The 144,179-nt window shown below is 45.6% G+C and overlaps 1 protein-coding gene across 7 annotated transcripts; it reads right to left on the bottom strand.

The window, feature by feature from the left end:
- Positions 1-38,362: 38,362 nt before the first annotated feature.
- SEC16B (SEC16 homolog B, endoplasmic reticulum export factor) lies at positions 38,363-141,154 on the bottom strand. Of its 7 annotated transcripts, none has more exons than XM_064594273.1 (28): positions 141,115-141,154; positions 138,754-138,850; positions 129,918-130,099; positions 77,596-77,934; positions 75,702-75,814; positions 74,187-74,277; positions 73,321-73,429; positions 71,484-71,628; positions 70,677-70,828; positions 70,246-70,307; positions 68,551-68,686; positions 67,847-68,081; positions 62,441-62,534; positions 60,287-60,368; positions 55,537-55,654; positions 54,213-54,324; positions 52,419-52,524; positions 50,650-50,790; positions 49,354-49,497; positions 48,209-48,281; positions 46,638-46,907; positions 45,779-45,846; positions 42,373-42,525; positions 42,106-42,201; positions 41,694-41,796; positions 41,479-41,558; positions 40,308-40,406; positions 38,363-39,450 (listed from the first exon to the last, which is right to left on the bottom strand). In XM_064594273.1, exons 4-28 carry the CDS (start codon positions 77,874-77,876, stop codon positions 39,382-39,384), a joined length of 3,132 nt encoding a protein of 1,043 aa, XP_064450343.1. In that variant the 5' UTR covers positions 77,877-77,934; positions 129,918-130,099; positions 138,754-138,850; positions 141,115-141,154; the 3' UTR covers positions 38,363-39,381. The 7 variants fall into 7 exon arrangements, with proteins under 7 accessions (XP_064450343.1, XP_064450347.1, XP_064450346.1 ...); XM_064594277.1 differs by having other exon boundaries at positions 46,638-46,772; XM_064594276.1 differs by lacking the exons at positions 129,918-130,099; positions 138,754-138,850; positions 141,115-141,154 and adding exons at positions 114,548-114,595; positions 127,014-127,096.
- Positions 141,155-144,179: the final 3,025 nt, after the last annotated feature.

Here is a 144,179-nt window from a genome sequence, read left to right as displayed (position 1 = left end):
TTTGTACCACCCTCCACTGTTGCAAGCCTCTCCCCTCCAGCGGAAGTGACTTCCGGGGGGTTTAAAGGGCTGGCACACTTCTCTCTCCCCTTTTATTTTTCTCTTTTTCCAATTTTTAGAGCCAGACATCAAAGACTAAGATATTCAAAAGCAACTGTGTATATGGGGGAAAATCAGAAAGTCGCTGCATGCGCACGGGATCAGAAAACAACCGAGAATATCCTACATTCACAGCTCAGGCTGGTCCTCAGCAGAGGCCACCGACCACAATCAAACAAAAATTCAGCAAAAACAAAAACAGTAAACACTAGGGAAGGGGAGAAATCTGATTTTTGGAGTTACCACCTTATTCGAGTCAAAAAAAAGGAAAAAAAAGAAAAAGAAAAAGAAAGGAAGGAAGGAAGAGCTATTGAGAGCGGCCTTGAGGAAAGTTCCCAACTTAAAATCCTCCTACTAAGCGCATACTGAGTGTCTTCTCGTCAATGGCATTGACTGGCTGGGTTCACACACGGTCCTCACTGTAAGTCAACGCGCCGTGAGTCACAAGCTAGGCATCATTGTGGTGTATCATTTTTTAACTGAGGAAACAGGCTCAAAGGTAAAATGATTTCCTGAAGGTGAGACTATGATCTGTAAATGCAATGGTGGGAATTCAGTTTATACAAATTGTATGCTTTTAGGGCTGAACACAGAGCTTGGCAGGAGTGGGGAAGGAGACCGAAACATTTGCTGAGGCACGGGGAGGGAATAGGAGAAGTTCCGGAGAATACTATGAAGTTAGGAATTCCAGGGCATTGGGGGAACTCCTCAGGGCAGCAACAGGAGCTGGGAAAGCAGAAGAAGAGAGGAGCCTTCTGGAGGAAGCCAGGGCAGGAAGGCAGGCTGGGCCTCCTTCAGAATTTCCGGAAGACCAAATTTGGGTGAGAGCCGTGTGACTAGAATCAGGGGTCATCGGCTTTCGTCCTAGCTGTGCTGCATGCTTGCTGTCCGACCCTAGTTAGGCACATCACTGAATCTCCTCCGGTCCTGCCATTGTCTCACCTGCAAAATGGGCACTTTTTGCTTCACTGCAATGATGAGTTACTACCTTTGCAGGTGGTTTGAAAACCACATGGGCTCGGGAACATGGTCTGTAGTGAAGCTTCCAGATGGTTTCTCAACCACCATCTCCACTTTGTCTGATGCCCCACCCTCTTTGGGGGACACCACCTACATCTCAAGCTTTATTTGTCCAGGGTCCAATTATTTCAGAATGGTACCTGACTGGAAACTAATACAACACTGTATTATAATTATTTGAATTAAATATATAATTATATTCATATAATTATATTTGAATTAAAAAAAAAAGAATTGTACTTGACTTATCTCCTTCCCTAGATAAGAGAGATGCCAGGTAGGGAGGAGACCTCTCACCCACACTGCAGAGCTAATCACCACCTAACCCTTGTTCTAGTCCCGGTGGTGCAAAGTCATTGTCTCCTTTCCACTGGGTTTTCTTATGCTTAAATGAGAGGGTTGGGACCAATGATCTCGAAGGTACCTTCAGGCTCCAAAGCTGTGTGGTGCTTGGAAGACCCCTCCTGAGGCTGTCCTGCCAGCCCAGTGTTCCAGCTCTTTCTATTGCCCAATTAGCAGCATTTACCCAACTTTTTTTTTATCAGGTGTGTGTTTCTATTCCAGGCATTCTGAGCCAATTCTGCAAATCAGACTTCTTGGAAGACTCAAATGTTTTAACAATCTTCAAACATATGACATCAAACGTGCCATTTTCCCTTCATCCACCAACTTTGTACTTTCATCCAAAAAAAAAAAAAGAAAAGAAAAGAAAGAAGAGAGGTACTGAGTCCATCTGGCATGATATGCTTTGAATAAAAGCCCATCTGCTTATTATTTCTAATTTCATTGTCCTCTAGAATGTTTACAGAAGTTTCTTTCAATATTTATTGCACCGTGTTTCTAATTACAGATCCAGACCATCCACGCAGACTTGGTGGGGTGCTGGGCTGGGATGTAGGTGTCTTTCTCGTTTTCATCTCCACACTGCTTTACTCTGGGGGCACCATGTGGCCCTCGGCCGTCATCACGCCACCCTGGTGTAATGCTGCAGAGGCGGATTCTGACAATCAGCCCCTTTATCCTGAGTCTCCCTGGGGACTTGCAAAGCCGCCTCTGATGAATTTTTGCCTGCCTCAACACCATTATTGTCACAGGAAGGATGGAGATAATTACCCGGTTTATTATCCTGAGGCTGGCTTCATCTGGGGGCCCCGTGATCACTGGGAACAGAAGGCTCATCTCTGTCTTAGGGAGTCCTGAATAGGTGGGTAAAAGATTCACATTCTCCAAATGGTGGTGTCTCTGAAAGACAAGGGATGATCTCTGTAATGAAAATACTTCCAACTGGATCCTTTTTAAATTACCTCTCTCCCCCAAAATGCCCCCCTAAGCCAAAATGCTGTTTTAAATTAAGCTCTTTTCCTCCCCAAATAAGTTCCCATTTCTGATCTCCCCAGTTCTCTCATGATGCTTTATTCTTCTCATCTCATGGCACATCACCCCCCACAACAAAGCAAGTCCCGTTACTCCCTCTTTGTGGCATCTTAATGCTTTTCCCATCTGTCCCACTCCATCACCCAGTTTCCACCTAATATCCCATTGTCTCCATTCCTGCAGGACCTCCTCGTCTCCTAGTCTCTCCCGACCCCACCCACCATGTACCTGAATCTGGAATAATCCACATAAAATCCATCAAAATCCACATATTGATTTCATCACTCTCCAATTCAGCAATACTGTGTGAGTGCCCTTTGCTTTCAGGATGACGTCTCCATACCAGCTGCCGGGCAGGATCTCCACCATCGGGCCTCACAGCCCCCCACCAGCTGGGCATCCACTGAATCCTCCTTCTAGCCACATAGGAGTGCTCTGGGCTCTGCAGTCTCAGCTCTTGCTCACACACTGACTTCCCAAGCATGTGGAAAACCTGAGAAAGAAAAAAAAGCAGTATTTGAGGGGCGCCTGGGTGGCTCAGTTGGTTAAGCATCTGCCTTCAGCTCAGGTCATAATTCCCAGGGTCCTGGGATTGAGTCCCACATGGGGCTCCCTGCTTGGTGGGAAGTCTGCTTCTCCCTCTCCCCAACTCATTCTCTCTCTCTCTCAAATAAATAAAAATTTTTTAAAAAGACAGTATTTGAGGTGATTCTTAGTGCAGACAGACATCTAGGAGTTAAAAGTGAATTCTACCCTATTTTTGTATGTGGCATATCATGATGCTCCTTATTCTGATACTCCCCCAGATCCTGGAAAAATGTTCCCACTGTGTCGTCCACTAAATAGACCACAGCTCTCCCTCAATGATTCAGAAGGAAGTTCTAGCCAAAAAAAAAAAAAAGGAAAGAAAAGAAAAGAGAAGAGAAGGCATGATACAGGAAAGGCAGTGAGTATGGGTTAAAAAGAAAGGATTTGGAATTAAGTAGAACTGTATTCAAACCCCAGTTCAGACACTTACTAATGCTTGGCATTAGTTGAGCGCATCACTTAACCTGCCTGAGACTGCCTCCTTATCAGCAAACAGGGCTAATATTGCCTTGCAGGGTTGGTGTGAGAGCCAAAGTCAACACACTTGGTGTTTATTTGTTAACCCAAGTGAGAGCTGGTAAGAATCTGAACTAAGACCTATTGGTAAGATTGAAAGGAGTGAAGACATTTCAGAACTATTTAGGAGGTGAGATCATCAGGATATGGGACTCGTTAGGAAGAGAAGGGAGAGGAGGCATCGATGAATGAGTCCCAGATTTCTGTCATGAATGAAAAGTCAAGATTTGATTGGTAAGTTAGAAATCCTAAGAGTATTAGGGTGCCTGGCTGGCTCAGTCAGTGGAGTATGCGACTCTTGATCACGGGGTTGTAATTTCATGCCCCACATTGGGTGTAGAGACTACTTAAAAATAAAATCTTTAAAAAAGAGTATTTAGATTTATATGATACTTTTTCTGTGCAACATTACAGATATTCTCAAATTTCAGACAATGCTAAATAGAGGTTTCATCATACCAAATGGATAACAAAGAAAATACTTATTTCTAGATACTGAAGCCTCAGATGGACAAGTTTTTCAGGTAGCAATAGATCTTGTATTCAATTGAAGCATCTACTACTGATGTCCAGTCCCCTGGAGATGACAACCTCTAAAAAGAAGACCAGATGGAAGGGGAAGATCCATCTGGAAGCAAAGACTGTCATATTGGTACAGGATAAATGCCTGTGGTCCCAATGGTGGGAATGTGATCAGAACAACACTGGAGAAAGTGGGCAAGTGAACTGCTGCAACTTGACCGCACTACTGCTAACAAGTCCCAAAACCAGAGCGATGAAGGACTACGCCTTGGGGCTGACCCTACTTGAAACTCTTCATAAAATTTTCAATCATAAAATAGTCCAACATGAGTTCAAGATTTCCCATCTTGGTCATTCTGGATCATTCATTTTTTTTTTTTTTGGTCAGGTTCTACTAACTGGAACCAGAAAAGTCTACATGAGAAAATGGAAGATGGGGGGTTGGAAATGAGTTTTAGAAGGAAGGCAAATGTCAGGCTTAGGGATGTGGTCTGTATTTGTAAGCAATAGGGAGTGACTGAAGGTTTTAGAGCAAAGCCATGATGAGATGCAAGCGAATTTTTAAGAAGAACAGTCTGGCAGAGCTGGGCAAAATGAATTGACTCAAAAACCACTCAAATACTGAATTATTGTTGTCATTCTAATTCGACTTTTCACTTTCCCCATTAATTGCATCTTTAAACTCTGGTCCCTCTAAACCCCCGACAATATTCTTTCCTGAGAGTTTCTAACTCTCTTGTCTCAATGATTTTCAACAGAGGAGAGGCACAGGATTTGGAAGTCAGTTGGCATTTCTTATTGAGATAGTTGCTATATTCACAAGTTGGGGCGGAGAGTGAGGTAGGTAAACTGGGGTTTATTTCCACAGAAGTCAGTGATGCCAAGTATCCTCAAGACACTAAGAAGCCACATGCAAAGACTCATCCTGCCCAAAATGCCTGCAGTGCCCTGGGTGAGAGGCATGATATTTGATCTCTTTTTGCTGCCCCTATCTTTGTCTTCCATAAATTTTCTCCTTCTGTCTATCACCAGGCATCCTGCCAGTTGCCTGATTAGCAGGTTAAATGGTCACTCAACTGTCATCGAACTCCTCCCTCAATTCAGGAGCAACTGGAGGAAAGCCAACATCCATTATTGACCTAGTTGCACAGCACTTAAGATTTCCACAGTGCTTTGCAATGGTTTCTATTAGCTAATTCTCATGTCAACACATGCATTGAGTTAGTTTTGTTATTCGTGGTTTGCCAGTGGAGAGACTCAAGTCCAGAAGATTTGGAAACCTGTTCATGTCTCTTACATTTAATTCAAAGAACCAAATTGTGGGAAGCTCTTTTCAAAGTCCCAATAATTTTCTCATACCTCTAGGACATTCACTTAGTAGGGTGCCATTGGTGACAAAATTTAAATATAAATGTCCCTTGCTTTTGGCATTTAAATACTTTGAAGGCCTAGTGATGAAAGTGAATTGCCCTCTCCACTGGTTTTCATTATATTGAAGATATATTCAAGGTTTTTTTTTTTTAATCTCTCTGAAAAGCTGAATGTTTTATTGCCATCTCTATGGACCTCTCTTTTGATGTCTGTTACGTTTCACTTTGTATTACTTGGCCCCTTTGGGGGACTGTTGTCCTTCCTAACAGATGGAAAGTGTTTTGAGGGCAAACTGTCTTTTTCTTTGTATTTCTCCAGACACTATAATAGTGCCTTGCCTGTAGTAATGACTTATTAAATATTTGCTGATAGACTGGTGCTCAAATTGTTGGCCAATTCCACAGCATAAAAGGTTTTACTTCCTGGGAATCTACTCTTTGAAAAAAAAAAAATTCATCACAAAATATTTTGCAGTATTCTGGCCCTATGATGTCCCTGTTGTGATTAGTTAGCTTTCATCAACACCATCTCTAAGCTCTGGATAGTTCTCTCATGATGAAGGAGTCTCTGATGCCACAACTGCCAGTCCCATCACCTTTTTTCCACCCAGAAATTTACTGTGCCAAGTACGGCTACTAACTTACCCAGTGGGGGTGTTGTAGATAGATGGTCACAATGGGCAGAAACGATCACAATTTTCCACTTGTCACTATGTCCTTGACCTTCGCAATGTAACTTTGCTACATAGCTACTCCTATCAAGATGTAGGGTCTATTTTCCCATCCCTTTGAATCAAGAATAAAAAGGAAATCCCTTAAGTTGATAAAGGAGAAAGGAGATCTGCCCCAAAACCCAGAGGAAACCTCACACATAATCAATGCATTTTTTTTCTAATTCTTTTGAGTATAGTTGACACAAAATATTACCTTGTTTCAGATGTACAACATGATGATTCATCTTCTCTATACATTATGCTGTGCTCACCACAAGTGTAGCTCCCATCTGTCACATACAACAGTATTACAATATCATAATCAATGCATTTTAAAGATTTTATTTATTTAACAGAGAGAGACACAGCGAGAGAGGGAACACAAGCAGGGGGAGTGGGAGAGGGAGAAGCAGGCTTCCTGCAGAGCAGGGAGCCCGATGTGGGGCTCGATCCCAGGACCCTGGGATCATGACCTGAGCTGAAGGCAGAAAGCTTAACGACTGAGCCACCCAGGCGCCCCCATAATCAATGCATTTTAAATGCATTCCTTTTAATACCAGAATAAAACCAAGGTGCTCACTATTGCTACAGGGGCTCTACAGCGTTCTCAGTGTCTTGGCCAATGAAATGAGGCATGAAGATTGTAAGGGAAAAAAGCAAAACTGTAGGGCACCTGGGTGGCTGAGTTGTTAAGCGTCTGTCTTCGGCTCAGGTCATGATCCCAGAGTCCTGGGATCGAGCCCCACATCCGGCTTTCTGCTCAGCAGGAAGCCTGCTTCTCCCTCTCCCACTCCCCCTGCTTGTGTTCCCTCTCTCGCTGTGTCTCTGCCAAATAAAGAAATAAAATCTTAAAAAAAAAAAAAAAAAAGCAAAACTAAATGTTTTCAAAAGCAACACACATGAATTTTATAGAGAAATGTTAAAAATTTTATAGAGGAGTTTTTAAAACCCATTAAATCATATAAGTTCTGATTAGTGGAGAAAAACCCAATGCTCATGGATGAGATTATTTAATACTGTGAAGGTATAAATTCTCCCCCCAAATTAATTCATAAATTTAATGGAATTACAGACAAAATTGCAATAGGCTTTCTTAAACATCTCATCAAACTGATGCTCAAATGAGTATGAAAGAACAAAAGTCCATGAATATTAAAGACAATTTTGAAAAACAAGGGGCAAAATCCATCAATATCTGTATCTAGTTTCCCAGGACTGCTGTTAATAAATTACCACAAACTGGCTTAAAGCAACAGAAATCTATTCTCTCAGTTTTGGAGACGAGAGGTCCAAAATCAAGGTGTTGGCAGAGCCACATTCGCTCTGGAAGCTCAAGGGGAGAAGCCATTCCTGGCCTCTTCCAGCATTCTTCGGCTTTCCTCGGCTGGGGCTATCACTCCCTCTCTGCCTCTGTATTCACGTGGCCTTCTTTTCTGTATGTCTCCATCTTTCCCTCTTCTGTCTCTTGTAAGGATACTTGTCATTGGACTTAGGACCCATCTAGGTAATCCCCTTAAATTTCATCTCAAGATCCTCAATTTTTTGTATCTCTAAAGACAAGACCTCAAAAACACAAGCCATATGGTAAAAAAAAAATTGGCAATTTTGATTACATTAAAATTAAGAATCCCGGAGCGCCTGGGTGGCTCAGTTTGTTAAGCATCTGCCTTCAACTCATGTCATGATCCTGGGGCCCTGGGATCAAGCCCCATGTTGGGCTTCCTGCTCAGCGGGGAGTCTGCTTCTCCCCTCCCTCTGCCTGCTGCTCTGCCTACTTGTGCTCTCTCACTTTCTCTCTGTCAAATAAATAAATAAAATCTTTTTAAAAAATAAAAATAAAAAAATAAAATTAAGAATCCCTTCTTCCTTATAGAATTCCTAATAATATATGTAGATACTCAAAGGTCTAGAAGGTGAAGCTTAATTCCCCTCCCCTTCAGTGTGAGCTGAACCTCATGACTCACTTCCAAGAATAGCATATGGAAAGGAAAAAAAGCTTAATTTTACAATGGAGAAAACTAGCAGACATCCCCCAAGTGGTCAAGGTTAACATTTACCAGTGATAAGTCATATTGATATCATAAACCCCTTGATATATGATAAGCACATTTTACTTTTCAGTGTTCTTCCAAGAAATGCATAAGCCCCGTCTAATCATAAAGAAAACAGCATTCAAACTCAAATTGGAGAGATTCTACAAAATGCTTCAACACTATGAAGATCATGAAAAACAAGGAAAGACTGAGAAATTGTCATAGATCAAAGGAGACTAAAGAGATAAGGCAATTGAATGCAATGTGATATCCTGGATTGGATCCTGGGGCAGTAAAAGGACATCAATGGGGGGAAAAAAAAAAGAAACGGAAATCTGAATAAATCTGTGGTTTTGTTAATTGTATTATACCAAACATTAATTCCTGGTTTTGACAAATGTGCCAAGTTATATAAGATGGTTAACATTAGAGGGAGCTCAGTAAAAGGAACATGGGAAGTCTCTATATTATCTTTACACGTTTTTGTAAATCTAAAATTATTCTAAAATGAAACGTTTGCCATTTACAAAATAATCTCAACAAAAGATATCAGAATAAACTCGTACCAACTAAAACTCATAGAAATTAATGTCTAAATAGACATAGAACTCTAAGAAATTAATGAAAGAGACAAGAAACCCGGTAGTAAAATGGACGAGGATATGACCAGACAAATCCTAGAAGGAGAAATCCAAGTGACCAATAATATATCAAGGGAACCAGAAACATGGTAAATTAAACCAAAGAAATATGTTTATATGAATCAACTTGGGATCCAGATAAGAAGGTCATTGCATGACTTGGTTTCATTACAATAAGATATACCCCACAGCATAGCATGACACTCAAGAGTAATTCTTTCCAAGACCTTTATAAATCTCCCCAAGTCACAAAGTTCCACTCGATCACATAAGTTCCCCCATAACATGCATATACAATGAGTGAAAAACATGGTTTCTTTGAGCAGCTGGGGGCAGGGTGTTAGACTCATTCTCCAGCATCCTGGCCAGCAAGTGCAATTCTAATTCATGCTTCAACAAAAATACAAATTATAATATATTTTGAACCTGGAGGGTCATTTGCAAATAATGAGAAATGCAAATTTTAAATCAATGTAAGTCCGGGGAGTGCTATAGAGTGATGGCCACTCTGGTGCCCTAGAAGAGTTACTGCAGCATTTTTAAGTGTTTAATGTAATTTCTGAAACAACGGAGGCCGTGAGCAAACCCTGATCATTTTGATTGACCATCCGGCCCGGGGCTCAGACCACTGCAGCACGACTCTAAGCAAATCACGGAAGATTGAAATTCTAAAAGAAGCTGTTGATTTCAAAGCTTTTAATGATTCAAATTTTCAATCAGCAGGTTTTTTTCCCAGTTCATTACCCACAGACTCTGTGGATCAACCAATGTATGCAGCCCATCTCCTCCTTAATTCCTCTCATAATACAATCCTGTCCATCACGTTACCCAGCCCTGGAAAAAAAAAGCCAAGGTCTACATGTTAATTTTACCTTCATTTGCTTGGGCAGCATTCCAAAAGCATGGGAAGCAAAGTACAAACCCCCACCCTCTCAGAAAGCTTCTAAAATGAAGCTGCTGACCAAGCCGTTGATTCCTTAACACAACTGGACTGACGGGAAGTTGAACGTGTGCTGGCAGCATGAGCGAGAGATGCCCATGAACAAAGAGGGGGAGAGGAGGGAATCTTCAGCCTTGAGTCAGAATCATGTCCATCCCACAGTGTCACTCTACCTCGGGAGTCAGGAGATGAAAATAACTTGGCTTTGAAACACCCACAGGCTGTTCGGGAAAGCAGCTGACAATTACAAGTATGAGGGGGGATATGGGGCTGGGCTCCTACTGTGTAAAATTGTGTGTTATTGAATTGATTGAGTCGTCATTCAGAAAAGCTGATTTGGGAAATGAAGCTAGCGGGGAAATAAAAAAAAAGCAGAAATTCAGATAAGATTCATTCAAGTCCTACGACTGGAATCTGTGAAGTTAAAGGGTTGCAGCTTGTGAAGTAATATGATTAAACAGTGGGGTTGAAGGTCATTCCTTATTACCCTTTTCTATAAATTATCCCATTTTCTCTTTGGCTCAGTGACTGTCACTCAGCAGGGTCACTTGCTCACTGAGTCACCTGGAGCTGCGGGCATCCAGGCCTTGGCAATATTAAGTTACATGCAACTGATAAATCACTAAGTTCTACCTCTGAAACTAATGCAAAAAAGAAGAAGAAAAAGGAAAGAAAAAAATGAAATCCCCATATTGTCTTAAAGGTTTCTTAGAACCCATTTCCCAGCCATCACCCATCCTGACCTCCAGCCCTCTCAGTGTCCCCACCAAGGTGTCAGGTCCCATGACTGACAGTGAGTGTGAGATGTAGGGATCCCTGGCCCAGCCTTAGGGCATCTGGTGAGCTAGTCAGCAGTAGCACAAAGGCAGGTGGCAAACTCCTGTTTCATTAGGGTTACCTAGAGAGCCAAGGGAAATCATCTCTGGATTGTGTCTTGTATGTAGCAGGTGCTCAATAAAAATGAGTTCAGTGAATGAAGGAACTGGCAGTTCCCCACAATAGCAGGAGTCAGAAGGAATAAGCATCCAATCAGCATTCACTTCTGACAGACTTGTCCAGAAGAATAAAAGCCCAGCTGAGAGTGGGAACAGAAGGAACAGAGCTTCCTTCCTAGGGGAGAGAACTGGCAGGGAAGAGGCAGGTGTCCAGGACTTCAGCCACAGAGACCGGGGGTCAGAACAGGACTCTGGTCCCAGCAAGGAATGCGAACATGGGGTGAGATGAACACAGCAAGCACAGACGAAGTGCGTGCACACTCACGGTCTGTGGGTGCCTTGGGTAGGGTCAGCCCAGGAATGGACAGGGAGCACTGCAGAGGAGGAGGGGATCTCGGGACCTGCCCCAGCTGAGCAGGGCCCCGGAAGACTGCTGAACCAACTCTCCCATTCATATCTCCACCTTTCAAAACTGGGTCTCAGGCTGGTACGCATTTAAATCGTGAACTTTAATGCAGGAGCCTGCTCTGGTGGAAAGATCACAAATGAGGCAGTTTTGCCGTGACCTTCATGTGCCCTCAGACAAGTCACTTCTCCAAGTCACAGGTTCCTCCTCATAACTGGGGGCAATGATCTGACTTACTGGAGCATTTGAGGAGTAGGAAGAGTCCACATATGGAAGCACTCAGTAAAGAATGTAGCTATTTGTGTGTTTCGTATTGATTTCAGTGTTGAATTTGTCAAATTGAATTTTCTGTAATCATAGAAATAAAGCTTTAGTTTCGAGAAATTTTAAGCATCACGCAGGCAAAATGAGCTTTGGAGGGAGCCAAAGAGGTCTTCTCTGGGCCCATAAAATCAGACTGCAATTGGCATCTACCCGACGCAGCTCCACTTAATCAGGCTCTGCTTGAAGCCGTGATCCGCAGACTCATACGATGTACAGCTAAGTATCTGCTGGAGGGCATGTAAATAAAACCTTCACTGAGGTATACAGTTGTTCAGTTTTACAGCCTATTCACACGTAACTTTTATGCTCCTTTATGATATATGGTTTCTCTGCCTTTGGAAGTCTTGGAACATCTTCCATGTCATGTCCTCTAAGTGATGGGCTGATAAACGGTTATTTATTCACTAGTTTATAAACTGGAATGCTGTCGCTGTCCCTAACTCCCAATTAGTGGTCATGGTAACTCTTCCCAACTGGATGCGAGCCAGTTATCCAGCCTTAGTGGCCCAGGGCAGAAGGTTGGGTGGGATGAGGAGAAGCCCATGGTTCCATCATGCTGTCTAAACCAAAGGCTGTGTCTGCCATTGGTGCATCCCATTGTGAGAAAACAGGGCACGCCTGCAGTCTTCCTAGCACATGGCCCATGTCACGAAGGTTCCTGGAAAGAACTTGAGTGCTATAAACAGCACCTGCTACTGAATCAAGTGACTGAACCCTCCGTACTCACCTTCTGCTGGTTTCACACCAAAATGACTGTTCAGCTGCCTGACACAATTGTCAGGCACAGACAAGAAAGTCAAGTATGTCTGTTCCTCTTCCTGCCGACACCACGGATGCTTCTGTGATGGAAGGCGAGTCCCTTCTCCATTCTGGGGGAAGGGACAGTCCACAGCTTGATCTCAGAATGGATCCAAATTTTAATTCACAAGATTGTTGGTTGGAATCTGCAAAGCATTTTTAATAGAAGTAACATTATAAATAAGAGTTTGAAATGGTTACCATGGTTATTATAACAATAGTTCCCAAGTATTGAGTGCTTATTACTTGTGAGAAACTATGCTAAACATTTGCCATGTAATATTCATGAGATACTCACAGTGAGCCCACAACCTGAGGTTGACCCTTTCCATCCATAGCTGAGACTACGAAGGCTCAGAGAGGCTAAGTATCTTGCCCAACATCACAAAGCTGAAGTTTGAAGTGCGTGCTCTTGACCACTCCTCCATGGTCAGTGGAGACCCTTGTGTTTTTCAACCTTCCGTACTCTCTAAATTTAAAAATCAACAGTTTGAACTGTACATTCAGGAAGATATTTTGTCAGCTTTCTAGGCTAGCCCACAAAAATCAGTGTTAACTGTACATAGCTGATTTATGAGGACAGGCATCTACGCAGAGGACCGGTGAAAGATGAGAAAGAATATGGAAACCAGGGGTAGAAGAAGAAGTTAGAGAAAAAAGAAAAGAGGGAAAGCAAACGGAAATGGGAGAGAAGAGTGCTTCATGGAAGAGAAGGTAAAGTGTAGGGCATTCCAGGCAAAGGGGGCGGTTTGAGCAAAATCGTGAAGAAGGCTGGAGGGTGGAGAACATGGAGAGGATCTGTGGAAGGAGGTTGAAAGCTTTGAGTGTCCCATCCAGAAGGCTAGATTCTATTCCATCTCCTGACTAGTGCCACTTTCCACCTCATGTGGATTCCACAAACAAAAATATAATGAACGTTGGAACTGCCGTCAACTGGAAGACAAAAGAAGCAATTGTTGGCACCTACACCCACCAGATTTTTTTTTAAAAAAAGGGTGAAATTACTTAAAAGTCATATTTATCTTAAGAACCACTTTGTCCTTTGAAGTAATGAAAAAGATGATTTTCACATTTTCAAAACACTAATGATAATCCAGCACATTAAATTATTACAAATGCTCGGTGTATGTGGTCACAGGCCAGGTCGTCTGGTATGTGTTTTTATTCTGTACGCCATCCTCGACATCCTGACTGTCTCTGCACTCAGCAGGTACTCAGTAAACCTTGGAGACTCGAGTTTCTGGGCGAATCTCCAACCTTGGCAAGTAACTGGAATATTAAGCAGGGAAACTGAGGCAAAAGCCCACTTATGAACGAACTCAGTGGCATTTCAAAAGACTGCCACCTGGAGCCTCCTTGGCTACTCAGGGCTCAGCCTACCGCAAGAAAGAATTGAATGCCAGGCACTGCTCCAGGCACAGCAGAGACACAGACTTGATCAGTGCCCTGCATACCAGGCACTCGAGAAAATCTGTCTCCTAGCACGTCCTTCATGGTCAAAATTAATCCAGGGACCAGTGGAGTGGAGCTTGTAGGTGGAGGGCATCCATGAGTCCAGTGCTAAGAGGCTGATGGGGAAGGAGGGGAGGCAACAGGTGCAGGGACCAGGGAAGGGACCCTCCTAGATGAGACCCACATGGTCTTCACTGGCCCTCCAGCTGTGCAAGGAAGGAGCCTCCTCTCCGACACCTAGTGCTGAGACACAAGACAGGATGCTTATTTTAGCTCTGATTTGTTTTGACCTTGTGCCAAGGGAACACATGGTCCCTTGCCAGCCCAAAAAGGGCAATTCCAAACTCTTGGGCTTCATCCCATCCCTGCTGCAGCCATCCTGGACAACTTCTCGGTTTTTCAAAAGTTGGTCTTCTGTGTAGTCTCCTCCCTCTGAGCGGCACATTCTTCCCACATTGTTCTCCTCTCCACCTTCATCTGCCAGCTTACACAGGACTTCCCACAGGAAGCCTTTCCTCCCAGACCAGGTTGAAGAGCTTGCTCTGTACAACCCATAGGACCTGTTGCCAGCCCTTTTCATAACTCTTAGCACACTTGTAATTATTTATCTCCCGCCCCCCTAGACCATGAGCTTTATAAAGCAGGGCTGGTGTCTGTCCTGTTTCCCACCGTATCCTTTGCATCAAGCACAGGACCAGGCACAGGACAGGTGCTCAGCAAATATCTGAACGAGTGAGCAGGTAAGGCTGAGTCCCATCTCTATTGAAGATCAAGTTTCTGGGAATTTGCGTCAGTCTGTTGTGAGTTCCTGAGTCTGGGACAGAGCCTGATCTACAGCATAGCTGTGGTGTCTGGCTTTGCTGCCGAAACATTATAGAAACTCGACTTAAAAGTGGGGGACAGAGGTAGGGAGAGCCCTCTGCCCAACCCTAGAAGACCAACTCGAAGTTCGTCTGCCACAGGAAGTCCCTCCCCACAGCAGGCCCAAATCAACTTCCTTTTCTCAAGCCCTACAGGTCTTAATGGCTGTGCCATTCTTTTGGCACTCGTCACCCATTTTTTTATGTCTCTCCCATGAGCTCCTTAAAAGTAGAAGCTGTGTCTTCCCTTTCCTTTAATCTCTTGGCTCCTAATTCCCCGCACAAAGTCTGTGCTCGATGTATCTTCATTGAGAGTTAATGAGAAATTGAATTTGTTCCCAAAAAGATTTTTATAAACTCCTTCCCTGACAGACTTGGAAAAATAGGGTAGATTTTTAGGTGTGTGGGAAAAGCCTAACAAGTTGGTAACTGCTGGTAGGTAGAAAGCCTACCATTCTAGGAAAATAGGTGTCCTATCAATACTATAAAAATGAGAAAATGCTCTTTTTGTCTTCCTTCATTTGAGACAAAGCCTGGCTTGTCAGATGTGCTCAGGTTTCAGAGGGTTCTGGAACAATTGGTGGCATTCTGCACTCTCATTTAAGGTAAACACAGAAGTCTCCTGTCCGATTGAGGAAACGCTGAGGACAGGTTCCCCGTAGCCCAGGAAGGATCAGCAGCACCACAGAGGTGGCCCTGTTGCCTCGTAGACGGGGCCTGGCTTCCCCAAGGGTCCTTCCCTGAGGCCCTGTCCCCACACCGACTGGCTCGCTGCCCTGGCCCGGGGATCACACGGAACATCTTGCTGGGTCTTGGCACCACAGTTCCCTGCTAAAGGGCTCTGCAAAGCTTCTCCATGCCTTCCCTCATGGGCAGAGACAGGAAAGGCCCCCTCCGAGGGACCCCTGGGTGTGCCGCTAAACCATTCGCCTGCTTCCATGTCACATTTAATTCCTCACTCAATACAGAATTATCTGTGCCGCTCCTCCAGACTAATGAGATGCTGTGAAGCCTTCCAACTGGGGATCACACCATGCAGCAGGGGGCACCAAGTTCGGCTGAGATTGTTCTAAAGCTCTGATTACTATACAATCACCTTCTCTTTAACCTGAAAACCTTTATTTCTCATCGTTCAAATGGATGAAATTATAGAGTACTCCAGAGGAGGCAAAGGGTGTTGCTTGGTTGTTTGTTTTAACTACATGAAAGCCTTAGTGGTCAATACCTAAATCCTAAAAGCTGCATCGAAGCAAACTCTCGCTCACTAATCTCCCAAGGGGGTAGGCTGACCTTTGCCTCCAGAGAGCAGGAAACTACAGCGTCGTGATGGCATTTTGCAGGGAAGTAACACAAGGAGCTGCATAGATGTTGCCAGAGACACACCTGCAGGCCTACCTAGTTTAATAACCCAGGAGACCCTGTGCAATCCTTTTATCCCAATTCCTCATCATGTGAATCTGCCACCGGTGGTAGGACCCTGCATCTCACCCAGAGGACGTTGCGTCTCACCAAACTTGCTGTGCCCACAAAACCGGAGTCATGGAGAGCCGTCTTGATTTTACTAGACACTCCCTACACCTGGGCTATGGCTGCTAGGTACGTGTGGCAGCTCAACAGCTGAAACATGACAGCCCAGGGCGCCTGGGTGGCTCAGTCAATTAAGCGTCTGCCTTTGGCTCAGGTCATGATCCCAGGGTCCTGGGATGGAGCCCCGCGTCGGGCTCCCTGCTCCACGGGAAGCCTGCTTCTCCCTCTCCCACTCCCCCTGCTTGTGCTCTCTCTCACTCAAATAAATAAATAAAATCTTAAAAAAAAAAAAAAGAAAGAAAGAAAAGAAAAAAGAAACATGATCGCCCTGAATGGAGATGTGTTGTAAGCATAAAATGCACACAAGATTTTAGAACTTAGAACCTTAAAATATGCAAAATATCAGATTCATGATTTTTTTTAGATTTGATGACATATCAAAATGAAACATTTTGGATATATTGGGTTAAGTAAGGGTTTCTCAACCTCGGTACTATTGACATTTGGGGCCACATCATTCTTTGCTGTGGGGGGCTGACCTGTGCCCCATAGGAGGCTTAGCAGCAACCTGGGCTTCTACCTGCTAGAGGCCATCAGCACCCTCACAGGTGTGACAACCAAAAATTGCCTAATGACATTGTCAAGTGACATTACTAGATATTCGTAAATGCCCCCTGGGGAAAAAATAATCTTCCCTGGCTGAGAACTACTGGGATAAATAAAATAATTAAAATGAATATCTCTTTACCATTTTACTTTTTTTAATATCATTACTAGGAATTCTAGAATTACATTTGTGGCTTGTATTGTATTTCGATTGGACAGTGCTACCCTGGCCTGAGCATCTTGAGAACAAGGCTCTCGTATTTTCATTGCTTCATCATTAATGCTGAGAACGAGGACCCCCGGGGCCTGGCAGTGGGCAGAGAGGCAAGGCAGACCTACGGTGGGTAATGCTTCCAGGCAGGGTTGGTAAAAGAGTAAGAGGAAGGAAATGGGACAAATACCAAAAGGGTCCAGATCAAGGCTTCTGGTGATGGAACACACCAGAACACACACATTTACAACAAGTGCTAGAGTTTGAGGAAAGGAGAATTCTTAGTAATTATTGTGAAGTCACTGGCTGCCTCGGATGGCATATATATACCACTGGATAAAGGCCACTCCAGGACCCCACGCTGTCTTTTAATGGACAAAAATGTTACCAGTGTCAAAACAGCAGAAAAGAATGTATCATTTGGGGACATAAAAATCTCATTCAGTACATAATCTTTGAAGTCCCCTCTCCATGTTTTTCTTTTCTGTTTTCCAGTTCTGACCCACCTAGCCTGCCTTTCTTTAGCTGTCCTTTCCAACCCTGGGCTCCCCTTCCCACCCATCATGGTCTGCCCAGACCACAAAGTCCTCAAGAGTTTGCTGTTCTTAAGGCACCCTCCACCCACTCTGTGCCCCCAACCTATTCCAGTATGGTCGCATCTCCCAGCTTGTGAGCCCTTCGCTCCCACGGCCTCCACCCCTCCCTAAAATCATTCCCTTCCTGACTCTCCTCCCATTAGACCTTGACATAGGTACATGGCTTCTGGTGACTACAATCACTAGCGCCAGGCCTCTCCCATCACCTCAAATAAGGTTCAGCACTCCTGTCACATAACCTACCCCAATGTCCCCATGAGGGGAAAGTAACTGTAACATCATCACTTCATCCATTAAGATCCTTTTGACTGAAAGTAACAGAGAACGCCAACTCAAAGTGTCTCAACAAATAAGAGATGTACAGCTCCAGTGATTTTGACAACCCAATGACATTATTAAGGACGCAGATGCTCTTAATCTTTCTTTTTTAGTCATTCTCAGGATGCCCCCTTTGTCCTTAGGGTTGCTTCCTTCATAGTCCCAAATCTCTGCAGTAGTCCCAGGTGCTCCACCCGGAGACAAGGTCCAGAGGTAAAAAGGAAGCCATCTCTTCCCTGGGTTACATTGGAAGAGTGGGGACACCTCTCCCATAAGCCCCCAGCAGACTATTCACATCCCATTGGTTAGCACCGTGTCAGGCATCTTTACCTGACCAGTGCCTGGCAAGGAGAATGGGACCACCATGAGTGGCTTAGGCAGTAGTGCTCAGAGCGTGGTCTTCAGACCAGCAGTATCAGCATCACGGGATGCAAATTCTCTGACCCCATCCAGACCTACGAAAGCAGAAACTCTGGGAGCAGAGCCCAACAATTGGTATTTTAACAGGCCCTCCCGGAGATTCTGGTACACATTAAAGTTTAGGAACCACTGGCTGAGACCAAGCAAGAGTTACTTCTTAAAACCCACGTCCCTAGAAACATGTGGTTATGATGAAGGAGGAGGTATGTGCAAACAAAATCAGGGTTCTTTCACAAAGGAGAAAGGAGTGATGAGAGAACAGAGCCAACGTTATCTGCTATAATCACTGTGGCAATTTTTTCCCCCTTTTGATGGGAAAAGTGCTCTTCCCATACAATCAGCTTTAATTGCATATACCTGTAACTATTTTATGGGTGGTTCAAAGAATGTTCTTGGATATCCTGAGAAAATTTTCACCTAACTCTATTTCTACACAATATCCAACAAAACAACAACCCTTTAGCAATGCAAACGTTTCCTATTATCGTCAGGACAATTCTATAAGGTGCAAAGAGCTGTTGTTACTACATTTTCATTTTACAGACAGGAAAACTGAAGCTCAGAAAAGAGAATCACACAGCCAGCAGATTTCAGGGCCAGGATTCTCATTATAGATCTTTGGTTCTGACTCTTTCACTCCTTCCACGATGATACCAAGCTGCGTCCCAAGTAAACTTGGGTAGGCAGAAATGGCCATGACCCAAAGCAACCTAGGTCAGAACTCTGCCGGGGGAACGGCCTCCTGCACTGAAGTCTTTTAGGGAGAAAGTCATGACCGTTTCGATGACTTTCATCTGTATGGTTGCATCCTATGCAAGATGTTGGAATTCCAGCTACAAGAGAATCTGACAGCTAGAAGAAATGGCATATCTCCCCAACACTGTTAAATGTACAGCGGAAAGATTTTGCATGCTTCTGCCCAGGAAAGTGAGCATTTTCATTAATACCATAGATTTGATGAGTGACCTAAAGTTCAGCAAAACAGATGCTGCCTTGATCACATTGAAATTACCTAAGAAGATCATTTTCTCGAGAAAAATCCAAAAGATTTTTTTATTTCATTTTTGTGAGCTAGAGATATGATTTTTAAGTCTTAAATTTTTTTAAAAAGGCACACACAATACACATTCAAATACATTCTATCAGTGGCTTTCAGCTAGGGGACCCAGGCTGTAGTGTTCTCGAACAGCCATCAAACCAGGAGCTCAATCCCCATAGATCACATAAGGTTCCCGGGGCAACAGAACTCAAGAAACGGAGCCGTCATGTTTCTCAACCCAGGGACCCCAACCTCTTAGTACTGTAGCCATTCTACAATCCTGTCAGGAATTCCCTTCAGATCCTGAGACCACTTTTTACTAGAACAAGCCTGCCTGAGACAGGAATCCTATGAGCTCTGTCACAGCCCAGGTCAACCCTAGGAGATCCTCAGGAAGGATCCGGAGAGCCAGGGTGCAGAAAATGCCATGTATTTGGATATTTACAAGAGAATGAGGTGTGCAGCAACTTTCACTGAGAAGACATGTAAAGATTTCAATGGAAACCCTGGATAAATGACAAGGGTGACAACTGTCCTGATGTCTCTTGTCCTAGGATTCTCCAAGGGAAATGGTCACCTCCAGATTCTCTATTCCTGGCCCTGCTTCTGATTTTCTTCTTGCTTGTAGGGCCTCAGTTTACCCAAAATGATGGTCTCTGAGCTCTGCAGTTCTACGAATCTGTGCTGGACCATCTCTCCAGCTCCGGATTTTAGCATCACTCCAACCTGACCTGGCTAAAATCAAATGCACCTGCTCACCAAGATGCTGTCAACAAGGAGAACTTTCTTTTTGATAAAGAAAAACCCCCTGCTCCCGCTCCACCGGGTCCTGACATATCTGCAGGATCCTGTCCCTGACAGAAGTCAAACATCTTCATGCAGGAACCCAGGTGGAGGAGAGCACATTCTGCCCCTCAGTCCCACAGAAGCACTGGAGTTCAAAGTCCCAGAAAGAGCTCCGCCTAAGCTGGGTTCATGAATGCTTTATCATTGTTCTGCTGAGCAGTTACCCCCATGCCAGGCAAGTCAGAACAAGCCTTCTAAGCCATGGTGATGGATGTTTGCAGGAAACCCATGGGAGTTATTAATATTCATGTTCCCATCACACTTTTGCAAGTAATGGAAGCTTGTTTTCTGTAACACATCATTAGGTGAGGAAGACAAGTGACCTCCCAGAGTTCTGAAGCACAAAGGGTGGTTGCCCAAGACGCAGAAGGGAGTGAGGGAAAAGCGGACAAGGTGAGGAGGTTAAGGTGTTAAACTTTCTCATTTGGGAAACTCCCAACAGACCCTTGCAGTGAATGCAGACCTTCACGGGCCCCTGCAAAGCAAGCAGTCGTGGAATGTGGGGCTGTTCCCAGTCTCTCCCCTCTCACAGAGGATACCAGGACTCGATACGGGGTGTCTAAGGTCACAGCTTTTGAGAGAACAGTGTGGCAAACTGGAAGATCTGGGCCGAGCCATCGTGCCTGCTTCAGAGCACTGGAGGGGCCTCAGACTCAGCGTCCAAACGGCCAGGAGTCACGAGGGTCAGAATGAGAGCAGTTGCTGAGCTCAGGGGAGACCAGGTGCACGGCAGCAGGAATGGGAGTGCGGGAGGGTCGAGGTGGGCAACAACCAAAAGAGCCGGTCAGTGGGGCCAGGCAGCAGAGCGAGGAGGACATGCAGGTGTCGCACGCCGGGCATACCCCCCTAAAACGTGAGCTGTGTGCACACGCCCCACTCACGCCTCAGAACACTCCCCACGCTGTACTACAATTAGGCACGTGGCCCCTCCGTGCCTCTGTTTCCTCATCTGCAAAAGGAGCCAAAGGGCAATCCCTCGTTGTGTTAAAGAGTTCGAAGAGTTAATACTGCAAACACGAACGTGCACAGCACGCTCCCTTCAGTGTGAGCTACCATCATCATTACCATTCACATCATTTCTGTGTCCTTGGCCCTCAGTAGACTGAATTCTCTGGAAGCCGAAACCGCCTCTCATTGTACCTACTGCCCCAAAGCCCAGCACCGTGCTTGGGACAATAAATACCTGGGGAATGAATGCATCAGTGAATGAATGGTCCGTTCCCTAATCCTGCGGGTAGGAAAGACCTCCCTCCACCCTCCGGCAGCACAGTCATTGCTTCCTAATAGCACCAAGGTTAATTCATTTGATACATAATTATTGATCACGTGCTCTGGGCCAGGTGCCTGTTCTAGAGCCTGGGAATACCGCAGGGGGCAGACATCACAAGACTCCCAGGCCGCGTGAAGCTTGCCTTTTATGGGGAAGACAAATGAACACACAAAATAAATAGGTAAAATATGTCATCTTAGAGGCGGATCTGTGCTGTGGAGAAAAACTGAATGGCAAGAATGTCAGGGAGCAGGGGTACTCCTGCCTGAGAGGTGGGGATCCTTGCAGTCAGCCCAGGAAGGAAGGATGCCAGCCATGAGGATGTTGGAGAACAGCCTTCCAGAGACAGGGAACCGAAAGCACAAAGATGAACTCATTTTCACTGTGCTCGAACTGGTGATGCCCCAGGGACAGGTGTCAGTCCTACTAAAATGAAGAAGTCAAGCCCCTGAGTGGTCAAGGTTAGTTTATGGTACCAAGTTTCCCACAAAGGTCAAAGCACAATCCTTTATTAACTAATGCATGTTTGTGGAGTGAAACTGGGTTTCTCAATCCAATGAGGAAGGGACACTCTGAAATATATATGGAGATAGTGCCTAGTACTCTACCTGACACATGGCAATGGCTTTCAACGCTTATTCGTGTTCTTCCGGTCGGATTCCCTCACCTTCCTCAACTCCCACTCTTCCAAAATGCCACAAAGGAGGGAAAACACTGGAAGAGGGGTTGTTCTGTTGCTACTTGGGAGCATGGATGGAGAGGGGGAAGGAAGGGGTCATTGGCCATTCGTGTAGAGGTTCTGCACCCTGACTGTGAGCAGCTCGAGAGTACCCATCTCCAGCCTCATGAGGATGCCCAGCAGAGGGCTTGCCGTGTAGTAAGTACTCAGTAAATGCCAGATACAAGAATAAATGGAAACGACAGTGCAGGAAGGAACAGGTCATGGGGCACGGGGCTGTCGTGTGCTCATTCCATGAGCCGCGCCAGGCTTCTGCGCCAGCAGGAGCCCATGACTCCCACGGAGTGAGCCTTGACCGAGACCGAACATCTCAGGAGCTCAACTCTCTTACTGCCTCGCGTGTGCACTCCCTCAAATGCTACCTGGCGTTTCGGGCGGTGAGTGAGTGGCAGCCCACAGAGTGGGGTTTGGGTGATTTTACTGCAGTTTAGCTTTGTTGGCATTTAGAGAAATCATCCCCTTCTGTAATCTTAAACTTTAGCTCAGTGTTCTCAGAGAAGATATAAATTATTAAACAAAGGAAAGCAACTCTGGCTTCAGATCAGATGGCAATTTGCATCACCTAGCACTGAGAAAAGTCCCTTCCTGTGTGTGGTCCACATGTCAGCATAAGGAGCTTACAATTTGGCTACCAGGTTCAAGTTCTGGCTGATATTAATCTTAGATGTGCCTGGAACCTAGAAAAACTAATTGACATTCACCCCGACTAAAAGAGAAAAGAAAAGAAAAAAAAAAGAGAGAGAGAGAGAGAAGAAAGAAGGAAAATCTTGAGAACAGAGAGAATTTACATTAACTGCTCATTTTCTATGTCCCATGTAGGATACAGATGTCTCATTTTGATTTTTAGATCACGAGGAAGGTGCTACGATCTCTGCTTTGCAAACGAGGAAACTGGGGTTCACAAAAGCTAAGTAACTCACCCAAAGGCACACAGCAGGATGAGGAGGAGGAGTGGAGTCTCGATCTGCTTCATACTGCACTGCTTGTCTGAGAAGAAAGCAGAGGACCCCGTAGGCAGCCACAGAGTCCACCCCAAAGGGCTCATGGGCCATGAGCCACGATGCCCCGGGAAGGGTTTAAATCTGGGTACCTGCTCTGAATGAGCACACTAGGAAGGACAAATGAGTCTTCACACATAAATGACATCAGAATTCTTTCCACCCCTGGAGAAAGCAAAGATGTTCCTTTATTACAAACTGAGCACAAATCCTGAGGTCCTAGGGCGCTATTCCCCGGCGTTTTCTTCACTCTGATCTCCCACTTCAGCACGTATTGTGTCTCCCCAACACACAGTCAATATTTGTTGAATGAATGTTCTTATGGAAAACCTATCATGGAAATAAAAGATTATAACTGACCCACCTAAATTGGGTTCAAAAACGGAGAAGGCTTTAAGCATTGATTTTGTTTTTGTTTTCTGAGTCCAAAAGTAAATCTCCTCTTGGAAATCAGAAAGTGGTGGGAGTTACTGACACTAGAATATGGGGAGAGGGGAGGTTGAATTAATCAGGTATCAAAAAAAATCTTTATTTACCTAAGAGTCCCTCTGCCCCTTCCAGCTGCCTCGTACAATGAATGATCTTCTCAGAAATAAGCATGGAGGGGGTGTGGTTTAAAAAGGCAAAGAAAAGAATTCAAAGGACACCATCAGAAAGGCACGTAGGGCTCCCAGGTCAGAGTTCTAACTGGTCAGACAAGTGTTAAGAGGGTGGAGGAAGAGCAGAGGGCTGCAGGGCAAAACACCCTCCAACCACCCCGACAAAAATGAAATCCTGAACAACGGAAGCCAGAAAAGCAGGGAAGAAAATACTGCCTCAAAGATTCCTAGTCAAGCCCTTTGACCCATCTGGAGAGGCGACACATGCAAGCTGACGGGAACGTTCCCAGGCCTTTCTAACCTGCCAACAGCCACTGCTCCCAAAGCTGCACCCTTGGTCCTAGACCACCTGCTCGGTGCAACCCCAGCCGGAGATGCCAGCTGAGCATCCCAGGACCATCAGCGTTCACGTCAGCCAGGTGACTTTGGAGCCTGAGGAAAGAGCCAGCTCAAACATCTCACTTGGGATCATGCCAAAAATCAGCTGCCCAAATAACATAACCAGCTCCAATCAGATGGTCCCTCTGGATGAGAAGGGTCATTCATGCTGCCAAGAAATGGGCCACGTGGCAGTGAGAAATAGGTAAAAGACACTAACAATGTGATAAAGTCTACGTCTTTCTTCCTTGGAAATTTCAAACCTTCTTCGAACAAAGACCTAGAGATGTCCCCTGACATAGCTACTCTCTGCCATTCTATAACTAACTCACTTTCATTAAATAGCTAGAATGTATCCAACATCACCTCTGTGCCCAGCACTGTTTTAAGTATTTTGAAGTATTAGCTCATTTAATGCAAAAAATTCTATGATGTGAGAAATATTATTGCTCCCATTTATGGATGAGGAAACTGAGGCCCCAGAAGGTTTAACTTACCCAAGATCACAGAGTTCCAGAGCCTTCATTCCTACCTGCTCCATTATACTGTATCTTATATTAGGATCACAGGGAAAGCCTCTTAGATTTTTCTCTCACTTGCTGTTATTGACACAGAGTAACCGCTCTGTCTTTCCATTGGGAACATGTGTGTGTTCCTGAGGCTTTATTCAATTCAGCAGAGCCAATGAAACCTTATTCGGCACCTGCCCGGAGGAAATCAGGGTTAGATGCAAGACAGGCTCCGCCTGGTGGTGGGACTCAGTGCTCTCCCCACTGCAGCTCGGTCCCCAGATGTGGGACATGGCTTCGGACACTGCTGTATCATAATGCAGAGTGGGATATCCTGTGCAATGAACAAGAAGTTAGATGCTCTTGCATCCCTGCCTGACCTGCTTTCTCTCCTCCTTATTTAGTCCCTGACTTTATTTCCAGATTGTGTCCTCATATCTGGTTAAGTGTGAGGAGTTAAGCCTCCAGCTTCCTACCAACTCCCCTCTCCCAAGTCTTTCAGGGGCATGACTTAGGCCAGCTCTGCTCTAGGCCATATTTCCTTAGACCTTCTCTCTGTTAGATTCAGTTGTCCTAGCCCTCTACCTTCACAGAGAGTTGTCAAGACTTGGAGGCGGGCCTCAGAGAAAGGAACCTAGGAAGCTAGTTTTTAGTCCAGCCTTTGAGCTCTTCAGGAGGCAGACTCTGTGACTCATATATGGTGAAGCCAGCTCACCCAGGCCATGAGTTCCTCATGGGGGTTTTGACTGACACCAGTGGTTATCAATAGTGTGCTACTTCCTGGCCATGTCCTCCATGTGGATCTGCCTCAAAACCAATAGTGGTGAAGAGAGACTAATTGAGAATTCTGGTTTTCAGAATTTTGAAACCTGCCATGTCTACCTCCATCTTGGAAACACCTTAGTGATATAAGGATCAATGAACCATGGTCCTTCTCTACCATCAAGGAACATAAAATTTAGAGGGAATATAGACTTAAATGCAAGTAGTCAGGTGTAAGTAGGCAGAGGACACGCGGTCTACCCGAGAACACAGAGGAGGGCATGATGGCTTTCAACTAGAGCAATCAGAAGAAGCAGTCAGCATTAACAGGATTTTGTAGGCAAAGGAGGGAAGCACATTCCAGGTCAAGGGAACAACATGAGTGGAGACAATGAAACATGAAAGGCATAGGGTTTGGAGAATATCAGTGATTGAAACATTGGTTGTAGGAGAAGCTCAATGAGAGATGAAGCTGAAACCAGGTCATAGAAAATCTTAAATGTCATATTAAAGGACATGGTCTGTGTCCTTTGACAAATAAGCAGACATTCTAGGTTGAGTATTCTCTGAAGACTTTCACCTACTTCTCTCCTGAACTTGGGACTAGCAAATGCAGCTACATGGACTTGGCACATCCCCACTTGTAATTCCCATACACATCTCAGGCCTAATATGTCCAAACCAAACTCCCGATCTTTTCCCCACACCTGCTCTTCCTGTGGTCTTGCCCACCTTCCTGCTGCTAGACACCAAAACCTAGGTTTTACTCCTTTGTTTCTCTCACACCCCATAGCCAACCTCTCAGCAAATTCTAATACCTCAACCCTGAAAATACATCCAGAATTCTACCACTTCCCACCACCATCTCCACAGTGACCACCTTTGTCCTACCTCCATGATTCCTTACCAGGGTTGTGGCAAGAGCATCCTGTCACCCACCCGGAATCTAGTCTCCACCCAGCAAGCAGAGTGATCCTTGGAAAATGTAGGTCAGATCATGTCAGTCACTCCTCTGCTCAAAACCCATCAGGAGTTTCCCTCTCATTTGGAGTAGAGGTCAAAGACATCCTACATGACCTGCCCTTGCCCTCTTCTCTGAGCTCTTCTCCTCCTGCCCTCTCCCCTTGCTTCACCCCAGCATGCTGGCTTCTTGACTGTTACACACCGAACACGCTCTACCTCAGGACCCTTACACTTGCCACTTTCTTGGCCCGGATCTTGAGATGGGAGATTATTCAAAATTATCCAGGTGAGCCCAGTGTAATCAAAGACTCCTTACAAGGAGGGGACAGAGAGAGAGAGAGAGAGAGAGAGAGAGACCCGCCAGAGAAAATGGGAAGGCCACATAATAATGGAAGCAGAGGCTGGAGTGCTGTGGCCACAAGCCAAGGAATGCAGGCAGCCCCCAGAAACTGGAGGAGGTAAGGAACAGAGTCTCCATAGAGCCTCCAGAAGGAACCAGCCCTGCTAACACCTTGATTTTAGCCCCCTAAGACTTATCAGGCTTCTGGTCTCCAGAACTGTAAATCAATTTGTTGCTGGTTTGAGCCACCAAGTTTGTGGTCATTTCTTATAACAACAAGAGGAAACTCATACACCCGGAGAACCAGGAATGTCAGTCACAAGTAGAGAGGACACTGGACAGGGATTACTGGATCTCCTTTTACTCTTAAAATGCTAAGAAACTAAAGGGGCTTTAAAAAAATAAAATCACTGTAGCCTCTTCTACCTTCTGGCTCCTTCCGTGGCAAGATGGTGGAGGCGGAGGCCAGCTCTGCCCCAGTCCCCATCGACTCAGCTGGACCCCTTTTGTAGCAGGGGCTTTAGCAAATACAATTTCCAGACCTGACATAGAGAAATCGTCTTATTTTTTAAGAGCATTAGCTTTCCTAGCTTTTTCGCTCTTTCTTTTTTCCCTGATGGGAGGAGGAGAAAGAGAAGACTTCATGCCCCGAAGTAGAAATAATTACCTTCAGGACTGCAAGACCACAGTCCTACTGCTTATGTGGCTCTGATCAAAGTCAGTCATGAATTAAGCACAAACTGTAGCCTTTTATTCACTATTTCTTTAAATAATCTTTCTGCCTCTCCCCTTTGAGGAAAAAAAAAATGTAAAAACTGAAGACTAGCATTAACCATAATGATAATGTTTCACATTTATATTCTCGAAGAGCATTAGCATCATTAGGCAGTTAATGCATAGGACACATCTCTCAGTGAGGCAGGTCAGTCCTGTCATTCCCTCTTAGCGACAGGGATCTGGGGTCTGTGAGATTCAGCCCTCACTCGTCCAGTGTCATCCGTCAGTCACAGAGCCAGGGCTGGAAACCAGGTCAACAGAAACTCACATCTCTCCGTCACGTGGAGAACCACGAGCTGCCAACAGCCTCCAGAAAAGATTGTGTTTTCAAAAAAGGGGGAAAAAAGGAGTTTCTCAATTAAGAACAGGACTCAAGTTGTGTGGTTCCTCTTCTTTAGGAGAGATAAGAATAAAAACCACAGAACAGACGACAGTATAAAAACCCAGGGCTAGGCTGTGCGGCGTAGATGGTAAGAGCTAGGCGAGTTTGGAGAAAGGAGACGTTGATAGTGAAGGTGTGTCTATGCAGAGCTTTCTTTTCTCACAGTTCACACCAAGCCAAATCCGCATGCATAGCTCTGAGAGGCGCTCTGCATTTGCACAGTGGGGGCATATACATGGCCCACCGAAAGACAAATGTAGCTCCATCTGCAGCAGAACAGAATGCATTAGACATTAGCAGACCGGCCTCTTTGCTCCTGTTCTAGCAACTGACCTGTATTTAAGAAATCTCCTATCGCTCAGTGATGGCATTACTACAAGATTCATGTGACCCAGCCTGGATCCCTGCTGCAAAGAGACAAGACAGAGAGGTACTCTAGTACTTGACTTGTCTTATCATTTGCTGAAATGAACCAATATGTTAAGTAGTCCAATGTCTCACTTAAGGCTGCTAGGTGATTTCAGTGATTTTTTTTTCAAAGCGACAGAGATGAGTTAAACCAATGGTTCCAGACTTTGGGATTTCACAGAACAACTAAACCTCCCCTCCCCGCCAACCAAAAAAAAAAAAAAAAAAAAAAAGTGAAGAACTCCGAAACTTTTTGTTTGGGCAAGTAAAGGCATTTTTTTTTAAATGCTATCGTCTATTACCATAATTTTATAAAAGAAGTGGCATTTCAATGTCAAATAATGTAGAAGGACCTAATCTCAGAAACCTAACAGAAAATTCATGTAGCTCTATGAAAATGCACTCCATTGTGCTTGTTCTTCTCTTTTCACTGAAGGCTGGCGAGAACTTTGCGATGTTCTGGCCACAGCTGCAGACCGTGTCTGGGAATTCCTTATGTCTCTGACAGCTCTTAGAGACCTCATTCGCCACTTCGCCATTGGGAAAGCCTGGCCATCTACCTATGTTGTTGCTTTTTTTTTTTTTTTTTAAAGATTTTATTTATTTAGTTGACAGAGAGAGAGAGGATCACAAGTAGGCAGGCAGAGGGAGAGGGAGAAGCAGGCTCCCCGCGCGCGGAGCATGGAGCCCAGTGTGGGACTCGATCCCAGGACCCTGGGATCACGACCTGAGCCCAAGACAACCACTTAACTGACTGAGCCACCCAGGCGCCCTACCTATGTTGCTTCTTAAAGCCACAGTGACAGGTAGACTGTGCCTGCAGAGGGTGGTCACTGAGGGGACACTTTTTTTCCTTTTCTTTTCTTTCTTGAACTACAGCTGGGGAAGAACAAACACTTTCACCCATCTACCGAGCCACTCATTCATTCATTTATGGAGCACCTCCTGAATGCCGGGGTCTGTTTTAGGAAACGGGGAAGCAAAGAAGAATCTTCGAGCCCTACTGATCCATCCATCACGGAGCAAGGGCGACAATGCAGCACACGGCAGATTGCAGCGCCAGCGTCTCTCCAAGCAGAGTCAGAGCTGGGGGGCTTGGGTGGGGGGAAGGAGGGGCTGTGTGCATGTGCAGCACCCACCAAAATTCCATTTCCATTGTGCACACCCTGGTAACGACGCTGACAGCAGGCATATCTTCAGATAAGGCAGACAAAGATACATCCCACTGTTCTAATTCTGGAACTGCTATGCCACCTCATTAATATGTGAAAATGTGTTAAAAAGCTGCTGATAAACAGCTGCACAGAGGCAGAAATAGTGGCTCCCATCACATTTGCAAGCTTAATTGGCTCTCAAGCATGGCATGAGAAACGAAGCTTTGCCTGCATGTACAAACCGGGTAATTTGCTATAATACTCCACTTTATTGGTAGACATTTTGCCATATCATGTCTCCCCAACCACAGTTTCGGGACACTTCTGATTTACATGGCTCTGTTAACGGCCTCTTTCTTAGAAAGAGCTGTCGTATCGACTGGCACGGTTGTTTGAAAATTCCAATTTATCAATAAAACGGAAGATTGACTAGCTTCCACGCATTGCACAATTTCTAATAACGCAATTTCTATTCACTCAGAGAGCATTTGATTAAGGAATTAGATGCAAGTTATATATAAATCAGCGCGAGCCGAGCCCCGAGTCAACTGAGGCCACGGGAAGTGCATTTCTCAGGCGGGAGGAGTAAAACATGATCCCAACCCAGGATCGGACCGGGAGTTAGCAAAGAGGTTTCTCTGAAATGTTATAGCCAGAACAGATTTTCATTCCTCACCACACTGCTCCCCAAGGCCGGGGCACAAGCCCCAATTCACCTTACCTTGGGGATGGCCACACTTCCCGCTGGAGGAAGAGTCCCAAGTGAAGCTCAATTCCAATTACCTCCTTTCTCCCCCCACGTCTCCCCTTTCACAAGACAGATTGATGGCCTCCTCAGGTGCCTCCTGACTGCACCCGGAACAGGGGACAGCAACACCGAGCTCGCTGAATTGATTTCCACCGTGTCCCTATTTAGACCAGCCCTGGGCAGGTGATTGTCTTCACTGCCCTCCCTTCAGCCTCCCCCATCACACAGAGGAATTACAGCTGGTTGGGGGAACTTCTCTTCTGGATAAATATTAAACTGCCAACTGGCAACTGCTCTTTCCTTCTGGGTTGGGGATTATGTATTCGTGTAATTTTTATATTGTGTTTGTTTTCTTGGCAAATGGCTTACTTCTTATTACTGGGTGGCAGGGTGGGGAGAGGAATCATGTAACTCTAGGGGCACGTTCTGCTTGATAAAAGGCAGATAATAAAAAGGTGGCTTTTTTTAAATGCAAGGAGTGCAAAAGTATATAATTTAACTGAACCCGAAGAGCCTTGAATCCTACAATTATCCAAGCAATATCCAAGCAGTGCTTGGAGCAGGGTAACTTAGAAATGGGATTTTTCTTTTTAGAAGAATTTAGATGAGTCTCTTGGCACATACATCTCCTTTCACCTAGCTCTCCTGGACCCTGTCTGCACCCCCACCCCCTGGAAGAGTGCAAAAACAGCCTCTGGGGGCACCTGGGTGACTCAGTTGTTAAGTGGCTGCCTTCGGCTCAGGTCATGATCCCAGGGTCCTAGGATCGAGCCCCGCATCGGGCTCCCTGCTCAGTGGGAGGCCTGCTTCTCCCTCTCCCACTCCCCCTGCTTGTGTTCCTGCTCTCGCTGTCTCTCTCTGTCAAATAAATAAATAAAATCTTTTAAAAAAAAAAAAAAAAAACCGGCTCTGGGTCAGCGTGTCCCATGTCTAGAAAATTTGAATGTTTCCTGGCAATGCCAAGAGTAGGGGACCTTAGAATTGCAGATGCAGGAGGATTAAGTCAAAGCCCTTGGTATAAAATCTGACCTAATTAAGACACTACTGGGCAAAGCATTCCAACAGCAATTACACAGGTCATAAAGGGGGGAAGTATCTTTTAAAACCAAGAAATGCTTCTGCCAAAATTATGCACCCCTGAGGGTCAAATGAGGGGTTATAAATGCAGGACATCACTCTCCTTGACCTCAAGCGGGGGCACCTTTCTTCCATCAGCTGCCATAAAGCCTGCCTGCCTGGGGGTTTCTGCAAGGGGCGCCGGGCTTCCTCTTCCAAACATCTATCGTCTCTCCCATGGACAGCTTCTCAGAAGCAGCAATGATCCTCTCATTTGTGCCCCTGGCCTCCCTTACAAAGCCATTCATACATTTACTCTATACCAGGACCTATCTCAGCTTCTAAAGATGCAGAGATGGATCAAATTCTAACAATAAGATGACTTCACATAGCAACCTCTAGGCCGGAAGTCATTTGGGGGCATTTTCTTACAGTTTTGAGGTTCTCATGATAGGAAATTATTCATTCAGGTCTATTTTGAATTTTGAGCCCTTATTAAGCATAGGCATTACGCAAGGTGCTGGAAATCGAAAGATGAGTAAGTTACATCGCCTTGTCCCTAAGAAGTCACAAGCCTAATGGAGAAAATAGACATGTGCATAAACACACAAGATCATGAGTAATATCCCTCGGCTGCAGATGGGAAATGGAGGAACAGAGACTCACCCTGGCTGAGACTGGGAACAAGGCTCAGTGGTCCCGCTGAGGTTTGCAAAACAGGCATGACCACCTTAAACTAAGTGAACAAGAGGTAAGGGCCTGGGCTCTGGGACCAGACAACACAGGTTCAAATCCCAGCTCCTCTACATGCTGTGTGATCTTGAGGAAATTACTAAACTCTCTGTGCCTCTATTTCCTCTTCCGAGAAGGGAGGCTAATAAATCCACCTCTTCGAGTTGTTTTAAGGATTAAAGAAGAGGCACCAAACATGATGCTTGCCCAGCCCCATCGTTGGCTGTGCAATGTTACACAAGTTTTTGGAACTGTGTGCTTCGTTTCTACAAAATACCCACTTCGTTGTATGTTGAGAATTTAATGAAAAACACATGTAAACTTACACTCTTGTATCAATGCCTAGCACGAAAACTTATTATTATTGATGTTTTTATTACTACAAACACACCCCCAATGCAATAAAAAAAAGCTTTACATTTTACATTATGTTTTCACAGTCAAAGGAAAAAGCCTGGAAATCAGAATTTTAATTAAAGGGATTTAGGGAAATTGATCAACCTCTCTGGGCCGTGGTCTTTTCCTGGATAAAGTTACCTCTTCCAGAACCTTCCCCACCACCTCCTTCCTGGGAGGCAGAATCAGGGTGCAACACATCAACAGCACCTGGAACAACCATCGTGGGACATCCTTGGTGACAGCCTCCCAACTCATCTGTGAGCCGGGAACTAGTACTTGACGTTCATCTATCTATCCCGTGGGAGGTCCTAAATAAATGTTGGTTGAATGGGCAGATTGGAGGTTTTGACTATGGAGTTGGGGGACTTTGAGAAATTCAATTAACTTACTTCAAGTCACCAGGTTTGCTAGTGGGATGTGAGCCTAGAACTGAACGTCTTCTTACTCTGGCTACATTGCCTTCCCTCAGACTACAAAGTCATTCTCTCCAGAGTGTTAAGCTGGGAGTGATTGTGTCCTTTGCAAATAATTCTTTATTTTCAGGGGCTTAACATGAACAGTCTTTAAATTGCAAACTACCCTAGTGCATTTAAAAAACTGATTTAGCGAATGTCAGTGTATCTGCAACTTGTCGGCGACATGCCTGTCACACAAGGCACGTGCAGCTGGGTCCTGACTTCCCCTATGAACTGACATGTATTATCGGAATGGCTAACACCCTCTGTGGGCTGGAGGGCTGTTGCCCCGTCTGCAAGGAGAAGAAACTGAAAAATTACATTAAAAAGTTGTGACTGGGAGGCCCTGCTTTGTTCTTTAATCCATGGGTATTTATTTAAATATCCAAAGAAATGGCAATGAGATCTTGAAGCCCAAAACTCAAATTATTTCTGCTCCAGGACAATGCGGTCTCCTTGTGATCCTAAATCATGATTGTAGAACACAAGAACAGTGAAATATTAAATCAAAAAACAGTCAGTGATCATCTCTTACTTTCCCCAATGGGCTCCTAGAACTCAGAGACAAGTTTTAGAAGTCAAGACGTTTGATTTCCAAGAGCCCATTTGCAGGAACCTAAGAAATGAGCTAAAATGTTCTAGCCAAATGTCTGGATTATTGACATAGGATCCATTACATCCTATTCTAGCCAATGGGACTCCATGGGTATCTACATAGTATCAGCCACTTGGATGATGCTTAATGAAGAAGCTTCTCAATGATCCTCTCTTGGGAGCAAACAGGAATTGTGAAGAAGAGGAAATCAAAGGCCGGGGTGGAGCCTAGGTGAAGAAATACATTGAGAAGGCATCTTCCCGGGATGGCGGCCTCGTATGTGCACGCACACACAATCACACATGCCCCGCCTGGGACCCTTCCCTTCCGAGAGCTCCACTGCAATAGTCAGTCTTGTCCTGCCTCAGAATCCTGCAAAGGGCAGGAAGAAGCCAGAGGGGATGCTGTGTGGCAGTCTGGCAAGTTGAAATCAGATTCTCTCTTTCAGATGTCATTGTTCCCTCGTACTTGTGAGCCCAGCACACTATTATTCTTGTTCGTTCAGACGGGCTGCACACCCACCCCACCTTAGTGCCACTTCAAACGTCAGCTGACAGATGTCCTATTGGATACATGAGCAGCGAACTGAACTTTGAGCTTAGCCTACGAGAGGTGGTACAATGTGAACATATTACATATTAGCCCCCAAGCTATATAAATAGATGAAACCAGTCTGTTATTAAGGGATATCAAGGTACCAAGTTCTTTGAATACGTTTTTAAATATAAAATTCTCACATTACGTAGTAATTTCTATGTCTACATGTCTGTCTCCCTCCATAGACTATGAGTAGTTTAAGTGCCAAAACTATCTCATTGTAGGGGCGCCTGGGTGGCTCAGTCAGTAAACATCTGCCTTCAGCTCAGGTCATGATCCCAGGGTCCTGGGATCGAGTCCCACGTCGGGCTCTCTGCTCCGTGGGGAGCCTGCTTCTCATTCTCCCTCTGTAGCTCCCCCTGCTTGTACTCTATCACTCTGTCAAATAAAATAAAATAAAATAAAACTACCTGGATTCTGACCCCAGCTCCCTCCTTACCAGCTGTGTGCCTTTGGACAAATTGCTCAATCTCTCTGGAGTTTCCAGATTCTCCATCTCTAATATGTTGCGATGATATCAGACACCGCACTAAATGCATTCCACAGCACCTGACACAAAGTAAACACTCAGTATTATTACTATTATTGAATTCAGGGTGTCCGGCCACTGAAGCTACCAGAAAACTCCAAGCCTTTAGGTCGTTTCATCCCCAATTCTAGTCAAGAAAGTCCCATTTTGTGAACCTTCATTTCATAAGCTGAGACAGGATTTAATGGCCTTCCAGAATGTGAAGGGCACAGGTGGTGGTAAGCAGCTGCTCCCCATCTCTGCTGAGGACGAGCTGAGAGTCTTAAAGAGCCACATGAGTGATTTGGGTATAAAGTATTAGGAATCGCTTCCTAATGTTCGAGGGTGTGAAAGTCTGGGCTGCCTGGAGGGCAGCCGTGGAATCCCCCTCTTGAGATTCTTTAAAAATTGAATACTTAATCGGCTCTAAGGTGGATAAAGACCAGGAAAGCACCTCACGTTCAAGTAACAGTTTGTTCAGGTCAGTCCAGTTATGCTGCTGTTGACCTAGTTCCGGTGAAGAGCTATTACCTGGAAAGATTCATACAGAAAGGAAGACAGTATGGAAGGCAGATTCCTCTACTTAGTGAGCTTGTAATAAAGCATTTTAATATGGGGCGCCTGGGTGGCTCAGTTGGTTAAGCGACTGCCTTCGGCTCGGATCATGATCCTGGAGTCCCGCGATCGAGTCCCGCGATCGAGTCCCGCATCGGGCTCCCTGCTCGGCGGGGAGTCTGCTTCTCCCTCTGACCCTCCTCCCTCTCATGCTCTCTCTCATTCTCTCTGTCTCAAATAAATAAAAAATAAAATCTTTAAAAAAAAAAAAAGCATTTTAATATGCTGTTAACCCTCATTCAAAATAACCTCACATCTCAGGGCGCCTGGGTGGCTCAGTCGTTAAGCATCTGCCTTCGGCTCAGGTCCTGATCCCAGGGTCCTGGGATCGAGCCCCGCATTGGGCTCCCTGCTCAGTGGGAAGCCTGCTTCTCCCTCTCCCACTTCCCCTGCTTGTGTTCCCTCTCTCACTGTCTCTCTCTCTGTCAAATAAATAAAATCTTTAAAAAAAAAAAAAAACCTCACATCTCATTGAGCCATTTCTGGAGGACCCTGAAAGGCGGGGGCCTGGCTCGAGCACTCATGAGAGCCGGCAGCGTTGGGGGCCCCGTTTAGCGGCAACCTCAGGTGAGTGCCCCGCATCCTGTGGTGTGCAGATCATGATGTTGGCAGTTTCCAGCTTAAGATGGCAAACAGAAGAGGAGAAAAGTCCCTTCCAGTCCACTGTCCGGGGGTGGGGGGGGTGGGGGGTGGAGTATCAGAGAAACACCTATGAGTGCACAGACCCAAATTTTACACCTATTATTCTTTTCAAGCAGAAGACTGTTTTGCATATTTCCTCTTGGGAAGAAAATACTCTGATTTTAGTGAAGAGGTGGATGCAGCCTCTTGCTCTTCGTCTTGGTTGCCCAGAGGAAGAGAGCAAAGAGAAAAAAAAAAAAAGATTTCCGGGGGCGGGGGAAGAAAAGCTCGCAGAGGCTTTGATCCTGAGTAACCTAAAGCATGAGTTAAGGCTGAAAGGGGAGGGTGCGCAGGTGACTGAGGAAGCCGGGCTGGTTTGCAGTTTTCTGGCCGAATAAGGGGATTAGACAGAAGCCTGGAATGGTGATATGTGATAAAGACAAGTACATGGAATGTAATGGTTTGTTCTCTTCCAAATTACTGAACATTAAGTTTAAATGTTTTCATATAAATATTAAATTATATGTATATTGCAGGATCTCGCTTGCACATCACCACTCAGTTTAAGGAAAATGGAGCTTCTTTGTTCCCTGTAAGTATTCTTCCTCCAAGCTCACGCCCCATTGAAGACTAGGGGAGAAAACAAACTTGCCAATTGATAATATCTCAGGCTCTTCTCTTTCAAGCAGGGTCTCTCGGTAAAGGCTTCCCTTAGAGAATTCTGTTCATCCTCACTCCCCAAAACGGCTCCTGGTGATGGGAAAGCAGGTGGCTGATCTGGCTCAGCCTTGCCCTGCCTTGCAGGGGCACAGCTGGTCCCTTGTGGCCTTGAGGGACACTGGGCCATCATTCCCTGCAGTCATCCACATATGCCAGGCTGTGGGGGCTAGCAGCTCTGCCTCAGGCCATGGCCAGCCCCAAGGCCAAGCTTCTATGACTCTCAAGCCACATTGGACAAGTTGCCAGGTCCGAGCCAGCTTCTCCAGGCTGGCAGCCTTCCCGGAGCTACGGATGAGGGAAGGGCCCCAAGCTCTCAGGCTCCCCAATCCCCAGCAGCTCCGCTCACAACCTGCTCTGCTCCCCAAGCTTTCACGTCCTAAAGAAGGAAACAGATGCACTTGCTTTCGCTACAGTTGGTTCGAACCAGCTGAAGCTATAAAAGAATCAGGACCTTTAGCAAACTCACCACTAAAAAAAGCTGATAAACAACCAAGAACTCTGAGTGACCCTGGTCATCAGACCTTGCCGGACCCAGCTGAGGGCTCTTTCCTGCCCAATGAACAATGGGACTTGTTTCAACCAACCACATGCAGATTAATGGATGCACTCTGACTTTGCAGAGCACAAGTTGTCCATCGTGAATTAGCATAAATCTCATGACCTCCTCCCTTTCTAGCACATAAAGCCCCCTGACTTTCCCTCAGAAATGTCGTTCACTGCTGTGTAGCCCCTTGCCAAGGAGGTAACTCAGTTCAGTGCCGGCTCTAGTGATGCTTCAGTCATGGATTTTCCAGAAATTTCCCCAATGGGAGGAGGAAGTGAGTACACAGGCCTCTGAGGTCTTTGCCTTCCTCTTCGGTCCTCACTCTCCTCCTCTAAAGAGCTTCTTAGGCCTTCCCTTCTGCCATTGTTCCCAGGGGCACTAAGCCACATGACCTAGCATTGGTGGCAGGATGCAGGAAGAGAAACTAGCTTAGTAATTAGGATACCTATTGAGTAGTAGGGTTTTTAAGATTTATTTTTGTTTATTTATTTGAGAGAGCATTTGCATGCACACATAAGCAGGGGGACGGGCAAAGGGAGAGAATCTCAAGCAGACTCCCCACTGAGTGCAGAGCCTGATGCAGGGCTCAACCCTGGGCTCATGAGCTGAGCCGAAACCCAGAGTCGGATGCTCAACCTACTGAGCCACCCGGGGCCCCAAGAAGTAGTTTTAAATTACTGTTCCATTACCTATATCATGAATGAAAGATCCAAAATTTAATTTGGTAGGCAATGAGACAGTCTGGATTGTACTTATTAGATTGCTTACTAATAATTTTTTTAAAGATTTTATTTGAGAGAGAACACAGTTGGAGAGTGAGAGGAAGAAGCAGACTCCCTGCTGAGCAGAGAGCCTGATGTGGGTGAACTGTGGATGTGCTAAGATCCAAGTCAAAATCGTTTGGTTCCTCTCAAACTCACACACAGCTGCCATAGTACCGCCACTGGGTGTCAGCATACCAAACCGAAGGCAGAGGTCTTTTAGAGGAAATAAGGCAACGGCATTTACCAAGGGCCGTCTCAGTCCAAAAAACACTTATGCATACATTTCCTAATTTAATCTGAGAGATGAAGAAACTTTTGAGAGAACAGAAAATGCAATAGTTAATGGAGTGACTGATTTGTATCAGAGGTGTTTTGTCTCTACTTTCTAAATTGAAAAAATAACATTAGAGTAGACTTGGAAGTTAAGAGGATCAGTCCCCAGATTCTTCGTTAACAAAGGGCTCTTTCCAGCTATATGCACCTTATCACACAATGAAACCATTATTAGAAGCACTTCAGGGAAGAGTGTGCTCAGTGTGCTCTCTCCCTCTGCAAAAATCAGCCAGAGACAAGCATTTGCTATAAAATTATCTGGTTTAATCACTATCAACATCAGAACTGTAGTACATTAGAGTACAAAACCCATATGTACAATTACACATAGAAAAAACTTTCTTTGTGAGGAGCAATTTTCAGCAAATCTGACAAACAGCAAGAGTCATCCCTATTTTGGGTTTGAAAAGAGAACTGGAAATTTCCAAGATGTCCCCCTCCTCCCTCTGGCTCCAGTGACCCTCCCAACATCCATTTGCAAAGGCCTGAGGTAGGAAGGGTGGTATTAACACTATCGAAGGCACTCATTCTCCTCTCTTATGGAAGGGGTGAATTTTTAGGAAACATTTCCCATCATTTATTACACTGATGTTCCATCCATCTGTATCATTAGGTTCAGTAGTTACCATGACAATATGATGCCTACAGCAATCTAACTTGATAGCCAGATGCCAGAATGTGAAAAAATAGGACCAGCTAAGAAAGTGAGAGAAATATAATTAATCTGAAGCACATAAAAATGTGCACAAAACTAGGACCAAGAGGGAAACTGCTGAAATGTCAGTGAGGAGGGAGCTCTGCTGGGAAGCAGTAATCAAGTTTCAGCATATAAACTTTGCTAACTAGAGCTGTGAATTGGTCTCTAACTAAGACTGAGGAATGCATCAACATTGGTCACGAATATCGCTCTGGGCGCCTCCCCCAAATAATTTCCTGCCGCAAAGCCCAGTGGATTCGTCTTGATTCCAGCTGAGGGAATTCCAAGTTCGCTTGACTCTCCTGAGGATCTGAAGCTACCATCCTGAATGCTCCCGCCATGGCATCCTGCTCACCTCCGGTCTGCTGTTCTACCGAGCTTTTCCATCCGACGTGGTACTAGCCATCATTCTGAAGCTAATGTTGAGACTGGACTGAGCTGTGTCCTGGAAGACCCTGTCCCAGTGAAGGCAATAGGCCAGCAGGACCCTCTGGGGGGCCCCAATATGGCAGAGGGGTTGGAAATCAAGGAAGGAGACCAGCCTGGGACAGGTGGCCATTATCATCATGGCTGGGTTGGATAGCGGCGCTGAGCTAGGCGATTCGGTCGGTTCAAACTACTAACCATGGAGAGCTGGAAAAGAAAAAAGGTTGCCTGAGATTATAGCTCCAAGCAGGACTCCATCCAGGGCTGGCTGGTTGGACTGAGCTAGGGCATCCTGAGTCTAGAACACTCAGGCTGCATTTGGCTTCCCATGGTGATATTCTAATTATTTACTTTCACCCGACATCTGCACCTCTTAACTATAGCAAAAGAAATTCAATTTTATTAAGAGGCAAGGCCAGGGCACCTGGGTGGCTCAGTTGGTTAAGCGACTGCCTTTGGCTCAGGTCATGATCCTGGAGTCCCGGGATCGAGTCCTGCATCGGGCTCCCTGCTCAGCAGGGGGTCTGCTTCTCCCTCTGACCGTCCCCCCTCTCATGTGCTCTCTCTCTCTCTCTCTCAAATAAATAAATAAAATCTTTTAAAAAAAAAAAAAAGAGACAAGGCCAAATGGGTACATAAGAGCAATCAATCTACTCCCAAGTCACTGAAGGGCAGGGATTTTAGTTTCTCTCAAAGTTTGCAATGATCCCTGACACCCCCAGGTGGAGTGACGGTATTTCCACACCACTGGTACCAACACCTATGTGTCTCTCAGAGTCTCAAGACCTGTGAAAGGTCAAGAGTGGTATTACTAATAGTGACACTGACTGAGCATTTTCCATGCATGAGGCCCTTCACACACATGCTCCCATTTAATCCTCACGCCCACCCCCGCGAGGTGGCTACTACTAACCCCACTTTACAGATGCAGAAACTGAGTCTTATAGAGGGTAAGTCATTGTGCAAGAACCCACACACACTAAGTGGCAAACAAGGACTATAAACTTGGATTGCCTTCATCCAAAATTTGTGCTCCTAACCCCTCTCCCTCAGGGCTCCCTTACCTGGGGGACCTGAGATGGGTTGTAGAGAGGAACACTTCCTTTCAAGGGAGTTGGGGGAAGCAGAACACCAGGGTTGAAGTAAAGCTCAGAGGAAACAGCCTGTGATGGAAAATAATAGAAAATCCTATCAGTCGCCGCTTCTGGTTCCAGAACATCAAGGGTTTCCCTCGAGTGTCAACTTTGGTCAAGAGATACCGATGAAAAGGATTTCCTGATAGACCTCAGGGAATTCAAGCAAACAAACGTGATTCAAGTGGGCACGGCCAACCCCTGGGTCTGGGGTGGCAAAAGCAGAGGCTCAGGGTCTGCTGCACCTGGAGCGAGTGACAAAAAAAAGCCACTGTCAATTCTCTTGATAGCACCATAAAAAGTAGTATCATATTCTCGGAAAGGCCTAAAATACTGCAAGAGTGCTCTAACCCAACCACAAGAAAATAAAAATGTTTTCCTAGCAATCGGCATGAAATACGTACCATGTGGACGATTCATCAAGAACTTTTTACAGCCCTTGCCAAAGTCCCTGGTGAGCTCTGGGACACGGAAAGAGGCCGTTCTCTAGACTTCACCTAAGGAAGTCGTTATGGGCTACATCATGTCCCCCTGAAACTTCCTATGTGGAGATTCTAACCCCCAGTACTTCAGAATGTATTTAGAGGTAGTGTCTTTAAAGAAGTGTTTGAGGGGGCGCCTGGCTGGCTCAGTCAGTAGAGCATGTGACTCTGGATCTCGGGGTTGTAAGTTCAAGCCCCACGTTGGGTGTAAAGATTACTTAAAATCTTAAAAAAAAATAAAGAGGTGATTAAGGTAAGATGAGGGCATTAGGGTGGGCCCTAAGTCAATGTGCCCGGTGTCCTTATAAGAAGGGGAAGTTTGGACACAGAGACACACAGAGGGAAGACCCTGTGAAAGCCATGGCCATCTACAAGCCAAGGAATGAGGCCTCAGGAGAAACCAACCCTGCCAACACCCTGCCTCAGACGTCCAGCCTCCAGAGCTGTGAGGAAATCACTTTAAGCTGTAGCCTGTGACATTTTGTCATGGTGGCCCTAGCAGACTACTACAGAAGCTTTCTGCCCTCACCGGGTGGCACCTCCAGCCCACACTGAATGTTCAGTCCTTGCACACGCAGGCCTCTGGTGGGGCCCTAAGCTCCAGCCTGGGGGCTGCTCACCTCAGGCCCAGACAGGCCTTCACTCCCAGCGCCCTCAGCTGCTCTCCCACCGGACGCTGATCCTCGGACTTGGCCCTCGCCTGGAAAGCAATGAGTCAGAGCTGTTTCCACGGCTCAGGGCTGAGGAAGGCCCGCTCTCAGAAGGTGCCCCCAAGGCCCGAGGTACCTCAGACCCAGAGAGCCCACAGACCCAGAGGACATGAGGTTGGCGGTACCTGTCGCTCCAGACAAGGTGTCCGGCAGAGACTGGGGCTCCGGGAGAGAGGTCAGTGTGAAGCCAGGGCCAGCCTCAGGGGGAGAAGATGCTCTGGAGGTCTCCTGCGTCGTGGAGAAAGACAGGCAGAGTTGGAGGTACTGGTTGCTAACAAACTCATGCCCACAACAGCGGCCCCAACCTGTGACCTGCGGCTGGGGACTCACCCCAAAACTCTCGTGCCACCCCTCCGCTCAGTAATCAAACAACTACTGGTGCCCTAAAGTTAATATTCTTCGTCCTAATTTTTAAGACCCAGTTGGCCTTTGCCAATTGCCAGATGCCAGCTCTGGGCCTCAGAGGCTCTGAGGAAACTTCCTCCAATGGACCCACAGGAGAGGAAGGGTCCTTGCCCCTGGGGCCCTCTCACTTACCTCAGAGTTGGGACTGTCAGATGAGTCTTCTCCAGAGGCGGATGCATTGTTGGTGGGCTTCGAGCGAAACCAGCTGAACCAGCCAAACCCGGAGCTCTGGAAGGGAAAGGAGGAGATTTAGGGCCTACAGGTGTGCTTCTCCCACTGACTAGGAGACAGGCCCACCCCAGTACGATGCTGGGGAGTCGGAGGCCCTGCCAAAGCCTAGGTTCCCAAGTCTGCCCCCCACACCATTTGGGAAGGGGACGGCAGAACAAGACCATCCACCTTCATGTTCTCTTTCTCGTCTCCTGGCTTTTCTTTCTGTGCCAGGCTTTGGGAAGATTTTTTATCTGCCTCATCGGAGGACTCCTCCTCATCCTCCTTGACTGAAACAGTGGAACTCTCAGAATTATTTCGTGATCTGGGAATCGCTGGCACCTGGAATTAAAGAACATAAGAACGAACGTTTTTATAGCACTTGACAGGTTATGAGGGCAAATCACATGTTCTCCCTCACCAGCCCCGCTAAGTAAATCACTGGGATGGCCTTACAGGCTCACATTTTACTGACGAGGAAATCAGGCTTAGCTAGGAGAAATGATTTGCCGAAGGCCGCAGGACAAGGCCAGAGCCCATCCCCATCCTTGTGTTATCCCCTAATCCTCTGGGCTTCCGGCCGCTGTGCTCCCTCCCCACATCAAAGTTCCAGAATTATGCTGAAGCCTGGAGCAGAGGATGTGGAAGGCCCCCGGTGGAGAGGAAGCGGGACAGGACACACCCCACGGGTACCTACACACCCAAAAGGACAGAGACTGACCCTCATTCATCTGAGAGCTCATTCCTAGCAGACTTGTTCAAGATCAACTGAGAACAAATGCAACAGAGAAGGGCAAAATATGCCCATGTGCCTTTATATTTGTGGGGGGGTGGAAAATATACATAGCATAAAATTCACCGATTTAACCATTTTTAAGTGTGCAATTCAGTGGCATCAGTATATTCCCAATGTTGTATAGCCACCACTAATAATCCATTTCCAGGGGCGCCCGGGTGGCTCAGTCGTTAAGTGTCTGCCTTCCGCTCAGGTCATGGTCCCAGGGTCCTGGGATCGAGCCCCGCATCGGGCTCCTAGCTCCGCGGGAAGCCTGCTTCTCCCTCTCCCACTCCCCCTGCTTGTGTTCCCTCTCTCGCTGTGTCTCTCTGTCAAATAAATAAAATATTTTTTAAAAATAATAATAAATAATCCATTTCCAGAACATTTAATTAACCTCAACAGAAACTCTGTGCCCACTAAACACTAACTCCCCATTTTCCCCTCCCCCCAAGCCCCTAGGCACCTCTACTCTTTTTGTCCATAAATTTGCCTCTTCTAGGCACCTCATATAAGCAGAATCACACAACATTTGTCCTTCTGTGTTATATTCACATTCTATACTCCAAAAAGGCATAATTGGTACAACCCTTGGAAATACTTTGGCAAATCTAGAAAAAGCTTCAATTTTTTATTCTGAGTACAGCATTTACTAGGTAGTAAACGCTGTTCTAAGCACTTATATATAGTGATTCGTTTAATCCTTACAACTGTCCTGTGAGGAGGGTTATTATCATCCCATTTTACATATGAGAAAACTAAGACACAGAAAGATTAGGCAACTTGTCTAAGGCCACACAGCTAGGAGATGGCAGAGCAAGGATTCAAACCTCAGCAGTCTGACTCCCTTTCTAGGACTTTCTCCCGGTTGAGTAATTCAAGAAATACACAAGGTTTGCACGTCCATCACTAGAATGTCCACCACCGTGTTTTACACGTGAGGGGAAGGGAAAGGAAATCAAAGAGAGAGGAGGAAAGAGAGAAAAGGAAGAGAGACACACTTGAAATGTCTGCCCCCCCATTCTGACCTCTGCTCAAGACCTCCCCAGAGGGGCCCTCCCCGGCCAGCCCATCTAAAGTAAAATCCCTCATGCACACAGTTGTTTATTTGAGTCACCTCCACTAAACAGAAGCACATGGGAGTAGGCTTTGTCTGGTTCCCTATGTGTCCCCAGCCCTGTGACTGTGCTGGGGACATTATAGGAACTTGGGATTTGTGAATGAATGAACGAATGAATGAATGAATGAATGAATGAATGAATGAATGATGGTGCTTTCACATAATGGACTTGATCATACCAATATTAAAAATCATTAATGGGGGCACCTGGGTGGCTCAGTCGGTTAAGCGTCTGACTTTGGTTTCTGTTCAAGTGGTGATCTCAGGGTGGTGAGATGGAGCCCCATGGACGGCTCCATGCTTAGCGCAGAGTCTGCTTAAGTTTCTCTTTGCCCCTCCTCCACCCTTGCATGCTCACTCATGCTCTCTCTCTCTCAAATAAATAAATCTTAAAAAATAAAACAAAATAGGGGTGCCTGAGTGGCTCAGTTGGTTAAGTGTCTGCCTCGGCTCAGGTTGTGATCCTGGGTGATTTTTTGCTAATTTTATGCTATGTGATCTAATTGCCCCACATTTTTTTGCTAATTTTATGCTATGTGATCTAACTGCCCCACATAGGGCTCCCTCAGCAGGGAGTCGGCTTCTCTCTCTCCCTCTGCCCCTCCCCCCCACTCGGGCTGGCATGCTCTCTCTTTCTCTCTCATAATAAAATAAATTTTAAAAATAAATAAAATAACAATAAAATAATAAATAAAAATAAAAATCATTTATGAATGACATGGAAAACCTCATTTTATAGTATTAAATAACAAATAGGAAATAAAGTTTTCTATACACATTCAGAAACATATGAGTAATATTTGATTGATAATTTATGATACTTTTTCTTTATTTTTCAAGTTTTCTATAACAGTAATGTACTACAGTACATTTCAGTCAGGAAAAAATAAGGAAAGCATAAAAGTTTTTAAGTCCTACAGTCCCATTACTACTTGAGACATTTATAGGATGTAACCACTATTTATGTGATCAAATTTATACAATGAAACCCTCCAGCCTTCAGGCAAAACTGAAGAACATCTCAAATACCCATTGTTGGGGGAAGGGTTAAGTGTCTAGCTAACACAGTCAATTAGGCAGGGCCACCTCCAAGACCTTCCAGCCTAACTGAGGAGAAAAGACACAGCAGCCATAAATCCTTCTTGGAAAAAAAAGTGAGGTAAAAATTACAATAAAGAAATAAGCATCAGGGCGCCTGGGTGGCTCAGTTGGTTAAGCGACTGCCTTCGGCTCAGGTCGTGTTCCTGGAATCCCAGGATCGAGTCCCACATCGGGCTCCCTGCTCGGCGGGGAGTCTGCTTCTCCCTCTGACCCTACCCCCTCTCGTGTGCTCTCTCTGTCTCTCATTCTCTCTCTCAAATAAATAAAATCTTTAAAAAAAAAAAAAAAAGAAAGAAGCATCAAGAGTTCCCCATGACAGGGCAGGATGTGGTGAGTGGTGCAACAGGTGAGGAGAGGATGTGAGAGATCTCTGAGGCCAAAACAAAACTCGGCCCCGCCACCCCTCCCCCCCTGGACACTGGTTGTGTCAGGAACATGGCCCTCCTCCCCACCACTAGGATTTGGTGAAACAAGGTACAGCGTGGAAGGGAGAGCAGGTACCAGGCAGAAGAAGGAGTCTGCACATGGCTAAGAAAGCTGGGCCATTGGAAAAAACCGGAAGCATTAGAGTAGGCATCTGCTGTGCTTTGTCTTCTCACCTGGGGTTGGGAAACAACATTTTGACCATCAGGATGCTGGAAACTTCCTTGAGACACTGTGTTCTCTCCTATGGCACAAAACACAAACACCGTGATTTGAACTTGAGCTTTTCCTATCTAACCTGAAGAAAGAATGGGACGCAGTCAGCTTTTCTAATTGCCAAGAAGCTGCAGGTCCAAGCCCATGACTCCAAGTGGGTCACATTAATGTGAAGTCCACATACAAAACCCTCTCAATTCCAGCCGCCTGAAGACATGCTGGTCACCTGACCTCTACTCCAAGCCAAGCCATTCCTTAGGAATCCTGGAAACCAGGGCCACGTGGAACTAGATCACAGGGATCCTCCCGACTTTCCTCCATTTGAGCCTCCTGTCTTGGACAGGACATTATCTTAGAAGGTTGAAGATCTAATCCAGAGCTCCCCTGGTGTCACTCAGCACGGCTCACCACACTCAGCCCCTCTGTTTCCCATCACCACCCTTGGGAGCAGGACAGAAGAGTGGGCCTCTGCTAGCGACCCCTGACAGTGAGCTCTTGGGTGCAGGACGACACAGCTGGAGGCGCAGATGGCATTTCCCTCCTTCCTCCACCCTGCAACCTCTCTTCTAGAAACTATGCATCCAAGAGGAGGGCAGGAGGAACTGCTGTTGGCCTTGTCGTTTGTCCCAGTGGAGAGGCAGACTGCAAAGGAAGGGAGCAGCGTCCCTCGGACGCATGCAAAGTACCAGCCCCAGGGCTGCCGCGTAGTCAGGCGCACACCATTCAGGGCTTTATCGGCTCTGACCCCACCTCCTCCTACTGGTCCCTCCACCTCCCTCTTTGCTTCCTCCCCTTCAAAACTCCTCACCCAGGTCTTACCAACGGGTGGGTGTATCTGCTGGGTTTCCTCCCAGGCTCCTCCTCCAGGAGTCCCTGTCACGGCCAGGCTGCCACCAGTCCCAGGAACTGAGTAAAGAGGCACAGGGACCTCGGTCTGCCCCACACTTCCTCCTGCTGGGTGGGGAAAGGGCTGTTGCAGGCTGGGCTGGGACGGCCACGTCCGCTCTAGGGCTGGCCACAAGGCTGAGCGGTCCCCAAGGGCTCCTGAGTCGCTTTGATGTCCCGAAAGATCATGGTAGAAAGTGCTTTCTAAGGACATAGGGCAAAGAAGAAGAGCTGAGACCTGAAATATGGCATTAGAATGGACCAATCACACCAGAACCATTCTTGCCCACGTCCTCCTTGGAAAGAAGTCACAAAGACAGGCCGCTCAATGTGGCTGCCGTTCATGCAATGACAAGTACAACCCAGCTGTGATTGGAACGCCTCTCACTGCTTATGACTTAGAGTTGACAAAATGATTTCCTTCACTCCCGTGTATGATCTCCGAGCCTTAAGGGAGCAATTAGTGCACTGAGGGGATAGAAATTACCACCTCATTTAATGCCATACTTTTTTACTTTGGGATAAACTTTCCCCTTTAAGGATTTCCTCATGGACTTGGGTGTTTGAACAGTTTCTAGTTAAAACCCGAATCGGACCACAGACATGATGGCTTTGCCCTGGAAGCAAGCGTGGAGGTATTCCTTCGGGCTCTGCCATTTTGCCAGTGAGATGGATGGTGGTGTGGACGTGTGCCGTGATGGGCCCAAGGTCACGGGGCTGCTGGGGCTGCTGGCCCACATGCTCAGCTGGATGACAAGAGACACAGCTGCCTCCTAGCAGAAGCGGTGTTCAGAAACACCCAGCCTGGCTCCCCTCCAGCCCGTGACCTTCACAGGTTCCGTGACATAGCACCAAAGCCCAGGTGCAGAAACCTCGCCTGACTGCCTGGCCTTCCCCTTGCTCATCCGTGAAGGAAGTGCTAAAGGGTGGGAAACGGCTAGAGGTAAAGAGAAGAAGCCCTGCCCTGACCCCACTATGGGGGGGTAGCTGGAGGAAAGGGCGCAGAACCAGCTGGGGGTAATACTTTCTGCCCGACCCAGCGCCCAGAGGAAGCCTGAGGGGAAAGGAAGGACATGCTGAAAATAATTTGAAACGTATGTCACATGTGTATAGCAATCGAATGCTCAAAACTCAAACTGATAGCTCAAAAAAACCTTCTTATGTCTCCAACACCTACATGACGTATGGACAATCCACCATCTCTGGCTTCCTCTCTGGGGGGAAGCTACTGAGGCTGGCGAAACCATGAGATCACAACACAATACAATGAGGATTAAAACCTGAATGTGAGGCAGAAACTCTCACAATGCGGGAACTTAGCAGTGTTGGGATGCCTGTGGCCGGCTGGAGCTGTGGGGAAAAGGTGCCTGGACCAATGGATCAGATTGAAACAGGCAAGGAAGCGCTCCAGGAAGGGCAAGCAGAGTGTTCCCTAAGGTCTGCATCTCGTATGACCAGGTGCTGAGCGTCAGCCCTCCCCACACTCAGGTCGTCGGCGTGGGTACCTGCCGTCCCTCTGGCTCCCGAAGTATCTGAGTGAGCAGAACGAAGATCCCCAGTGTCTCCTGCTACCTTGTGCTAGTAAAATAAAGTAAAATCTTTTTAAGCCACACAAAGAAAAGCAAGAACAGGGAACAACAGTTTAAAAATTAAGTCAAGGGGTGGCTGGGTGGCTCAGTCGGTTAAGCGCCCCTGCCTTCGGCTCAGATCATGAGCCCGGGGTCCTGGGATCAAGTCCTGCATCGGGCTCCCTGCTCAGCGGGGAGTCTGCTTCTCCCTCTCCCTCTGTCGCTCCCCCTTCAAGTGCACTCGCGCACTCTCTCTCTCTCTGACAAAGAAATGAAATCTTTAAATAAATAAATATTTTAAAAAATAAAAATCAAGTCAAAAAGAAACTTCAGAGGGAGTGGCAAGGTAGGGGAATGTCGCCTGAATGCCAAGGGCTGGTGGGAGAGGCACATGGGCAGGAGGGAGGCCTCAGCCCTGCTCAGAGCAGGCAGGGACCAGGACACCAGCGCCATCCATCATCTCCCCGAGGAAGAGGCAAGTGGAAGGGACCAGACCGCGGGGCCCAGGACCCCGTGTGCGTAGCACAGGGCGGGAATCAGGGCTGCGTGTGCCTTGAAAAATCCACCCTGTCCTGTCTTCAGAGACGGCGGAAGAAAGAGAATGGAGGCAGCCCCGTTCCAATTATGTTACAATTACCGCTGGCAGCTTTTGCACTTGTCAGAACAAAAAGGAAAGGCCTGGAAATCTTTTAAGCAATTGCCCTACATTCCATGAAAGTGACATGGGTCCACTGTGATCCGTAGATCCTAACAGAGAGATGAAAGCTTTAATGGTCATAAAATGTATCTTCTAGGACCCCAGAGAAGGGTGGCAAGGGGCATCAGCAAGAGGGCCCCAGGTCTCACAGGCTGACACAGGAAACCCTTTCCACCCTAGACAGGGACCGGGGCGGTGGGGGGGAAGCTGGGAGGCTGAGCGCCACCCCTGCCCGGGTCAACCTGTGCCTCGTGGGTGCTGGGGGACTTCAGGGCCCTCCACGGGGTCGGGGACTTGCCAAGGTCAGTGCCTGCCTACTCGGTGCTAGGGGAGCGAAGAGAGAAACAAAGGTCTCAGCCCCTGGCCCGGCTCCAGCCCCACTCACCGCCAGCTCCTCGAGCCGCCTGCGAAGGGGCACCAGCTCCTCAAATCGCCTGCGAAGGGGCACCAGCCAGGCTGGCTCCGGGTCCCTGTCTCCACGGTGTCTCTCTACAACCAAGGGATCTGACAGCTTCAATCTCTCTGCTAGCTGTGCCAGGTTTCCAGCGGGGTCAGGGGTGAAGGTAAGAGAGGGGAAAGGAGAAACAGAAACACAATAGGGAACGAGGCAATAAGGGAATGGGATAAAGACAATCTTCACGCCCTTGCCAATTAGATTACAAAGAATAACCGAGAGGTAGCAAATTCAGCAGGTACCTTCCCGAAATTGCAACATAAACAATTAACCCATCTTGATGTTAGATCCTCCATAAGATGTAAGAAGAAACTGTTACCCAGCTCTGCATCTCTGCAAAGAGGGGTAGAGCCTCTAGCGAGGCTTCCCAAACTCCAGTGCCCTGGGGAACCACCTGGACTGTTGCTAAAATGCTAAATCTGATCCCAGAGTTCTGGGTGGGGCCTGAGATGCTGCATTTCTAACCAGCTTCCAAGTAATGCCCACACTGCTGGTCGAGGGGCTACCTTGTGTTGCAAGATTCTACTCCCTTATGAAGTCCCCAAACTTCCCAGCTCCTCCATGCCAGGTCCCTGAGGCGCTACAGCCCCCGGCCTGTTGGCAGACCCCTCAGGGGCAGGGGGCTTGGCACTAGAGATGGGTTGGCTATAGGATCCAACCCTCGGGACTCATCTAAAGCAAAGCAAAAATTGACCGTGGGCTGCTGGACTCTCTAGCTAATGGATTTTTCTTTGGTTAATTGGAACTACTATTTGCCTGATTGTTTTTTTCCCCAGGAACTAAGAGTTGATTTGTTTTTGTTTTGTTTTTTAAATGTATCCCACATGTGATAAAATATTCCATGCATTTAAAAGCATTTTAATAAGGATCATTTCCTGTTTTAATCACTAAAATATATTTTCCAAGTCCGGCGTTTATAATTAGAACGGTTCACCGTAACGTGCAGTTTCACTGTCCCAGAAAAGCAGTTGCAAGACTAAGTTTCTGGCAGAGCACACGCCTGGTTTCCCGTCTCCCAATCCCACCACCGTCCGCCCACTGCCTGTTTCTTTGTGTGGTGTCAGGACTCGGCTTATCACACCTGGGCACGCGTACGTGGTCAAAGACAGCCATGGGCTCCAATTTTCCGGCATGTTCCAAGGAGATGTGGAGTCTAAGCTACTCTACAATAGCTTTCTCTGAACGCTGAAGATAAAACACCCGCAGAGAACCCTTTGAGAAACTCACCTTGATGAGTTCCCCTAATAGCACTGGGTGATTGCTCTCTTCCTGGCTAAGGAGGGCCGCGCCAATGGCTTCACAGTAATGTAAGGCCTGGGACGCAAGGCCGTAATCTGCCAGCCGGGAAGCATAAAGGAGCTTATACACCTGTGAAGAGGAACAGGGCCGGTGAGGAGTCCATCCAGGCAGGCATAGAAGGAGAGGAACGCAGATAAGACTTCCTGGAAGCCAGCTCCCATTAACTCTGCCATCCAAATCTCAAGGAGGGCCTTGTGCCATTTGGGGCATCCTATCTGGGTATGGGCACAATTTCAAATCCAGCCTGCAGATCCCGCATCATGGAGAGAGTGATGGGAGTCACCATCAGTTCAGTCTCCGTAGACCAAGTCCCCATCAAAATACACCAGACTACTTACTTCTTATCAGGAAGCCCAGCCACCTGGAAAGCCTGGTGTAGGTGGCGTGGAGGACCAGGCGCCAGGGGGGACATAGAAAGGAAGAAGAAATGACTCAGACGCAGAGCAGGCGGGTATTCACAGAAGCATGAGGGGTAGAGCAAGATGGAGCATGACAGTTTGGGAATCAGACAGGTCCAAGGTCAAATCCCAGCTCCACACTGGGTGTGCCACCTTGGGCTGGTTATCCCACCCCCCTGTGCCTCAGTTTCCTCACTCTAATATGGGGATAATAATACTATTTACCCTTTGGCTGTTGTAAAGATTAAATTAGATAATCCACGCAAAGGTCTTGGAACAAATGGTACGCAAGAGATGTGAGCCAAGAGCATGTAACTCCTCTGAGCTTCAGTTTCCTGTTTTGGGAAAGGGGGGTAATCATGCACACCTCACGGGATGAGAAGTAATACTCTAAAAACACAAAAGCGCTATGCCCGCACCTAGAGCGTACTCACTAAAACTAGCTAATCCCCTACTCTCAGCCCAGAGGAGACTGAAAGGGGGGGATGACCCAAGAAGGGAGAGAGGGATGAAAGGACTGTTCAAGAGGGAGCTGGTCTGGCATGGCTTTGTCGGGGAAGGAGAGTCTTCAGTAAAAGACCGAAAGAAGATACTAATGGGGTCACTTCCCTTCTCATAACTAATTCACTCATTTTCAAGGTTTGGTTTTGTGCTTTGTGTTGTGGGGTGAGCGTGTGTGTGTGTGTGGCTGGGTGCACTCCGGGGGCAGGCTCTGAAGGAGTCTTGATGAATCCGAGGTGACAACAGGGCATCCAGCTGAGAAATTGAGAGAAGAGAGGAGAACCTGCAGCCTGCACTCCACCTGCACAGCTGAAGCCCCGAGGGGAAGAAGGAAGGGTGAGGACCAGGGACGGAGCCAGGAGGAACTTTCAGAGCTCAAAGACAGAGGGGTCCAAAAGAGAGGGCAGGAGCAGGTCAGACGGAGGGAGCAGGCTGGGCAGCCCCTGGGCTGGGCCTCCTTCTCCCACCCCCGGCAGGATGGCCAAGGGGCAGAGGAGAAGGGAGAGCTGTTTCGCGAGAGCAGAGCAGAAGTTGCTGCAAAGCAGATGTGAGGAGCAGAGACCCCAGGACACTGGTTGATTTCCATTTGTCAGGTGGGAGGCAGGAGCCTCCAGCAGAGGGGGCGCTGCCGTGTTTTGCTTTCATATCTTAAAATGTAGACCTTTAGGAGACCTAGGAAGAAATCCTAACTCTTCCCACACTCAAGCTAATGAAGAAAAGTGCTGTCGATGACTTAGCCCGGCTACTCCATGCCAAATAGTAAAGCTGGAAATCCAGCTGCTGACGGTCGTGCGTTACCTGGAAAGAAGGGATGAAGGATTTGGGGCGGCCCAGCATCTGACAGTACTCGAAGATTTCCGTCCTCTGGATAGCCTCAGTCGTTGCAAATTTCAAAAACTCTTGACTAAAACCAGGGAATAATAATAAAAGAAATTGAGGCATGGTGGGAGGGGAGGGGTTTCAATCCTAGCAGACAAACACCAGCTGCACCCGTTTGTGATAGAGCTTCCGCCCTGGGCTGATCCCTGGGAAGGCTCCCAGGCAGGAAAGACGCTCTGGGCCTCCAGAGTGAATGTTTGGCCTCCTCTCGTTCCACCTTCTTGAGGCTGGAGATGGAACAGAACACGGGCCTGCACCAGAGGTGCTGGGGAGCAAAGACTGCAGAAAAGGGTGGGGTCCTCCACCTTCTTTGCTGGAGGGTCCCCTAAGGCAAGCTGCTCTCCCTCCTGCCTCGGCGGGGCACTGGGTGCTCCTCTTAAACATGCTGAGAGCGAACCTTAGTGCCTGGAAGGCCTAGAACGTGCACCTGTGAGAGGCCACGCTTGGCCTGAACAAAAGAGAAGAGGGAGTGATGTGGGGCCCCAAGAGCACCGAGAAAGGTGGCCAAGAATGGGGAGGACAGCTGAGCCAAAAATCAAATGACAGTCCCTGAGCCAGGTGTCCATTCAGCCAAAGACGAAGTGGGCTGAGCGAAGGTGATCCAAGGGGCTTCCAGACGCCTCCACGTGCCCCAACAGCTTGTGGTATCTGAACTCACGGTCCCTCCCGGCTATCCCCAGAAATGCCCTCATGCGACACAAACATAGGAGAGAGACAAATGAAGCCCTACGCATTTTTTGCCACACTGGGCACAGATGGGATGTGACAAGCCCACTAGACACCATCGGAGACCATGACAGGAGAGAGCCCGCCACAAGACCGCCGTTTCCACAGAGGTAGGCTGCTTGGTGCAACACTGATCAGTCGGGGCTTCGCAGCCTGACAGCCCGGGTTCCAAGTCCAGGGTGACCCCACGCTAGCTGTGCTATCTCAGGTTAGTTACTTAACCTCTCTGTGCCTTGGTTCCCCTCCTCTATCAAGTGAAGGTTAAAAATATACCTTATTTATAGGGTCAATCTGTAATGATTAAAGGAAACAGTGCAAATAAAATGACTGGCACAGTGTAAGGGCTTAGGAAATCTTAACTATTACGGGGAGGGGAGAAGAGAGATCCAGAACACGCAGGACTGCTAGGAAGCAAACGGGTCTTTCTGTCCATTTATTCATTGTCTACAGGATTATGAAGATCCTTCTGCGTGAAAAGCCTGATGTTACAGCCAACAAAGAATAAGTAACAGGTGGGACTTTGAGTAGCTTGTGCACCAAGTCGGTGAAGGGGTGTAAAGAGAAAGCATAAACGTCTTCCGATCTCCACTTCCGCGCAGGGCGGACTCTGGGCCCGCCCAGGGTTGCCTAACGCGGAGCCACAAGCCGCGCGGAGAGCACTAACGAGTCACAAGAGGTGACCTCTGCTCATGGAGCCAGGGTGCCACCCAGTGGTCAGAGGGGCACAATACACCCCAAAGGCACACAAGCCAGTTTGGGGGAGCAGGACTGGGGCCTGAGGCCCCCTGGTGGTGGGATGCTGCACCCACCGGGCACCTGCCTGCCCGGCTCCGGGCAGGAAAGACCCCGAGGAAGGGAGCAGCAGCAGCTGAAATTCACAGGGGAAAATGGAAAAGGGAGCCGAGAAACCCAGCCCGGGCTAAAACAATGCCCCAGAAAACGTCCTTCCCGCTCCCTTCCCGCTCCCTTCCCCAGAGGACCACGCACCTGTGGTTGCTGCCAAGCAAGGCCATATGGTCTGTCTTCACGGTGTAGTGGCCGAAGGGCACGTGGGCCACGAGGTAGCAGAAGTGGGCGGCCTCCACCAGCCCCTTCCCCGCTGCCGGAGGAGGAGAGCAAGCCCCAGTCACAGAGCATGCCGTGTGGGGAGGGGACCCACTTTCTGGGCGGGATGGGAGAGGGCCGGCAGGGGTGCTCGGGGGTCAGACGGGAGAGTCCTCAAGGGGGCGCAGGGGAGAACGGCTCTCATCAGGAGTCACATGCACCAAACCGCACACCCCCTCCCACCCGCGTTCTTGGCCTCAGTTGGACACGCCAATGTTCTTCGGTCAGAATAGGTCACTAATTCCTGTTCCCCTCCTGTATTTGTCATTAGGAATTTGCTAAGCATTTTAGTCCTTCCTGAGGGTGAAAAGGAAGCAGATGCATACACCTGAGCAAAGATGGGGGCCATGGGGAGTAGCCGTTTTTAAATTAGGCTTCTTGGGGCACTAATGTTTCTCTTGCCGAAGTCAAACAATAGGAAACTTTCCCCAGGGCTCATAAAATTCAAAATAATCACCACCTTGTTCCCATTTCCAGAATGTTCTCCCATACATTTCCCATTACCTCAAAACTGAATTAATTCAAGTAGGTAAAGTACCCAGCACAGTGTCTGGCACCCAGGAAGGACTAAACAAATCCTACTTCCCCTTCTGCCCGAGTGTGAGCAGCCTGCTAGCTGACTTGGCAAACCCTACACACAGCTATTTTCAGTTTAACAGAGCACTATACCACAACGTTTACAAAGACTATCATGATTTCTAGATGTTCTGCCCCTTAACCAAATCTGAGAACCACTGATCTGGAACATCCAATAGCCCCTAAGTGTTTATAAGACCACGTTCACGAGAGAGAATACAAGTACAGATTAGACAATTACCCAGGGTAGTTCGGGCAAAGACAGAGCTTGCTATCTGGCCGAGCTGGGTCACTGTACGACTAACCATAACAGGAGCCGAGGTCCCCCAGTGTTAACTCCGTCTTCAGGGGAATCTGACCAGGGATAGAAAGCCAACTGTTGCTTCTTTTAGCCGCACAGCCCAAATCTCGGGGGTCTGGGCTGCATTGGCTTGCAGCAGAAATTCTGGGAAATGGAGGCAAGAATGACCCTCCCTTCCCTGGAGTTTCTGTCCCCCAAACACGGAGGCTCCCATGGGTCAAAGGAGAGCCTGAGGCGCAGACTTGGGCCCAGCACAGCACTTAAGAGCCTACAGACAGATGTTTGTCTGTCTCCCTACAGAAGAGGGTAGCAGGGCTGGCTTCTGCTTACCCAGGGTGTCCCCCATGGTGATAATCGCTCGCTGAAGCAGCTCCGGGTCCCCACCCTGATTCGACAGAATCACAGCCAAGTGAGGCCTCCAGTCTCCCCACTGCTTGTCCGCACAGCACTGAAAGGCAGCAGACAAAACGGGAGATTTACTGACTAACGTAGGGCTAGCCAGAGTGTAGGAGAAGAAAGTTGTCCATCTCCTAGTTCGGAGTTCAGGGAATGTGTGCTTACACCTTCCTGCGGTGCTGTCCTTCGTTGATTTCGAGATCTCCTTTTAAAAAGCAAGACTCCTAGAAGGATGGGTAGCAGACAGACACGTGCACCTACATACATTCAGAGGAGTATCGGGAGGTAGGTAAATAAAATGACACTATGGATCACTTCCTGATTTTCCAATTTCTTCCTGCTGCTCCTGATCCCAACAGCGAGGGACAACATCCAGAAAAACAAAACAGAACAAACCCTGATGTTTCAGTGGGAGAAGGAGGACCAAACATCCTTGACTCATATGAAGAATCTACATTAGCCAGTTAGAAGTCAGGGGAACCCTAGACCCTTAATACCTTACCGCATGGCTTGTGTTTTCTGGTTTTACAAAGGCCTTTCACACTCATCACCTTAGTTAACTTTCACAACAACCCTAGAAGTCGAATTCCTGTCGCCACTCGAAGGACAAAGAAAGCAGGCCACGTGGCCCAGCCCAGCACCCAGTCCCCATTCATCTTGCTCTCAGCTGAGGGCTGCACCCACTCCCTCTGGCAACCGTGCAGGAGCAGCAGAGCTCCACAAGGGGGCAGTAGGGTGCACATAGAGCTGGGGAAGTGGGAAAATACCCCACACAAAGAATGGGGTTTGGGTCTCCCTTCTCCTGAATGAAGGGGGATTTCAGGACAGGAAATCTCAATAAAGAAACAGTATGACATCACAGAAACAACTCGGGCCCTGGATTCAACTACCTCTTTTTTTTTTTTTTTTAAGATTTATTTATTTTAGAGAGAGCATGAGAGTGTGGGGGTGGGGTGGGAGGGGCGCAGAGGAAGAGGAAGAATTCCAAGCAGACTCCCTGCTGAATGCAGAGCCCCACACAGAGCTCTATCTCACCACCCTGAGATCATAATCTGAGCCGAAATCAAGAGTTGGCTGCTCAACCGCCTGAGCCACATAGGCGCCCCTGGAGTCCTGCTTCTTACTAGCTTTGTGACCTTGAGCAAGTTTCTCAAAACCTTTTTTTCCCTCATCTCTTAAATAGAGATCATCATTTCTACCTAACAGGGTTAGTGTTGATAATAAAATAAGATAGGCAGTAAAGCACATTGCATAGTGCTTTGCACTTAGTTTGCTCTTTATAATTGACACGTAGGTGCAAACACACACACACGGAGAGAGAAGCCCAGCAAAAGGAAAGGTGATTTGCAGACCGGTCCATCTCCCAGTTTGTTACACAATATGGTAGAGAGAAGGAAGGAGGGAGGGAAGAAGGAAGGAAGGAGGGAAGGAAGGAAATGGACGTCCTTCCTGCTCCCTTCCCCAGGAGGGAAGGAAGGAAAGAAGGAGGGAAGGAAGGAAATGGACGGTAGTAATAGCTAAGATTTGGAGGTCAGAACAATTCATAATTATTTGGTCTTTGTAATTATCCCAAGGAACAAAAGATACTTTATCCAACTGCATTTGATGGTTGCTCTTTGTTTATCTGGGTGATGCAGTGTGAATGAGGGGGATGATGATAATAAATCACAAGAATAGCAGTTCTCACTCACTGTGCTCTGCCCGTGAACCATACCCAGTGCCAAGCATTTCTCCTGTGAACAATCACATGCATTGGGTACTATTATTATCCCCATTTCGGCCAGGCCCTTTCTTGCTGGAACTAAAGGAACGAGCAAAGAAAAATCCTTACTGAAAAGAACAGACACTTAGAAGTCATTCTTCTGTCTCTTCCCTAGGTGATTTGAAAAAACCCACTGTAAAGCCGATCTATGGAGAGAAAGATCACGAAAGAGAGAGCGAACACCTAACTAACTTCAATGGGTCAAGCATGGTGGTTGATATGTGTTCAGATATTCTCTCTCCTGTAATTTGCACAATAACTCTATTGGTGAGGCATCAAAATGCCCACAAAGAGGAAAGCCTGACATTCTGAGATTAAGTAAGAAGGCCAAGTTCACAGAACAGGAAGGAGCAGACTCTGGTTACACCTATGATGGAAGCCCACAGCTGGGTTTTCTGGTTGCCATGCTTTTTCCACTCATTCCAAGTAACTAAAGACTAGCCTCTTACTGGATGCCATGATGCGAAGCAACGCTCAAACACTAAGATCAAATACTGTGTGTTGGCACATCACCTCTGGCTTCTCAGTTTTCTCACCTAACAGCAGGGAGCATTTAGCATTTGCTGGGAGACCCAGTGGACCGTATGTTGATTACATCATTTCCTGCTTCATGACATGATGCAATTTCACGGCCGTGCACAGCCATTCAGCGGATTCGTGAGCACTCTGTGTTCCCATATAGCCAGTGGGCTTGACCATGGTCAGGAAAGTCATCATTTCTCTTCTCTTTTCTAGGAATTGTCCAGAAGCAATAAGAAGAATAAAAAAGCAAAAGTGTGAAGTCCATTTTCATTAAAACTAGGTGTCAGCAAAAACCCAAAATTTGAAATGCAAGAAAAAGCTGCCAAAAATAGTAGAGATTGAACAAAGGTGAGTTCAGGAGGAAGCAGAAAGATAACTCCAGAAGGAGAGGATCCCACAGCCGTCTCCACTGGCTGGGGAGAAGCCAAGGCTACACAGATACCCACTGAACCCTCCAGATCATGTGGGAAATGCCAGTCAGCCTGCACTGTGGCCCTGGCCCCTCCCCAGCACAGACCTACTCCAAGCAGTTGGCCCAGGGAAGACTCACTCCTGTCAAGGATCAAACACAGAATCTGTACAAATTCACTATAAAGATAAAAGGAGGGAAGTAACATGAAAAAATAAATGGAAGGTAGAAAAAAACGCTCACTGGAAAAATGTTAACCACGAAACAAATAAAGAAGTATCAGCAGGGGTGCCTGGGTGGCTCAGTCATTAAGCGTCTGCTTTCAGCTCGGGTCATGATCCCAGGGTCCTGGGATCGAGCCCCGCTTCGGGCTCCCTGCTCAGCGCGAAGCCTGCTTCTCCCTCTCCCACTCCCCCTGCTTGTGTTCCCTCTCTCGCTCTCTCGCTGTCTGTCAAATAAATAAAATCTTTAAAAAAAAAAAAAGTATCAGCAAACATTTCATCATGAATTTAAGTAAAGTAATGAAACAATTTCTTATGAAGCAAGGGCCTAAAGCTAAGTTACAAGAGCTCAAGAAAGAGACAGCGGACAAGAGGAAGAGGTAAATGTGACCTGCAGAGCTCAGGGAAGAAGTGGAAAAAATCAAAGAAATCAAGACAAAAATGGCAAGAGCACAACAATGAAGAGACACTGACGAAAACACAGTAAGGGACACACAGGATGGAAATGAGAGAAGAAGAAGAAAAAGAGGAGGAGGAGAGGAAGAAGGAGGAGGAGGAGAAGAAGAGGAAGAAGGGGAGGAGGAGGAGAAGAAGGAGAAGAAGAAGGGGGGGAAGAGGATGAAGAGAGAGAGAAGGAGGGAAGGAGGGAGGAAGGAAGGAAGGAAACAAAAAGTGTTTTGTTTTGTTTTTTAAGATTTCATTTATTTATTTGACAGAGAGAGACACAATGAGAGAGGGAACACAAGCAGGAGGAGAGGGAGAGGGAGAACCACGTTCCCCGAGGAGTAGGGAGCCCGATGTGGGGCTTGATCCCAGGACCCTGGGATCATGACCTGGGTCGAAGGCAGACACTTAACGACTGAGCCACCCAGGCGCCCCCCAAAAAATGTTTTAATTAAAGAGAAAATGATATACATATAATCTGCCTGTGTATATGTATATATTCATATATATACGAAACTGCATACATGGAATTCCTGAAAGAAAACCAAAATAATGGAACAAAACAAATATTGAAGGATATAATTCAAGAAAACTTTCCTGAACTGTAAAATATGAACGCAGATATTAAAAGAGCATGCTGTGTACCAAGAAAAAAAACTGACCCGGATAGTCAACACTAAGATAGATCCCAGTAAGGTTACCGACTTCAAGGATAAAGAAGGGTACTTTGGGGCAAAAAGATCAAGTCTGTTTTCATGGGAAAAACATTAGGCTGGCCTCAGACTTCTCCTGAGCTATATCCAACTCCAGACAACGTGTAAGATTGAATATGTCCAGCTTGGCAGGCTCCGTGTGCAGCGGTGGGAAAGAAGGGCAGCCTCACTGTGGGAAGCCTGGGAACAGCGCGCTCTCTCACTATCCATGCACACCATGCAGGCAGCTGTGCGACCGTGGAAAGGGCAAGGTCTTTGGATCAGATAGACCTGAGCCAATCCTGGCTCCACTTCTCCAAGCTCTGTGATCTCAGGTCATTTTAACCCTTGCACCTCAGTTTCCACATCTGCAAAACGGGGACAATAATTCCTACCTCTGTGCATTAAATGAAATAATATGAAGCCAAGTGCTCAGCACAGGGCCAAGTGCACGGTAGGTGCGCTCAGCAGGGAGTCTGCTTGAGATTCTCTCTCTCTCTCTCTCTCCCCCTCTATCCCCTCTCTAAAAATAAAAAGAAAAATCGTTGAAGTCATCACCTCATTCCCGAGCTGTCCCCACCCCCTAAACCCCTAGGATGCTGGGGTATTGAAGGAGTCCCGTCACAAAGAGTACCGTGGCTGCTTGTGGGATCCTCCCCGACATGAACTGGAAGAGGGTCTGCAGTGGGTCGTTGGCGGCTAGCGTGCTGGTGAAGCTGCAGAGAGAGGTGACCATTAGTGGTGACCAAGCCAAGAGGGCCTTTTACCCATTGCCAGTGGCGCAAGAGCTCCCGTATATTTCTATTTGATTTCAGCACCTACTTTTGGGATACAAATTTCTCTTTGCCTCTCAGTTGTGCCTCTGCTACCTCCCACTTTTGGGGGGCTTGGCAGGATCTTCCTTCCACCCCCCCCCGAGAGCTCACTATTGGGGGTATTTCCTGTACTTTGGCACTGACGCCCTAACTCTTGAGTCACCATTGCTCTAGGCTTTCTTTGTCATGGAAATGATGCCCCAAATTTCACAGGTCCCCGGAGAGCCCCAGCAGTTAACCCAAACTTCCTCTCCGTGGGCCCCTCCTCCCAGTTGTCCCCCTCAGCTCCTCCTCCCCTGAAGCAGCCCCCCGCATGCACCGCCCAGGGCGCTCAGGCTGGCTTCTCTGGCTCACAACTAGACTGGCTCGGCAGTGCTTTTCTGCACAAGCACGAAATAGCCGTGTCCAGTAACCAAAGAGGCGTAGAACAGGGACCAGAAATGATCCCGCCGATGACAAACCGTGGGATATGCTTAACAAGGATATAATAAGCTCCATAGCTGATTTGAGATTTAAGCACACTCAGTAAGAGCTATTCTTCACAACTCACTGGGCCCCATCAAAAATCAATGGCCCAAGGCAAAAATCTGTAGCAGAGATGTATGCTCTAACGTGGGGTTGTAGGATGTTCATTTCCAAAACCCAAAGGAGAATCATCCCTCAGAATATGGTCTTTTACTTAATAGCACCCTTGCCTTGGGAGCTCGGAGCACTTATCATAATAAAACTCCAGTGCTCCTCACCACCCTGAGCATAATGAAGTGCTCAGAGGCATTCCTAGTCCCTGGGAAGACTGAGGGTTAGGGTAGAAAAGAGAATCCACGGATGGAGAAGGGTAACATGACAGCCTTGAAGGCAAGTGTGATCTTCCCAGCCAACTGCCCATTTATGGCCAATTTAAACTTGAGTTCAGCTGAGAGGTTCACAGCTTCACAGCTTCCACCAACACAAGAAGATGAACATTTTAAGGGAACATCCTTTTTCCCTGTCAGATCCAAGCCTGCCCCTTAGAGTCCTCTCCACCCCACCATATGTCTGTCCCTGCCCTCCCATGGATCTGAGCTTGCTCAGAAACCCTTCCTTCTCCAGCACCCGACACCCAGCTCTTCCACCTACTCCCCCTTATTCCAAACTCCTGGCCATGTAGTCAACCTCCCATCCTGTCTCGTCCTGGTTTGGGCATTCTTCCTGGTCTCGATGTGCCGGCATGATCTCCGACTAAACACATCCCTTGGGGGGCGCCTGGGTGGCTCAGTTGGTTAAGCGACTGCCTTCAGCTCAGGTCATGATCCTGGAGTCCCTGGATTGAGTCCCGCATCGGGCTCCCTGCTCGGCAGGGAGTCTGCTTCTCCCTCTGACCCTCCCCCCTCTCATGTGCTTGCTCTCTCTCATTCTCTCTCTCTCTCTCTCGAATAAATAAATAAAATCTTTAAAAAAAAAAAAAAATCCCTTGGGTCTTGTCATGTCCCCCTGCCCTAGATGAAGACTGCCGCATCCAATCCCCAGTCCTATAAAGCCTGTTCCTACTGCTCGCCCATATCCTGACCTTCCTCTCAGCACCCACATTCCCCACTGCAAGACTAAGTGATAGACAACTCCTAACTCTCGGGTCTAAGCTCCTGCCAGTTAGCCATAAGAGTCACCTATTCCCTCACTGGTGGAACTATCTAGAATAGCCCCTCCCAAAGAGAACTACTAGATTGTAGAAACCTATGTAACTTTTGGAACACACCCTGAGAAATATTACTAAAATGTTTATTTATCAATCAGGTAGAAAGAATGTGTCCAGGTCTAGGTTATAAGAACCTAGAGAAGTGATATCCTACGTCCGGGTCAGAAAAGAGAAATTGGAAGGATGCTTGGTGTGTGGGGCTTCCCAGCGCATCTTGCATTTCTCCCCACCACCCCTCCCTTGGTTGGGGGGAGGCCTCTCTGCTCCATTGGTCTCCTTTGCCAGCGCCCAGCTCACTCACCCACTCATAACCCAGCTGTAGGTCCTTGGGTCCATCTTGCTGGAGAGGAACAAAGCGTGACCCCACAGGTGGTTCTTCATGGCCCACTCCAAGGCTTCCTGAAAACAAAAACACATCGCATTCAGCATGGCCCTCCTCATCATCCTCTGCTGACAACACGTGACGGTGTTTGGGTACCGCCGCCCCCGAGCCATGCCCGCTGGGCTCCCAGGAAGACTCGGAGCCCCAACCGTGAGTGTGCCAGAGCAACAGTGGGGAAGGGGGCTCTAACTGGCACGCTGTCCCTTCTCCAGCCTTCCCTCGAGAACAGAAGTGATGTGTGCCTCTTCCACGTCTGGCTCCTGGAAGCCCCTTGCCCAGTCCCGCATGCCATTTTCCCCATCGGGCTGGCTGGACAGAAGATGCTCAGATGGTACAGCTTCCTCCACGTGGAGTCCTTGAACTACTCCGTGGAGGAGGGCTGCCCCGCCGTTCTGTTCACCTGCCCAGGGCTCCCATGTGAATAGAAAGAAGTGTTTAAGCCAGTGTGCATAGCAGTTAACCTGCCCCACCTAATATTATAACTAATTGCTTGTTAACAACCAAGTGTTTGTTAGCTATCAACTTCATATGCCAAATGAATGACACCGCTAACTTGGTGAGATCAGTAAGAAGCTGTAAATTTTAACACACACAAAGACACACTCACACTCATCTTTTCATTCAATTTTCAGAATTATTTAGTAAGAGCTTAATTTATATTTGAGGTTTTGACCTGGTGTTAATAATTTCCTTAGTACTCAAAAATAATGTGATTTTTGGACAGGAAGTCACTAATGAGGTAACTTGAACTCCAGGTGCAAATTTCTTTGATCATCCCAACATCTCCCACACTATCTTATTTGAAGAGAGAGAACAAATTTAAACCACTACCATTAGGAAATTCAGCCTCACATCCGCTACAAGGAAAAATGACATTGAGTTACTCTTTTCATGTTAAACTATTTCACAACAGTATTTTTTTAAGGGAATTACTAATAATTGGTTGGGTATCACCACTTTGCTCACAAATTTGCATCTCCAAAAATATAATTTAAGAGTAAGTGGAGAAACTGGGAAATTACCTTGAGGATATTAATCTCACACAGTGGCAGAGATGAGACGCCAGTCAAATATTAATAAAGATATGAAAGATATTTTGGTCTCCAGCCCCTCATGAGCCATTCTGAACTCCCAGAGTACTTTTCCTATTCCTGGCTCACCTTTGGGCCCAGGTATGACAGGTAGTGTGGCGGATGGTTAGAAGCCCAAGCTCAGACATCAGGCTGCCTAGATTTGAATGCTGGCTTTATTACTCAGTAATTTTCCTCATTTGTAAGTACATAAAACAAGAATAGAACCTAATCTAACAGGGGTTTCTATGAAGATAAATGAGACAATGCATGGAACATGTTAAGTAAGTGCCTGGTACAGAGAAAATTTTTTTAAATATTTGCTTTTGTTACTGTTATTGTTATGGTCATTACTTAATCTTTCTTAAGGAAAGAGATTATTATTGATTTATCTCTGTATCCCCCACGGGGTTCAATGCCTTAGAAGTAGTGGCTGCTTGGGGCACCTGGGTGGCTCAGTCATTAAGCGTTTGCCTTCGGCTCAGGTCATGATCCCAGGGTCCTGGGATCGAGCCCTGCATCGGACTCCCTGCTCCGCAGGAAGCCTGCTTCTCCCTCTCCCACTCCCCCTGCTTGTGTTCCCTCTCTTGCTGTGTCTCTGTCAAATAAATAAATAATATCTTTTAAAAAAAAAAAGTAGTGGCTGCTTAATAAATGTTTACTGAATAAATAAATCACTGGTGAAATTGCAGGTCCCTACTATATAGTGAACAGGGGATGGCTAGCATATGATCCCACTGATTTTCACTGAGTATCATGCCTTGCATTCATTTTAAAATATAACATCACTGGGGCGCCTGGGTGGTTCAGTTGGTTAAGCGCCTGACTTCAACTCAAGTCATGATCTCAAGGTCCTAGGATCAAGCCCCACATCTGGCTCTTCGCTCAGCAGGGAGTCTGCTTGTCCATCTCCCTCCTCCTCTGCCCCCTTCCCCACTTGTGCTCCTCTCTCTCTCAAATAAATAAATAAAATCTTTTAAAGATAAACAAAATATAACATCATATACAAGTAAACAGAGATTAAAAATTCAAATGTAAAGGTGAAGTCACAAAAGTACTTGAACTTTATTTTCATAACTTAATTTTAAAGTAGGAAAGCTTTTTTTAAGATTTTGTTTATTTATTTGAAAGAGAGAGAGAGCACATGAGAGGGGGGAGGGGCAGAGGGAGAAGCAGACTCCCTGCTGAGCAGAGAGCCCGATGCGGGATTCGATCCCGGGACTCCAGGATCATGACCTGAGCTGAAGGCAGTCGCCTAACCAACTGAGCCACCCAGGTGCCCCTAGGAAAGCCTTTCTAAATATCACCCCAAAAAAGTAATTTTGTACAGAAAGTCCTAAAAAAGGAAAGAGCTCCTACAAATCAATAAATGGAGATCAAAAATCAGACAGAAAAAACGTAGAAAATCCATCACAAAAAAATTCACAGATTGAAAGATATTAGACTTCACTTATAATAGGGGAAATGAAAATAACTACACTAAATTATATATACATTTTTTTACCTCTCAGATTGGCACATATTAAAAGCTTGGAAACACACCGAGTTGGTGAGAGTGGGAAAACGGGTACTCTCATGTATTGCTGGTAAAGTAATCGGTGAAACCTCTAAAAAGGCAACTTGTCACTTCCTCAAAATTTCAAGCTATATACCCTTGGACTCAACACTTCTATTTCCAGGAACTATTCTAGAAATCATATGTATATTCTCCCACATGGCAAAATGACTTTCGTTGTCATTGCAGTGTTATTTGTAATAGCAAAAGACTGTTAAATCATCTACATGTCAATCTATCAGGGTTTAGTTAAATTAATTATAATTTATCTTTAGAAATCTGTGCAGCCATAGAAAATAATGAAGAAGGTATTTATATGTTAAAAGGAGCAGGAATCAGGAAAATGTGGCCTGAAGGCCAAATTCAGCCTACGGTCTATTTTTGGTACAGCCCACAAACGAAGGATAACTTTTCACATTTTTAAATGACTGGAGAAAAAAATCAAAAAAAGAATAATACTTCATTACATGTGAAAATTATATATAATTCCAATTTCTATGTCCATAAATAAAACACAGCCACACCCATTCATTTATATATTGTCTGTGGCAGCTTTTACTTGACAATAGCAGAACTGAGCAGTTGCAAATGGCCTGCAAAACCTGCATTTAGTGTCTGGGACGCCTCGCTGGCTCAGTTTGAAGAGCATCTGACTCTTGATTTCGGGGTCAGGAGTTCGAGCCCCACATTGGGTGTAGAGATTACTTAAATCAATAACATTTTATGTATGTGTGTGTATATATATATATATTTATTGTCTGTCCTTTTACAGAAAACAATCCCAATATAGAGTGTTTTCTAAGGTATTTTGTTAAATGAAAAAAAGTGGGGATGCCTGGGTGGCTCAGTCAGTTGAGCGTCTGCCTTCGGCTCAGGTCATGATCCCAGCGTCCTGGGATCGAGTCCCGCATCGGGCTCCCTGCTCTGCAGGGACCCTGCTTCTCCCTCTGCCTCTGCCTCTCTCTCTCTCTCTGTCTCTCATGAATAAATAAATAAAATCTTTAAAAAAAGTGAAGAAATGGTAGATAGAGGGTGCCTGGCTGTAGAGCTTTAGACTCGTGATCTTGGGGTTGTGAGTTCGAGCCCCATGTTGGGTGTAGAGATTACTTAAAACCTTAAAAAAAAAAAGAAAAGAAATGGTATATAGTAAGCTGTTAAAAATGGAGAAAATAATTATGCAGAAAATATCTCTGGATATTTCAGAGATAACAATTCAGTGGCCGAGAGGATGGGGGCATCATTTTCCCCACTATATCCCGTTTAGCTTTTGAGTTTTGAATCATATTGATTCAAATTGATTTCCGTCATATATTCAAATATTTACGTTTCCTTTAAGACTTTTGTAAAATGTGAGGGATGCCTTGGTGGCTCAGTTGGCTAAGTGTCTGCCTTTGGCTCAGGTCATGATCCCAGGGTCCTGGGATCGAGTCCCGCATCGGAATCCCTACTCAGTGGGGAGCCTGGTTCTCCCTCTGCCTGCCTCTTCACCTGTTCGTGCTCTCTCTCTCTTTCTTTTTCTGACAAATAAATAAATAAATAAATCTTTATTTGTGTGAGTTCAACTTCAAAATTAAACAAGGCATAAAAAAATAGGTAAGTATGTGAGGTGATGAATGTTATTAATTAACTCCATGGGGAGGATCCTTTCACAATGTATTTGTAATATTTGTATATCAAATCATCATGTTGTACATGTTAAATATCCTATAATTTTGTCAAATACCTCAATTAAAATTTTTTTGAATAAATAATATAAAGATTAAAATTGTCTAATTTACATATCAAACAATAAACAAGACATCACTTCATCTGTTAAAGTATCCAATATTGGTAGGCAAACGTTAGATATAGCTGGTGGGGACATCATCTGTAAACAAATTTTCTGGAAACTAATTTAGTGTATATGTGAAGAACCTTTTTGTTGTTGTTGTTTTGTTTTTCTTGTTTTCTCTTTGTTTTTATCTTTTTTATTATTATTATGTTATGTTAATCACCATACATTACATCATTAGTTTTTGATTCATTGTTTGTGCACAACACCCAGTGCTCCATGCAGAACGTGCCCTCTTTAATACCCATCACCAGGCTAACCCATCCCCCCCACCCCCCTCCCCTCTAGAACCCTCAGTTTGTTTTTCAGAGTCCATCGTCTCTCATGGTTCTTCTCCCCCTCTGATTTCCCCCCTTCATTCTTCCCCTCCTGCTATATCTTCTTTTTTTTTTTCTTAACATATAATGTATTATTTGTTTCAGAGGTACAGATCTGTGATTCAACACTCTTACACAATTCACAGCACTCACCATAGCCCATACCCCCCCCCCCAGTGTCTATCACCCAGCCATCCCATCTCTCCCACTTTCCACCACTCCAGCAACCCTCAGCTGGTTTCCTGAGATTAAGAATTCCTCATATCAGTGAGGTCATATGATACATGTCTTTCTCTGTGGAGCCCGATGCGGGGCTTGATACAGGGCTCAATCCAGGATGCTGAGATCATGACCTGAGCTGAAGTCAGATGCCTAACCGACTGAGCCACCCAGGCGGCCCAAAAGATGTTATCTTTTAATGATAAGACTATATAATTTTTTTCTTTGTACCTTACTGAACGTCTTAAGTGCCAAAAAATGAATATATATTACTCATATAATTGGGGGTGGGGGTGTGGTTATTTTTTAAAAACCAGCATGGAGGGGCCACACTTGCCTTCTTCCTTCCGTAGTAGAGCAGTTTAGTGAATTTCTCTACGATCTGTGCAGGTGTCTCCACGCTGGGGGGAATCTCCCCGGTGAGCAGGTTCGGGGTCCCTGAGCTCAGCACCGGCCAGTCCTCATCCGTCAGGTTGATGAGGTTGGCCACCGGCGGCTGTCTCTTGTACTTCTCCAGCTTCTTGCAATCTTGCATCAGTAGTTCCGCGATGTCAGACCCCACCATGGACTACAAGGCAAAGAGGGTCAGCCTGAGGGAGAATCCTATTGTCCTTGTGCTCACAGTACCAGCACCAGAGCACCTGCCTTCTCCATGAGGAGGAGGACATGCAAACACAAGACCTTCCTTTCTTGGATTGTTGTATTTCAAACTTCAGCTTCACTCTCAGGTACTTTCTGCCTATCGGGAGCCACAGAGATTACCAGAACTATGCACACTCTTACAGGTGTATTATGTGGTTGGTACAGTGACCCAAGAACTGTACGATAACCCCAGGCCAGTGGAGAAGGGCAGGGAAAAGATTATGGTTAGCAAATGGGGTTGACACCTGAGCAATTTTTCCCCCTGTGGGCCATTCATTGCTTCTTTAACGTTATCTTTTACAATCATGCCATAAGCCGAATCTTCTCTATCCCAGAAAGACTTCAATTTCAATCCAGCCTGCACCTGCCCACCCACCAGAGCGATAATACTTTACCCCGTTCTGCCGACAAAGGAGAACCAACAATTGCCACAGTAGAGCTGAGTCTCTGCTCCTCTCTGTCTCAGATTTTAGGCTCTGAGCTGCTTTGTGCTGGCAAAATGTCATGATGTTCACCTTGTGTACATCTTCCCTATGGAGAGATTTCAGGGAGCAAAGAATGAGGGGCAGACTCTTTCTCTGCACAGGACCACGGGCTCCTTCTGCATTATGAGGATGCCAGCAGAGGGTGGGGGGACTGAGAGAGAAGCCAGATAACCCAGGGCTGGAGTACTGAGTCTGTAGTTTCCTTGTAGAACAGGAAGGGACCTCAGAGATTCTTCGTATACCCTCTCCATTTTACAGATGAAGAAACTGAGGCCCAGGGACTGCATGGGACAGCAAGCAAGAGCACAGACTTTGGAGTCAGACAACCCTGGGTTTAAATCCAGCCTGCCACTTCTCAGCTTATACAAGGTTCTTATCCTGTCTGAACCTCTGCTTTTTCCCCTAAAATAGGGATAATGAGAAAAAAACTACCTCCATATAAAAGGAATTAGGAAATTTTGTAGCATATACTAAGTAATCAATAAATGGGCAAATATTGTTTGGTCAAGGTCATTCAATAATATCAGTCAAATTGGGACCAGCCCCCTAGCGTCCACACACCTAGCTCGGCAATCTACCCCACATCCGTATACCTGTGTGCAGAAATAGATTCGTTGCTCACCTTTACTTGAAGGAACTGTCAAAATACTATGGGCTTGGGGCACCTGGGTGGCTCAGTCGGTTAAGTGTTTGCCTTCAGCTCAGGTCATGATCCCAGGGTTCTGGGATCAAGTCCTGCCTCGGGAATCCCTGCTCAGTGGGGAGTCTGCTTCTCCCTCTGCCTCTTCCCCCACCCGAACCTGGCTTGTGTTCTCTCTCCTGCTCTCTCACTCTCTCTCTCTCAAATAAACAAATAAATTCTTTTAAAAAAATACTATGGGCTTTTCTTGGTGGCAGAAGCTTCAGGATAAGAATAAGTTTATATGGTAGTGATGATATATACAGGGCTTCCCTACACTTAAAGCAGGCACAGTGGTGTTATCTCATTTCCTAAACAGCAAACTGAAGCTCAGAGAGGACTAACTGACCTGTCCGCCATGGGACCTCTAGTTAGTAGGATGCAGGGACCAAGGACCGGGGTCCTCTGACTCCAGCCAGGACTCTCTCCACAGCAAGAGTGTCCTGAATATTTATCAGAAACAGGACTAGGAATTTAAAAGAAGTTCTAGCTCAATCCTGCAGAGGGCAGACGTGCACACTATCCAGAAACTCAACAGGAACCATGCTATTTCTCTCCAGAAAAAAGGCAAGAATTTTTTTCCCACTCTAAACCACTTGTCTGTGATTTCCCAGGCTGTGCTCCACTTTTCTACCAGTACCTATTAAGTTCTCAGAATGCTAAAACCTCCTACCGTGTAGCTCCTGCAAAATAGAACTGTTTTCGATCTTTAATCTTAATTTTTCTCTCGGCCCTTCAACTATCAAATTGCTTGTCAAAATGGCTCAGGCCACATTTGTCTCTATCTTGTTGCACAGAGTATTCTACTCCACGCGGGATAGACATTTTCTTTCAAGGAAGCCAAACAAATCCCCAAAATGCTGATCTGGGCAGGCAGATTTTGTAGGTTCAAAAACCCTCACTTGGCAGCTCTTAAGATAATTTACCTGATTAGGGGTCCTGAGAAAGTCCTCAGCTCCTCTTGTTCCTCGGAGTAATTAAGAATAACCTGGAACGAAAAATCAGATTTGGCGTTTGAGACTATGTCCACCCAAGGCCCCCGTCAGTCAAGTCCAATATCAGAACCCATGGCTGCCGTCCTGGGATGTGGCTCAGTGCCTTGTGGGGGACACAGGAGGACAAAAGTGAGTTCTCCAGTTGCTGAAAGGGAGCCAACAGCATCTGAGGAGAAACATAAATCTAGCCTCACTTCTTTGAGAGAAGATCCCTACCCTTTCCTTCCCAAGACATGCCCCCATCCATGGAGTGCATGGCCCCCTACCCCCCAAGAGCACCCCATTCCCAGACATGCCCAGGCTCAGGCAGAGGGAAACAGAAAGCAGCCTGCCAGCTTCCTGGGACACAGAATCTCGTTTACCTCCATGCTGTGCAGTTCCACAAGGGCTGTTTGTCCATCCCTGGGAGACCTGGGACCCACACACACCAGCTGGCCTCCTGGCCCAAAACTCACTGGCACATGAGGGATGTAGAACTTCATGGGCTCCTTGGGACCAGCTGCCGAGACATCCCCTGACCAACAGACACAGGGGCACCCTGTTAGCATTCCTGCGACTGCTTGTCTTTACCGCAGAAGGACACCACAGACATGCTTCTATCCAAATCCCACCTGGGCCAAGATAAGTAATTAGAAGAAGCATGTGCTCCAAGTCAGAATTAAGCCTCTCAGAATATGTCAGAGTATAAGGTGGGGATTCGATGGTTTGGTCCAAATGGGAAAGCACCAGGCCCAGACTCCCCCTGATGGCGAGAGGCTGGGGACTCTGACTCTCGTGGCCCCCGTACTCATGACCCGTCTCCTACCTCCAAGCAAAACAATCATGCTATGTTTTGTATGCCTGCCATTGCATTACCAAACTGACTCTGGTCTTCACTTTCTGCACCTGTTACATCAAAGTATCTCCGGTGCCTCCTCTCCCAGCCTGACCCTGATGGCTAGAAGCAGGGTTCCCTTCCAAGAATCAGCTCTGATGCAATCTCCAGGACAAGAGAAAAGGTGAGAAATGGAGCCAGAATGGCGCCTCTGCCCAGGAGACCACCACGCGTGGTTGAGGCAGGCAGTGAGCCACTCTTGGAAGGATGGAGGGAGGGTGACTTTCCCAGAGGTTGCCACCCGGCCCTCTTCTCATCAGACTTCACCCATTCCTTAGGTCACCTCAGTACCCACCGGCCTGAACTGGACTCCAAGCTGCTGGTGCCCTGGGCTCATACATCTCAGACGCATCGCCGATGTACTGGCTGAGCTCGTAGGCGCTGGAGCTGAGACCAGATTCGTGCTGCTGCAGAAGGTTGGACTCGTCGGCCAGTGGTGGCTGGAAGTTACCGGTAATGAAAACACAGGGGAAGACCCAAAAGCGCTTTCAGAGAGATGGTCCTACCCACATGTTCCTTCAAAGCAGCAAAATCAAAACTTTCAAATAAATACATCAAATGTGGATGTGTCGCAAGGAAAAGAAGTGCTCGTTTAATCAACAGGTGTTTGTGAAAAAAATGAACGATGGCCTAGTGGAAAGGGTGTAGGCCCTGAGGCCAGGGGACCTGAATTCAAATCCTAGCTTTGTTGGGCGGGGCACATGGCTGGCTCAGTCGGTAGAGCATGTGACTCTTGATCTTGGGGTTGTGGGTTCGAGCCTCACAGTGGGTGTAGAGATTACTTAAAAATAAAATAAATAAATCTTCAGATCCCAGCTTTTTCAACACCTGCTGTGACCTTAGATGAATGACTTAGGCTGTCTGAGCTCAGCACCCTCATCTGTAATATAATCATATCTGCCCTGTAGAGTTCAAGTACTTCCTCAGTCATTCATTCACCAGCTACTGAATGAGCACCTGCTATGCTCCAGGCTCTGCGCTTTCCCCGGGGATACAGGTGTACAAGAAATTCATGGAACTTACAACCCAGGAGGATAAAAAAAATAGATGCAAAAGCCCTTTGCACACTGTAAAGGGCTGTTCTTGTGTGTGGCTGTTGTTCCTGTCGGCATATATTGCACAGTGTGTGCCCTGCCCTGTTGAGCATTAGGTTTACAGAAGAAAATGTTCTCAAAAGCAAACAGATCTCAGGGCGCCTGGGTGGCTCAGTCAGTTAAGCGTCTGCCTTTGGCTCAGGTCACGATCCCGGGGCTTCTCCCTCTCCCTCTGCCCCTCCCCCTGCTCATGCTCTCTCTCTCTCTTCTCTCTGTCTCAAATAAATAAATAAAATCTTAAAAAAAAAAAGCAGACAGATTGCATCATGGAAACAAAATTAATATAAGACTGTCAAAAATCAAGAGCTTGTCTCTGCAGTATCTTTGCCACTTTCCCATAAATCTAAAATTATTCTAAAATTAAGTTTAGGGGCGCCTGGGTGGCTCAGTCATTAAGCGTCTGCCTTCAGCTCAGGTCATGATCCCTGGGTCCTGGGATCGAGCCCCACATTGGGCTCCCTGCTCAGCGGGAGGCCTGCTTCTCCCTCTCCCACTCCCCCTCCTTGTGTTCCCTCTCTTGCTGTGTCTCTCTCTGTCAAATAAATAAATCTTTAAAAAATAAAATAAAATAAATAAAATTAAAAGTTTATTTTTAAAAATTTAAGAACTCCATTTTGTGGCCCCACTGGTATACCCAGTTCTAAGAGTCCAGACAGGTTGCAAGCTCTGCTTTTCAGAACTGAATTAAAAGATTCTAGCAACACCCCGCTTCCCAGGTAAACCAAATTGCCCATCCCCTGGGGTACTGGCAAGTCTCTCCTCTTGCCCCGCAGCTCGCAGCGACTTGGGTGACATTTCCTGCTCCAGTCAATTTGACAAAAATGCAAAAGGGCCAGATCGGGGCCCCAGACCCATAAGATTGAAACAGGGCGGCAGGAAAAGGTGGAGGTCTGAGGGGAGGCTCTGCAAAGAGGGGAGGATGGGACTCCTCAGACTGCTGGCCGCTGGACAACCCCCTCCCAAAGGCCCCGCCCTGCCACTGATTCAGTGTCGGTTGTGACTGTCACAGCCCACAGCCCCCACATCACTTCAGATTACCTTATTCTTCTGGGTTCCAGGTGGCAGCCTCTCCGGAACTAGGTCCTCAGGCCGCTCCTGTCCAGTGTTAGAAGCAGCGCTGTCTTTATAAGGGTTCTGACTCTTGGATCTGCAGCAAAATGACGGCAGCAGGTAAGGGGGGTCCTGGGTAAGCTAGCAAACCTGAGCTGCTCTCCACGGAGGCCCTTGGGCTGCAAAGTGTGGGCAGCATCAGGCTGTCCTGAGTGCCACAGGGAAAAGGGCTGTCCTCCCTTTGCTCCCCTGATCTATGAATACGAGAAAAACAGGAGCTCGTGGGTTCCACAGTGCAGTTACTAGAAGTCACCCCAAACCCTGTGGAAAGGGGCTGGTCCCTACAGCCAGTCATCCTGGACTGACTTAAATCAGAGCAGCTGGGTTGGCGAGTTGGGCAGACAAGGTAAAGGCACTAGGCCTAAGGTCATCGGGGCAGGTGCTTGTGCAAAAGGCTCTTTTCTGCCCACCTTACCCCAGGGCACATCCCATTCTCGGGGCACAGGAGTGGGCAGAGGAGAAATGCCCCAGCTTCGGCCAGGACCCAATTCCGACAACTTCTGCAAGGGCACCTCTGCTCTGAGGCCAACATAGAATTAAGGCCCTCCTGTGGGGTGGACCTCAAGTAACCTCACCAGGACTCAGATGACCCCACGTTTGGGAGCCGCCTGTCAAAGTTAAGACTCCACTGAAAGCTGGCCTGGGTCACCCTGGGCTACTCCACATCCCTATGGCCAGAACAGAAGCAGACAGGGTTCTGAAGATAGAGACAAGCACCAGACGCCATAAGACTTGCCTCACATAGCCTGAGTTTGGCCGCACCATGTTGAGCTGGCCTCCCCTTTCACACTTACAGAGGACTCTGGTTGTCGTGATGCCACTCACTGCGGTACTTCTGATCTCGGTGATCTTCCTGCCAGATATAGGGACTCTCTCCCCTTGGCACTGCACCCTCAGAGAAAACAAAAATGAAGGCAGGTCACTTCCTACTCCTAAAAGATCAGGCCTCCCAGCCTCGAGCTGTGAAGCTGAGTTACTGGAGCACCATAGGTATGAAAACGTATTTGCCAAATTGGATACGCTAGAGAAGTGAGAGCTAATGATGGAGGCCAACAAGACACCTCTCAGTCCTCCCTGAACCAATGAGCATGGCTCAATACAATTGTATAAGCATGGAGATCGTGTGTGTGTGTGTGTGTGTGTGTGTGTTCAGTGTTGAAACAGATTTCCCTTGGCTGGCAGGTCAGAAGCTGCCAACAGCACATCCCTAGAACCTTAGTATCAGTAATGGGTATAAATTCCTGTTGGTGCATATCTGCCACCCTCAAGGTCGATGATGGTCAGACTCATCACAGCCCAGCCACACTGGACAACCGCATTGCTAAGAACTGATTTCACTAGTTAAAAATAGAGCTACCCTATGACCCAGCAATTGCATTACCGGGTATTTACCCCAAAGATACAGATGTAGTGAAACGAAGGGGCACCTGCACCCCAGTGTTCATAGCAGCAATGTCCACAATAGCCAAACTGTGGAAGGAGCCAAGATGTCCATTGACAGATGAATGGATTATGAAGATGTGGTTCATATATACAATGAAATATTACTCAGCCAACAGAAAGGATGAATACCTACCGTTTACATCGACATGGATGGAACTGGAAGGGGTTATGTTAAGCAAAGTAAGTCAATCAGAGAAAGAAAATTATCATATGGTTTCACTTATATGTGGAATATAAGAAATAGTGCAGAGAATGAAAGGGGAAGTGAAGGAAAACTGAATGGGAAGAAATCAGAGAGGGAGACAAACCATGAGAGACTCTTGACTCTGGGAAACAAACTGAGGGTTTCGGAGGGGAGGTAGGTAGGGGGATGGGGTAACTGGGTGATGGGCATTAAGGATGGCACGTGATGTGAGAAGCACTGGGTGTTATATGCAACTGATGAATTATTGAACACTACATCTAAAACTAATGATGTACTCTATGTTGGCTAATTGAATTTAAATTTAAAAAGAAGAAATGACTTCACTGTTACTTGGTCAGAGACTATAATCTTGGCTATAGGAGGAGCAGAAGAAAAAATGGGGTTGAAGTGTGAACTATCCATAATCCTGGTAACGTAATGGTAGGTTCAGTACTATCACCGACACGTACAAGAAAAATGGCTCCTTTCAGTCTCTTCTCAAGACATCTAGCAGTAGTGTCTTTGCTGTGACCTGTTGTGGCCTCATCTGGCCAAGAAAGAAGCAGATGAGGACAGGGGCTCTACCTCAGCGGAGCGGGATAGCCAAGGTGAGGCTCTGAGCAGGCCCTGCCTACCAGATCAGCTGTACCATCCCAAAGGCTCCGTGGAGATTATTCCATACCTCTTTCTTCCTGCAGCTGCTGCGGGTGTCCATGGTAGTAATAATTTCCATAAGCATATTCTTCCCTTAGGGTTGAAGAATGATAGCTCCGATACAGATCCTCCATGCCTGGCCTAAAATACCGCAAAGAAGGCCAGCCAGTCAAGGATGAGATGGTAAAGAGAAACCAGTGGAGGACTGGACAACTTCACAGGACAAAACTGTGACCTCAGTCTAGAACCCGCTTTAAAACCACAGTTAATTCTAGATCCTATAAACAGAAGATGCAGAATCAGAGCAGAAGTAGGGCCTTTGTTTCAGAACAAGGTTGGGATTTTTATAGCAAAACCATAGCCAAGTGTCTCACTCTCCTTCCCCGTGATTCCTCCTACTCTTCAAATACATCCAACAATACACGATGTTATCTTAGAAAACCCTGCCCTGATTTTTTAAAAGATTTTATTTATTTATTTATTTATTTATTTATTTATTTATTTGAGAGAGAGAGAGAGAGCAAAAGAGTGAGCAGGGGGAGGAGCAGAGGGAGATGGAGAAGCAGACTCTGTGCTGATCACGGAGCCCGATGCAGGGCTTGATCTCACAACTCCAAGACCACGCCCTGAGCCGAAATCAGGAGTAGGATGCTCAACTGACTGAGCTGAGCCATCCAGGCGCCCCTACCCTGCCCTGATGTTATCTTAGAATGCCCCTTCCTCAGATGACTGTGTAGGTACCCGATACACCACTGTAATTCCCACGCATATTACATACAGATGGAAACGAGATGAAGAAGTCACATTGGACTCTCTTAAATCTGATTGCCTTTATTGCCTCTGCCCTTAACATACTTTCCTTTGAGAATTCAATACAAAAAGATTGGGGAGGGGCGCGTGGGTGGCTCAGTCGTTAAGCGTCTGCCTTCGGCTCAGGTCATGGTCCCAGGGTCCTGGGATCGAGCCCCGCATCGGGCTCCCTGCTCAGTGGGAAGCCTGCTTCTCCCTCTCCCACTCCCCCTGCTTGTATTCCCTCTCTCGCTGTGTCTCTCTCTGTCAAATAAATAAATAAAATCTGTAAAATATATATATATATTAAAAAAAAAAGATTGGGGAAAGGAATATCATGCTGTTAGTCTTTTTATCAATTACTAATTCTTTAGTATTTAATAGGAGCAAATGCTTTCCAGTAACTGTCATTATTTCAACCCTAAATCTGTAGGCAGGTGAATATCCCACCTGGAAAAGCCAAAGTGGAACACAGATGGCTTCAAATATTCCATAAAATATTAAATCTTCTGCTGTCAATTAGAATTCGGGAGTAGGAATTCCAGATTCTCCTAGAATCACCTCACTGATACCTCTTCGTTCTGAACTGGGAGCCTGCAACCCTAGACCTGCTTTCTCTGAGGTTGATTTCATTTTCTAAAATGTTCCATGCATTCGTCCAATACATATGTGTTCTGTGTGTCTATCACACCCTAAGTTCTGTTCTAGGCACAGGGTCTCTTCTTGGTTCTGGTGGTGTCAACGCTCACAATGCTAAGAACTTTTTATAGGAATTTCTAGGACAAACTTTTCCGAAATCTACAAATATTACCTTTTGCAATCCCAGAGTAAGAGGGGCTCATCTGCTGCCTTGAATCCACCATTCTTTCTACCCTCTGCCCGGGCCCCAACACCCAGTCACATTGTCATAGCCTCTTCAAGAAGCCCCACGAGGGGACATAGAGGAGAGAAATACTATTTTCCGTCACATAACTCCAATGCGGGAGAGGAAAGTGTTTGGCGAAGTCAATGTAATCGGGTAGAGGAGGAAATAAAAGAAAAAGAGCAGGAATAAAAAGAAAAGGAAGAAGGAAAGGAATAGTCTATTCAGAAGCACTTAGGAGTTGGGTGAATTCCAAGCTCTAGAACCATACCTTGAATACAACTGACTGGGATAACCACCTTCATAATAGTCAACCCTGGACACAGGCTGATGATGCCTTTCCCCAGGCCTGGACACATAACAGGGCTGCTGGTGGTCTGTCCTGGGGTCCTGCTGTGACGGGGGGCTCCCGTGGTACCTCTCTCCATTGTGCCAAGAGTGAGGAACGGGCCGATGAATTCCATCTCTCCGAAGCCCTCGGCTTGGATCCTTTGCTGGTGCTGTGGGCCTCCCCCATGGCTGCCGTGGCCACTGGGGAGCCCAAAATTCCATCCCTGACCCTCAGAATTACTCTCGTGTTTTTAATCGGTTGTGTAGTTATTTTCTCTTCCTGCAGACGAAAAAATAAAATAAAAAGGTCACCATTTTAGGCTTATATCCAAACGTGATGACTGATTAGGTTTTGCGAAAAAAGCACCTACGGTCCTCAAATCTTTTATCTAAAACAAAACACACAGATACTAATATAGAGATATCTGGGAAAAAATGTCAAGCAGATACATGAAATAACAGGCTAGACAATTATACTGGTGTTGCATTAAAAATTAAAAAATATATTTGGAGTGGGGCGCCTGGGTGGCTCAGTTGGTTAAGCGACTGCCTTCGGCTCAGGTCATGATCCTGGAGTCCCTGGATCGAGTCCCTGGATCGAGTCCCTGGATCGAGTCCCTGGATCGAGTCCCGCATCGGGCTCCCTGCTCGGCAGGGGGTCTGCTTCTCCCTCTGACCCTCCCGACCCTCCCCCCTCTCATGTGCTCTCTCTCTCAGTCTCTCTCTCTCAAATAAATAAATAAAATCTTTTTTTAAAAAAAAATATACATATATATATATTTGGAGCAACAATAGATGTGGGAGGCAGGGGAGACAGAGAACAAACAGAGATAAAGCTCTAAAACACTATCAAAGTATTCTAATTAAATACGTGTTTGTTCATTTATCCCACCAGCAATTATTCCTTCAACAATTACTGCGGAGGCCCTCGGCTCTCAGAGAAACAGGTGAGCTGAGAGCTTAGCCAGAGTTTAAATCTTAACTCTGCCACTTATTCACTAATTTTTTCAAGCCTCAGTTTCCTTGAGAAATAGAATGGGGACCAGAAGGACTGGCTTTGCAGGGATATTGTCAGAGTCGGTGATAACTTATGAAAAGCGCCCAACACACTGCCTGGTATATGGTAATTGTTGGTTGTAACAGTAGTTGATGTTATCAGAGCTAAGATTAGGGCAGTATGAATGGAGGAAGACATTTCCTAAACAAAAAGAAGCTTAAATTGACCTCAAGAGACATCTTTTCTGAATCCTTAACCTCTTAGAAGAACAAGGCTCTATAATGTGGCCCTGGCTGCCCCTCCTCCAAGGGAATCAAGTTTGGGATTGCTCTCATGACCCGCTAGCCAGCCATATCTCCATGATCTTCCCGGCTGGAAATTTTTAAATCTGGAAGTCTCCCAGCATCAAATTAATTTTCCCCACTTATTCTTCAACATGAGAAATAGCTCTGAAGACATATCGTCTTCCAAGTTCCTCTGCTCCATATCACAGAGGGGCACCTACTGCCAGTTGCCTTCAGAGGGAAAACTTGGGGATTCTCCTACCTCAGGAGAATATATTAGCTCAGTCAGACCCCATGTTTTTTCTCTCTTGGGAACTGTTTTAGGTTGAAAGATTCTGATCAAATACAGTTAACTTGCTCTCACTCCTGAAACTCCCAGTCTAACATAAAAAAAATTGTATCAGAACAAAAGGTCAAAGGGTATATGTTGATATCAAGATATCACTGTGCTTGAATGCCACGGGGCCAGGGTCCACAGCTATGAAGCTATGAGCCAAAGCTGTAAGCAGAACATAGGAGAAGAGAAGTGCCTTCCACCTCAAGATCAATTACAGCTCAGAAAAACTTGTACCTTCCTTCCTGTGTCAGCCCCCTCCCTTGAAAATAGCCAGGTGCATTACAAGCCTTTTCCAGCGAATCCCAGCAAAAGCCAAATGCCCCAACACAGTGAAAGGGCACATGGGTCTTTCCTGAAGGTCCGTGGAACTTAATACCATTTGGACGCAAGTAAGCTCAACAAGAAGAAAGGCTCTTTTGCCTTGTCCCCAGATATTTTCACTAGACAGCCCTTCTTCAGTCTCAAAGGCACAATACCCGATCCCTTGGCTGAAATCACATCATTCTGTTGCTGACATATCAACTCCCATAGGTTAGGCCTCAGGTTATTAAGGACCCCAAATGAAAAGCACCCACGATTCTCAAAGTGGAGACCTCGCATCTACGGTGACAAGCCACATTTTTGCATTCACGTAAGTGACCCTCCCAGGCCCCAGCAAGGGTGAAATTGCTTTTCCTAATCTGACAGTACAGCACAGCCAAGAGAAAGGGAGCAAGGGGGCTAGCGTCCCCACACACCTGCTGGGTGGCTTCCCCCCTTCCTCCAGCGCCGCTTCCTCCAGCACTCTCCAGGCCCAAGAGCGTCTCTCTCCTCTTGGGGAATGTCAAAGTCCAGGTGCCACATCTACTGAGACTTACCTGGCCTTCAGATCTCCAGCCCGTCAGGTGCCTGTTGCAACCGCCCAGCCTCCACGGAGCTGATTCACTAGGGCGAAGTCCAGCCCCACTACTTTAGTCTGGGACAGGCCTGACCTGGCGCATTTGCTCAGAACCCCGCCGGAGGCTGGTGCATCTATTTGCCCGGTCATGGGCTGAGCCCTTGTCGCTGGCATCCAAATCCCAGAGCAAACAAGGAACAGAGACAGCAGGGAGAGGAAATGCAGAAAGCCTGAGGCAGCCTGGCCTGGGGAGAAGCGCACCACCTGTGGGGTGTTGACTCACGGCCACTGCGGGTTCTAGTGCTCAACCTCGGAGTCCGCTTCCTTCTCTCTCAAAGATGAATAAGAGGGGCGCCTGGGTGGCTCAGTCAGTTAAACGTCTGCTTTTGGCTCAGGTCTTTGTCTCAGGGTCCTGGGATGGAGCTTTGTATCAGGCTCCCTGCTCAGCAGGGAGTCTGCTTCTCCCCCTTCCGTTGCCCCTCCCCCGCATGATCTCTCTCTCTCTCTCTCAAATAAATAAATAAAATCTTTTAAAAAGTAAAATAAAAAAGGAGTAACAGTACTTAGCTTCTGAGAGTCATTATGAGGATTGGATGTTAGTAAATTGGCACATGATATAGAAATACATATGCTCTATAAATAAGTAGGATGCTTTTCCTTTCAAAAAAGATGAGCTAATTCCACTGGTGGAGGCAGGCAGAGCCCTCACTGCTGGGTGGTAACCACCTGGTTTGTCTGGTTCGGGGTTTTCTCATTCGTGTTTCTCTCTGTTGGGTTCTGGTTGTGGCAGCAGATGGGAGGCAAATGCCCGATATTGCACTGAAGGCACTGAGAAGTTTTCTATTACAAAAAGAAAATCATCGTTTGCATTTTAAAAATGCATTTCTTCAGGCAAACATAGAGAAGCTTATGTCCACTTTTGAATCACTGTTTTAAAATTCAGCAAATCATCGTGTTAAACACCTTAAGCTCGCATAATGTTATATTTCAATTATATCTCAATAAAGGTGGGGGGAAAATAAATAGAATTCAGAATTTGCTCTAAAAGGGCCCAAATCACACATTCTTTCAACAAACACTTCCTGAGGGCCTATTACCTGCCAGGACTTGAGACAGGTAACTATGAAAGACACAGTCCTTGACTTCAAAAAGCAGAAACAAGTTAACCTCTCATGTTGCTACTAGTTCAGGGAAGACCAGCTTGGGTGGGTCTCATGGTCAGAGAAGGTAACATACCTAAACTATAAGACTTTGTCTCAGACCCCCAGCTGACTCCTAGGGCCTGGCAGCTGGGTGTAGAATTCTCTGACCGCAGGAATGGTTTCTTACTCCACTGGTAAGCCATTGGCTTCTTTAATCCTCCTGAGAAGAGGTACTAGAGAAGGACACACACATTAGCAGCAGGAATCAGAAGAGGGCTGATTATGACCCAGACCCAGGTATCCAATTATGTTTTCCAGTATATCACAATAATATTCCTGAAAATCTGATGTAACTCTTCTGGCTTATGACATGGTGCTGGTCCTGCCCTGAGCACCAGCTAGCTACAATCCTGGAATGTTAACTCTGGGCGGGACCTTGAGGTTATTCTAGTGACTTCACTTTGTTGATGATAAAACTAAGATCCTGAGAAGTGAAGTGATTTACCCAAGACCGCAAAGCTAACTGGCTCAGTCAGGATTACGGTGGTATGCTGGAGTTACCTTGCGCCGGGCTTCCAAGAGCCGATTTAAGAACATTCAGGAATGGTGTGAGCCAGTAGTTAAACTACCGCTAATCTGGAATCCACCATGGTGGGAGAATTTACACAGAAACTCCCAAATGCTACAAAGCCAGGTTGTTGTTGTTGATTTCAGAGGGCCAGTTTAGCAGCATACTGAGGACACCCCAAAGTCCTCCTTCCTGATTCAGTGTTCTTCCAACTACAGAATTATCATTCTGTTACTAGCTTTCATTGCACATCTCTCGTTTAAATATCTAGCCCAGTTATTCCAAATGCTGTTTTTGTGACATCCCAAAGCATCTCTAATTATCTCAAGAGTTATTATGAAACTCTTCAAACACTCACCAACCAAAATTAATTTTAATTAGCTTTAATTATTTCATACTGACATATGGCATACAACAGTTATATGGGTCATGGAATGAAATAAATAGTGGTGGAATCTCACCACTTCAAAGGTTTGGGATTTATCAATCTCTGCCTTTCCCAGCCCCACATACCTACAGTTACTAAATCTTTTAACCTAGCAGCTCATTTCCTCCTGGTTTCTAACCAAATCTTCCCAGCTTGACAGTACATTAGCAGCTTGTCCCCACCAGGAGGTGGGCTAAAATTAGTCCCGTCACCCCAAGTCCTGGTGGCAATGCCCTTGCATGATCCCATAGGTTTCCTCATGCTGGAACAGCTACAGTTTTCACATTATCCCCTTCCCCAGGTGTCCTGTCCTTATGTCTGACTCCTGCTCTTCATTCTAACTATCCACTGGAATTGGAACCCGGGCCGCTTGCTAATTGATGTGAATTTCCTTTCCCAATCTCTGTTCCCCTTTCCAAATGCCAGGCCACTGATGAAAGTCTTGCTTCACATAGGAGTAACTACCCTGATTTGACACCTGTCTAACAAAAGTATCATCGCTGCTAGTAACGCTGTTAATCTCTCCCCACCGGACTAGTGCTGATAGATGTGAATAGATGACTGCTTACTCTTGCAAGGGACAACCCACCAGCTGAGACGTGCCCCAGGCTTGACCCCATTCCTTTACTAAAAATAAAAATTTAGAAAACAGACTGAGAGGTCCTATGTCAATAAGTTAACAGCAATTATTTGTCTGGGTCACGGGATTGTGGATGATTTTATTTTTCTCTTCTTCCTTGTCCATATTTCCTAGCTCTTCCGCAATAAACATGTTATTTTTAAAGAAAAAAAATCAACTGACATTATTTTTAATCAGTATTCAAGCCAAAAGTGTCATTGTCATGTCAGCAACGATTATGCACCCATATGCAACAATTATGCTAAAATGGGGCAGTAACTCCCCAAAGTGTCCAAGATTGCTTAACTGTGCTCAGCCTGCTCTTCTGGAAAGAAGATTCCAGAAGTCATTCATTCACTAAACAGATGTTTATTAAACATCCACTATATGCCCAGCATTGTCATATGCATAGGAGATAAAGATAAATAAGGTATAATCCCTGCCCTGTAGAAGCTTTCAGTCCAGTGGAGCAGTAGACATTCAGACATGGAGAAGAGGGGAGAAATAATATATATATACACACAGGCTGTGTGTGTGTGTGTGTGTGTAACATACGTACATATATATGTATTTTTGTTTATAAAACAGAATTGACATGAAATGATACTCTGTTGAATGCAGAAAATTAAGAAAGAGAAATGGAAAACAATGCCAAGTTTCCAGGCTGTCGAGAGGGGACCATGCTGCCTTTGTGGGGGGGGTGGGAATAATAATCTTGGAAGAGGAGCCACTTTGGCGGGGGAGATACCTCCTGTGTTGGATTTGCTAACTGAGGGGTCTGTGGGCAGCGGTAAGAGTGGTCAAGAAGTAGTAGACGCTGGGCGCCTGGGTGGCTCAGATGGTTAAGCGTCTGCCTTCGGCTCAGGTCATGATCCCAGGGTCCTGGGATCGAGTCCCGCATCGGGCTTCCCGCTCCTTGGGAGCCTGCTTCTCCCTCTGTTTCTCTCTGTCTCTCATGAATAAATAAATAAAATCTTTAAAAAAAAAAAAAAAGAAGAAGTAGACGCTAAGAATCTAGAGCTCAAGACAAAGGTCTGAGGAGGGAAACAGGGTGACTGAAGCCACAGGCATGGGTAGCGTTGCCTAAAAAATGCTGGGAATTAGAAGACAGGTCCCAGTGAGGAACGCTGACATCTAAGAGCTGGATACAGAAGAGGAGCCCATGAAGGAGAACAGGGAGGGGCCGGGAAGATAGGCAGAGAGCCAGGGGTGGATAGTGTCTTGGGAGCCAGGGGAGCTGATGGCTCCTAAAACAGGAGCGTGCTCAGTAACACCAAACTTCTGGAAATGTTGAGAAAGGCAACCAGCGGGAAGTGTTCTCCACATCAGTGGATTCAGCAACCAGGAGATTTGATGATCATAACCTGACCAAACGATGGCCAAGGGAGTGAGGAATTCAGCACAGAAGTCACTTATGCAGGGCGCCTGGGTGGCTCAGTTGATTAAGCGACTGCCTTCGGCTCAGGTCATGATCCTGGAGTCCCAGGATCGAGTCCCGCATCGGGCTCCCTGCTCGGCGGGGGGTCTGCTTCTCCCTCTGCCCTCTTCCCTCTCGTGCTCTCTGTCTCTCATTCTCTCTCAAATAAATAAATAAATAAAATCTTGAAAAAAAAAAAAAAGAAGAAGAAGTCACTTATGCAGAGAATGGAAGGTAAGGAAAAGGAGACTGCTGGGAAAGTCCCTCCATCTAGAAGCCTGGGTGTGAAGAACAGGGGCAATCGCTGGGGCTGCTACGGGACGCTCAGTTTGGAAGAACCAGGCTAGTGTGGACAAGACGAAAGAGAGTTCCATGCTGATGCCCATGGAGATACAGAAAAGAAACAGTTACAGAAGGAGTAAATCCCCAAAGAGGCTGGTTATATGGGATGCGGAGTATAGGAGCAAAAAGTGAACCCAGCTAAGAGGAAGGACACCTCTTCTTTAAGAAAGGGATAGGGAGGTGGAGCTGAGCACAGATGGGCACCAGCTATGGAGAATTCTCCGTGGAATAAACTGCCAAGTTCCACTGGCTAGAGATTGGGGAGCATTTGGTAAGGGACTTGATAATGAGGGTTTGGATCAGCCTGCGTGGAAGGTGGGAATGGGCTTTCTCACGAACGTGTGCTCAGAGGAACAAGCGGGTTGGAAATGCAGCTGTTACCGGAGACCTAGATGAACTTGAAGCTCCACGGGCAGCCTGCCCAGCTGCGCTTCGTTCCACGCTACACCCGCCCACCATGCACAGCACGGTGCCTGACATGCGACACAGGCTCAGCAAAGATTTCATTTATAGATGAGCGGACACCTCGCACTGACAGCAGCAGTCTAACCGTCTGATTCTAGCCAGTAGTTTTCACTTCCTGAGCATAGAACCAAACTTTGACATGGAGTTTCTAGAGAAAGGAAAAGAAAATGTTGAGGCAGTAAGTTCAGGGGACTGACCAGAGAGTGGCTAAAGGGATGGCATGTGGAGACGAGACAGAAACAGATGCAAATTATCTGCACACCTTGTTAAACTGAGGTCCCTACATATATCTAAGAGACATGCTCCAAGGGGATGGTGGGGGGGGAAGAACATTAAATCACAATTAAAAAAACAAACAAACAAACAAACCTCTTAGTCACAGTGGGCATGACTGGATAACATCCACACCTGCATTTCCAACCACGTTTGAGCAAGCATCGCCTTTCTCTGACTCGAAGAATGAGTCAAGGGGTGAAGGTTTAGGGCAGAGCAGCCTCTTGACTCCAGCAAAGCCACCACTAGGAGCCAGCCTTGGAGATCTGGGGCTCATGGGCTCGGCCAGTCATTGGCCACCAAGGCTTTGACCCCTTCCTCCAGGCAAGCCGGGTGCCGGGCAAGAAGCAGAGCATGTGTGCCAGTCAGCAGTTCCAGTTAACAGGGAGAAGTGTGCCAGGAAAACATGGTCTGAGGGCCAGAGACAATTAGGCTGGGACAGGCACCATCAGCCACCTGCCAACCCTGGGACTGTGGCTCTGAGAAGTGGACGTTTGGGCACAGAGTAGATTTCCTCCAGGACCGAGGAACACTGTGTATGCACAGTCCTTTAAATGCCACCTACCTGGCTGCCTGCAAGCCCGCCCTCCCTGCATCCTACTTCTTAGCTCTTGGCAGAAGCACATCACTCAAGAAAAAGAATGACTCCATTCTTCCCTAGCAGACCCGGGCTGGCAGAGGTGGCCCACCTTCCCCTCACTTTACCACCCCCCATTTTATGAGTGGGTGGCATCTAGATGCTGCTGTGACTTCTGACCTCACATCAAGTGCCAACGGGCTGAGGTGACTCACACAGCCACCGCACAACATAAAGGGCTGTCATATCCTCAGAGCATTCTCTGAGCCAGCGAGGCTGATAGGACATAAATTCCTCAGAGGAGCAGGACAACTTATCCCAGCGGCCCCAGAATAAGCCTGCCTCGGAGTGAATCTCAGCTCCCGCTTCACGATCTGCTGGCTGAGTGAACTGGCAAGTTACTCTGCGTCTCCTTGTCGTCATCTGTAAGATGGGGACAAGAAGAGAAGTGACCTCACAGCGTTATTATAAGGGTCTAATTAGATTAACACTTCCAAAGTGTTTGAGGTATAGTAAATGCTCAATAGCTGTTAACTGTTATTTCCGTGGAAAAGCTATAAAGTGCCTAGGAACTGTGTGTGCCCAAGTCATCAGGAAGGGATTAATTGAGTATCCATTATTGCTGGGAAATCCACAGGTTCTTAATCCAGTGCTCGCCCACCCCCCACTGAGCCAGGAGATCAGGGGAAATTATGTCAAATACTACATAGGACAAAAAGAATGGATTAAGGTAGGGGCCCCTGGGTGGCTCAGTCGTTAAGTGTCCGCCTTCGGCTCAGGTCATGATCCCGGGGTCCTGGGATCGAGCCCCGCGTCAGGCTCCCTGCTGGGCGGGAAGCTTCTCCCTCTCCCACTCCCCCTGCTTAAGTTCCCTCTCTCCCTGTGCCTCTCTCTGTCAAATAAATAAATAAAATCTTAAAAAAAAAAAGAATGGATTAAGGTAAGATCATCAGAATTAGAAACTCCGACAAAGTACAGCCCAGTGTTTCTCACACCAAAGTACCTGCAGCCCCAGGAAGGATGTGCAGGATGCCACAGAATAGGCACCAGTTTTAATGTATAAGCAATTTTTAAATGTATTTTAATTTTAAACAAATGCAAATATGGTATTATTGAGTATTAAGGAATACAATTCAAATCTGCATTAATTTTTTACTATGAAGCATGAGACTTCAAAGAAATTTCATACTTGCAATGGGACAAATAGACACCCACATGCACTCACACATTCACACCCACGTACCCTGCACCCCCCAGATCACTCCTGCCATTTGCTAGAAATGTGTAAGAGACTCATTCTGAACAAGAGCAAACATTCAGACACCTAACTGATGAGCTGGAAAGAATCTCTAGAAAGCATCCATCCCTGCAGGTGAAGCAATATCTAAGCCAGGGAGAATCAGGCGAAGTCCTCACTCACATTCAGCTCTTCGCATCTGCAGACCCCTGGCATTCCAAGCTCCCCTGCTGGACTCAGATTCTCTGTTGCATAAAACACCAGAGAGACCCAGGAGCCCAGGGACTCTCTCTCAGTTTACCTGGGGCAGGATGTGTTGTCTCTCCAGTGAAGGTGGGTCCTCAGGCTCCTTACAGAAACATGCCCCAATATTTTAGAGTCAAGATGCCCTTCCTGGGGCTCCTGGGTGGCTCAGATGGTTAAGCATCTGCCTTCGGCTCAGGCCATGATCCCAGGGTCCTGGGATTGAGCCCCGCATCGGGCTCCTGACTCAGCGAGGAGCCCGCTTCTCCCTCTCCCTCTGCCTCTCCCACTGCTCATGTTCTCATTCTCTGTATCTCTCTGTCTCAAATGAATAAATAAAATCTTAAAAGAAAAAAAAAAAGATGCCCTTCCTGTCTAACACACGTGTGACTCAAACTCTCGTTTAACTCTTTGAATAGGCGAAAGCAGCCATTATGGCCCTCAGCAGCCTTCTCCTTCCCATCACGTTGATATTTCCTTATAAAATGTCCTTCCCTCAATCATTTTGAGTAGCAAAGGCCCAGGGGAAAGAAAATAGGAATTGAAATTTGGATTTCGTTTTAATTATGCCATTTCCCAGCCATGTGTCACTCAATATCTAGGAGACCCAGTTTCCTCATCTTTAAAATGACATGAAATCTAGAAAGTACCCCCACAGGGCTGTAATGTGGGTGAAATGAAATGATACAAGGACAAACACCAAGGTGCCTGTTAAATGGGGGAAGTGGGTTTTCAAAAAATCTTTGCCTTTCCTCTTTTAGGTTCCTTACATTCTGTTAAAGGTGTGACAAGCTAAACTGCATGCACAGCTCATGAGTATGGTGCCGAACAGCGGTTAAGAGCTCAGGCTTGGCAGTCAGAATTGGATTTGAGTCCCAATATCTCTATGACTAGCTGGGAGACTTCAAGCCAGTTAGTTAGCCTCTCAGGCTAAGCATCCTCATGTGTTAAATGATAGTATAATAACAGATATCTTCACAAGGTTGTTGTAGGATAAGTGAGATAATGTACTGTTCATAGGTGCTCGATTAATAGTTGAATAAATCCATGCATGACCTAGGAAAATCTCTTAGCATAGCACCTACATGTAGCAAGTGTTCGACAAATGCTTGTTGTGAACGTTGCTATTTAAAAGAGCACAGCAGTAGAATTAGCTTCTGGGCTGTTCAGGTATTTGTTCTTACTGAGCATTCATCATTGCAGTTCATATCTAGTTTTTATCCTAGCTGTCCCTTATTATTGGCTTAGAATCTAATCTGAGGTTACTGGTTTCCGTTTTTATTCTGCCCTCTCTCTCATCATAATTATCCATTACATTCATAGCTTGTCTTCCCCATCTATGCCCATCCTTGGCTCATTGTTTTCATTACCCAGTGGTAATGAAAGTTCGTCAATTTAGGGACAATAAAAGCAAGACCAGAAAGGGTAAGAGATTTCACCAAATTCACACAGTGTCAGTATGTCATCAAGTGGAGGAAAAATCAACCACAGGACTTCCAGTCAAAGCTTTGTTCATGGAGCACTGGGTGGCTCAGTTGGTGAAGTGACTGCCTTCGGCTCAGGTCATGATCCTGGAGTCCCAGGATCGAGTCCCGCATGGGGCTCCCTGCTCGGCAGGGAGTCTGCTTCTCCCTCTGACCCTCCTCCCTCCCATGCTCTCTCTCTATCGTTCTCTCTCTCTCAAATAAATAAATAAAAATCTTTAAAAAGAAAAAAAGCTTTGTTCAGAAAAGCATACTTGTTAGGAATAGCCATGTGGCACATTTAATGCAAAAAATGCAATTATTTAGAAAGCTATTCCATGAGAATACAATAATTACAATCTTCAAAGCTATCAGTCAGTGTAAATAGGTTCATTCAACCCGAGATATATATATATATGTGTATATATGCATATATATAATCATAAAAATAAGAACACAGATTAATTTCTGTATTTTCTCCTTGTCCCCTTTTTGGTCAATAAAGGTGCACAATCCTTTGCTGGTTCTCCTCCTCTGCCCACTGTTCCATGGACAGAAATGGCCTATGCCTGTACACACACGGATTTTAGTGGCATTCACATCCCTGTTCTCTCAGTTTGGAATAAGTAGTCACTTATTCAAAGATCCCCAGGAGCGCTGTTCTAATGCTGAATTTAGCACATCAGGGCAACTTCCATAGGAGCCACTTATGATGCCAAAAATCAAAGTTCAAACTTCATTTTCTGGAGGACATTGAAGGGCATGTCAAGATGATGGAGAAGTTTCTTTTCTAAGCATGGATGTCTGCAGGTATCACAAGGGAGATGGCCAAAGTTCATTATTTTCTGGGAGGATCCCATAAACGAATGTTAGAGATTCTTGGCATGCTGAGTAATTACTTACTGCCTTTCCCGACATTGCTTCTGCGATGTGGTTTCTGTACAAGCTTCCCGAGAATATTTCCTTTCTCACTAAAGATACAATACTTTGTATGACATTGACATTATGCCACCATGACCTGGTGCTGGTCTGAATGTCATTTATTGAATGAATGATGTCATTAAGTGAAACTGACTGGAGTATATAGCCTTACCCCTGGAGTGAAAAAAAAATTATTTCCAAAAATGAAACAAGATGAAACCAGAGAGGGAGACAAACCATAAGAGACTCTTAATCTTAGGAAACAAACTGAGGGTTGCTGGAGTGGTGGGGGTGGGAGGGACGGGGTGGCTGGGTGACAGACATTGGGGAGGGTATGTGCTATGGTGAGCGCTGTGAATTGTGTAAGACTGTTGAATCACAGACCTGCACCTCTGAAACAAATAATACATTATATGTTAAAAAAGAAGAAGAAGATAGTAGGAAGGGGAAAATGAAGGGGGGGGATCAAAGGGGAGACGAACCATGAGAGACTATGGACACTGACAAACAAACTGAGGGTTCTAGAGGGGAGGGGGGGTGAGGGGATGGGTTAGCCTGGTGATGGGTATTAAAGAGGGCATGTTCTGCATGGAGCACTGGGTGTTATAGGCAAACAATGAATCATGGAACACTGCATCAAAAACTAATGATGTAATGTACGGTGACTAACATAACATAATAAAATAAAATTATAAAAAAATTATTTCCAGGGACGCCTGGGTGGCTCAGTGGTTAAGTGACTGCCTTCGGCTCAGGTCATGGTTCCAGGGTCCTGGGATCGAGCCCCGCATCGGGCTCCCTGCTCGGCAGGAAGCCTGCTTCTCCTTCTCCCACTCCCCCTGCTTGTGTTCCCTCTCTCACTGCCCCTCTCTCTCTCTCACTCACTCTGATAAATAAATAAATAAATAAATAAATAAATAAATAAAATTATTTCCTTCATTCAACAAATAATATGTTAGACAAATATTAATTCATTATTTGTTGTAATTAAAATATTTTCTCCTATGTAAGCTGACTCTACATACTTTCTCTGATAAAGCAAGAGGATCCCCAAAAGTCCCTGCTCCTATTTAATAACCAAGAAATGGGTGAGAAACTGAGTACATTAGCCTAGAAGGAGGGGAAGGAGAGCAAGAGAGCAAGAGAGAACGTGTTCCCCACTGAAAGCTGCCTATGACAAGGGCTCAGACGTAAAGGAGGGCCTGTGTATTCAGCATAAGATCACTGGGTTTTATGTGCAGTGTGGTTGGAGCCTCAGGCACAAAAAGAAGTTGCTGAAGACTGTGTCTGCGTCCCCCCACAATTTGTATGTTGAAATCGAATCCCCAGTGTGATGGTGTTAGGAGATAGAGCCTTTGAGGTGATTAGGTCATTGGATAGAGCTCTCTTGAAAGGGATGAGTACTCTTCTAAGAGGAGCCCCAGCAAGCTCCTTCGCCCCTTCTGCCAAGTGAGGACACAGTTCATGGAGAGACACAAGGACACAGGTTATCTATGAACCAGGAAGCAGACCTCACCAGACACACTGAATCTGCCAGCAACTTGATCTTAGATTTCCCAGCCTCCAAAACTGTGAGGAGTAATTTTCCATTGTTAATAATCCAGCCAGACTGTGGAATATGTCATAGCAGCTCGAGCAGACTAAGACAGCAGTGGTAAGAGCTGAGACTGAAGAGACTGTCCTAGCTGCCTTAGCCAGCCACGTGGAGCAGACGGTCTCCCTAGCTCTCCCCAGTACCTACACTGTTTGCACACACGATGGTGAACATTGTTATGTCTGCCTCCCCAGCATCCTAACCTCTGATGAACTTCCCTGCCCCCTCTCAGTTTATATAGCACATATAGGACTGACCCCCCCACCCCCCCTTCTAAGAATCAACACAAAATTCATACCTGGACAGTAAGAGTCTCACAGCTCCCTGACCACAGTGATTAATTCAGCAGTTAGCCCATGCCCAGGGACATGTCCAAGAAGCATCCTCTCTGAACTTACACTTGGACTACTGAGAAAGAAGTGTGTTTCTCCTTGAGTTGATTGAAATAATAGAATATCAACCTGGAGCTTCAGGCAGCCGTCTGTCCACAATTCATTCATTCAGTAGCAGTTATTGAATAACAATTATGTGCCATGCTGTTGTAGGCATTAGGGATACAGAAATAAGACATAATTCTGTTTCTTAGATTTTCACCACATACTGGAAAGGCAAATAAAGTGAATGAATCACTTTAATAAAATGTGATAATTGTTACAAAAATTAATAGGTCATCTGGGAAGGATAGCTAACTCAGGCAAGGCTTCCTGAGGTAGAAACGCTCACTGAACCTTGCTGGATAATTAGCACTAACCAGGGTGAATTGGGGCATGGTTATGATTCCAGAAGAGGAATCGGTAAGTACAAAGGCATGGAGGGGATGTTCAGTTGGGCAGGCTCTGGTGACCCACCATATTCAATCAGACTAGAGGCTAATGCACATTCAGGGGAATGGGAGAAAGGAGTCCGTATGGCCAAGCTGGGAATGAATCACGAAGATCTGGAATTTTTGCTAAATACTATGAAGAGCATTTTAAAAAATCGCACAAGGCACCATGTAGAGAATGGTTTGGGGAGTGCCAGACTGAAGGCAGAGTGAGCCTTAAAATGCAGTTGCCAACATCTTCCTTGTTAAAGTCAATGCAAGCCAAACTAAAGCTCTGGAGGAAAGACAAATGTGAGCAGGGGGTGGGCATCAGATCCAAGACAGAACAAAGAAGCAGAATAAATGAGATTTAGAGGGTAATTGAATTTACACAGCTCTGGCCTGGTCATGTCCCTGATCAAGACTGAACTGTCTTTTACTGGAAGAAGCAGGTTTTGTGTGGAAAGGAAAGTTCAGGTGGCCATGGTAAGTTGAGTTGCCTGCAGGACAATGTACCAGAGTTGTCTCAGGCAGTGAATGAGTCAGGAGCTCCTGAGAGAAGTCTGCACGAACTCACATTTGTGGTGGGTGGGATTTATTTGTTTATACGTTTCTTCTTTCCTGAAGATTTGTATGTGCTTTGATTTCAGTGTTATCAGCACACAACTCATCATTAAAATCATGGATGTGGATGAGATTGTCAAGGAAGAGCACAGACTTCAAAATAAATTTAAAAAATAGCTTAAGGTAAAAGACAGAGAAAGACAAGTCCATGTGGACTGTGAAGGCGTGAGTTAGAACAGCATCAAGAAAGTCAAGGAAGGAGGAATTTAAGGAACAGGGAGGTGAACATAGGGGAAGGAAAAGAAAAATAAAATAAGATAAAAACAGAGATGGAGGGATGCCTGGGTGGCTCAGTCATTGGATGCCTGCCTTCAGCTCAGGTCATGATCCCAGGGTCCTAGGATAGAGCCCCGCATCAGGCTCCCTGCTCCACGGGGAGCCTGCTTCTCCCTCTCCTACTCCCCCTGCTTGAGTTCCCTCTCTCACTGTGTCTCTGGCAAATAAATAAATAAAACCTTAAAAAAAAAACAAAAACAGAGGGAGGCAAACCATAAGAGACTCTTAACTAAAGAGAACAAACTGAGGGTTGCTGGAGGGGAGGTGGGTGAAGGGATGAGTTAAATGGGTGATGAGCATTAAGGGCATGTGTTGTGATGAGCACTGGGTGTTATATGTAAGTGATGAATCACTAAATTCTACTCCTGAAACCAATACTACACTATATGTTAACTAACTTGAATTTAAATAAAATCTTGGAAGAAGAAAAAAAAAAAAGAAAGTCAAGGAAGGAGAGTGTGTCAAGAAAGAGGAAGAGGTAAAGAGAAAAAATATAGGGCGCCTGGGTGGCTCAGTTGGTTAAGCGACTGCCTTCGGCTCAGGTCATGATCCTGGAGTCCCGGGATCGAGTCCCGCATCAGACTCCCTGCTCAGCGGGGAGTCTGCTTCTCCCTCTGACCCTCCCCACTTTCATGCTCTCTCTATCTCATTCTCTCTCTCAAATAAATAAATAAAATCTTTAAAAAAAAAAAAAGAAAAAATATAGTAAGAGATCAAGTTATATAAGAACTTGAAAGTATCCCCTGGATTCCATAGGGTTGGTGGAATGATCTGAAAAGGGATAGGACAGTAAGGAGAAACTATGAGGGGTTTTCATCGGCTTACTGGTTGGTTGGTTGGTTGGTTGTTTGGTATAAAACGGGAGACACTATGGTGGAAAGCCAATTAGAGAAGAGATGGGTTAGTAAAGGTAATGACTGATGGATGTGGTCCCCCCAGGAGGCCAGTGGGTATGGAGTTCATAGCCCAAGAGAAGGGATTACTCAGGGGTCAGGAAGTACATTTATGCCATTGAGAAGGTAAAGGGCAGCGAGGGATGTATGAATGCCCGTGTGGATAATTTGGTGACCTAGGCTAAGCAAGGCTGATGGGGAAAGAAAATATGCATGCTAATTATATTAAAGGAATTGATTTTATCTATCATTCTATTAAAACACGTCAACGAAACTCCCACAATTTTCAAAGCCAAAAACGACTGAGCTGATGGTGATAAGTTTCTGGACGCTGAGGATGCACTGCTCAGTCACCAAGATGGGTATTTTTATTTTTTTCTTTCTTCTTCTTTTTTTTATGGTATTTTCTATTCTATCTGAAACCACAGCCTGGCTTATTTTTTACTCAGTTTAATTTCTTTCAGGCTGTAGCCTGTGAATCACACCTATTTCAAGCAATTTTCATTTCCTTAGTGTCAGACTTTTGTGTCTTTTCCCCTCAAAAATCAGCAGCAGTTGGAAAAGTACTTGTTCCAATCAATAACCATTTGAAAATAGAAACTCAGATATTTAAGATGAGTCTGTATGCAATTGCTACCTTTAAGACTTCTTTCTTTGAAGCAAACTTTCCTCCTACCAAAGATATTGTCCTTCAAGTTTCTGTTACAGAAAATCATGATCTGGGGGCGCCTGGGTGGCTCAGTCGTTAAGCGTCTGCCTTCGGCTCAGGTCATGATCCCAGGGTCCTGGGATCGAGCCCCACATCGGGCTCCCTGCTCCGCGGGGAGCCTGCTTCTCCCTCTGCCACTCCCCCTGCTTGTGTTCCCTCTCTCGCTGTGTCTCTCTCTTCAAATAAATAAATAAAATATTAAAAAAAAAAAAAAAAGAAAATCATGATCTGATGAAGACTGGTTGGTGATACATGAGGTAGGTTTCATAAAGAAAGCCTCCCCCGCTTCCCCCCGCCGCCGCCACCGCCAAACTGCCCCCTTCCCAAATTGGATGTGGCGCAAATTCAAGGCTGTGTGAAAATCTGTTCAGCAAGGGAAAAACTCACACTAGGTGAGGAATCAATTACTGAAGAGGCCATCCTCCCCAACCCATTCATTTTACAGCAATAAACCGAAGCCCAGAGTGCTGTCTGGTTCATTGGGATCAAGGCCAGGACCCGATTCCAGGTCTCCTGACTCTCCACCCACTGCTCATTTGTCCTGTCATAACATCTGTTTCTCCTGCTGGACAGCAAACCCCACGGGCCCAGAAACCTCTTCCATATTGTTCACTTAGATATCCCCAGCATAGAGGCAACAAGCAAAAATATCTGTTAGTCAGTTAACCACACTCAGAGCAGTCTGCTACTGGTCATTATGAGGTTTCATGCAGAGCCAAACATCAGAGTAAAAGGTCTCAACAGAAAGAAAGAGAAATCACCATCCCATAAACACATGGTTTGTGAACTCGGAAAACACCAGAGACTCTGGACATGCCTTCCAGGGTGGAAGGTGATACATGAGGTAGGTTTCATAAAGGAAGCGCGCCGCCCCCCCCCCCCCGCCCCTGCAGGGGCCCTAGAGCCACTGCTTGCTAAAGGATCCACATCAGGGTTTCATTTGTCATTGAGTTGGCAGACACCACACCCCAAGCCAGAGCCCGAGAACGCAGAACTTTCCACGTTCAGCTTTCCACGTTCCAAGTCAGCTTTCACCAACTTGAATCCTCCTTAAAATATTTAACAGGCTCTCTCCTCTCCCCCCGACACTGTAACTGCGGAGGCTCCTTTCATCGTCCCATAATCGAACCTGCCTAAAATTTTTATGGAAGTTGAAATCCCATGTTCTTTTCACACATTAGCAACGCATGCCATCCCACGGGGGACAGCCCCTGCAGAGGCACGCAGGCCCTTTAAGGGGTTGGAAAGGGACATTAGCCGCAGCTGAAGTTTGCTTTGTAAAACAAGACCCTGGGAGGTTCTTCATTTGGCTGCAGACCTTGTGCCAGCTTGATGCCTTTCTACTCTGGTTAAGACCAAATGCTTCTCAAATGAATCTGTTAGAAGAGTCTCTGCTGGGAATTGGATTCCCTCTCAGCATTCCTCAGTTTGAGTTTGGTTTGGTTAGTGGCGAAAGTAAGTACTTACATCTCTTGCCCCTAAATCAGGAGTTGCTGTTGCTGCTATAGCCCATCCTGACAGCCTGCTGTTTCTCACAGCTGGTAGACCCTGGAAACTGGGATGCCACGTCAGCCGCCCAGAACCTTTCTGCTTGAGCAGCAGTTTCCCAACGGCACGATTCTCTGTGTGGACCCTGAGGCTGGAAACATGATCTGACCGCCATATTGAGAAGGTCTTAGTAAAAGAGGCCACTACCCGAGATGAGAGAAAGAAACCACACATACCCCTTCCTGGTCTAAATATCGGGTCGACTTTCTAAACAATCATGACAGCAAGTTAACAACTGAGCAAAAAAGGCAGGATTGGAAAATGAAAGAGTAAAATTTAGAGACGTTGATTCAGTATTACAGATTTTAGTTCATTAAAAAATCACGAGCTTGGAGGGCGCCTGGGTGGCTCAGTCAGTTGAGCATCTGCCTTCAGCTCAGGTTATGATCTCACGGTCCTGGGATTGAGCCCCGTGTCGGGCTCCCTGCTCAGGGGGGAGTCTGCGTGTCCCTCTCCCTCTCTCTCTCAAATAAATAAATAAAATCTTTTTTAAAAATAAATAATTAAAAATCATGAGGTTGGAGTGAAATGAATTTCCTTTCAAAAAAGTGAATTTCATTTCAAAAAAATAAGAAAGTGAATGCTCATGAATAGGGAAATGGTTGAATAGATTATGCGACATTTATGTCATGGAATATTAGGATTTCTAGTAAATAGTAAATTAGAGTTGTAGCAGTTCACTTGGAGGGGTTTCTATGGCATATTAACCAAGCAAAAAAAAGTATGTAATATTATCCCATTTGGGGTTGTTATGAAATCTTTTGAGCGAAAAGGAATATATTATCCTATATGTTATTATATATGTATATATAATTATATGAGTATTTCTGTATCTACATAGACAAAAGAATATAAAAGGTACATCCTGGGCAGTTAAAATACTTCCTTTGTTTGAGGGAGAGAATGTGCAAGGGCAGTGGGTAAGGGCATAAGTAACTTTTTTAAAGGCTTCACAATAAGCAGCATTTATTACATCACTCCTGTAAAATTGTATGTATGTGAATGACGTGTGTGCTTAAAGAGAAGTACATGTTAAGTTCACAAAAGTGTTAATTAGATGTCTTCAGGTGTTGGAATGCCATCTGACTTTGATTTTATTCTCTATCATTTTATATATGCTTCAATTTTTTAAAGATTTTATTTATTTGAGAGAGAGAGCGAGAACAAGCAGGGGGAGCGGCAGGCAGAGGGAGAAGCAGGCCACCCCCCGCCCCAGCAGGGAACCTGATGCGGGACTCGATCCCAGGACTCGGGGATCATGACCTGAGCCGAAGGCAGATGCTTCGACTGAGCCACCTAGGCACCCAATACTTTGATTTTTTTCAAGGAAAAACTTTTATTTATATCATCAGAAGAAACAATAAAGCTATTTTTATTGTGTAAAAATTATGACAAGTGGTATCTTGCCTGAACTATTATGGGGCTGAACTATTCAGCCCCTCTGCTGAATCTTAAATAGACCTGGGTTTGTTTTTTTTTTCTCTGTGTGTCCCCAAAACACTCAAGAATTCTAAAGATGTTCTCGTGCTTCTCTGGAGAAGAGAAGCCATGCCAAAGAGAAATATAAAATACTTTTTAGCCCAGACCTCACACAGTTCTCCTCTCCCTGAGGGTGATGTCAGAGGTGGGTCCCTTCTTCCCCCTTCCATGATGTGGGTGCAGAGGGTAGTTTCCACAGTGCACACATGCACAGCGATGTTACCGAATGCTGTAATCCATACTGTCCCAGATGATGCCTGTAGTGATGGCCAGAATCATTTATGAACATGCCAATTATTGAGAAAAAGAAAGAAGCTGGAATTGACCAACCAATCCCTACATTTCAGTAACAAAGCCAGAGATTGGGAAATGAGCACTTATTGATCAGTGACCAAGTGACCAATACATTTTACATAATTAAAACATGGAAAAGGTCACTAGGTAGTCACTGGCCCCATTTTCTGGATTAAAATAAAGCAAGACACATGAATATACTTAGACATTAAATTATCTTTATTGTGTAAACAACAACACAGAGTTTTTCTTAACTGGGGCAATCATAGAAAATTCAGGATGTCCCCTCTCCATAAGGGCTGTGTAGCAAGTAGATATGTGTATGAATCAGAAGGCATATCTTGTTGGTGTTTATTCATTATCCTGGAAATGGGGAAGCTCCTGATTTTAAACTTAAATGAGGAAAATGACTGATTTAGATAAAATCTCTGAATTATAGAACTGTCTTAAAAACAACTTTTTAAAAAGAAATGTTCTTTCACTTTCAACTACAAAAATAACCCACAGTAGAGTCAAATTTTTTTAATCCTAAAAGGATTTTTATTTCCACCCATCATTTTGGATAGAAATGGAGATTCAGAGAGCTTAAATAACTTGTCCAAGGTCACACAAGGAGAACTTAGGGCTCTGGTTCTCAGACATTATCCCACAACATTGTGCTGTAAATATTAAGGATAGATCCTGCCTAACGTGACTTGTCATAACTAGAGAAGACACTCCTAATTACCATATTCATGCTTTGTATGCAAAGAACACCTCCTTAGATTTACGCAAAGAATAGTTAAATATGAACTGCATTTGCCACCTTGTCTTACGATTAGTGTACTGTCTTTTATCTTGATAATAATCATTCGACTATAAGAAACGAAGGATACATAGAGAGATCCATAAAAAGGAGAATGTAAATAAGTGCCCAATGTGGAATGTCAGTAGTAAATGTGAGAAGAGAAAAGGAGAGGGAGAGAAGCATAAGGTAATTTCGAGGGGGGTGAGAAAAGAAATCAATACTAAAAGAAATATGAAAGAATATTCAAATTATGAGGTTTCTTTTTTTTTTTAAGATTTTATTTATTTATTTGACACAGAGAGAGAGACAGCTAGAGAGGGAACACAAACTGGGGGAGCAGGAGAGGGAGAAGCAGGCTCCTGGCTGAGCAGGGAGCCCAAGGCAGGGCTCAATCCCAGGACCCTGGGATCATGATCTGAGTTGAAGGCAGACGCTTAACGACTGAGCCACCCAGGCACCCCTCAAATTATGAGCTTTCTTACTTAAGAATACTTCTACTGTTCAGGCTAGTATTGATGATATTGGGCCTTAAGTGACACAGGACTCGTGACCCTGATCTGATGACAATCTTGCAGTCTTGTTTTCCCTGACTTAAAAAAGACACATTTGGAAAATGTGCAAAAAGCATACATCCATATATTCATAAACCTGTGTTTTCCTTGGCTCAGATATCTTGGGTAAATTGGAGAAGTTATAGACCTGTATGTAACTAAACAACAGAATACAATGTGGAAAAATGCAATGACTGTTAGGTCCCAAATACATACCTTTCGGGTCTCATAGGCATGTTCTTTCAAATATCAGCAACCCATTGAAGGTATTGGCTCTGACTTTACTAAAACCAAAATTCATGGCAGGAAACAAGTACAAATGTTTCTACTCGAAAGAACTGTAAGCTCCATCCCTTGAACTAAACTACTTACATACAGCAGCCCCAAAATCTTATGTTTTCCCACCACAAGACTGTCACGTGGTGGGAAAACATCTTGAACTCCCCAGGAGAGATTATGCAAGAAGATTTTGAGCAGAGGCAGTATATCGCAACAGTCATGTGCCCGGGCTCCGAAGCCACACCACCAGGCTGGGGTCCTGACTTTGCCACTCTTTGGATCCACTGATGTCGGGTAAATCACTGCATCTCCCTTCCCTGGACCTCAGTTTCTGTATCTGTAAAATGGGGTTAATAGTAACTACTTCAGGGGTTGTTGGGAAGAGTACAGTTGATCCTTGAAGAACACAGGGGTTGGGGTGCCCAGTCCCCAGCCTCCTGCGCAGTCAAAACTCCATGTATAACTTTTTTTTTTAAGATTTTGTTTATTTGACAGATAGAAACATAGCGAGAGAGGGAACACAAGCAGGGGGAGTGGGAGAGGGAGAAGCAGGCTTCTCGCCAAGCCGGGAGCCCGATGTGGGGCTCGATCCCAGGACCCCGGGACCATGACCTGAGCTGAAGGCAGATGCTTAACGACTGAGCCACCCAGGCGCCCCTCCATGTATAACTTTTGACTCCCCAAAAACTTAACTACTAATAGCCTACCACTGACCAGAAGCATTAGCGACAAAAGTCAATTAACACGTTTTGTATGTTATTATATTACGATATGTATTCTTACAATAAAGTCAGCTAGAAAAAGAAGATGTTATTAAGAATCATAAGGGAAAGGGGCGCTTGGGTGGCTCAGTCAGTTAAGCGTCTGCCTTCGGCTCAGGTCATGATCCCAGGGTCCTGGGATCGAGCCCTGCATCGGGCTCCCTGCTCCACAGGAAGCCTGCTTCTCCCTCTCCCACTCCCCCTGCTTGTGTTCCTTCTCTCACTGTATCATTCTCTGTCAAATAAATAAATAAAACCATAAAAATAAAAAGAATCATAAGGGAAAAAAATCATAAGGAAAATGCATTTACAGCACTGTACCGTATTTATCCAAAAAATCCATGTATAAGTGAACTCATGCATTTCAAACCCATGTTGTTCAAGAGTCAACTGCAACTGAGTCATTACAGGTAAAGTACTTAGAAAAGTGCTACAGTCTATGGTTTATAACTGCAGCCTAATAATATTAGTTATTACTATTATTATTATTATTCCATGCCCTCTCTCCGCATGCCATTCCCCCTGTATCTCCACATATTCACCAACCAAGAAGATCCTCCCCTCTTTACAAATCAGAAAATGGAAGCTCAGAGAGACTGAGTAATGCACTCCACGTCCCACAGCCAGCCCTGGTCGAACCAGACTTTGGATCCAGCACATGTATTAATCACTGTTTTCACAGCCTCCCAAGTCAGCAGTTCAAAAATACACAACATAGACCCATTCCTTTGTTTGTTCATTCACTCCTTCATTCACTAAGAGCTTACAGCATGCCAGGCACTGGACCTGGTGTTGGGGATCTAGACATGAACTAGGCAGATCAGAAGGGAACTGCCTTCAGGGGTGCCTGCCTGCCTCAGTCGGTAGAGCATGTGACCCTTGATCTCAGGGTCATGAGTTCAAACCCCATGATAAAGATTACTTAAAAATAAAATCTTAAAAAAAAAAAAAAAAAAAAGAAGGGAACTGCCTTCATAAAGCTTGTATGCTTCTTAGGGAAACAGATAAGCAAACAAAAATAAACCCATCATGTCCTATCAGATGATGGTAAGTGCTATAAAGAAAATAAGAACAAGTCAGAAGATGGAGTGTCAGGATCGAGGTGGGAGGCTTATTTTAGGTAGAAGAATCAGGGAATACTTCCCTGAGAAGGTGAGATAAAACCAATGAGGGGTGTTCTATGGCAAGATCCGGGGAAAAATGTGGAAGGTAGAGTGAACTCTAAGTGCAAATGTCTTGAGACAGGAACAAGGTTGGCCTAGCGGAGGAGTGAGAAGTTTGGATTCTGGTGGGAGCTGGTTTGGAGAGAAAAGGTGTAAGAGAGCCTCTTGAATAATAGGGAAGTGAATTAACTGGGGAAATAAGACAGTGTTGCCAGGCACCGCTGAGAATCCACTCGAGCTCTGAGTTCATAAAATTAAGACCTGCAAGCCTGCTTTGTATTTTTAATCTAGCCACATTTGGAGATTTGGTGCTTGGATGCAGACCTGAGCAGGTGAGTAGAGTGTTACCAGTTCTGGGGGTTTGGCAGGTAAAGGCAGTAGAGGGGAGAGAGGCAAGGGCGTTGAGCCTGCTCCATGGACTCAGGTGAGTGTCTGAGGGCAAGGCCTGAGGGCCGTGATGGACAGTGACAAGGTCTAGGGATGATGGCCTGGTGGAGACAGTGAGACCCAACAATGGCTGGAGTGGGGTTCCAGAGGGAACAAGCTGGAAGTGAGAAGGTAGCAGCCAGAGAGGGGTGCCAGAAATCCGCAAGTACTAGTACTAGTACAAGTCCTACTAACGAGCAACAGAGTGTTACTGTAAGACTAGTTGGCTGAGAAGGCATTGTTGATCTCCCATACCAGGGGTCTCAGACCTGGCCACATACTAGAATGACCTGGGGAGCTCCTAAAATATACATGGGCCTCCGTTCCTCTAATTCCGGCTCAACTGGTTCAGAGGTGGGGGTGGCAGTGCCCGAGGTTTTTTAAAAGTTTCCCAAACAATTCTGAAGTGCAGCCAGGGTTGGAGTTGACTGGTCTAAGCAGGCCAACCAGCAGGCCTGAGGAGAGGAGTGGTGAAGAGCATGGACGTGAGCCAGCAGGGCTCTGGGCTGCACTGGAGGAGTGACCTCGGGTTGGTGGCTGGCCCAGCATGGGAGGTTTATGGAGATTGGATGGCCTGTTCTTCAGAGCAGTGGGGAAGGGGCAGGGAGGAGCAATGGTCCGGGAGCGGCCATGATGAGCAAAGCAGACACCGGCCGCACCATCAGGCCCTAGGACTCTTGAGGGGTAGCTCCATGTCCTCAGGAGTGAGTTGGGTATCAGTCAGAGCAGAACAGTGAGAGGGACATTTAGAGAAGAGGCTTAGGACATAGTGGGAGGGGGTGGGGGGCAGAGGGTGGGAGATAAAGTCAAATAAGGATGTGTACCGAGCTGCATGGGGAAGGAGACCCAGGAGCGCTGGGTTGAGGGAATCACAAGGGTAATCACAAGGCATAATGGGATTAGTAGCAAGGCCTTTTAGGGGAAGATGGGTAATTGACTTCAATTAAAACCTCCCTTTTGTATTATATTTAGACTCTTGGGTGGTATATTAGTTTCCTAAGGCTGCTGTAACAAATTATCACAAACTTGGTGGCTTAAAATAATAGGAATTTATTTTCTCATAAGTCTGAAGGCTAAAGTCTAAAATCAAGGTGTCAGCAGGGCCATGCTCCCTCTGAAGACTCTAGGGGAGAATACTTCCTTCCCTTTTCACAGGTTCTGGTGGCTCCCATCAATCCCTGGCATCCTTTGGCTCATGACTGCATCACTCCATTTTCTGTGCCTGTCTTCACATGGCCATCCTCCTCTGTGTCCAAATCTCTCTCTGCCTATAAGGGTAACCATCATGGAGTTAGGGCCATCCTAATCCAGTGTGACCTCCTCTTGATTACAGTTACAAAGACCCTATCTCCAAATAAGGTCACAGTCATGGGTACTGAGGGCTAGGATTTCAACATACCTTTTTTTGGGGGGGACACAACTGAACCCACAACCATTCATGGGGCAATTCATGGAGGGGATATGACAGCCGGGGCACTGTTCTTACCCAAGAATACAGGCTCTTGGGGCTGCTCTTAAATCCACTGAGAGGGCACCTGGGTGGCTCCGTCGGTTAAGCAGCCAATTCTTGATTTTGGCTCAGGTCGTGATCTCAGGGTCCTGGGATGGAGCCCAAGGCAGTCTCCATGCTCAGCAGGGAGTCTGCTTCAGGATTCTCTCTCCCTCTGCCCCTACCCCCACTTGCTCATGCTCTCTCTCTCTCTCAAATAAATAAATAAATAAATCTCTAATTCCCCTGAGAGCCTGTCACCACAGAAGAGGGCAACTATAGGCCTGCTTTAGAGACCTCAGTTCCAGGGCAGTGAAAGCTGGTGGTCTCATCAGGACCTCAACCCTGCCTGAGTGAGAAAACAAAGCCGATTCAGCGGAAAACCCATCCTTATAGTGGATAAGCAATTCAAACAAACTTTGTGTTCATCACAGATCAGCAGTATCCTGAACAAATGATAGCACATATGTGATGAGAAGCCAAAATTGACAAGATAATGAAAGCCTAAAAGATTTCCTACGATCTCACCACTAGCATCAGGCGGTGAAATTAGAGAGATAAAGACAATGAAAATAACCTCTCTTGTGCTACAGAACCCAAATTTAGTAAGATGGGTGATGTACTCTATCAATCAATTATCAAGGATTAAGTGCCTATTATTGCAACATTGACACGAGAAAAATAAAACACATGGCACCATCCTGCAAAGGAACCTATCCAGCAGTTGAGGATGTGAAAACACTAGAGCCACAGATGAAAGACAAGGTCTAGTCAACTGTTAAATTTATGGTGTAGACAGACTCAGTAATACAGAAATCCCTAAATAGGAGAGATTAATGATCCCAGGATTACTCAAATTGGGCTTCCTGGAGTTTGATAAGTATTTCCTTAGAATCTGTTTTGGGGACCCCAGGCACTAGGCTGGACCCAAAGCCTTCAACCTTAACTCTGTGAGACAGTTAGCATCTCGGTTTTCCAGGGGAAGAAACCAATGTCCACACACATAAAGTGACTTGAACAAGGTCAGACAGCTTGCAGGTTTCTAAGTTAGGGACCAAGCCCAAGTTTTTTATCCTCAAGTCCATGGCTTTTTGTACAATGCATTGAAGGGTGAGTAGGGTTTGGATCAGCAAGGGAAAAACAAGGAGTGTTTTATGTGTGGGAAATAGGATTAATATTTTATTATTACATTTGGCTAATTGGCTCCCGAGAGCCAGCCTATATCCCCAGATGTGGAGCTGCTGTTTTAAACTCTTAAAATATCTGGGTCAGTGAGAAGAGGATCACAAGGTCTCCTTATGGTTATTTTTAACTTTAAAATAACCTTTAAAGAAAAGGAGAGGATAAAAATGAAAATATATATATATCTCAGAAATTTTACAAGCTGAAGTCAAAAGGGAACTGTTCAATGGGAACAGCTAGGTGATTGACCCTGACTTGCAAGCTGCAGGGAGGGGTCCCTGGTGGGTCACAGTGGTTCCCGGCTCCATCAGAACCGAGAAAGGTGGCCTGGAAACCACATCAGAAAGTAAGTCTGAGACAGGAGCAGAAACCAATGGCAGGAGACATCTTCCCCAGACCTGCCTTCAAAAAAGACATTGCCCTTGATTCTTTCCTCAGAAAAGTAATGGAGAAAGAGAGTCAGGTGGGCCTCATCCAGCTTCTACGCTGGTGTTTTGCATATTTCAGAACAAAAGGAAAGGAAGAGGAATCTTTTAAGCAATTGCCCTGGGTAAAGTGAGAATGACACCATTTGATATGGGAATGATGCTCTTATGAGAAAAAAGTATTCTGAGTATTGCTTTATGTCTTTTGAGACAAATGAGCCATAATACAAACCCCCTGCACAGCTTTCCCATCAGGAAAGATACCAGGAATGAAGACGCAGTAAGTGCCAGAACATATGTCTCCCAGGACCTCAAAGGGAGAAGTTCCTGCAAAGCATCCCACTGTGTCACGTGTCCAAAGCAGCACATAAGAACAGCAAGATGGGCACTTTGCTACGCTGGGTCCCATGCAGGGGTAAGTGTCTTCAGATAAAGATCCTGAGACGAAGGAACTTCTCCCTGGTTGCATCTGTAAACCAAGGCCCTGATTATAGCAAATGTTCACTAGATGCTGAACATCATTGAAGGCTAAGACTAACATATACAATGCAAAAAGACAACTATGCAAATCCATGTCTCTCTAGGGGCTGAATTGTGTGCTACAGGAGTTCCTAAGTGAGCAAGATCAATATGAGCTGGTTTCCCAGAGGAAATGAGCCTTCAGCGGGGCCCTGAATGGATATAACTTGCACAGAAAAGGAATGAGAGGGGCTTGGTGCAGAGAAATTCATTTCTTTAGGCTCTGTGTACTTACACCACAGACACATAGTGAGCAAAGCACATCTTGGTCCCCGCAGTCATGGAGCTCATTATCTAGCAGTCCATCTCCTTAGAATAAAGAGTACTGATAAGTCATGACAAAGGCCGACATTTATTTAGGGCCTATGATGTGCCAGGCACTATGCTAAGTGCTTCACAAATATAACCTCATCAGACCTCACTGCAACTCAAGGATAAGGGGGTTACTATTACCACCGTTTTATGGACTCGAAGCTGAACTCACACAGCTAATGAGTGCTGAGGCCAAAATTCAAATCGAGGGCTGTCTTGGCTTCTGGGCCATTCTCCTTCCATTCTACCCCATGGGAAATGAGGTCAGGGGAGGTGGTACGGTGGGTGGAGTGCTTGGAAGCCAGGCAAAGCAGTTCATATTTGCTATGGTGGAAATAAGAAGTTATTTGTTATCAGCTCTCTCTTCCTGCTGTTCCTGGATCTCCTCTGCCAAAGTCGGATTCCTTAGGGTACACAGGAGATTCAGAGGACCCTCCAGACAAGACACAGTCTCTCCCTCCAGATCTCCATCAGCTTTCCGGCATAGTGAACTGCAGTGGCCGTCTTGAAAGGAAATTTCAGTCATTATTTTTCTCTCTCCCTTAAATTCTAAACCTACAGATGCCATTAAGAAACCAATCCTCATGGTTTTCTCATCCAGCCCTGTACTCGCCTTTTTTAGTTTTCCTAAGATCTGCAAGATCTGTAGCTCAGTTGGTTAAGTGTCTGCTTTCGGCTCAGGTCATGATATCAAGGTCCTGGGATCGAACTCCACATTGGGCTCCCTGCTCAACAGAGAGCCTGCTTCTCCTTCTCCCTCTGCTGCTCCCCCTGCCTGTGCTCTGTCTCTCTCTCTCCATCTCTCTTTCTGTCAAATAAATAGGTGAAATCTTTTAAAAAACCTTTTTTTTCATTTTTTTAAGCAATCTCTACACCCAATGTGGGGCTCAAACTTATAACCCCAAGATCAAGAGTCGCATGCTCTACTGACTGAGCCAGCCAGGAACACCCTAGTCTTTAGGTGGCATCTTACCACCCAAAACAGCCAAAGTGGAAAGAGAGATGCTTAAAGTTCTCCTTACCTTTATTTCTCCACCTTCACAGGGAGGAAAAGGGGGTGAAAGAAGAAAGATCTGCATTCTCTCCACCTCCCTTGAGGACAGGGGATTGTCCCTGCCCTCAGTGCTCTCCTTCATTTCTGAGTTGGGAAACACTGCTCCCTAATAAGGCCAGGATCAGAAAGAACAGGATGAAGGTCAACCCACCTGAAGGAAATAGAATTAGAAATGCAACAATAAAAGTGGAAATTCTCACGCTTACACGGATATGTTTATCAATTACAAAACACTTCCACAGACATCCCTTCAGTTGAATTTCTCACAATAATTAGGCAGGTTTTAATGTTATTACCTTTTTTTTTTTTTCTTTTTGAAGATTAGGAAACTGAGGTACCAAAAAAAAAAAAAAAAAAAAAAAAAGAAGTGACTCTCTAGGGTCAGAGAGGTAATACTTGCAGCCAGGCCCACTGAGCTCTAATTCTGTGCTCTGCCCTCTCCAGCATATCCACTCAGGAATCTTGAACTGGACAAGGACACCAGTTGGGAAGAGGGAAGCTTCGTGACCACTCTCTATGGTGCCATCCTCCAAGATCAGGGAGATTTACCCAAATTGGTTTTTTTTTTTTTAATTTATTTATTTATTTGAGAGAGCAAGAGAGAGAGCGCACGAGAGGGGGCTGGGAGAGGGGCAGAGGGAGAGGGAGAAGCAGACTCCCTGCTGAGCAGGGAGACCTAGGCGGGGCTCGATCCCAGGACCCTGGGATCATGACCTGAGCTGAAGGCAGACGCTTAACCAACTGAGCTACCCCGGCGCCCCCCCAAATTGTTTTAATTTCATTTTATAATCTTCTATGAAACTATCCTCCAGAAATACACATCTTTCTCTTATAATATTTGATTTGGGTCCTAGCAATCTTTGAGAGTAGTAAGTTCCATATGTGTGCTATTCCTATGTAAAAACCTGCTATTTTTACTTTGCCCTAAAACTATTTCTTTAAAATGATAAAGCTTCCCTAGCTCTGGGATTTAATAAGTTCATATTTTTATTCTATGATTTTCATTATTTTATAAATTTCAATCATATTCTCCTCTCAGGCTGTCTTTCCAGAATGAAGAGCCATAATTCTTTTATCATCCCTCACAAAAGAACCGTCTCTACCCTCTGGATCAATTTAGGCATCCTTCCCTAGACCTTGTTAGGTTCTGTATGTCTTTGAGGTACATCAGATCATTGGCGCCCATCACTTTTCCATTACTCTGTATAAAAGAGCACAATGACTTCAGCTAAAATAAAGTGTAGAAATATTTGAGAGACACTTTTAAAAATCAAACCATTCCTTTGCTCCATGTCAGCCCAACATATGCTGAAAAAAGATACATTTTGCTTCAACTCTGAATTGAATTTCAACAGGCTGGTACTAGACAACCTCATAATCTATCATGAAAATGACAATTTACAAAGCGCTTTCACATACATGATCTCAGTTGACCATCACATGAACCATGCAAGGTAGAAAAAACGTATTATGATCTTCATTTTTTACATGAGAAAATTGAAAAGATGAGTCTAGTCCAAGGTCAAACAGCTGGAAGTAGAGCTTGAGTTGCTGGTCGTCCAATGAGAGAATCGTGCTTTATCCACTGTGCAATACAATACAGCCTTCCTGATAACCTCATGTGATTTCTGTTAAAGCAACTAGCCCTCTCCAAGTCCCTTTCGGTGGTCCTCAGTGCAGTCACAAAATACTCTATAGCCCTATTGAGAGGAAGGACGTTCACGGTTGGTCTAGACCCTCGTCCCCTCTCTCTCCATGCTGTCTCTACAATCTTATCACAGGTACCGATAGTACCCTCCATGCACATGACACCCAAATTTGTATCTCTAGGCCACACCTCTCCTCCGAGCACCGGACAAGTACATAAAACTACACAGTTGACATCTGGATGTCGCAATATGTTCAAAAACTCATCTTCTGACCCCATCATATCCCCTGCCACTGCCAAGACCCAATTCTCCTCTGATGTTCCTCCTCTCAAATACCTCTCCAGGAAGCTAGGAATCATCTTGACATTTCTCTCCCTCTCCCCTCCACCAACCCTGCTCGTATCCAATCTAACACCAAGTCCTTCCACTTTTGCCTCCTGCAGAGCTCTCTATCCCGTCCATTTCTTTCCCCATCATCAGCCTCATCAGCCTGCCTGCAGCCTCATCTCATGACACCTGTTTCCATTGCTCCCACTCCAGCCCCACTGCCCTTCTTTTAGCCCGTCTCCCTCACATGCTTTCATTTGCCACAGGGCCCTAGAACATTCCTCCCTTTCTTCCCTCCGTCCTTAAATTCCTAGAATTAAATGTTCCAGAAGCCTCCATCTTCAGACAGAGTTTGAAGGGTCTTTCCTCAGGGAAACCTCTCTTGACCTCCCTGAGTTACGTTCCCCCATTACATCTTGCAGGGCACTAATCTGACATGGTTTTGTGATTTTAATTAATGTCCGTCTCCCCTACTAGATTTATAAGCTTCTGCTCACCGTCATATATTCCCTGTGCTGTGCTGAGCTTGGCACCCAGAGGCACAGCTATGTTTATTACGTCAAGGTGAATAAATGAATAAGCCCACTAACAAGGAAGTGGTTGCATATGATACACATCCTCATTATGGAACAGTAATAAGCAGCTGTTAAAAAATGAGACATCTATATTTACTAATATGGAATGGTGTTCATAACATATTATTGATTAAAAGCTGTACATTACACAATAGTATGCATACTATGATCAGTTATTTTTAAAACCTATGTATGTCTTTAAAAAAAAAACAAAACAAAACTCTAGAGGTGCCTGAGTGGTGCGATTGATTAAGCATCCAACTCTTGTTTTCGGCTCGGGTCATGATCTCAGGGTCATGAGACTGAGCCCCATGTCAGGCTCCATGCTCAGCACAGAGACTGCTTGGGATTCTCTCTCCCTCTCCCTCTGCCTTGCCCCACCCAGTGCACGCACTCTCTCTCTCAAATATATAAATAAATCTTAAAACAAACAAAAAACCCTCTGTGTATGCATACATGTGTATGTGTTTGAAGGGTCTGCAGACTAGCACCGAACTGCTTACAGTGCTTTCCCTGGAGAAGGGGAATAAGACAGGTTAGAGAAAAATAGCATAATAATATCTAATAAACTGCTTGCTGCTTTGACTTTTTTCAGTGGCCACGTGGTATTGTTTTAATGATTTTAACAAAATCCATTTTTAAAAAATAATGAGGCGACTCACTGAAGTTTAGGAAACGGTTTCTAAATACAGCAAAAAATAAAAATAATAACTATCACTTCGTATGGGATTCCTCAACAATAGCAAGTTCCAGAGGCCAGCACACTTGCAGCCCAGAGCTTCAGTCGAGCATAGGCTGTGACAAAGATGCCAGAGGAAGAGAATAATCAGGCAGGTCAGCATTTGTTTGCTTCATCTGGGTCTTCCCTTCACGTGACTTCTATAAACAATAAGTATTTTGAAAAATCACTGCTCTTTGATTCACTTAATCTGAGAAGGAAGATAAGTGAAGGAACAGCGTACATTTTTCTGAGTTTTTTTGTTGTTGTTGAATACAAGTAGTTACGCGAGGACACCTTTATTTCTCTTCGCCTGCTAAGTAACAAATCTTTTGTGGTCCTCACCATAGCTCCAAGGGACAAGAGAGCTTCCTGAAGCCACAGACTGTAGAAGGAGCAGGGACAGATACACTGGCGATGTGGAGACAAGATGACTCCACAGCTACCAGCATGAAACCTCCCTCGGCTGCTGAGAAGTGTGTGCAGGTGGACAGGCCCACAGTCAGGAAACCGGAAGAGGCAGGTGTGTGGGCATGATTTCTCCAGCAGCCAGCCTGCAAGGAAGCGCTGGGAAAAGTCTGTGAATATGGAATAAATGGCTGGCACTTGGAGCTGCACTGATTCTTTTTTCAGACTAACGGCTCAGATGGTGGAACAACCAAACGGTGACTAAAATATGAGTCAAATGCTTCCAAATCATGCCAATGAAGCAGGGACACGGCAAGCAGAGAGCAGGTCATTAGGGGTTCTGACCAGTACTGGTTAAACCCGAAGAAATTCACTCTCCTTAATGACTGCCTCTTTCAATCTAAGTCATTTTGACATTAGTGAGCTGAGGACAATCGATCTTTATGGCTAGTGACACCTACTGATCAGCTCTGAACAGACGGAAAGGGGGCTCCCCGCTGGGCTTTCGCACCTTTCCCGATCTCTCTGGGATCTGCCCCGCATGTCTTCAGTTATCCCACAGGGTGTCAGGAAATTCTTAAATTAGCCTCAGAGTTTGTGTCTTGATATTTTTGAAAACCAACTTTCATTTAAATACACAACAGCTCATTTTAAGAAGAAGTAATTTGCGGGGGTCAGGGGAGCAGGTAAGGAGAGGCAGACCATTAAATGGAACCTCAGGGCAGGCAGCTCGAGAAGGCATGGAAGAGGCGCAGCGTGGACTCTGAGCCTCACGGAAGCACCACGTGGGCCCACAACAGACACAAGGGTGGTTTCCCCTCCCCCTCCTTCTGCTACTTTCTCGTTTTCAAATTCTTTCCCCAAATGTTCACTTCCTATTTTACAATTCAATTTTTCCAGAAGCTTTTTTGGTGAAGAGATCCTAAGAAGATTGGTGTTTCCAAATGGTCTGAGGTACTTAGCAGAAAACAAAGCCTCTTACCACATTTATTGGAAGAAAACCTCATCAAGGATAAGGTACACCCATCCCTGTGGTGTCAATTGTCCGTTTTCTCACCACCCCACCACTCTCCTTTCTGGGAATTTATCACTCCTGGAGCAGGAGGAGTAGAGAACAGAGTTTAGCACTAAGAAATATAGAGGACTTCGCCCCACAGACCAGAGACTGTAAGCAGCGACTGGAGCTTATTTCAACCTCCACTGGGCGCTCTACTCACACTCTGTTCTCTTCTCCTAATGGATTCACTTAGATGTGAGGGTAATATGTTGTGCTTTTTTTTAACATTTTTTATTGTGGTAAAATATATGTAACACAAAAAATGACCGCTTTAGGGGCACCTGGGTGGCTCAGTTGGCTAAGTACATGCCGTCGGCTCAGGCCATGATCCTGGGGTCCTAGGATCAAGGCCCGCATCGGGCTCCCTGCTCAGCAGAGAGTCTGCTTCACCCTCTCCCTCTGCCTCTCTCCCTAGCTTGTACTCTCTCTCTCTCTCTCTCTCAAATAAATAAAATCTTTTTTTTTAATGACCATTTTAACCATTTTGAAATGGACAGTTCAGTGACATTAAGTATATTCGCATTGTCATGCAACCATCACCACCATCCACCTCAAAAACTTTTTCATTGGGGAGCCTGGTGGCTCAGTCATTAAGTGTCTGCCTTCGGCTCAGGTCACGATCCCAGGGTCCTGAGATCGGGCCCCACATCTGGCTCCCTGCTCCGCGGGAAGCCTGCTTTTCCCTCTCCCACTTCCCCTGCTTGTATTCCCTCTCTCTCTGTCTGTCAAATAAATAAATAAATAATCTTTAAAAAAAAAAAACAACTTTTTCATCTTCCCAAACTAAAACTCTGTTCTCACTAAACAGTAACTCCCCATTGTGTCCTCCCCCAGTCCCTGGCAACCACCATTCTACTTTCTATCTCTATGAATTTGACCCCTCTCAGTAGCTCCTGTAAGTGGAATCATATCATCTTTGTCTTTTTGTGATTGGCTTATGTCACTTTGCATAGTGTCTTCAAGGTTCATCCATGTTGTAGCATGTGTCGGAACATCCTTCCTTTTTTTTTTTTTTTAAAGATTTTATTTATTTATTTGACAGAGAGAGAACACACACAAGCAGGGGGAGCTGCAGGCAGAGGGAGAGGGAGAAGCAGGCTCCCCGCCAAGCAGGGAGCCGGATGTGGGGCTCGATCCCAGGACCCCGGGATCATGACCTGAGCCGAAGGCAGCCGCTTAACTGACTGAGCCACCCAGGCGCCCGGAACATCCTTCCTTTTTAAGACCGGATAATATTCCATTGTTTGGATATACCACATTCTGTATACCTAGTCATCTGTTGAAGGACATTTGGGTGGTTACCAAGGTAACGTAGTCTTAACTTATTCCCACAATTTAGACTTGCAGATAATTTAAAATCAATTCCATTTATTGAGTATTTAATAAGGGCAACTCACTGTGCTAGGTATTGTGGGAGGTACAAAGGTGAATCAGACATCGTACCTGCTCTCGAGGAACTTACGCTATACTGGGAAAGGAGGAAAGAAAGAAGTAAAAGTGACTAGCATTTGCTAATAGCTTACCATGCACCAGGTACTTTCCCCAATCACTGCACATATTGCTCATGGCAACATTATGAGGAAGATATTGTAATATCCACTTTACAGGGAGAAAAGGAAGTCTCAAGGACCTTCAATAAGCACCTCCAAAGTGAGGTGAGACTGGGATTCAAACCCACATCGTAGATGCAGAATCTTGTGTTCATTCTAGGGACCAGCTGCTCCCTTTGGTGCAAGGCAGAATGTGACAAATCCTGGGGGAAAAGCTATAGGAAGGTGGAGGGAAGAAATGACCGCCCTCCTCAGGCCACAAGCTCATGGCAGAGGTCAGTCTTGGAGGTCAGGAGGGCTTATGTTTGACAGAGATAAGGGAGTAGAGGTAATTGTTTGCGCAGAGCAAAGGCGGGTTGGCCAAAAATGTAAGTGCGTACAGAGGGGCTCCAGCGTGTAACCTAAGGTTGCAAAGCAGAGTGGGGCAAAATCAAGGACATAAAGAAATGCCAGCTCAAAGAGTCTGAACTCCACCAAGTAGACAACGGGCAGCCATTGTGGGTTTTGAGTCAAACACAGTTACAGCTGTGCTTTGGGAAGGTCACCATGGGAACAGTGCATCACAAGGATGGAGGAGTGGGGGTAGTTTAAAGGTGGGAAAGCCAGTTAGGAAATTACTGGAATTAGCAGATGAGACATAATTAGGCAGAATGGAAAAGAGGATATGGAGGTCAGAGATATCTTAGAGTGGGGATGACAGAACCTGGCCACTAGTGTATTATGAACAGGATGACCATACATCCCGCTTTGCGTGGGACACCTGCCTTCCTGGTTTAACTACTAATAGCACCCTTTCACTCTCAAAGACGTCCAAGTTAGGGCAATAAAGTATATGTCACACTAATTATGAGGAATAAGAAAACAGAATCAAAGGTGACTCTTTTAAAAGACTTTGAACCTAGGGGAGCCTGGGTGGCTCAGTTGGTTAAGCGTCTGCCTTCGGCTCAGGTCATGATCTCAGAGTCCTGGGATCGAGTCCCGCATCGGGCTCCCTGCTCTGCGGGAAGCCTGCTTCTCCCTCTCCCACTCCCCCTACTTGTGTTCCCTCTCTCGTGTGTCTCTCTCTGTCAAATAAATAAATAAAATCTTAAAAAAAATAAAATAAAAGACTTTGAACCTGGATTAATAAGGAAAGTGGTAACACCTTTAGAAACACAGGAGGGAAATAAGGTTTTTTGGAAAGATGATAAGTTTGGATTTGGACAAGCTGAGTTGGCTGCTGAGGTGAGGATTTATTTAAGGGAGATAAGCACCTTGCCCGTGGATTTGCGCTGTATCACATGAAGGAAGGCATCATTGACCTAAAAAATTTCAAAAAGAAAAAATGTGGTCACACTTGTGTATTTCAACAAACAGTTGTTGGTAGTTGGAGTCTTAAAATAGCTAAAATATTAAGATGTGTCTCCAATGAACTATAGCAACTAACTCTGCCATACTAACTAAATAATTAATCACCACAAACTCATAGGAAAAAAAAAATTTAAGAATAACCCAACCTTGGAATTTTTCTGTCTAAGGTATAGTTTTCAATGTTGTCAGATAAATGACAGCAGGGAAGAAGTCCTCAGGCCTGTCCATGCTCTATCATAATATTTCTGTGTGTTCTAGTTTTTGAAGGAATATACCCACTGCCAGAAGAATCAATAGTTTAATATTTTACAATGTTTATCTTTTTATTAAAATTGTCCTGCTTCCAGGGCGCCTGGGTGGCTCAGTTGGTTAAGCGACTGCCTTCGGCTCAGGTCATGATCCTGGAGTCCCGGGATCGAGTCCCGCATCGGGCTCCCTGCTCAGCAGGGAGTCTGCTTCTCCCTCTGACCCTCCCCCCCTCATGTGCTCTCTCTCTCTCAAATAAATAAATAAAATCTTTTAAAAAAAAAATTGTCCTGTTTCCAGCATAACCGAAATTGCAATCTATCTCAAATCCTATTTTTTAGAAGTATAAGGTTATAAAACATAAATTAAGAAGCAGCCACAGTAATCAAGACAGTGTGATACCAGCAAAAGAATAGATAAACAGATCAATGGAACAGATTAGAGCCCAAAAATAGACCCACACAAGTAGAGGCAGCTGATCCTTAACAAAGGAGCAAAGGGAATTCAATGGAGAAAGGATAGTCTTTTCAAGAAATGGTGCTAGAATGACTGGACATCCACATGCAAAAGAAATGAATCAACACACTGTTCCTATATCTTTCACAAAAGTTAACTCAAAATCAATCTGACACCTATATGTAAAAGGCAAAACTATAAAACTTTCAGAAGAAAACAGGAAAAAAAAAATCCACATCACCTTGGATCTGGCAGTGAGCACCAAAGCATGATCCATAAAAGAAAAAACTGCTAAGTTGGACATCATAAAATTATAAATCTCTGCTCTGCAAAAAACACTCAGGAGAATGAAAAGACAAGCCACAGCCTGGGAAAAAATCTTTGTAAGATGCATGTCTCATAAAGAACTTGTATATAGGGGCACGTGGGTGGCTTAGTCGTTAAGCGTCTGCCTTTGGCTCGGGTCATGGTCTCAGGGTCCTGGAATCGAGCCCCGCATCGGGCTCCCGGCTCGACAGGAAGCCTGCTTCTCCCTCTCCCACTCCCCCTGCTTGTGTTCCCTCTCTCACTGTGTCTCTCTCTGTCAAATAAATAAATAAAATCTTAAAAAAAAAAACTTGTATCTAAAATATACAAAGAATTCTTAAAATTCAACAATAAGGGGTGCCTGGGTGGCTCAGTCGATTACGCAGCTGCCTTCAGCTCAGGTCATGATCCCGGGGTCCTGGGATCGAGCCCCATGTTGGGCTCCATGCTCAGTGGGGAGCCTGCTTCTCCCTCTCCCTCTGCCTGTTGCTCTGGCTACTTGTGCTCTCTCTCTGTCAAATAAATAAAATCTTAAAAAACAAAACAAAACAAAAAAAACTCAACAATAAGATCGGGTGCCTGACTAGCTCAGTCAGTGGAGTGTGCAACTCTTGACCTCGGGGTTGTAAGTTCAAGCCCCACGTTGGGTGTGGAGATGACTTAAAAATAAAATCTTTATTTAAAAAAAAACTCAACAGTAAGAAAACAAACAACCCAATTAAAAAAGCAGCAAAAAATCTGAACAGACACCTCATCCATAAAGACAGACAGATGGCAAAAAAAGCACACGAAAAGATGTTCAACATCATACGTCATTAAAGCAATGCACACAAAAACAAGATACCACCACACACCTCTCAGAATAGCTAAAATCCAGAACACGGACAACAGTGGATGCTGGCAAGGATACAGAGCAATAGGAACTTTTTATTCATTGCTGGTGGGAATACAAAATGGTACAACCACTTCGGAGGACAATTTGGCAGTTTCCCACAAGGCTAAACATAATCTTACCATGTGATGCAGCAATCACATTCCTAGGTAATACACTGAAAACTTAGGTCCACACAAATGTTTATAGCACCTTTATTCACAATTGTCAAAACTCGGAAGCAACAGAGATGTCCTTGAGTAGGTGAATGAGTAAATAAACTGTGGTACATCCAGGCAATGGAATATTATTCCGTGATAAGAAGAAATGAGCTATCAAGCCACGAAAAGACATGGGACAATCTTGAGTGCAGACTGTTAAGTAAAAAAGCCAGTCGGAAAAGGATACATACTATATGATTCCAACTATATGACATTCTGGAAAAGCCACAACTATAGAGATAGTAAGAAGATCAGTGGCTGTCAGGGGTTGGGGTAGGGAGCAGGGGTGAATACGTGGAGCCCAGGGAATACCTTAGAGCAATAAAGCTATTCTGTATGATACTATAATGATGGACACATGACATTATACATTTGTCTTGGCAAAACTTATAGAACTGTACAGCACAAAGAGTGAGCCCTAATGTAAACTATAGACTTCAGTTAATAATAATGTATCAATATTGGTTTATCAATTGTAGCAAATGTACCACACCAAAGCAAGATGTTAACACCAATGGAGGGGCGCCCGGGTGGCTCAGTAGGTTAAGCGTCTGCCTTCAGCTCAGGTCATGATCCCAGGGTCCTGGGATCGAGTCCCGCATCAGGCTCCCTACTCAGTGAGGAGCCTCTTCTCCCTCTCATTCCCCCTCTGTACTCTCCTTCTCCCTTTCTCTCTCAAATAAATAAATAAAATCTTAAAAAAAAAAAAAAGGTGTTTAACTAGTGGAAACTGGATGGTGGGAGAAGGAATATAGATAGGAGAATGCTCTATACTTTCTGTTGAATTTTTCTGTAAACATAAGACTGCTGAAAAAGCAAAGTCTCCTGATATTTAATAAAATAAATAATAAATGCAAAAAATTAAAATTGAAAAAGCAAAGAATGGAGGAAAACAGAAGTGTCATTATTTGCATATAATATAATAATCTACATAGAAAAACTAACCAAAGCAATGGACAAGCAAATAAGAAAGGTCTGCAAGATTGTGAGGAACGAGATTAGCTAACAAAAATTACTGATATCTCTCTGTATCAAAATAATCAACTAGGAAATATAACAGAAATAAAATAGTGCTTTCAAAGGCAACAGAAACAGTAAAGTACTTATAATTAACATAACTAAGAATGATCCACAAGACTTTATGGAGAAAAACTTTAAAATCTATTTAAAAACATGACAGAGCTGAATAAACGGCAATATATCCCTATTCACAAATAAGACAACTTAACATTGTAAAAATATCAATAGCAATACTTACCCAAATTAATCTAAAAAGTCAATGCAATTCCATTCCAAATTTCAGCCAGATATTTTTTAGGGACTAAACAAATCTCTTCCAAAATTCACTAAAAGTGCCTGGGTGGCTCAGTCGGTTAAGCATCTGCCTTCGGCCCAGGTCATGATCCCAGGGTCCCGGGATCAAGCCCTGCATCCCACTCATGTTCTCTCTCTCGCTCTCTCTCTCTCTCAAATAAATAAAATCTTAAAAAAAATACCCATAAAATTTACCTAAAAGGATAAAGACTCACAAAGAGCTAAATCAAATTTTAAAAACTAAGATGGAAGAGTGACACTTCCAGATATTAAAACATACTTCAAAGCTATAAAGATAAAAACTGTATGATACTATTATAGGAACAGGAATCTGAACCAAAGGAATAGAAGAGAAAGCAGAGTGTATCTGGGAACTTGAAATAAGATGAAGGGAGCACCACAAATCAATGGAGAAACAATGAACTATTTGGTCCGGGAAAACTGGCTCACTACAAGGGGAAAAATAAAAATTGGTTACCTGATTTATACCCAATACAGAGGTGACTTAAGATGGATTAAATCCTTAAGTGTGAAATAAAAGTATAAAGTTAGTACAGAGGGGCACCTGGGTGGCTCAGTCAGTTAAGCAGCCGACTCTGGACTTCAGCTCAAGTCATGATCAGGGTTCTGGAATCAAGCCCTGCACCAGGGTCCATGCTCAATTGAGAGTCTGCTTGAGATTCTCTCTCTCCCTCTCCTTCTGCCCCTGCCCCTGCTCACACACACACACACTCTCTCTCTCAAATAAATAAATCTTAAAAATAAAAGTTAGTAGAGAAAAATAGAGAAGATCATTGTGGCCCAGATATGACAAAAGACTTTTTAAACATGTCCCAAATAGCACTAACCCATAAGGCAATTTGCTTGATTATATTAAATCGAGACAAAGGTGATAGAGAAATAACAAATTTAGAAGGACAGACCTTTGCAAAGTCTCAAACTAACATCTAGAACCTTGCTACTCACAGGGTGGTTCAAGGACCATAGGCTTCTGCATCATCTGGGAGCTTATTAGAAATGCACAATCTTGAGCCCCCTCCCACCTTTACTGAATCATAATCTGCATCTTAACAAGATCCCCAGGTGATTCATATGCACATTAAAATTTGTGAACTACAGATCACACAAGGGACTTCTGCAAATTGGTAAGAAAGAGGCAGGAAGCCCTGTAGAAAGCTGCATGAAGGGCTGAAATTGCTAAACTCGAATGTTTACCGAATCTATAAAGAGATGCTTACACTGATTAGAAATCAGGGAAACGCAAATTAAAATAATAAGATGCCACTTCATGCCTATCGGTTTGGCAAAAATCAGAAAGTAGGACAATGCTACATAGCAACAGGGTGGCGAATAAAGAATTCGCATGCACTGCAGGAAGGGGCATAAACTGGTCAAGTCATCCTGGAGAGCAGTTTGCTGACAAATTAAGTATGCATATATCCTGTGACCCAACAACCCTACTCCCAGGAAAATACTCCCAAAGCAACTTTGCGTAAGTCCCGACTGTGAGACTGTGGATGACAGTGCTGATTATGGCGGCAGGGAATCAGGTCAACCCCAGAGGGCATCACTAGGAAGCAGATGTGTAAAATATGGCAGGTGCACACCACGGTGTCATCTGCAGCAGTGGGAAGCAATGAACTGGAAACAGCACCAGCAACATAGGTGGATCTTAAAAAGACGACGCTGAGTGAAAAATGAAGAAACAGAACAAGGTCCACAGCACAACCCTATGCTGTTATTTATTTGTGTGACTTGAAAATAAATGAGCGCACAAAAATATGTATGTTTTCAAAGGAAATATAAATCCAAGGACATGTACCAAACACACTACAGAGTGTGTCTGAGGAGAGGAAAACAAGTGGAGGACAGTAGTGGGCAGTGAGGATAAAGGGAGTAACTAATAAAGACATCCAGAAATACACAGACGTAAAAACAAAAGATGGGCCAACCGTGCAAATGTGCTTTGAAATGAGGAATATGAATAACCAACCCTTCCCACTTGAAATCCTTCCTCAAAAGCATAGAAAAATAAATAAATAAAAATAAGCAGAGAAACCAACCAATCAATCAAACAAACCAATTCTCTGCAGCACAAAATCTCTGGTTTCAAAAACATCTGTCTTAATAAAGTATATTTCAATATTAAAAAAAAAAACACATCCGTCCTGTGGGTCTTTGTGCCTTACGGAGACCTTTCCAATCCATGCAAATTTAGACATACTCAAAGGAGGTGGAAGAGGTCTAAGACACGTGTTTTGAAACATGCACCCCTGCCCTGCCGATCACGATCACTTGGAGGCACAGCTCAGGTGACTCACAGCTGCATCTCTCCCTCTCAGTTAGAAGCCGCGTGTTCCCAGAGATCTGTCACAGCCCAACGACAGAAAATACTCGGGAAAGCCAGCACAATTCGAGATAGTGATACTTCTTTTACCTGGCATCCTGGAGAAATAAGGAATCTCCTAACAAGTAAATCTTAACATAAAAAGAACATTGTCCCTTTAAATGCTAGAGCTTCTTTTTAATCATTTTGCATATAAATATTTATAAAAATGGAGCACACATTTACCTCACTTCTCTGAAAGATAATCTTGGTGGGAAGCATACACTTTTTGTTCCATGATTTGGGAACCTCATGACTTTGAAGATCTGTGATTTTCCCTTCTGTTTTTCAGATGTTCTGTTACTTCTCTGTCCAGTTGCCACTTCTGCTGTGATTGCAGATGCTTCTAAAATTAACCCAACTCTGTCCCCTTTCTACCCTGGGTTTCTATCGGGGCTAGGAAAACAGACAACCGGTGGCCTTAAGAACTGGATGCTTAATAAGTGTGATAAGGCTCTGAGTGAGAAACTAAGAAGGAAAGTGCAGGGCATTAGACCAGAGTCTTCTGATAGCTAATTCAGATGCCTGGGGACATTTTCCTCCTTCTGCATTCTACCAGCTGTGGAAAGGGAAGGTGCTCCATACTGCTCCCCAGACAGATCCACAGGCTGTCCCCAGAACCCTCCCTCACAGTGGGTGAAGCCATAATTCAATTTGTCTCTGGAGATACGCAACCCGGAACGTGGGGGCAGGGTGAGGATATTGCTTTTGTTTTAGGTTCCGCTGCTGGAATTTTTAATTAGCTTATCAAGCAGGAATAATCAGAGTAAGCTATAGCTCCCTAAATATATCATGCTGATTCATGCCTCCTTAGAAACCATCCCTTCCCCCTATAATAACCCTGTCCTGAGAGCTTCCCGAAAAAACAAAGAAATTTCTTAAGTCTTAGTTTTTATTGACTGGCATACAGAATACCCCATGAAAGTTGATGAATAAAATGAACTCATGAATGAATGAATATACCTGGGACTGAGTGGGATTGTTTTTATTTTTTTTTTTTTTAAAGATTTTATTTATTTATTTGACAGAGAAAGACACAGCGAGAGAGGGAACACAAACGGGGAGTGGGAGAGGGAGTAGCAGACTCCCCGCCGAGCAGGGAGCCCGATGCGGGACTCGATCCCGGGACTCCAGGATCATGACCTAAGCCGAAGGCAGTCGCTTAACCAACTGAGCCACCCAGGCGCCCGGGATTGTTTTTAAAAGGTAAAAAATATTTAGTTAGTGATACACAGTCCCAGTGGAATTATATTTATTATGTCATTGCTCTAATACAAGTTGATCTGAATCTTCTTTTAAAAGTCAGTCAACGCATTTTACCCAAAAAGAGATACAGATGACAAATAAGCATACGAAAAGATACTCAAGATCATTATTCAATAGAGAAATGCAAATTAAACCCACAATTAGATACCACCAGATACCTACTAGAATGGCTAACATGAAGGAAAATGACCTGACAGTATGAAGTTCTGGCAGGTGCCCAACAACTAGACTCTCATAAATTTGTCGGTGGGAATGCGAAATAATACCACCACTCTGATAAGCAGTTGGTAGTTTATTAAAAGTTAACTATATAGTAGCAAATCAGTACAAACAAAATCCCGAAGCGCACAGATAATGCATACTGGAACATCAGTGTCTCACCTAGAATACACCAAAAAATAGAAAACCCAACATGCTATGTATGGGCTTTGGTAGGAATGCAATAATAGTTGCCGTGTCTTCAAAACCTGGGCGGTAGAGACAGGAAGGCAAAGAGAAAGAGCAGTGGACACAGTCAAGCGTGCCTCTTCCTGAGGAACATCGATAACTGGCATTTGTAGGATTCTGCATAGATTTCTTTTAAACTGACATTGTTATCTAATGATGTTAACTAGGCACCATTGGAGACCGGGGGGAATAAACCTGCTCTGTAAATAAAGCCAACTAAATGTCTGCGCAAATTTATAAAAGTTAAACATATGCTTAGCACATGACGCAGAAATCCCAGTCCTAAATTAAAAAAAAAAAAAAGTCTATACAAAACTTGTATGTGAATGTTTATAGAAGGCTTATTCATAATCACCAAAAACTAAAAATAATCAAACAACTATTAATTGATAAATGAAAAAATAAGTTGTGGAACATCCGCACAATGAAACACTCTTCAGCAGTAAAAAAAAAAAGAACAAATTACTGACGTATGCAAAACTGTGGGTGGGGCACCTGGGTGACCCAGTCAGTGAGGTATCTGCCTTCAGCTCAGGTCATGATCCTGGGGTCCAGGGATCGAGTCCCATGTGGGGTTCCCTGCTCAGAGGGAGTCTGTTTGTCCCTCCCTCTGCCTCTCCATCCCTCATGCTTGCTCTCTAATAAATAAAATCTTGGAAAAAAAAAAAATCCATGGGGGAGGCTCAGAAGTATTACACAAGGTCTGAAAGAAGCCAGACTGAAAAGACTATCTCCTGGGTATGACTCCATTTATATGACATTCTGGAAAAGGCAAAACTATGAGGAGAGAAAACAGACCAGTGGTTGCCAGGGGCTGTGGGGTAGGAGAAGGGGATTGATGACAAAGGGGCACAAGGGCACTTTTCAGAGTGATGAACCGTTCTATATCTTGATTGCAGTGGGGTGGTTACATGACTATGTGTTTGTCAAAGCTCAGAGTGAGTTTTACTAAATGTAGATGACAGGTCAATAAACCTAACTTAAAAAAAAAAAGTCAAGCCATGTATTATGAAACACAAATATAAATAAATCTTCAAAACTAAGTGTCAGCCTGGGTTCCTTAGAAAATAGAGCCTAGTCAAAACGTATGCCGTAGGGGCACTTGGGTGCTCAGTAGGTTAAGCATCTGACTCTTGATTTCAGCTCAAGTCATGATCTCAGGGTTGTGGAATCGAGCCCTGGGTCAGGCTCCGCACTCAGCGGGGAGTCTCCTTGGGATTCTCTCTCTCCCTCTCTCTCTCTTTCTTTCTCAAATAAATAAATCTTTAGAAAAAAATCTATGCCCTAACGCTTCACTGTAATCCCAGGGAGGCAAGGGTGAGGGAAAAGGTGAAGTGAATCAAGGAGGGAGGCGTGTGTTACTGATCCTGAACCAGTCACAGCTCCAGGGGGACCTCTCCAGAGAGGCCATATAGAGCCCACTGCTTGTTGACATACTCCATCAGGAGGAACAAAGGCAGCAATTTGTCTCGTCTTTCATTTGTCAAAGCTTGCCCCATGCAGTAAACTGCCCCCCAACTTCCCGGTTGCATTACCCAGACCCCCGCATCCAATTTCCGGGGAAGCCAGTACTTCAACAGGTCCTTCGGATCAGCACCGTGCACCAGGACCGCAGCAGCTCCCACCCTGAAGAGCACGGTGGAGGCCCTGCCTAGGATCGGCTCTCCCGCCGGGGAAAGCTTGTGACCGCAAGGGTTAGGAGATGGGCCGCAGGGACAGGGTCTCGGTGTATGACGGCAGGGATCAGTGGTGTGAGCCATCACTAGAGAAGGGTGACAAGGGGCCAGGGCCTGAACTGGGTCTGGAATAGTGGACTCAAACTAATGTAGTCTCCAAACATAGAGAGTAATTTAATCTTTAAGACTATTCCATAGATACACTCAGGAAACTCCAAGTAAACAATTTCTATCTATCTAATCTATTCATGTGGTGACCTCCCTGACCTTTATATGACAAACAAGTTCAGATCTCTGAGGTGTAAGTCCTACGTCTGGCTGAGACGTTTGTGAGCATCTCCCTACAGAAAGCAGACTTGGCACCTCTGAATAAGGCCATGCCCTGGACAGATCACGGGGCTCGTGCGTGGCCCACCTGTCAGGGCGCGGATGCTACACTTCAGAAAATAATAAATTCTAGTTAAAATTCAAAATTGAAAGACTATCTTTCTAATCCTGCCCATGAATATAGCGAGTGTCTGCTATGTGCTTTTACATGTGTTATCTTATTTAATCTTCACAACGACCTTAGTATGTAGAGTATATTACTGCTCCCATTACAGATGAGGAAACTCAAGCATATAGACGTGAGCAACTTGCCCATAGCCAGTTAAGTGGTAGGGCCAGGATCTGAACTCAGGTGGTCTGACCTGATAGCCTCCTACTTTCAGTCAGTCATTCGACAGATACATGAGTACCTGTCAGGAGCTGGAGACAAGGACATGCACGGCCCCCTGCCCACATGGAGCTTACGGTCTATGGGAATGACAAGCATTGAACAATTACAAGTAGACAAAGAAGACACACAGAGTACTACGGGAGCTCATACCTCGTGCTTCGTACAGGCTAGGGTACAAAGTATGTAGTCATTAATATCAACTATCAAGGTCCAATCTATAAGCTCACATATTCAGGAGAAAAGCAAGCTAGGAAGCACGGTGTCTCTGGCTATTATATATATATACTTGTATATATTCGTACAGTGGTCATTTTCCGAGCCCAGGCAGGTTCCGATAAATAATTTTTTCTAAGACATTAACAGATTTACATAAAAAATATTACCCACGTTAAGTGGGTAATATATACATTCATTTAATCATCTTCATTTTAAAAAAACAAAATATATAAATTCTGGTAGTGCCTATACAGTGACTAATGGATGAATTACAGCCCTATGACGCGGGGTGTGATTTAGTGTTCTGTTCAAGATTCCTGGTTGTTTTAACTGCAAGATAGCTCTTTCACACAGATAATTCTCCGATGGATGGACAAACTTCATACTCTAAAATAAGGTTTCTGGGGCGCCTGGGTGGCTCAGTCGTTGAGCGTCTGCCTTCGGCTCGGGTCATGATCCCGGGGTCCTGGGATTGAGCCCCGCATCAGGCTTCCTGCTCCGCAGGAAGCCTGCTTCTCCCTCTGCTTGTGCTTTCTCTTTCTCTCTGACAAATAAATAAATAAAATCTTAAAAAAATAAATAAATAATTTTAAAAATAAATAAAACAACAATCCCAGTCTGGCTTTCTCTCCTGCCTGAGCAGCACCTGGAACATAGGTCAGTGGGAAGAAGAGGCGGTTCAAACCAGCCAGCGTTTGCGGGCCTGTCCTAATTGCCTTCATCCTCTATCAACAGGTATACATGAGCCTCGGGTGAAGCAAACCTCGGCTCGCAAGACACATGATAAAAGCCACAAGATGGAACGGGACTCAGAAATTCTTCAAACTGGTGGTCTTCAAGTTTTTAAGCTGCAAAACCTTCTCACAAAAGAAAAAGGTGAACGCAAAGGTAAAGATGCGCAGCTACTCAGAGCCCCACAGCAGAGGGGGCCCCAGAACCCAGGCCGCTCAGGTCTCTCTCCACCCGCCCACATCCTGGCTGTGGCCCCTGAAGCATCACCCCCTGCAGCGGTGTGGAGACCGCAGGTCAGAAAGGAGAGGAGACTTCCACAGGGTTGCCACCGGAGAAGGCAAAGCCAGAAGTAGAATCCGACCAGTTTTCCGACGGCCAGTCCGGTTCTCTTTTTCCCACCCAACGTGACCCTCTGGACTAACATACGAAAAGGAAGAGGAAGAAAGTAAACCACTTTCTTGGGAAAAACATCCAAATGGAAGGCTGGCGGGCAACGAAGTCTGGCACTGACATCTCAGGCCTCACTAATCTGCATACGAACAAAACGGCTCGGCCATCGAAGGCTGGCTGGAATCACCAAAACAGTCTTTTGAACATTAAAGCAAATTAAAGCAAAAAAAAAGAAGAAGAAAGAAAAAAAAAAAAGGACTTCACAGTGAATGCCTAACAGATTCACATTTACAACTATACTGCATATGTATGCCCACAATTACACTTTGGAGGAAGTTTAAGCCACATTAATGGGACTGAGGGGGAATGAAAAAAGGGAATGAAGACCCAACAAAGTTCAGTACGGTGACTAATGGATGAATTACAGCCCTCTGACACGGGGAGTGATCTAGTGTTTTGTTCACAGAACCTCAGCTTAGATCATCTGGTTGTACTTTAAAGTGGCTGTCTTCTAAAATCAAAGGTCAAGTTAAATGCTTCCTTCTCAGACCGGTATGTTATGGAGTTCAGGGTTCATAGAAACACGGGTAAATGATTTTCTAAAGTACCATCACTTCCCTCTGCTTAAGAAACCAGTGACGTAGGGAGAGCCCTCAAAATCCAGCTCCTCTGTGGCCTGCGCAAATTCAGCCTCCCCGGTGGCTCCCTGGGCCTGAGGCGACCGCCATACAAGCCCGAAGACCCGGAGAAATCCTGTCACCCTGCAGCCTGTGAGACCCCATTATTCTGCACTGCATTTGTACCTTTTCTCTTTTTTTTTTTAATGTTTTTTTTTTTAATTTATTTATTCATGAGAGTCAGAGAGAGAGAGAGAGAGAGGCAGAGGGAAAAGCAGGCTTCCCGCCCAGCAGGGAACCCGATGCGGGGCTCGATCCCAGAACCCTGGGATCATGACCTGAGCCAAAGGCAGACGCTTAACCATCTGAGCCACCCAGGCGTCCCTGTTTGTACCTTCTCATTCCATAAAAGAAGGATTTATGGAACCCAGAGAGAAACCGCCCAGTCGTTTGACACCGATTAGGTCCTGGCGTTTAGCCACATCACCTCCCTCCAGAGCATCTCACCTCCTCCAGCTTAAAAACTGCTCTGACGTGTGGCTGGATGAGCCCTTGCTGGCAGTACTGAAGAGCCGAGGACAGGGTTCTGGAGAAGACGGGAAAGTTCTGCTCTTTGTACCGGCCCCAGTACAGCCCCATGGCAGAGACATTCTTCAAGAGCAAAAGGTTGGCTGGCACAGAAGCAATGGATCCTCCAGCAAAACCCACCACCACGATCCTGCCCTCCCATGCCAGGCTGGGAAGAAAGGACAAGGAAAAGAAATTATTATTATTTTTTTTTTAAGATTTTATTTAGGGACGCCTGGGTGGCTCAGATGGTTAAGCATCTGCCTTCGGCTCAGGTCATGATCCCAGGGTCCTGGGATCAAGTCCCGCATCGGGCTCCCTGCTCAGCAGGGAGTCTGCTTCTCCCTCTGCCTCTCTCTGTCTCTCATGAACAAATAAATAAAATCTTTATTTATTTATTTATTTATTTTATTTTTTTAAATAAAATCTTTATTTATTTATTTATTTATTTATTTTAAATAAAATCTTTATTTATTTATTTATTTTTTTTTTTTTTTTTTAAGATTTTATTTATTTGTTCATGAGAGACAGAGAGAGAGGCAGAGGGAGAAGCAGGCTCCCAAGGAGCAGGGAGCCCGATGCGGGACTCGATCCCAGGACCCTGGGATCATGACCTGAGCCCAAGGCAGACGCTTAACCATCTGAGCCACCCAGGCACCTGGAAAAGAAATTATTTTAAAAAGCAACATATATATATTCACACTCCTTGGAATGGCTACTATAAACAATAACAACCACAACAGAAAATAACAAGTGTTAGCAAGGATACAGGGAAACCCTCATGTACTATTGGTGGGACTGTAAAATGGCGCAACTGGAAAACAGTATGGAGGTTCCTCAGAAAATTAAAAATAGAACTACTGTATAATCCAGCAATGCCACTCTGGGTCTATATCCAAAATCACTGAAAACAGGGTCTTGGAGAGATAGTTGCACTCCTGCGCCCACAGCAGCACTATCTACCGTAGCCAAGAGGGAGAAGCAACCCAGATGTCCATCAGCCAATAGACAGATAAACAAAATGTGTTATATACATACAACAGGATACTGTTCAGCTTTAAACAGGAAGGAAATGCTGTCACATGCTATGACATGGATGAACCTTGAGGACATTAGGCTAAATGAAATAAGCGAGTCACAAAAAGACAAATACTGTATGATTTACTTATATGAGATATCTAAAGTACTCAAATTCATAGAAACAGAAAGTAAAATGGCGGTGACCAGGGGCTGGGGGGAGGGAGAAACAGGAATTGCTATTTAATGGGTCAAGAATTTTAGATTTGCAAGATGAAAAGGTGATGGACATCTGTTTCACAACAATGTAAATATACTTTACACTACAGAACTATATACTTAAAAATGGTTAATGTAAAAAAATGGTTAATATAGCAAATTTGACGTTATGTTTTTTTAATCACAATAAAAAGGGTAGAATGAAAAAAGCAATCTACATTAATTTACAGAGATAAAAAATAGAAGTTATCAGAGAGGTTGGGGGGAAAGGAGCAGTTACTATTCAACAGGTATAGAGTCTTTGCTGGGGACAGGGACACAACATTGTGAGTGTACTTAATGCCAGTGAATTTTACATTAACAAATGTTTATAATGTTATGTGTATTTTACCACAACTTTAAAAAAAAAAAAGCAACATGCATTAAAGCCCCAGCTGGGAATTCCTCTTGACCTGACAAACTGGCAGGGGTGAACCATCCTATAGCACTTTGGGTTCTTCAGTAGGAAAACATAAAAATAAGCCACAAGCAGGGCACCTGGGTGGCTCAGCTGGCTAAGCAACTGCCTTCAACTCCTGGGATCGAGTCCCCCATCGGGATCCCTGCTCAGCAGGGAGTTTGCTTCTCCCTCTCCCTCTGCTGCTCCCCCTGATCGTGCTCTCTCCTTCTATCAAATAAATAAATAAAAATCTTCTTTAAAAATTTGTAAACATCTTTGATACAGAATATGTGTATCTTTGTTTGGGTTTTGGTTTTTGCTTTTTTTTTTTTAGAGGGAAATGAGAAGTGCTTGTGATAACACTGTTAGCTGTTACCCAGAAGGCAAGAGGGATGTGAGAACCAGGAGCTGTCTGTCCTGGCTCTACTGTGGAGTCAACACCTTCCTGTCTTTGCTTCTCTGAGCAAAGCAGCACCCAGCATGGTGCATTGATGCTCAGGGGCCAGAGAACCAACTGGGTCCCTTCTGTGGGTATGCTGTTCTGTCTGCTTCTGTTTCTTCAACTTTAAACTGACATAAACCACAGAATTGTGCTTGCCAGGATGACAGGAGATATGAAACCAGTATTAACGGAACACTCCAGAGTCCCTGGTTAAAAACAGAATGAGAATTGGTGTGGATACAACAGTCCCACTAAAACTCATTGGCTGCTTCTGAAACCAGTGAGATCAAAAGAGTCTGTACTTTGGTGCATGGTGAGCTAGGGACCTGCCACCACCCCCGCCCCTGGGTCATGCTAACATCTGAATGATGATCCCAAGAATTACCCACACGATGTATATAAAGTAGTTAATGGGGCCCAGCATAGCTGAATTTAACACATACATAAATTCTAACACATTCAATACTGCCAACTAGAGAGTCTGCAGTCATTTTTTGGATATTTTCCAGTTGGATATCTTGTTTTTCTATATTTAAGCATTTCCTGATTTTCCCTCTGCTTCTATTCCTTTTCACCCTCCCACTCAGCTATTCTCGTTGATACCGAAGCTTACAGGAAAAGTGAGCAGCAAAAATGGAAGAGAAGTAAGGCCAGAAGGCAGGCAGGTCTGGAAAGGTGTCAGCAGACGCCCAGGTCCAACCCCCTCTGGAAAGACCACCACACGCACCTGCGGAGCGCCTCCAGGAAGACATCTCCTCCCACAGTGTCGATGGCCACGTTCAGCCCCCCAGTGCCCACCAGCTTCCTCACTGCCTCCTTCAGGCCGCCCTGACCATAGTTCACAGTGGACTGTGCGCCCTTCTGCATCGCCAGCTTGCACTTCTCGTCACTTCCGGCTGCAGCTATCACCTGCACAGAGAACACAAAGCTTCTGATGATCCAGAATGTGTACCAAGAGGGGCTCACCCTACCCACTCAGCTTCCCACCAAAGGGTACTAACCGAGGAAACCAATGTGACCTTGCTGCCCCAGCATCAGCCTCAATCCCACACATCAAGGCCAACCCTCAGCACCATCACACTGGACCCTCCACACCCACTGGCCATGAGATTCACATTTCCAGGAATCCTGGAACCCCAATGAGTCTAGCTAGGAGATGATTCAGGAGACACTCAGAAAGTCTTCTCCAAATGTGGATGAAACCGTCATTTCCTGAGCACCTACTATGAGTCAAGTAATAAAGATACCCAAGCCTAGAGTCAAGATAGCAAGATACAGCAGTGTGAAGGTGGGGAAGAACAGAGGGTTGCAGAAGTGCAAATGAGAGGTAGTCAATCTAGATCGAGATCTCGAAAGGCTTCTCAGAGGGTAAAACAAGATTCGGTAAAAAGATCTTCAAGTCGGAAAGACCTGAGTTCAAATCCTGGCTCTGCTACTAACTAGCAGCGTTACCTAAGACAAATGTAATACTTACATAATGCTCACTATGTGCCAGGTACTCTTCTAAATGCTTTACATATATTCATAACTCACTTAGTCTTAATAACCCAACGATACACACACTATGAGCATCCCCATATTAGAGATGAAGAAACTGAAGCAGAAGAAGTTAAGTAACTTGCTCAAGGTCACACAGCTAATGGGAGGCAGAACTGGGATCAAGCCCAGGTTGTCCATCTCCAGAGTTCATGCTTTTAACCTCTATGCTGCCCACCAGCTTCCCTAAGCTTCAGTTACCTCATCCGTAAAACAAGATTTATTTTAAAAATCAAATCGAATACTGTACATAAGGCACTTGAAAAATAAAGTGCTAGATAAATGGAATCTATTGTTACACATACACAATCATGTATTCTATTTAAACCTCATAAGAACATTACAGGGGCAGTATAATTACGCCAATTCTATAGATGGCGTCACAGACCTAGAGGTTAAGTAATTAACCCAGGCTCAGCACCCACCAGCCCAGGCAGTTGGGCCCCAAGGTGACATTCAGAACTTGCATTCAAACACACAAGATCATCAGTGCCCTTAGAAGATTTCAAACTCACCCAGAACTATTTGAACCTGAAAGCTGCCCTCAAGTACCTTCACACCACACCGGAGGGCAGACACCAGCCTAGGATCAGGGAGTTGACACCAATCTAGATTCTCAAAAGGGTGCCAGTGAGACCTGCCACAAACCCCTGTCTCCCCTGGTGCCTTACTTTATCTGTGAAATAGGGATAATAAACACATGACCCATCTCCAGGGGTTTGTTAGGATCGGGGGGTAAGGTAATTGGTGTGGAGGCACTTTGAAAGCAATACGAAATGCTGTGAATGGAGGTTGTTCTCAAAATAACCTGTTCCAAGTAGGTGGCATGATGACATTTTTTAAGTTATTTTTATTATTTTCTTGTTGTTCGCTTTTGCTGAAAACCATTATGGCTACAAAAGAATATACAGCTTGGGTTAATTTTAATATCGGAGTTGAAGTGAATTTTTCTCTCTACTTAACCTACTATCACTAATCAAAACAAATGGTGCAATTTTATCTTCCTAGAAATGGTAAACAGCCAGTGGTTCTAGACAATGAGACTAATTTTGGTCTCCCCACTGAGAGGTGCTAAAAGCCCTTGCTTTGACATGAAATGTGTTAATATTCCATGGAGAGCCTCCTGGTAGCTAAGATTGCTTTCAGAACTCACATGCCCTTCCCAAAGAGAACTTAATGCGAGAAAGGAGAGACACCACCTGAAGAAATTCCAGAGCAATCCAATTATCTCCAAACCTGGGTATCTCGGTGCCTTCTGGACATCCCAACTGCACGCGCCACAGAAACCTCACACTTAATGCTTCCAAAACTGAGCTCACCATTCCCTCCTGTGTTCTCAACTGCAATAAACGGCAAATCCACACGTTAACCTAGTTTGCTCCTTCCCACTCAATGTCTAATAATAACAGGTTCCCTTTTTAAGAGATTCTTACCAACATGCCATGCCCTCTAGCAGGCATACTGCACGTGTAATTTCAATATTCCCACAACGACTCCATATGAGGAAAGCTTTATTTTACCAATGAGGAAACTGAAGCAATTAAGATGGAGGCAGCATTAGATTCTGAACCTAGGTCAGACTAATTTCAAAGTCCTTGTTCTTTCAACTGTATGAGGATCAAACTCTCTATTTTCTTCTACTTTAGTACCTCCCGATTCATTTCTTCCAGTGCCTTGGTTCAAGTATCATCACCACCAGCCTGGATTGCTCTCAGAGGCTCTCTACTTCCTCCGGACTACCCCTGACCTTGCCCCATCTCGCATCCCCACTGCTACCAGAATGAACTTGGCAAAATGCAAATATGATCATGGCACTTCCCTGTTAAAAGTCCTTAGTGGCTCCTGAGAGCTTCCAATAAGGGTTCAAATTCTTCAGCGCCTCATGATCATGTCTCTGTCTTTCTCCCTAGAGTCTTCTCCCACCATTCCCTTCCCCACGCCCCATCCCCAGATCCTTTGCTCCACAGATGCTACTTGCAATTCCCTGAATGCATCCTGGGAGATCTCATGTCTCTGTCTTCTGACATGCCCTCCCACCACTAAAATGGCCTTCACCTCTCTTCTTCCTCTATTCAACTGCTACCAGTCCTTCAGAAGTCACCTTAAATGCCTACTGTCTCCAAGAAATCCTCTCCTTATCTGACACCCACAGCCTCAGAGCAACGCCCCTGCAGAGAATTGGGTCTTTCTTTCCTTTGTTTATTCTTTCATTCAAGAAATAGTTATTGAGGGGCATCTGAGTGGCTCAGTTGGTTAAGCGTCTGCCTTTGGCTCAGGTCATGGTCCCAGAGTTCTGGGATCGAGTCCTGCGTCGGGCTCCTCACTTGGCGGGGAGCCTGCTTCTCCCTCTCCCTCTGCCTGCCACTCCCCCTGCTTGTGCTCTCTCTCTCTCTGTCAAATAAGTAAATAAAATCTTTAAAAAAACAATAGTTACTGAGTGCCTACTATGGTCTAGGTACATGCCAACTGCTGGGACTACAGTAATGAGCCAAACAGACACTGTCCCTGCCTTCATGGGGATTCCAGTCAAGTAGGAGGGCGACAGTAATCCAGTCATGACCCAAGTAAAGGATTAACCACACACTGGGGTATGCACCATGAAAGAGAAGTACAGGATGTGAGGAGACCATCTACAAACAGCTGGGGGTGGAGGGGGCAGAGGAGAGACTAACATCTCCTGAGGGACAAAGTTTAAATTTGAAGTGCAGAGGGGCGCTTGGGTGGCTCAGTCGGTTAAGCAGTTAAGCGTCTGCCTTCAGCTCAGGTCATGGTCCCAGGGTCCTGGGATGGAGCCCCGCATCGGGCTCCCTGCTCAGCGGGAAGCCTGCTTCTCCCTCTCCCACTCCCCCTGCTTGTGCTGTCTTTCTCTCTCTGTCAAATGAATAAATTAAAAAAAAAAATCTTGGGCGCCTGGGTGGCTCAGCTGGTTAAGCGACTGCCTTCAGCTCAGGTCATGATCCCAGGGTCCTGGGATCGAGTCCTGCATCGGGCTCCCTGCTCTGCGGGGAGCCTGCTTCTCCCTTTCCCACGCCCCCCTGCTTGTGTTCCCTCTCTCGCTGTGTCTCTCTCTGTCAAATAAATAAATAAAATCTTTAAAAAAAAAAAATCTTTAAAGAAAATAAATAAATAAATAAATAAATAAATAAATAAATAAATAAATTTGAAGTGCAGAGGGAGACAGTTCAGAAGAGCATTACAGGTCAAGGGAACAGAATCTGCAAAGGCCACGAGGCAAGTCAGCTCTCGCCAGGTTCCCGTAACTGGAAGGACGAGTGATCTACTCCCATGTCCCCTCACCGGTCTGCAGGCAAACAGATGGCAAGATCCTACCCTGGGTTACTTTATATCCCCAGGGCCTTGCCCACGATATTTATGAGCGAGTGAATGAATATGCTCTATGTTTGAAAACCAGAGGTATGATTTTTTGTAAACAGAGACTCTAACATGCAAATACCTGAGCCTGAAGAACGTTCGTTGCCACATCTACCACCGCCAGGCCTGTGGCTCCAGCTGCTGCCGTCACTAAAACAGTTTCTCTGCCAGAGAAAGACGAACGTTACCTCAGAAACCCTCAAAAATCATCCAATCATATGATTTCATGAACATTTTTTTCTTTTTTTTTTTTAAAGATTTTTATTTATTTATTTGAGAGAGAGAGAATGAGAGAGAGCACATGAGAGGGGGGAGGGTCAGAAGGAGAAGCAGACCCCCCGCCGAGCAGGGAGCCCGATGCGGGACTCGATCCCGGGACTCCAGGATCATGACCTGAGCCGAAGGTAGTCGCTTAACCAACTGAGCCACCCAGGCGCCCATGATTTCATGAACACTTTAAAGCAAGAAGAGGACTTCAAGGCCATCTCATTCAGCCCTTCATGGACACCCATTCTCCAGGCTTTGGGGCTGGCTTATGTACGTGACTGCTTGAACGGTGCCAATTTGGTCCACTTGAAGACTTCCCAGGAAAAATATCCCTTAATCTCTCTAGGGACCCTCTTCCTCATGACAAGGGCAACTCTTCCTTTGGCTTCAGAAATTCTGTCCTAAGATCACACTCATACTAAATGTTGCTGAAGTTTAGAAGGTTGTGATCAAGGAATGGCCACTATTCAGTTAAAGTCACCTCTCTGGAGTAATTCCGATCTCTCTGAAAAGGGCAAAGGGCAAATATTGCAGGGAAAGTGGGAAATTTCTGCACCTCTGAATTTGAAATACCCTAGTTAGGCACACCCAGCCATGCCTCACAGAAACAAACATCACAGGACTCCATTAAAACCAGACTGAACCAAGTTTACAGAAACCAACTCTCTAAAATGTAAGGCTTGAGGCGCCTGGGTGGCTCAGTGGGTTAAGCGTCTCCCTTTGGCTCAGGTCATGATCCTGGGGTCCCAGGATCAAGTCGCACATCGGGCTCTCTGTTCAGCGGAGAGTCTGCTTCTCCCTCTGACCCTCCCCCCCTTGCTTTCTCTCTTTCACTCTCTCTCTCAAATGAATAGATAAAATCTTTTTTAAAAAATGTAAGGTTTTTGGGGTACCTGGGTGGCTCAGTTGATTAAGCATCTGCCTTAAGGGTCCTGGGATCAAGCCCCATGTCAGGCTCCCTGCTAAGCAGGGAGCCTGCTTCTCCCTCTCCCTCTGCTTGTCTCTCCCCCTGTTTGTGCGCTCTCTCTCTCTGTCAAATAAATAAATAAAATGTTTTAAAAAATAATAAAAGAGGGGCGCCTGGGTGGCTCAGTTGGTTAAGCGTCTGCCTTCGGCTCAGGTCATGATCCCAGGGTCCTGGGATCGAGCCCCGCATCGGGCTCCCTGCTCTGCGGGAAACCTGCTTCTCCCTCTCCCACTCCCCCTGCTTTTGTTTCCTCTCTCACCGTGTCTCTCTCTGCCAAATAAATAAATAAAATCTTTAAAAAAAAAAGAAAGAAAGAAAGAAAATGTAAGGTTTTCTAGGAGGTGATCTCCAAAGTGGCCAGGTTTGAAAGAGCTATTTCCCCAAATTCATATTGGCCAAGTTCACAGTCTATCATTCCATCTCAGACACTGGACCCCTGTCTCAGGTCACTACCTTCCTTTGGCCTTTCCTGACACCAACTGAACAAGAGCTAAAGGTTAGGGAGAGGAAGGGAAAGGGCAGGGTCTTGCTGGGCACTTCTGATCTCAGAAGGAGATACTAGCCCTGGGTTGTCTACACAGCCTCTTACCCAGGCCGAGTGCATGCCCGATGCTCCAAGGCCAAAATAGCAGTGCCATAAGATACAGGCAGAGTAGCAGCTTCTCGGAGGGGGACCCCTTCTGGAATGTGCCACAATGTCTGTAAAAAGAGATAACTTAGGGATTAAGCACATGTACCTGTTCATAAAGGCTGCTCAGTAAACATTATGATCCGATTGAGTGACTGATGTGTAAAGGAACCAAGCCTGTAAGGAACCGAAACCCACCAGAAGTCAAAACGAAGCAAGCTGTGACAGAGTTCAAAACCTGGGTGTATGGGTCTTCACAAATCCCAAGGCTGGCATCTAGCTCGGGATGGAACCAAGTTTCAGAGAATGGAACTGTACTGTAATCGATGAATCGGATGGTTCTATGTCCTTCTTACCTCAATAAAGCTGTGGGGGGAAAAATGCGTACCCTTCACCACTAGGGGCTGCCATTCACTGCCTATACACGCCTACCCAAGACTAGCTCTTTCACAAACGTGATGTGGGGGAGAAACCTATTATATCCAGCTCAATGCCCCAAACCAGGTTTTCTACCAAAACTACCTATGGTCCAATTGGACAGCCAGCCAGTTGCCCCAGGACTCGCAAAACAAAATGCCCTTCTTCACCTCACCACTCCACACAAACAAAGCTCTGTGCAGGGTTGTCACTCCAACATAGAAAAGTCTTTAGCATTTGAAAGAAAGAAGTGCTTGGCTGAGATACAAATACAAAGAAGGGGGAGAGAAGGGTAACAAGGAAGGAGAGCTAGGTGGAGATTAAAGAAAAGAAAGGAGAAAAAAAATCTCCAAGCAGACACACTGAGAGCTACGGATACCTTTTGGTCAACGATGCATTCTTCAGCCATACCATTAAAACCACTCACGCCAATAACTTGATCTCCCTGAAGAGAAAATACCATTAAGGGCTTCTTCAAATGCATGGCCTTGCCGTTTACCTCTTACCAAATTAATCAAAAAAAGAAAGAAAATCTTTCTTCCTGACCCATAAGACACAGGTTTGCCAAAATCATCTCTTCAGAGTTAATGTTTAGTAAATAATTCAACCATCTTCTCAATACCCCCACCAGGATGCCAAGACACTATGAGCACATTTTGGACAGGACAGAGTAAGGAAAAAGTTGAAATACATTAGAATCCCAGTATCTTTTTCACAAGAGGCTAAAACTTGAGAATGTTCTATCCTCTCAGTAACTGAAGACTGAGGTGCTCCTTCTTTAGTAATACAAGGTTTTCCGAAGCCAGGAACTTCCACCGGCTTCCTTTCCCCTAATTCAGAATTAGTTTCTTCCCCCATCATCTTGGTTTCCCTCTGGCGTCTGTTGGCAAAGGCCAAGAGAAGCAAGACGCTTTGGCTGCAAATGAGGTTAGCACATTTCTCATGGCTACACACACATCAATTCCCTAGATGTCAACTCATTTACCTCTTTCACTGTGCTGACATCTGTGCCTGTCTCCAGGACAGTCCCAGAAAACTCCATTCCTAAAACAAATTGTTTAAACACTAGGTTATCTATAAAGCCCAGCACCATGGAGACGAGAAGAGCCTGATCAACAGGCCATCCCATCCGCTGTTTAGAGCTGAGAGGGCTTAAGTGTCCCCCCACGGCCCCCCAGGGAAGAGCGTTGTACCCAAAGCACAGGAAAGTAAACTTAAGATTTCATGATCACAACCTGAAAGGTGATAGCGGTCCCTTTTTACAATTTACCTTCTTACCAATTTACAAATGAAAATTTCAAGAATGGGCAAACACACCGAGAATCACAGGTACACCAGTACTTTTGATCCTGCTCACAGGGGCCTTGGGCTCTTTACAGCACCCCAATTACAATGTTCATCATAGTGTATTTATCTGTTTCTGTATCTCCTCTTGTAGACTGTGAGGCCCTCAAGGACATGAACTGTATTTATTCATACAGTACTTGGCTCAATTTGGATGAACTGATGTCGTCTGCTCTTTCCTCTTCCACCTCCAAAATTTCTGAATTTAATGATCATACATTCCCCACTTGAGCTGCCAGAGGAATAAGTCAATTAACTATGACATTTTCCCTCCATCCAGCATGTCAGCAAATACAAACAGAGGGAAATGGTTCCAAATATCGAGACACAACAAAACACCCCAAGGCCAAAACACAGCAACTATTTTGCAATCACTGTATCCTTAATAGTGTATGTCTGTATAAAATATACATGTACTATATACACAATAAGCTGTACTTCTATCTCTTTAACTAAATTTCAAGAACAAAGAGCAGTCATTTGTCCACATATTCAGGAGCTAAATGTAATCAGATTGGGCATAATTAAAATCAGACAGTGGACTGCTAGAAATGTATAAACTCTTTTTCTTCTTTCTGATCCTCTGATATTAGGTTTCTTTGGGAATTTGTGTTTGTGAGGACTGAGAGTTTTAGCTGCAAACATGTTTATGACCCTTCAGTGAAAAAACAATACTGAGACACTCACAAGGAATGAAAGGGAGTGACGAGGACCAATGAGGATTCCGATCAGAACTCTGCCGGACATGATACGTAAAAATTCATTTGTTCATTTGTGCATTGTTAACGTCTTTACTGAGCATCTACTATGAGCCAGGCACAATACTAAGATGGGGGATAAAACTAGGGGCCAGACAGTCATAGAACCTTCCCACAAGGGGCTCACTAGTGCTTCTAATCAGGGGTGAGGCTGACGTATCTGAGGCATCACTGTGGGCAGGCAAGCAACACCAGCGTCATGCCTGAGAAGCGCGCAGTTCCGAAAACTCTGTAGCTTCTCTCCCGAGCAGTCACTTGGCCCCTTCATACTCACCAGGTGTGAACGGAAGTTGGGGCTTTTCCTGATACTGACCACGGCAGACCAAAATATCAGCAAAATTAACTCCACAGAAATGGACATCAACTCTGACCTGCAAAGGAAACATAGCAGCAAGACACTCCTGGGGGACTCAGTCGGTTCATCAACTGCTGTTGATCAGCTCAGGTCCTGATCCCGGGGTCCTTGGATGGAGCTCCGTGTCGGGCTCCCTGCTCCGCGGGAAGCCTGCTTCTCCCTCTCCCACTCCCCCTCTGCTCCTGCTCTCTCTCAGTCGCGCTTGCTCTCTCGCTTTCTCCCAAATAAATAAAATCTTTAGGGGAAAAAAAAAAAAGAGGGGGGCGGAGGGGAAGAGCAGCAAAGCAGAGTGGTGCATGTCCATGGAGACAAAGTTCATTCAGTTGCACCAAAATAGTTCCTGAATATCTACTATACGCCAAGTACTGAACTAAGTGCCCGTGTGCAATCATGAGGCAAAATGGACAGGTTCTTGCCTTCATGGAGCTAAGAGTATGGTAGATATCTGATATCTGTCTACGGCCATCCCACCTGAATGTACCCCATCTAGTCTGATCTCGAAAGCTAAGCACGGGCGGGCCTGGTTAGTACTTGGATGGGAGAAGACAGACATCAGCCAAGTAACTGTGATGATTTATGTGTTAAATTACAACTCCTACACAGAATGTTAAGGAGAGAAATATATGGTGCTAACACAACCAAACCTGATGGCATGTGCAAAAGCCCTGTGATGGGAACAAAAGAAAAACCAGTGAGCTCAGAGCACAAAGAGGAGAAAGAGATGGGGCTACAGAGCAGGGACCACACCATCCAAGGGTGCGTAGTCTTTACTGAGGCTCTGAGCCTTCACAGTACGAACAGTGGGAAGCCATTAAAGGATTTTAAGCAGAAGGGTAACATGACCAGCTGTTCTGGGGATCAGCAATCATCTTGGAGGCCAGTTCTAGATCCCTAGCTTCTGTGCTTCATGCCCAGGCTAGAGCAGAGGCAGGCCTGCAGCATTGTAACCAGCACTTTTGGCCAGTGGTCTCCAAGTCTGGTTCCCAGACCACCAGCTTCAGTGTCACCTGGGAGCTTACTTAGACTTTCAAATTCTCAGGACTCACCCCGACCTAAGGATTCAGATACTCTGGGGACAAAGCCCAGCAATCTGTTTTACCAAGCCCCAGTGATTCTGACACAGGCTGAGAGCAGGGCCGAGAAACAGGAGAAAATGAAGGCTGAGAGAATCGCTGACATTCATTTCTTTGTTTGCTTACATTTCCCATTTAGGACAGAGGAAGCCATGTTGGTGAGGAGACATTTCTATGGACAAAATGCATCCATTCAACAATGTTTTGAGTGTCTGCCATGTGCCAGGCACCATTCCAGAGTATGAGGATTTGATGGTGAGTAAACTCACAGAGACCCAACTCCCATAAGCTAATTCCTTACGAGGCAGTGTCTGGGCAAAGAACAGAACCAAGGAGCCCAGCCTTCAGGCTGCGCACACCGTGTGCATGACGCACCAGCTGTTGACATGTATGGCGCATGTAGGTCCTCAAGCCACTCCACCTCGCCTCAAGGATGATTCAAGAATAAACGTCTTTCAGCACATGAACCCCAGGAAGCAGACCGGCCGCCATCATATGCTCACTCAAACAATCCATTTCACAACAGGGTCCCTGCTAGGGAAGTGACACTTCAGGGCTGCAGCCGCCTTGCCCCCTCTCACCAGGGGTCCCTGATGCTGAGGCTCCCTGCTTTGCTTCACCTTTCAGAGGTTCTCATTCTCCATTCGAGATGACATCGTGGCACCAGAGAGGTCACCCAGCAGAGCCAAAGTGACCTCCACATTTCACTGGAAATGCCCACAATCCTAAACTAATCCCACCCCACATCAGGGCACTCACCAGAGGAGGGCACAAGGCACGTACTCAGAATTATAGGACAGACGTTACCGGACTGGTCTAGGGGAGGAGGGAGGACAGAACATTAAATGCTGACACTGAAGAGGAAGCCAAGGATGGGGTCCATTTCTGTGTATTAAACCAATAACCTGCAAGGGGCTATGCAGAGCCCTGTGCAAATCAGAATTGTTTGTCTCTAAGGCAACAGCTCCGGGGCCTTCAGCAAGAGGCCTACATTTGAGTTTGGGGGAGCAATCTTCCTTCAGCACTTGTGGCCTTTCTGTGAACCCCGACAGGGCCCTTCCGGCCCAGGACGGAGCTGCGCTGCAGGCTCCCGGTCGCCCCCTAGGTGAGCACTTGGGAACTCCCTTTAGGACCGAAGCCCGCGGGGGCGGGGGCGGGGGCGGCGGAGGGGAGAGTGAAAGGGAGCGTCGGGGGTCCACCACCCTACCTCGTGAGGCCGGACTGGGCGGGAGGCGACCTCCTCGATGGCCAAGGGCTGCTTCAGCTGGGCGCAGAGCGCGGCGCGGTAGTGGCGGCCGCAGCCCGGCCCCGCCCTCCTGCAACACAGAGCAAGCGGCGGGTTACGGGGGGCCCCCGGCTGCCTTTCGGGGCCCAGGGGACAGTCGGGGCCCCACCTGCAGAGCCACGCCCGAGGGAGGCCCCGGCCCCGAGCCACCGCCGCCATGGCCCGGGGCAGGGCGGCGCGCGAGGGGGGCCCGAGGTGGCAGGAAGCGCGGGACACAGCGCCGGCCCCGCCCCGGCCCCGGGGACCGCGGAAGAGCGTCCGGCGGGGCGCCCACGGGCCGCGACCCGACCCGGGCGGGCGGCGGCGGCCGGGACCGCGCCCGGGTCACCCCACCCGCAGGGCGCCGTGCTTCCCCGGGGGTCTGAGCCCTTTGGGCCCTGGCCTCCCCGGTGGTGGAGCTCGCTGGAGAGGAAAGAAAACAAATAAAAGGAATAGATCGGCGGAGATTAAGCTCTGTTGACATTTTACTAACAAATTTGGGAGACTTTTAAAACCAGACGGTATGTAAATAGCGGTGCTTGGGTCCCTCTGCACTGCGAAATCCTAAATGCACAGGTAAAGAAAGGCCTTAATGTCTGCATCAACACCTTGCTGGAGTTCAATTCTTGTTACTAATTTTCTCATATTTGCGGGACTATTTACACTAAAACTGTACAGTTACTAGTGATCCACCGCTGAATGATCTTACACAGATCCAAAGAATACTTGCAATTAAAGGCAGGCCCAAAGCTGATGGTTTTCATATTCCTGATGCCTCTATCCTGCCTGGCACATAGCAGACGGCAGTAATTGACTCGATGACTACTTAGTTCCTTGGTGAACAGGTATACTCTGGAAAAACATAACAATATCATCTGTGAAATATGAAACTGGGTAGATTTCTGTTGCACTAGTAACCAAATATTTATATATTAGCAAGATAAGAGAAGCACGTAATCCTGGGAAGAATATTTCATTTGACAGATGGCTTTTAAACACACCTTGGTGTCTTCAAAAGACATCTGGTCAAAGAACATAGCCTCTCAGGTTCAAGCCCAGCTCTACCACCTATCTGTGTGGCTTTGGCATTACAACTGATGTCTATGGGCCCCAGTCTCCTCCTCTATAAAGTGAAAGTATCAGACAGGATCATTCCCGAATTGCTAAATTCTTTCGGGTTTTTTGGTGGAAAATAGTCCAAGATAGCAAATGACCTGGAAGGAATGACCAGGGGTGGAACAAAGGGAAAATAGCAAAAATGAAGGAGCAATGAACTTCTGAGATTATGGCCTAGAAGCTTGGGTAAGAGAGGAATCCAAGAACCAGGCCCCCACCACAGGTGCTAAGTAGAGGTCACTGCCAGAGAATCTAAAAAGTCATTTTAGCCCTTGACTCCATCAGGAGGGAACTCAGGCCTAAAAGGAACAAGGACTAGACAGTGAGAAGATGAAAAAAGTTTATTTCCAGTGAACTGCTCTGTGAACTCTTAGTCATTGGGCACATAAAATCAAGCCAGGAATCAAAATGAACATTCTGGCTGCCAAATAACAGTGAGCAACAAGAAATCTCAAGTTTATGAAGTGTGAAACAGGGGTTCATTGTCCTGAGGATGAAATGAGTTGTTAACATATGGAAAATGTTTTGTAAAATATTAGGTATTTATACAAATATAATTTTCAATGGAACTCCTTGAAAGTAACAACCATTTCTTAATCTCCTTTATGTTTGAAGTACTTTGCACATGCAACACTTTTAGGCATTTAATACATGTTTGTCTAACGAATTGTTAAATGAGCACTCAATTATCTAGCATCCAGTTTCCAGATAATTGGAAGTATCTTTAAGCATCAAGTCTTCTATTTTTAAGTATTTTTATGGAAATTTTTTCTATTGTGGTTTTTATAATAGCCTTGTCATTCTCAGGGAATATGAAAATCAGTGAGTTTTGGGAAAATCTATCAATGTGGCATTCTACATGTCTAACAGTATCTGAAGAAAATAGTAAAAGTCCCTTTAAGAAGAATCTTGGAGGGAGATGAAAGTATCTTAACTAAATGAGGTGATTTTAAGCATTTATATGCAAAATAACTTTCACATTTCCGAAGAGCTTCAAAGGTAAGTGACAAGGCAGTCAATGGTAGTTGCTATAGTAGCAAAAGAAATATTTAGCCTATCCATCGAGGAGCTGCCACCACACCATACTGTCTAGTTTTTGTTATCATTTCTGATTACTTTGTTTTAACTGAGGGTAAGATGGAAGAGTGGACAGGAAGAATAAAACTGGAGCCCTGGGGCAGACTGAGACCAAGCAGCGATATCTGAACGGATCAGTCCTCTGAGAAGAAGAAGAAAGAACCCAGAGCTGCTCTGCAAACCAGTTTGAGGGGCTCCCTAGGAAGTAAAAGAGTAACAGATGACTCTTCCTTCTGGCACAACTCACATGAAGAGATAATACTGAACATCCAGAAGCTGCTAGAGGGCTGAGGGTGGAGAAGCAAGTCAGAGCTGAATACACAAGCAGCTATGTTTTCACAGAATAATGGACAAATAATATACAAACAATATTACCACTGTACAGGACTATGCTGAAAAGGTAAAAGTATACTCCACAGTTAGAATGCTTTATCCAACAGTTTGTCAGCTCCCCGAGAATAGAGACTGGGTCTCAGTGGCCCAGAGCTCACCACCATATCTCTGTCTAGCCTGTAGCAGGTGCGTGGTACATTACAAACCTGGGAAGCAAGGAGCCCTGCAAGCTGAGTGGAGGAGCTCCCAGCACATTACTATCCCAAGGCACAGAACCAAAATATTTTAAGAGTTTGGACTCACTTCCCTGCCTAAATATACAGCTGCTGGGTATCATCTGACCTTTTTTCCGACTAGTTTGTACTGCCATTGTAAATATAAATTATTACCTTCTGCCACAGGGATGTCCTCCAAGATTCCTGAGCTGTGGCGGAGTAGTTTGCCTTTTCACTGAATTCCCCCAAATGGCTCTTTCTGATTGT

This window comes from Mirounga angustirostris, unplaced genomic scaffold (genome assembly GCF_029215605.1).
Source record: "Mirounga angustirostris isolate CCGP_5_RB_7025 unplaced genomic scaffold, mMirAng1.0.hap1 SCAF_6, whole genome shotgun sequence".
Lineage (NCBI taxonomy): Eukaryota > Metazoa > Chordata > Mammalia > Carnivora > Phocidae > Mirounga > Mirounga angustirostris.
Note: the sequence above shows the minus strand (reverse complement) of the source record. Positions and strands in the feature narration are given on the sequence as shown.

Bases quoted from the DNA above. Each gene is read 5' to 3' on its own strand.
- SEC16B (XM_064594273.1), bottom strand. From the start codon at position 77,876: ATGGAATTTTGGGCTCCCCAGTGGCCACGGCAGCCATGGGGGAGGCCC. The intron at 70,829-71,483 runs GTGGGTACTGAG...TCTGTTGGTCAG, and splicing joins TTGGAGTCCAGTTCAGGCCG to GGGATGTCTCGGCAGCTGGT. The intron at 60,369-62,440 runs GTGAGTGAGCTG...CTCTCTCTGCAG, and splicing joins TACAGCTGGGTTATGAGTGG to CTTCACCAGCACGCTAGCCG.